At 50.0% G+C, this 139431-nt stretch overlaps 5 protein-coding genes across 15 annotated transcripts; 2 read left to right on the top strand and 3 right to left on the bottom strand.

Annotated features, from left to right (window-relative positions):
• Positions 1–48643: 48643 nt before the first annotated feature.
• Positions 48644–55609, bottom strand: SH2D6 (SH2 domain containing 6). The gene is made up of 16 exons (XM_057743355.1): positions 55443–55609; positions 55277–55302; positions 54886–54920; positions 54440–54510; positions 54212–54350; positions 53499–53620; positions 52818–52878; positions 52329–52351; positions 51877–51934; positions 51421–51499; positions 51238–51268; positions 51083–51107; positions 50580–50638; positions 50250–50333; positions 49943–50101; positions 48644–49297 (listed from the first exon to the last, which is right to left on the bottom strand). The coding sequence occupies exons 1-16, from the start codon at positions 55443–55445 to the stop codon at positions 49181–49183; spliced, it is 1092 nt and encodes a 363-aa protein (XP_057599338.1). The 5' UTR covers positions 55446–55609; the 3' UTR covers positions 48644–49180.
• Positions 55610–65391: 9782 nt separating this feature from the next.
• Positions 65392–86887, top strand: CAPG (capping actin protein, gelsolin like). 6 transcript variants are annotated; one of them, XM_057741252.1, is made up of 12 exons: positions 65392–65519; positions 66796–66942; positions 73138–73191; positions 79624–79658; positions 79825–79997; positions 80103–80257; positions 80440–80607; positions 82721–82870; positions 83228–83320; positions 83649–83781; positions 86047–86135; positions 86710–86887. In XM_057741252.1, the coding sequence occupies exons 4-12, from the start codon at positions 79636–79638 to the stop codon at positions 86773–86775; spliced, it is 1050 nt and encodes a 349-aa protein (XP_057597235.1). In that variant the 5' UTR covers positions 65392–65519; positions 66796–66942; positions 73138–73191; positions 79624–79635; the 3' UTR covers positions 86776–86887. The 6 variants fall into 6 exon arrangements, with proteins under 6 accessions (XP_057597235.1, XP_057597234.1, XP_057597239.1 ...); XM_057741251.1 differs by lacking the exons at positions 65392–65519; positions 66796–66942 and adding an exon at positions 72245–72321; XM_057741256.1 differs by lacking the exons at positions 65392–65519; positions 66796–66942 and adding an exon at positions 72494–72587.
• A 580-nt stretch (positions 86888–87467) lies between these two features.
• On the bottom strand, positions 87468–114843 carry ELMOD3 (ELMO domain containing 3). 5 transcript variants are annotated; one of them, XM_057741246.1, is made up of 12 exons: positions 114709–114729; positions 113044–113330; positions 110103–110180; positions 109534–109615; positions 106086–106154; positions 105029–105120; positions 103083–103206; positions 102731–102853; positions 99115–99245; positions 90663–90739; positions 90301–90428; positions 87785–89861 (listed from the first exon to the last, which is right to left on the bottom strand). In XM_057741246.1, exons 2-12 carry the CDS (start codon positions 113095–113097, stop codon positions 89659–89661), a joined length of 1161 nt encoding a protein of 386 aa, XP_057597229.1. In that variant the 5' UTR covers positions 113098–113330; positions 114709–114729; the 3' UTR covers positions 87785–89658. The 5 variants fall into 5 exon arrangements, with proteins under 5 accessions (XP_057597233.1, XP_057597231.1, XP_057597229.1 ...); XM_057741245.1 differs by lacking the exon at positions 114709–114729 and adding an exon at positions 114135–114156; XM_057741247.1 differs by lacking the exon at positions 114709–114729 and adding an exon at positions 114135–114156 and having other exon boundaries at positions 87789–89861; positions 109534–109603.
• Positions 114844–116279: 1436 nt separating this feature from the next.
• On the top strand, positions 116280–129683 carry RETSAT (retinol saturase). Of its 2 annotated transcripts, XM_057741242.1 has the most exons (11): positions 116282–116560; positions 118886–119068; positions 120071–120312; positions 120825–121026; positions 122135–122332; positions 124095–124214; positions 128059–128197; positions 128472–128581; positions 128656–128822; positions 129021–129180; positions 129428–129683. In XM_057741242.1, exons 1-11 carry the CDS (start codon positions 116392–116394, stop codon positions 129565–129567), a joined length of 1830 nt encoding a protein of 609 aa, XP_057597225.1. In that variant the 5' UTR covers positions 116282–116391; the 3' UTR covers positions 129568–129683. The 2 variants fall into 2 exon arrangements, with proteins under 2 accessions (XP_057597226.1, XP_057597225.1); XM_057741243.1 differs by lacking the exon at positions 122135–122332 and having other exon boundaries at positions 116280–116560.
• Positions 129684–130912: 1229 nt separating this feature from the next.
• Positions 130913–139151, bottom strand: TGOLN2 (trans-golgi network protein 2). Its single transcript, XM_057741244.1, has 4 exons — positions 139092–139151; positions 138064–138854; positions 136486–136569; positions 130913–135193 (listed from the first exon to the last, which is right to left on the bottom strand). Exons 1-4 carry the CDS (start codon positions 139135–139137, stop codon positions 135188–135190), a joined length of 927 nt encoding a protein of 308 aa, XP_057597227.1. The 5' UTR covers positions 139138–139151; the 3' UTR covers positions 130913–135187.
• Positions 139152–139431: the final 280 nt, after the last annotated feature.

The raw sequence follows: 139431 nt of genomic DNA, 5'->3' as shown, positions 1-139431 counted from the left end.
AGACAGCAGCCCAAGGAGACCTAGGCAGGAGTCAGGGGAACTAAAATCCAACCTTTCTCTCTTCCTGGAGATCCCACTGGCCTTACTTAGGCCAGAGGACAAGGAAGCCGGTCGATATCTATACCGGTCAGCCTCCGGGGCACAGAGCAGGGCAGAGCCGAGTAGAGAGTGGCTCTGGGGTGGGTTAAGCAAGCAGAAGATAGCAGCACAGAGGTGAATCACGGTTAAGCCCAGACTTCCTGTCTCCCATTGCTGCCTATGCTCTTTCCATAACACCAAGGCTTAGACACACGGGTCTTAGCAGAGAATTCCAGAGACGATCCCTCCAGAGACCACCCTTAGGTCCACAACATCCGTCAGCGTTAAACTTTCAGCTAGTTTCCTAAAAACTTTACCTGAGTATTGGCCTCTACACGAGGACAAACGATCCAATGGGACCTGCAAATCAGACGGAGTCAGGCAGCTGGTGTGCAGGCCGGGCCAACATGGCGGCAGGGCTGGCAGGTGGAGAAAGCTCATACTGAAGTCATCACTGGTTCTCGGCCATCACATCTTGGCAGAGATGCCCCAGAGCTTTTAATGCAGTATAGGATGTGTCAGAAGTGGCATTTAAAGTCAGGACATGTTTTACAAAACAGGAACAGACTCAACAGTGGGCATTAGCTACAAGGCTGGCAACGTTTCAACAAGAAAAGAGTCTACTACTATCTTTTGCATCTGGTAATTAAAATATCTTTGAGAGAAAGGTTTCATCTCATAGCATTGTCTATAACAATATAATTTGCATTTGGTTACTCTGGCTTTATTTTTATGTAATGCCCCTGGCAGGAAACTCCAAGTTTTATGAAAAGGAATTGACTTGGGGCATTGGAGCATTCTGCTCTGGATGAGTTCTTTATTCACCTTGCTGCTTGGTTTGTTGGGGGCGAAAGTCATAAAAGAATTTAACAACAGTGACCTGTTCCAAACCGAGGAGCTATGAGAGCAGTGTAATGAGAAATGCAAAACCCAGTGTTCTCACAGAACACAAATTCACCCACAAGTCATGGAGAAAGAATTCTCAGTTCCTGTCCCAGCAGACTTGTTTCCAGAGAAATGAAGCTATGGTCACATGCAGCCCTATGGTCTGAGTGATCATGTTCCCCAAAGAAGTGGAACTGCTAGAGTCTACAGTGAAGTTGCTCCCAGTTCAGTAAAGCCAGATCACTCCTCCCACCCCTCACCCAACCAGGACCCTCTGCTCTGTGCATTGTCCCCCCAGGGCCGAGGAAGGTTTTTCCTGTTCCACTGTTATGCAGTTTCCCTACTACCATTGGTGTTGACCAAAGAGGCACAGAGATAAACCCATGGATTTTCATGTGGCTCTAGCGCAGTGGTCTCCTGGCCATTTCTGTCTCAGGGCTCTTGTACTTGTTGATCCCTCTTTTTGGACCACTCTTACCCCATATTTCTGCATGGGGTGAGAATATACACAGAAGTGGAATTACTGGATCAAATGATAATTCTATGTTTAATTTTTTGAGGAGAGTTTTAAAAATTGTTTTCCACAGCGGCGGCACAATTTTACATTCTTACCAGCCCACCTAACCTACTTTTACTTATATATCTTGTGTAGTGTCCCTACCCTTTTAAAAATATTTATTTATTTATTTATTTATTTATTTATTTTTGCTACATCAGGTCTTCATTGCGGCATGCAGGATCTTTAGTTTCGGCATGCAGACTTTTTGGTTGTGGCATGCAGAATCTTAGTTGCGGCAAGCAGGATCTAGTTCCCTAACCAGAGGTAGAACCTGGGCCCCCTGCTTTAGGAGCGAAGAGTCTTACCCACTGGACCACCAGAGAAGTCCCTGTAGTGTCCCTACTCTTACGTGAATGTAAATTTCACGAGGAGAGAGATTTGCTTCCCAAATGCCTGGAATCTTGCTTGGCACCTGGTAGTTGGTGATCAGCAAGTATTTGTTAAATGAATGCAACTGTTTTGGTGCCTCTGACCTCACTTGCATCATCCTGAACCCCTGAATGCCAGCTTCATGCCACAGAGCCTTTCTCAGCCCGCCTGGTCAGAGGCTCCTTCCTCCTCCGTGTGTGTCTCTTGCAACACTTCTTCCTTTTTGCTTTGTATTCTGGTTATCAGTGAACTAGCCCCATCCCTCCTCTGAATCCTAAGCTCCTTAATGTTAGGGAGTACAGTTGGTTTATTGTCGTTCTTTTGCCGCCTTTCTGGCCCAGGGAATCTGTGCTCAACCCACACCTGTCAGAGGGATGTTCTGAATACCTGAGCAACACTGTGGGAGCTGGGCTTGGGCACTCCAGAGCTCTATAAAACCAGTCCTCCCAAGAATTCCGGGCTGTGTGGCCCCTGCACACGCCTCATCCTCTGAGCCTGGTTCTCCTGGGTCTGATGAGGGCATTGGACAAGTGACCTGTTGAGTTTCTCTTAGATGTTAGGTGTGCAGTGGGACCACCCCTTCGACAGAAAGAGCATCGTCCTCATCTTTGAGAGCCCACAGTCTGAGTAAAATAAACATGTCAAAAAAAGTTAAGAACTCAAAGGAAGCCTGTACCCAGAGCTATCCTTGCCTAGATGGACAGTATACCCAGCCTCTCCCTTTCCCAATCACACTCCCTGCTGCTGGGCCTTCAGAGAACAAAACACCAGGAAACTCAAGGGGAATGCGCGCACTTCCCATTCTGGTGGAGAGAAAAAAAAAAATCTTTACAGCTCACGTGATTTCACTGGTTATTTTAAACTGTTTATTTTTCTGTTCCATCCTCAGGGAATAAACATTCGCAGGGAAAACTTGGACTTTGGCCTTTTTTTCCCCTTTGCTTAGCTATTTGTGTACAAATATGACAAGTAAAATCTCTAAAGGACTGCCCATCCTGCCTGCCGCCCCCCACTCCCTCTTATTTCGTAAGAAAGACTGAATGCGTTTGTGCCCAAGAGTGGAAGGTTTCAATGACGCTTAAAGCCCTCTGTGTACTAAAAAAAACTCTTCTCAAATGCATAAACAATGCACTAACAATAGTTACCGATTATTAAACAAATCACTCATGATCCAACACCCCTGACTAAATGCTTTTTATTTTTACTGATTACTTTCCAGTGCTACCCTTACAAGTACACAGTTTATACCATGGTAACCAGACCATAAGGCCACCTTGTATTCTGCATTCTCCTCTTAACATCTATCAACAAATACACATTTCAACAAATGTATTCTTCTTAAATATTACCATTTGGTAAATCCAGGTCAGCTCTATCACTTACTGAGTGCCGAGTGAGTAAGTACTGGGCTGTAAAGGCTACCGAAAGATAGAAATTCTCCCTGCCCTCAAGGAGTTTACAGTCTCATGGAGAGGTAAGACATGCATACTGGACACAACCTCACACAGTTGGTAACTACATGGAAAGGTGTGTGTGCGGTACCAATGACAATGCTCTCTTGGTAAGCAGGTGTTCTGGGTCGTGGGGAGTTTATCAGGGGTTGGGGAACTGAGAGAAGGCTGCTTCCCCTCGAAGGTGAGAGGGTGATGTGATGAGCAGTTCTGAAGAGGCAGAGGAGGGATGAATGAACAAAGGGGCTGAACACAGGGGACATGCAATTAGTTTGGGGGCCTCTGGGGCAATTAACCCAACAGGTACAGAAGGCGACTTTGTTGGGGAATAGTAGGACCAAAGACACGAAGATGCTGAGAGTGAGAAAGAGAGTTGGAGTTTCCCGAAAGGGGGACAGAATACAAAGTCGATGTGACTGGGATGCTGGAGAAGGATACGGGGGACCAGTGTTGTCATCTCACTGGTCTAGTGGGAGTGCAGGTGGTTGCTGCTGCCGTCCCTTTGTTTTTGAAATAAATGGCATCTATCTATCTAGATGTAGCCGGCAGATCCAGGGAGATTTAAGATGCTGGGGAGCAGGAGGTGGGAGGGAAGCAGGCCCCGGGCCTTGGGGAGGGAGGGCATGGCACACCGGGACTCACAAGTAAACACACAGGTCAAGGCAGGACCTCTCTCCTCAGGTTTACGGCTCTGTTCCCGCCTAGAGCAGTGTTTGGTGCCGAGGGAGTCCTTAAAAGTACAGTATTTGTTGAATGAGAACTGAATCAAGTCTAGTTTTGCAAAATTTCTGTACAACGTCCAGCAAATCGCAATTCCTCCTCCAGGCCTCAGTGTCCACTCCCTAAGATGGAGTTATTTTTCCAAGTGCTCCTCATGGCCCTTTTGGGCTGGGGTCAGGCCAGGAGGTCACATGAGTCTCGATACTCCTGAGCCTCTCAGAGGCCTGTAAGGATTGGCACTGCGGGACGATGACTTAAGATCCCAGTTAGTCATCCTGGCAGCTGCTTCCTGCCTCCCTCTCCTCGTTGCCTCCTGTCTGGGCCTTTCTTGGGTGGGAAGAGGATATTGCCCAGACTCATCCGTTAGTACCACTGCAAGCAGCTTACCCAGCGGCACGTGCGCCCCCCTCATCAGACCGATGAATGGAGTCAGGCCCAGAAGGGAGCGGGGCAGAGCCTAACCCGGAGCTGCCTGCAATCAGCTCACGGGCCAGCCTCATCCATGCAAAAATTGAACACACATCACTGAGCATGTGCTGCGTGTCAGGCGCTGCTTCGGTGCTGGAGATACAGCGGTGAGCAAACAGACAGAACTGCGGGGGCGGAGAAGATAATCACCCACCAGATAAGGTGGAGGAGGCAGGGAAGAAGCGAGGGGGTGGGGAACCGGGCTCGCCATTGCAGGGATGTGGCCAAGAAAGGCCTCAGTGAGAAAAAGACATCAGGACAAAGCGCTGAACAGCAAGCAGGAGGGAGCCTGGAGCCGTCTGGGTGAGGAGCGGTGCAAAGGCCCTGTGGTAGGAGCAGGCCTGGCACTCTTCACTGTTCCTGGTATGTTTCAGGAACAGTGAAGAGTGATGGGAGGGCAGAGTAAGAGGACATGAGGCCTGAGGGGTAATGGGGGCAGGGTGCATGGGGTCCCAGAGTCCCCGTGAGAGGCCTCTGGCTTTTATTCTTCCCACTCAGTGCCCATTGTCTAATTCATGACCCTGCTTTTTCCTGTTGACTCTCAAGGACGCTGGGACATCTGTGGGCAGAGGGGAGAATGCGGCTGCCAACAGGGCTCCTGAAAGCACACAGCAGTGGCGTGGGCAGCTGCCGGGGTCGCCGGTGTGGAGCCCGCCTCCGCGCCCCTGCCCCAGAAGCCTTTCGGGCCTGCAGGACAGCGTGGCCTCCCATTTCAGGATAAGGAGAAAGAGCACAGAAGCCAGGCCAAGCCCAATCAATTGAGTATGTAGAATCTTTAAAACAGTGGAGGGGTGGGGCTTCCCTGGTGGTCCAGTAGTTAGGACTCCATGCTCCCAACGCAGGGGGCCCGGGTTCGATCCCTGGTCAGGGAACTAGATCCCGCATGCGTGCTGCAACTGAGAGTTCACACGCCCCAGTGAAGATCCCGTGTGCCCCAACTAAGACCCGGCACAGCCACATAAGTCAATAAATAAATAAATAAATAAATTTTAAAAATAAATAACTAATAAAATATCAGAGGGGAACAAGTTCATAGCTGAAGCTGGTGCAAAGGGCTGAGTCAGACTCCAGCAGCGCCCATGCCTTGGCTGAGTGAAGAGTAGAGCCAGATATATTTATGTAGACGTGCCTGGCAAACACTGACGCCCAATGGCAACCATTTTATTAGCTCAGGCTTCTAATCTCTGGTGTCCCATGCTTCCTGCCAGCCCTCCATGCCCATGTGAAAGAGGCTCCCGCTCCAGCTGGTTTGCCAGGGACCGGTATGGATGCCAGGCCCCCAGTGGGCAGCTGAGGCAGGTGGTTGATTAGCACAGTAGGTTTAGAGCAAGCTCCTCCCTGCCAGGATCCCACCACCCAGAGGAAGCTGTCACACACCTCAGGGGCAGAGCCAGGTGGGCAGATCTTTTTCCTGGAGCACCTCACTCCCTCCTGGTGACCAGGCCCTCCGCTCTTTGATGACCTGAGAAGGATGTGGGTGGAGCTGGAATCAAGGGCCAGAGTGTTGTAGAGTTCGGTCAAGCTGGGCTTGAACCCTGGCTCTGGCTGTAATCCTCATCTGTATTTCTCCTCTCCCTTCCCAAGAGGGTCCTGTTCAGAGGTCAAGGCTAACTCAATTCCACAATCACTTCTTTTCTAGCTGCCAGGTACTTTATTTGAGGCAAGGAATATTAAAATTGATAAGGCTCGAACCTTCCCTTCAGAGATTTGAATCTCTTGTATATGTGTATACGTGTGGAGTACACACATATGTGTGTATGCACATTAACTCACATGTGCTTGTGGGAGGCCACCTGAGAGATTGGTAGGAAGAGTCCTGAATTCTAGTGAGATGGCCTTGTCCCAAGTCCCTGGGGGCCTTTGGGTCCACCACGTGTTTTCTTGAAGGCTTGGATTCCATGGCTGCTCAGCAGGGATAACGAAGCTTGCGCTGTCTGCATTAGAGGGCTTGTTGGGAGGACCAGATGGGACAATGCCCATAAGTGGCAAAGTACTCAACACACACAGAGGATTGTGCACTCATGAACGTTCACACTGTGTATGTGAACACAGAAATGCGCAGTTACCTGCATGAGCCTAAACGAACAGGCTAAAATCGAAGAAGGGACACCAACGGGAGCAGGAGAAGAGACCCGAGAAAGTTGCAGGATGTCATTCCAAATGCGTCTCTGTATGTGGGCACGTTGGTTGATGTAGGGCTGTGTGTTGCCCAAACCCCTGACGTCCCAGCCCTCCAGAGTCCCCCTACCTCTCTAGCAGAGCAAGAATGTCCCTCCTCCCTCTGAGAAGGCTTCCTCCTCCCCAGGTGGAGGCCACCAATATTGTCATATTGCCGAGCACATACTAAGGGTGAGGCGTTGAGGCTACAAGGAGAACTAACATGTAGGAAGTACCCAGTACCACATGCACAACGCCGTGCACACATTTTGCAACCATTATCTCACTTTATTGTTGACCGTAGCTCTGCAAGATAGGTATTGCCATCTTCATTTTACAGAATAATAATAATAAATGCTATTATTAAATGCTTACAAAGTGTTTAACATGTATTAATGCATTTAATCCCCACGATAGCCTTGTGAGGTAAGTACAGTTATTATTTATCTCCACTTTTCAGAGGAGGAAACTGGGGCAAACTGAAGTTAAGTAAATTTTCCAAGGTCACACAACTGGTATGTGGTTGTGGCCAACTGCCTGTTCTTGCTTAGAGTACTCCCTTGCTTTTCCTAATCTCCGTGCTGTATCACAGGGAACCACATTTCCCAGGCTCCCTTGCTCTCCAGTTTCCAGGTTGATCCAGCCAATGGGAAGCACTAATGGAACCTTGGAGAGAGGGAGGAGGAGAGAAGCCAGAGTATTTCTCCCTGTCTCTCTCTGTTTTCTGTGGTGTCTCTGGCAACAGCTGTGTCTCCTATGGCTGCTGTATCTGCTCCACAGGCCCTTGCTCCATGGTCCCAACTTCCATCAGGCATTAAGCTACTTAGTCCTTCCATATCATGTCACCAATTCCCTGTATTAAATCCCCTCTGCTTAAAAGACCTAGAATACTTTCCATTTGCCTGGGTGGACATTGCTGATATCCAGATAAAATGACTGTAGAGTCCATAGCCTCAATCTTTTTTTTTTGTGTGTGGCTGCATTGGGTCTTTGTTGCTGCACACAGGCTTTCTCTAGTTGTGGTGAGCAGGGGCTACTCTTTGTTGCAGTACATGGTCTTCCCAGTACAGTGGCTTCTCTTGTTGCAGAACACAGGCTGTAGGTGCTCAGGCTTCAGTAGTTGTGGCATGTGGGCTCAGTAGTTGTGGCATGCAGACTTAGTTGCTCCACGGCATGTGGGATTTTCCCAGACCAGGGCTTGAAGCCGTGTCCCCTGCATTGGCAGGCAGATTTTTAACCACTGTGCCACCAGGGAAGTCCCCATAATCTTAATCTTTTCTGATGAGAAAACTGACTTAGACTTACTTCAGGTTGTAAAACCAATGAACTATAAAAAATAAAAGAGCCAAGAAAAGTTGGGAAAAGAAAGAAAATAAGAGGCTGTCCTTTTAGATATCAAAACATACCTTGAAGCTATAGTAATAAAAACAAAGTGTGCAGACATAGAGTAGTGGAACAAAACATTGGGACAGAATACAATCCAGAAACAGCTATGGGAATAAAAGAATATTTTACTTGTAAAGAAGACATTTCAAATAAATGAGGAACTGCTGCTGGAGGGATTAATTTACCCATAAATTTGAGAAAAGACCCTTAAATAAATTCCAGATGGACTGAGGAGCTAAACCATATGAAAGTACTAGAAATAAATACAGGAGAAGGTTTTTTGTTGTTGTTATTTTCTTTTTAATCTCGAGATTAGGAAAGCTCTTTCCAAATAAGACTGAAAATATAAAAACCATAAAAGGATAAAGCTGATGGGCCTATAATTTATATAACAATTTAAAATATAAAATTTTGGTGTGGAAAAGAACTTAGAGCTCTAAATAAGTCCCTGCCTAACTGGCTTTGTTTGGAATCTCCACAGTGCTCTGAAAATGGGATGGGAAGCTGGGATTTGATTTCTGGGATGCTTTTCCTATTCCTTGAATGGGAGAAATTGTACATTTCTATCAAGCCCTTCACCTAGCTCGAGGCACAAGGAGCCACCTCAGAAAGGTGGGGAGATCCTGCCTGGTCCCTCACGGGCAATGTTCATTGAGTCCTTAAGCTGCAGAAAAGAGAGAAGCTCAAGCCAAAGCTATTTGGAAAATGGAGATGAAGAGGGTAGAAATTCTGTACTCTGTTTAAGGAAAGTTATCCACTTGGCCTATTTATTTGCTCAGCAGTGTTTGGGAGAGGGCTGGGGGACAGAACAGAGATGGTTCTGAATAACTGATCAGTGAGCATCCAAAGCAGATGGGCGAGGAGACATCACCCAGAGCAGGAGGACAGCTAAACGGAGCACGTAATTCTTAACTAGTTTATATTAAGAAGCGTGCCCGGGCATGGCAACAGAGAGTAGCCCCCGCTTGCAGCAACTAGAGAAAGCCTGGGCGCAGCAACGAAGACCCAGTACAGCCAATAAATAAATAAATAAATAAATAACCTCTTTTTTTAAAAAAAAGGCTATGTGATGTTAGTTACTAAAACTACAGAGAATTCAAGTTTTCTGAAACCTTTGCACCCTGACCTCTACCCATGTTGCAGTGAGGAGAGAAAGTGTGATGTCTTAGGCTGATGTTTAGCTGTTCCCCGTCTAGGCATGTTCTGGGTGACAGAACCGGGAGACGGTCTGGGCTATCTCTTGATTGGGATGGTACCTGCCTGTTCACACATTAGTTGCTCTTGCATTGTCTGGCTGAAGGTCTGCCTGGCAGCTTGGCTAGACTCCTGCCTAGAAATAGATGGAATGGAAATAGGACAGGACTTGTTACTCACTCCTAATGGAGCCCTTTCTCAGAGACTTAACTTCCCTCTCTCACCATAGGTACAAGTTGCTTCGAAACCCTTTCTATGGGGAAAGGTAATCTTATTTTTCTATGCTTCTTCCAGAGGCCTCAGACTGTTGAGTATTTATAAGGGAATTTGTGCCCAGGCCAAGCTGGGTGTGGGTAAGTGGCTGGGATCAGGACCCAGGCTTCCTTGGCCAACTCTTTCAAGCAAATAAGGTAAAAATGATGAATTCCAGGTAGCCCATGAAAACTGTTGCCTTAGCCCAATAAAGGCTGCAGTAGAGGAGAAAGAGCTATAAAACCATAATGATCTCTATTTTAATGAAAACACCCTCTTTATTGATAATAAGTTTAGTAAGACTTCGTTGGGAAAATTCCTAACAATACTTCCTCCAAGTTCTATGCCAGCTTTTGTTCTCCAATGCCAGGTGTGAATTTCTCAATGTAAGATCTTTGTGAAACACGGCAAGTTTAAACACAGCCATTCTCTTCCTGCTCACTGTTGAATTCTGCATTATGTTCTAAAAATGGTTAGGATTTTTTAGAAGGTATTAATTAATCTTTCAATAGCGTTCTGTTTAACTGCTAGAAACTTGACCAAGCTATGTGATCTCTTATAAACCTTAGACGATTTGGGAGTCAGTAAGAAGATGAAGTCCAACAGATGTGGTCTTGGATTAGCTGCTGACCTAATAGTTGGTAAGCTATTTAACGTCTCTAAGCCTTGGTGTCCTCACTCATACAAGGAGGACTCAAAATTCATTCAGCAAACACATTTTGAATGTTTACCACATATCAGGCACTGTTCTAGGCACCAGGGATCCAAGGGGAAACGTGACAGACATGCTGCCTGCTCTCCTTGACCTTGTCGTGGGATGTGGGTACTGAATGAAAGATTATATGATTAAGTAATTCATTCCAATGGCAATAACAGCAGCTGCCTCAGCAGATGTTGTGAGGATTAAGAGTCAGTCAGGCAAATTCAAGACTGGTGTCATGATACTAGTTATTGGTTTTGCTAACAGTCCTAATTAGTGTAAATATGTGTTGGGTATTAGTTCCTCTCTTGTTTGGGGCATATATTTAAGTGGTTAGAAGTAACAGCCACCATGTGACTTAGGTGTGTGTCCCTTAGAGCAAATGGGAAGGCAAACATTCCTCCTAGTGCTGGGGACATGGTCTTCTCCACTTAAGGAAAGGAGCCAAACTTGCTGTGAAGTGCTGTCAAGAAGAACAGTTTTAGTTTTTTTGTTTTGTTTTGTTTTTAATTAATTAATTTATTTATATTTTATTGGTTGTGTTGGGTCTTCATTGCTCACAAGGGCTTCCTTTATTTGTGGAGAGCAGGGGCTACTCTTCGTAGCAGTGTGCAGGCTTCTCATTGTGGTGGCTTCTCTTGTTGCAGAGCACAGGCTCTAGGCATGTGGGCTTCAGTACTTATGGCACAAGGGCTCAGTAGTTGTGGCGCACGGGCTTACTTGCTCCTCGGCATGTGGATTCTTCCTAGACCAAGGCTCAAACCCGTGTGCCCTGCATTGGCAGGCGATTCTTAACCACTGCACCACCAGGGAAGTCCCAGTTTTAGTATTAACATTAACTAGACCCACAGCCTAGCTCTGGGAGTGGAGGGTATGAGCACAGAGTTTTGTGAAAGGTCTTTGAATTCTGATGTGCACCAAGTATTGTCCATAGAATGAAAGCATATTTTGGCCACATATGAACATTACTATGCTTGTAGATGCTGATGTGATTCATGCGATATAGATTCCTTTAAATGGATGACTGAAGTCTTACTAGCGTTTTTTCATTACGTATTTTCTCAATCAAATCTTACCCTGCCTCTGCCTGGCTTAAACCCTTTAACAGCTCCTCATTGCTCAGGATAAAGTCCACATTCCCTCCCCAGCGCTGCAAGATTCTGCTGACCTCTGTTGGCACCTGCTCCACCTCCACCCCATCTATTCACCAAGCTCTGACATGAAGGCTCTTCCAGGCAATGGCTTAGAGCCTTTGGCACTCAACTCAACACTTGTTCTGGCATGAATAGACCCAGATCCTGAGCTGGGAAAAATATCGACCCTTCCTGCAGGCATCATGCCATTTGAGGGGGTTATGGGTCCACTCGGGCACTGCATCAAGCAGGCCTCACCTTGGGTCAGTCAGTTCTCCCCTAGACCACCTCTCCAACTTGTTCCACTCTCTCCCACTTCCCTCTGGGAGTCAGCAAGGCCCAGATGGGGGTGAGGTCCCCTTAGCTTCTTCCACTGTCACTGTTGCATCAACCCTCCAAACAAGTACACAAACCATCTTCCAATTAAAGCCATTTTCCTTTCAAGGGTTTCAAAAATAAACAATTTTGGAAGTCACAAAACTTCTTGATGTCAGTTTTCCATGAACTCTTTCTTCAATGTTTATATGGAAACCCAAGCTCCATAGGGCCCTGTACCTTCACACACTGGACATGTCAATTATTCAAATCCCTAGAGAAAGAGTCATTGATTAAAAAAGGGGGGGGGGCATTTCTTACTCCTCTCCCCACCTTTAAAACCCTCCAAAGAATGAAGAACAAAAACAACTCCATCTTTTAAAAGATGGAAAAAAAAAATCACTTCATTTTTTATTATGAAATATCACATTAACAAAAGAGTGTACTTAACATGTATGTACAATTTAACTAATAACAGTAAAATGAACACATGTACCTACTAATTAGCTTTAAAAATCCAATTTAACTAGTACTTTAGAAGGTCCTGTGTGGACTTCCCCAGTCACACACCTTTTTCTCCCTCCAGGCAATAATGATTATGCTGAATTTTGGCTTAATCATTCCCTCCTTTTTCTTTAGAGGTTTACTCTTTTTTCTGTTTTTTATTTATTTATTTGGCCACACCATGTGGCATGCAGCATCTTAGTTCCCTGACCAGGGATTGAACCCATCCCCCTGCAGCAGAAGCATGGTGACTGGACCACCAGGGAAGTCCCTTTCTTTTTAGCTTTATTTTTTTAATTGAAGTGTAGTTGTACAACATTATATGTTACAGGTGTACAATACAGTGATTCACAATTTTTAAGGGTTATGTTCCATTTATACTTATTAGAAAATATTGGCTATGTTTCCTATGTTGTACAATATATCTTTGTAGCTTATTTTATACATAATAGTTTGTACCTCTTAGAGTTTTACTTTTCATTTATATTTTCTCATACAACATATTTTAATTTGGGAGAGTTTTTGCATTTTATTGAAATCACAGAGTATATATACTCCTGTGACTTACTTTTTTCACTCAACTGTATATTTTTGAGACCCTTCTATGCTGCCATATGCACCTATGGTTTACTCATTTTAGTGATAAATTGTGTTCCATTGTATGTGACACTGTGTTTACCCATTCTCCTGCTAGTGGTCATTTGTATGTTTCCAACTTTTTGTTCTTACAGACAGTGCAAAACATTCTTGTACTTGTCTCCAGGTTCAGTGACACAAGGAAGCCGAATACTGCCAAGTAAAGCCAAGGGCACTGTTCTGGAAGGCTCATCTTAATGGTCCATTGTTTAGAACCATAAGGTGAACGACTGGAAAGACTCCAGAGCAGTAACTCCACCCTGTAGGACAGAGGGAGTGGGGAGGTGGCGGTAATGGAGAAGCCATGCATAGGCACCGTATGTCCCTGCCTCTTGACTGAGGGAAACTGCTGGGGGTGAGGGGAGATGGGGGCTGGGGAATGAGGGAACAGTAAGTCTCAGAAAGTCTGCTGTACACTGAAGGTTTGTGTCCCCTCAAAATTCATGTGTTGAAACCCAGTCCTCAGTATGATGGTATTTGGAGGCGGGACCTTTGGGAGGTGATTGGGTCACAAGGGTGGAGCCCTCATGAATGAGATTAGTGCCCTTATAAAAGAGACCCCAGAACTCCCCCCACCACTTCTACCCTGTGTGGACATAGAGGACAACAGTCTATGAACCAGGAAGCAGGCTCTCGCCAGCCACCAAATCAGCTGGCACCTTGATTTTGGACTTCTCAGCTTCCAAAATTGTGAAAAATCAATGTTTGTTGGTTAAGCCACCCAGCCTATGAGATATATGTATTTTTCGTCACAGCCCAAGTGAACTAAGACAAAGCCTGTCTTAGGGAGTGTTACCACACTGACTCCCTTTATTTTGAAACCCAGGACAATATAGCCTCAGACAGAGGAGAAAACAGATTTGGTGTTACAGTGTTTGAAGAAAAAAAGTCAATTTAAAACTGTGGTCTGTCCAGATCACTTGCCTCATCTTTCTCTAAACTAATTTGTAACAAATAGCTGGTCTCTTTCAAAGATGAGCGATGACTAGAAAGACCTGCATAATTAGTGCAATTTCCAGTTAAACAAGGTGGTGTTTATAGCTTCCTTTCCCCAAAACCCTACTAAAATGGTAGTGAAGGACTATAAAAGGGTGTAACCCCCACAGGAGTCAGGAGACAACATCAGGAGAGAGAGATTTCAACAAGTTTTTTTTTAAGTCTTTTTTAAAAGAAAAAATTTATTTTATTTATTTATTTGGTTGTACCGAGTCTTAGTTGCAGCAGGCAGGCTCCTTAGTTGCGGCACGCATTTGGGATCTAGTTCCCTGACAAGGGATCCAACCCGGGTCCCCTGCATTGGAAGCACAGAGTCTTAACCACTGCACCACCAGGGAAGTCCCAACAAGTTTTTGAAAGACAGAGGTGGAGTAGTGAGAGGCAACTAAATTAGCAAAGTGGAGGAAGACATCATTTAAAGTGTCTGCTGACCCCATGAAGGCATCAGATACTCTGTAAAGTGGGCATGAGGCATAGGGTGAAAATAGCTGGATGTTAGATCAAAGTCCTCTTCTTCCACCCCTTGAAGCAAGGTGACTACCAGACCAAGCAGGAAATTGTAGATTCAGTCTATAGAAACTAAATCTGAAAGGAGTTGCTGATGTCATGTAGAATTAGAAACACAGGGATTAAGAATAAGTCTGCCGGATCATATGACCCAGCAATTCCACTAGTAGGTGTATACCCAAGAGAATTAAAAACATATGTTCAGGGAGGGATGAACTGGGAGACTGGGATTGACAAATACACACTACTATATATAAAATAAATAACTAGTAAGGACCTATGGTAAGCACAGGGAACTCTTCTCAATACTCTGTAATGACCTGTATGGGAAAAGAATCTAAAAAAGAATGGATAGGGCCTTCCCTGGCGGTCCAGTGGTTATGACTCTGTGCTTCCACTGCCAGGGGCGCGGGTTTGATCCCTGGTCGGAGAACTAAGATCTGGCATTCTGCACAGCATAGCCAAAAGATGGAAATAAAATAAAATAAAATAGTGGATCATATATATATGTACAACTGACACTTTACAACAGAAATTAACACAACATTGTAAATCAACTATACTCTGATAAAAATTTTTAAAAAGCATATGTCCACACAAAAACTTGTGCACAAATGTTCATCGCAATGTTTTCGTAATATCCAGAAGGTGGAAACAACCCAAATATCCATCAGCTGATGAGTGGATAAACAAAATGTGGTATAGTAATACAATGAAATACTATTTGGCCATAAAAGGATATATGCTGCAAAGTAGGGGAACCTTGAAAACATTATGCTAAGTGAAAGAAGCCAGTCACAAAGGACGACTTATTATATAATTCCACTTATCTGAAACGTCCAGAATAGGCACATCTATAGAGACAGAAAGTAGATTAGTGGTTGCCAGGAGCTAGGAGGACACAGGAATGGGGGTGACTGCTAAACGATATGGGGTTTCTTTTGGGGGTGATGAAAATAGATAGTGGTGGTTGCACAACTCTGTGAATATACTAAAAACCACTGAGTTATACAGTCTTGAAGTACAGAATTGTACGTCTAAAGGGTAGATTTAATGGCATGTGAATTATGTCTCAATAAAAAAGAGTGAGAACCTATGAGATCCTCCACAATTTTAGCTTTAAATCTAGAGTCAAAATAAAAGATTTTAAATTATGCATCAGTTGATTACAATAGTAAATTACTGGAAACAATAGAAATGTCACCAATAGAGACTGGGTTTTAAAAAATGTGATATAGCATGACAATGGAATGCAATGTAACTACTTAAATAATGTAGGAGAATATATTTAATGACATAAAAACGTTTTTGTGATATATGACATGAAGAAAACAGATTGCAAAATAGTATGTATATTGTCATCTCATTTTGTAAGGAAAAATTGTGTATGAATCTCTCTGGCAGTATAAATACCACAATGTTAAAAATGAGGCCAAAAAAAACCAAGTGTGTCTCCTGAATGATGGAAACTCTCCAGTACCCTTCCCTTACTCTGCTCATAGATCTTAAGTGGCCCTTACCTCCCCTGAAAGGATAGACACGTAAGCAAAAAGCAGATGAAAAATATATATCAGAAGAGGGATTACTTACAAGTTAGAAAGAGAAAGACAAATACCATATGATATCACTTTATGTGGAATCTAAAATATGACACAAATGAGCCTATCTAGGAAACAGAAACAGACTCACAGACATAGGAAACAGACTTGTGGTTGCCAAGAGGGAGGAGGGATGGGGGAGGGATGGACTTGGGAGTTTGGGGTTAGTACAATGGATGCAAACTATTATATATAGAATGGATAAACAACAAGGTCCTACTGAATAACGCAAGGAACTATATTCAATATCCTGGGATAAACCATAATGGGAGGGGGCTGCCCTGGTGGCGCAGTGGTTAAGAATCTGCCTGCCAGTGCAGGACACATGGGTTCCATCCCTGGTCCGGGAAGATCCCACATGCCACAGAGCAACTAAGCTCGTGCGCTGCATCTACTGAGCCAGTGCTCTAGAGCCTGTGAGCCACAACTGTTGAGCCCATGTGCCACACTGCTGAAGCCTGTGTGCCTAGAGCCTGTGCTCTGCAACAAGAGAAGGCACAGCAATGAGAAGCACGTGCACCACAATGAAGAGTAGCCCCCGCAGACCACAACTAGAGAAAGCCTGCGCGCAGCAATGAAGACTCAATGCAGCCAATAAATAAATAAATAAAATTTTTAAGAAAAAAAGACCATAATGGGAAAGTATATTAGAAAGAATGTATATATGTGTATAACTGAGTCATTTTGTTGTACAGCAGAAATTAACACAACATTGTAAATCAATTATACTTCATTAAAAATAGTAAATGAATTTTAAAAAAGAGGGCTTACTTCAGGAACCAGAGTCCAGCAAAGAATTCTCCATGACCTCAAAGAATGTGAGATGAAGTAGTCTCTCTTGGACAAGAGAACTCAAGGAAAGATGCAAGAGTGCAAAGAAGAGATTCTAAGGTGACAGAAGGTGATGGAAAGCAGGCTGGCCTAGTTTAGAAAGAAAGGAAGAAAAAACAGCAACATCACAGGGATAACAACTATATTAGGAGCAATAAAAACTGGAATAAGTAGAATTGAAAAGGTTTTCTGAATGAATACAATTAAGAACACAAATGAAAACAAAATGAAACAGAAAAAAGCCTTGTAAAAATATTTAGAGGAAAGATTATTAAAATGGAAGATATGTACAAATAATTCAAATATAGATACAAAGGTTAAAATAAAAAAGACACATTCCTAAGGCAAAAGGCACAATAAATAGAATAGAAAAGGTATTCACAGATGTTATATAAGAAAAATTTCCTGAAATAAAGATTTGAATCTACAGATTGAAAGGACAGACCATATTCTAGGAAAAAACTAATACAGATGAATCATAACAAGGATTACTAGCTTTTCTCCAGTACTCATTTCCCCTTCTTCCATAATTGTATAATTTTTTAGCTGGATATATGGTCATCAAGAATGAAAACTATATTTCCCAGTATTCCTTGCAGTTAGATAGGGTCATATGACCAAGTTCTGTCCAATGAGATGTGAGCCAAAGAATAATGCCGATATTTGCACTTCTGGGTGTATCCTTAAAGGGAAGGAATGTGCCCTTCCCTTTCTCTTTTCCCCTTTCTATTGCTTAGAATATGCATCTTGGTCTATGCGAACAAGAAAAACACCCTAGGGTTGGTAGAGCAACAAAACAGAAAGAGCCTGAATCCCTGGCAATTTCATTAGAGCATTGCTGCTGTATCAGTTTATATCATTAAATGAGAAACAGATACATTCTCTCTTAAAGCCACTGTTATTTTTGTGTTTCTGTCTGAATTTATATCCTAAATAATACACTGATTAAGGTATATATCAGTGAAATTGCTGAATTTCAGAGATAAAGAATCTTAAGGGTGTCCAAGTAGAAGAGGGAAGTCAAGTACAAAGAGTAAGATCAGTACCCATAGGCGTCCCCCAAGGCAGCTCTCAATGTCAGAAGACGAAGGAGCCGTGTCTAGAAAGATCCGAGGGAAACAATGACCCAAGAATTTTTACCCAATTTACCCTTTAAGATAAAGACACAGGCCCTTTGAGGCATGCAAGAATCCATGAGACCAATGTGAAAAAAGATTACTTGATGACAAAATGGAGGGTTGACTCCAAAAATAGAAATAGAAAAGTCATGGTAAAAGAACAATAATGAGGACCAGATCCACTTAAATACAGAAGCAATCAGACAGCTGTGGGAGTTGTGGTAAAAGACTGGAATGTAAATATCATTAATCTCTCCTGTGTGAAAATGATACAACCAACAAAATTAAAAGGAAACGAAGAGGAAATGGGAGAAAATATGTGTGTTGATTTCCTCATGTGGCCTTGGCTGGAAATCAATTGATATTGTCTAAAATTGAAACATGTTTTTAAAAATAACTCAAAAATCTTAATGTTATCCTTTTTTAAGAAAAAGGACTATTTTTAGGAAGCTGTATATCTTGGTGTCAGGAAACATTTTCTGAAGTTGGAGAACTCCTTCAAGGACTTCCCTGGTGGCACAGTGGTTAAGAATCCACCTGCCAATGCAGAGGACACGGGTTCGACCCCTGCTCTGATAAGATTCCACGTGCTGCAGAGCAACTAAGCCCATGTGCCACAACTACTGAAGCCCGCACACCTAGAGACTGTGCTCTGCAACAAGAGAAGCCACCACAATGAGAAGACTGGGTACCGCAACAAACAGTAGCCCCTGCTCTCCTCAACTAGAGAAAGCCTGTGTGCAGCAACAAAGACCCAACACAGCCAATAAATAAATAAATAATTTAAAAAAAAGAATTCCTTCAAGTTTTTTCTCTTGATAAATGTCATGTTTGGTTTAAAAGAAAAATGTGATCCCATTTTTGGTAATGCTATTGTGGGTATTTCCATTCTCTGTAAAACTATTTCTGCTTTTCACCTACACACACAAAAACAAACACACACTTTCTCTCATTCTTATTCTTATCTGTATGTTTGTATATAGAAACATCTGGAAGGGTGGTCCCTAACTGTTAATAGCGAATTGTCTCTGATGATGGAATTGGGATCAAATTTAATTTTGTTTTTTACTTTTCTTCTTGACAATTTTTGCATGCTTCACATTTTTATAATATAGCAAAAGTTCAATAATCAAATATAGATCAGACTTAGAAAATGTCAGGTCGTTAGATTTTCTGGATTATGAGGTTTTCTGGGTGTCAGTCTGTTGCTATTCACAAATATATTTGTAACATACTTCATCAGTCTGTTCTTTGCCTTAAGCATATCATGGTTTAAGTAACCCATATACTAATTAGTAAGAACACTAATAATTCAATAACTGAGTATACAATGTGCATTGCAGATTATTCAGTATATTACAGTACACTACATGTGTAGAGTTGATTTGAAAAGTGAAATAATTCCTTGCAGATTTATACGCAGCACAGCCTCTATTTTGGAAGAGGTATATTTATAAACAATTTAGAAAATCTTTTGAATTTGTAATTTAAACTGGAATTCCCTTTTATCATCAAGCGCTTTTATAGTATGCACAATAATTTAACTTAAATTTCTGTACCACTCAAAATCAAAATAGTTTACTCCATAATAAAAAGAAGACTCACTTATTCACACACCTACTCAAAAAACCACCTTGGTGGATGTTATTGGGTGAATGGAAATCCACCAGATGAATTTACTTGGCAGATTCTCTATGGTTAGACAAGAAGGTCATTTCTAATTTTTTGATAATATAAACAATTTGGGGACTTCCCTGGTGGTGCAGTGGTTGGGAGTCCGCCTGCCAATGCAGGGGACACAGGTTCAAGCCCTGGTCCGGGTAGATCCCACATGCCGAGGAGCAATTAAGCCCGTGCACCACGGCTACTGAGCCTGCGTTCTAGAGCCCACGAGCCACAACTACTGAAGCCCACGTGCCTAGAACCTGTGCTCTGCAACAAGAGAAGCCACTGCAATGAGAAGCCCGCACACTGCAACGAAGAATAGCCCCCCTCACAGCAACGAGAGAAAGCCTGCACACAGCAACAAAGACCCAACGCAGCCAATTAATTAATTAATTAACCCCCCCAAAAAACCAGTTTGCTTACATCCTGAATTGTTTCTTTTTTTCTTTCATAAAATTTTTATTTTGAAATATTTAAATGAAGACAAAAGTCCAGAGACTAGAACAATGAATCACGCAGAGTACATTTCCCAGATTTAACATTTATCAAGATTTTGCTCCCTTTGTTTCATCTATTTTTTTTTTTTTTGCTGAAGTATTTTTTGTAATCTCCAACATTATGTCATTTTACCCCGACATTTTATTAGGTATGATTCTACACAATCACACCTAATAAAATTAACAATAAATATCTGTGTCATTTAATATGCAGTCCGGAATCAAATACAATTCTTACAAGAAAGTCAGCTTAAGTGCTCAATTTTTTTTTTTAATAGTAAGGGGTTAGTGTCTTAGTTACTTTCAGAGGTGTCTTCAAGTTGTTTTGATTTGTTTGGCTTTTCTTTCTTTTTCCTTTTTTTGTGGTAGCGCAACAAATGTTAAAAATATTTATTCAGTTGATTTCATTTACTTTTTTCTTTTTTTTAATTTTTATATATTTTTATTTTTTTAAGCTCCTTATTGGTATATAATTGCTTTACACTCTTGTGCCAGTTTTTGCTGTACAACATTTACTTTTTTTGTTGCCCAAATAGCTCTAACTTTGGCAATGGAAACAGTATTCTTAATTCATACTTATTTCATGATGATTTCCCTTTAGTACCGATAGATTGACTATAAAATATATAGTTTTACATACAACTATCATAAACCTCTGTAAAGAAGAAATAACTTCTAAAACACATGTTCCACAATAGTGTGTAATCATCATATGAGCTTCAAAACTTTATTAAAGTTTTGATAAAAAATTAAATAATTTGAGCCTATAAAGTAGCCAATTTAGGCATGGATTAAAATGAGCTCACAAAGGTCTGAGGTCACATTACAGAGTTTGGTCTCTATTCGGAGAACAAAGGTAAACATGGAAATGTTTAAAGTCAATAAAGATAGGATTTTTTTTTTTTTTTAAGAAGCTACTCCGGGGGCAGCATGGAGAACAAATTGAATGGGTGCCAGCCTGGAGGCAAGAAGACCATCTCAGGGGCTGAGCAGTAACGTGAGTGAACCAAGTTGGCAGGGAGGTGCCTGATTGAACCAGGGAAGTGGCTGAGGGAAGAGTGGAAAGTGGAAAGACTCAGGAAGTGTGCCAGAGGTGGTGTAGACAGGACTTGTGCAGGATTTGATGTTTAGGCGGGGATGGGCGGAGCAAAGAGAAGAGTTAAAAATGACACCACATCACTGATTTAATCAACTTCGTGGATGGTAGTGCCTTGAGAGACTGGAGGAAGGGCAGGTTCTGGGGAGGAAGATCAAATTTTGTTTCAGAGATATTTATTTTTAGGTGTCTGTTGGGGATGATGAGGGGGCTGGGGGAACGAGGGAGAGAAAGGATGAGCGAGAAGAGAGCGTTGTGAGTTCTGGGATGGAGACATAGATTTAGAATTTATTAGCATCTGAAGATGGTATATAAGGCAGTGGCCATCACTGGAATCGCATAAGAAGGGTATATGGAGAAAATAGAAAAAAGAGCAGAGACCTGGAAACTCAACACTAGCACAGAGGACAGGAGGACAGAAGGAGACCCAAGATGGAGCAGAGGAGGGATGCCAGAGAAACAGAGGGGGAAAAATCAGACCTGTGCGGCATCCACCTTCATGAAGAGCAGTTAAAAATGCAGCTCAAGTTTGACTTGGGAGATTGCATATGGGTTCCTTTAACCAAAATGGTGAGTGAAGGGGGGAGGAAGAAGACGTGTGATTGAGGTGGGAAACTGGTGCTTTGTTTTGCCAATGAGTATGAGATTTGTGAGACATCCAGGTAGAGCCAGTGAGTATTTGGGTCTCCAGAGAAAAAGGGTCTTGATCCTTATGTGAAAAATATGGCAAAATAATATCCTTGATGTCAAAATATTTTGCTGGGCCATTGCTATAGCATTCTTTTTTTTAAAATTAATTAATTAATTTAATTTGTTTTTATTGGCTGCTTTGGGTCTTCGTTGCTGCACATAGACTTTCTCTAGTTGTGGTGAGTAGGGGCTACTCTTCATTGTGGTGCATGGGTTCATCATCGTGGGGGCTTCTCTTGTTGCAGAGCAGGGGCTCTAGGAGCATGGGCTTCAGTAGTTGTGGCACACAGGCTCAATAGTTGTGGCACATGGGCTTAGTTGCTCCGCAGCATGTGGGATCTTCCCAGAGCAGGCCTCGAACCTGGGTCCCCTGCATTGGCAGGTGGATTCTTAACCACTGCACCACTGAGGAAGTCCCTGCTATAGCATTCTTTACAGTTCTCTGAAATACTGTAACTCTATTAGAACAGCTCTTAAATCATCATGTGTAAAACTACAACTCCTCTCGCACAAACAAACATGCAGAAAACAAACAAGCAGAACACACCCCTGTGAAGCATGAGAAATGCTTTCTGGGGTCAGAACTGAAATCAGGAACTTAGGGTCTGGCAGGTCTGGATTTGAGTGGCTGACTGATTACATACTTGCAGGGTGACCTTGGGCAAATCAACCTCTCCAATCTTTGACTTTTTCATCTGAAAAACCAGGCATCGAAATCAGACCCATTACTTTCCATTTTCTTCCACTACATGGTTTCTGCTTCACAGACACGTCTGTCTGTCCACTCTGTGTGGGAGGATAACCCAAGTTTGGTTTCAGTTCTTGTTTATACTTAGTTCATAAATGCTGGACAAAGCCTCTTCTCTTTGCCCAAGCCTTAGAAGCTTTTGACCCCACGGTCAATATTGAAAATCTGAAAGCGTCTAGATGTGCTACATGATACATTTCTCCAGGAGCAGAGATTTTGGCATCAAGACATCTTAATTCGATTTGTGGCTTGGTTTGATAATACTGAGGAAGACGAAAAGGTAGTCTTCACTTAGTATAACAATCTGTAGGTCCATCCATGTTGCTGCAAGAGGTCCTGAGTTGTTTCTTTGAGATAGATTTCTAGAAGAATCACTGGGCCGAGGCAATGTATATCCCCGAGGTGTTTTATATTTATTGCCGATTCGCCTTCCAGGAAGGAGAGTGCTAGCTAATTATGCATTCCCACCTACAGCTCAGGAAAGAAAGTTTTCCCTCCCCACGCTCTTACTGTCACAGGTTGTTATTCTAGGCCGGATGAACTCTGAACTTCCTTCTCCGGTGCCTGGAGGAAACGCCCTCACTAACTAAAGATGCAGGTTATTATATATGCTCATAGAGACTGGCTGCCAGGGAATGGGGGGTGGGGTGGGGAGTAGGGGGTTGGGCATTGGACCTTCTAAGGAACTCTTGGTGCAGCCCAGCATCCAAGTGACGACCCTGTAATGGACAGATCTAGCCCTGATTCCCATGTTTGTTGCCATTCATTAATGATTTTCTGTAGACTCTGCTTCTCCAAGTTGCCTCCTCATGGTGCATGTTTGTTCCTGATCCCACATTGTATTTACTGATTTATTTTTAATAAATTTATTTGTTTATTTATTGGCTGCATTGGGTCTTCGTTGCTGCACACGGCTTTCTCTAGTTACAGCGAGCGGGGGCTACTCTTCTTTGCAGAGCATGGGCTTCTCATTGCGGTGACTTCTCTTGTTCTGAGACCTAGGTACACAGGCTTCAGTAGTTGCAGCATGCCAAGAATCTGCCTGCCAATGCAGGGGACTCAGGTTCCATCCCTGGGCGGGGAAGATTCCACATGCCGAGGAGCAACTAAGCCCGTGCACCACAACTACTGAGCCTGTGCTCCAGAGCCTGCAAGCCACAACTATTGAGCCCTCATGCTGCAACTACTGAAGCCTGCGTGCCTAGAGCCAGTGCTCCACAACAAAGAGAAGCCACCACAATGAGAAGCCCCCACACCACAATGAAGAGTAGCCCCCACTTGCCACAACTAGAGAAAGCCCACGTGCAGCAACAAAGACCCAACGCAGCCAATAAACAAATGAGCAAAACAAATAAATAAATGTTATAAAAATTCCTTGGCTCATCCTGGAAGGAAGGAAGGAAGGAAGGAAGAAAAAGAAAGAAAGAAAGAGAAAGAAAGAAAGAAAGAAAGAAAGAAAGAAAGAAAGAAAGAAAGAAAGAAAGAAAGAAAGAAAGAAAGAAAGAAAGGAAGAAAAAGAAAGGAAATACCCTTCTCTTTATCTTTACTTCTACCTGGACTGTGGTAGCTGTAGCTTGTATAGCTGTATCAAACAATAAGGGATCTTGGGTCCCTAATGACCAGAAAGGTTCCAGAGTAACCCTGGTTTTCCAACTTCAGACTTCTTTTACACTAAAAAAAAAATACTGTTATTAGCTTTTTTTCTGTTATATGCAGCAAATATAATCCAGAGTGATTCGGTAGTCAATAAATATTTTTGGATATGGAGCAACTCCAAAATTATGTGATTTCTATTTCGTCCCACCTGCCAACAAACTTGGAACAAAATTTAGCACTTCATTATATCAATTTATCATCACAGGTTCCTTGGAACAGTCATTTCTCTGACCTTTTTACTGGAATTTTGGTCTACAGTTTTTAATTGTCTTTGCCTATATTTTATTAGTTTTGTAAAGTTGATTCCAATTTGTCTAAGATGTAAGTGAGATAAAACTTGTAAATAAATCAACTTGCAGTCTGAAGTGTGGACAATCCAAGCTGGAAGTCCAAGATCGGGGAGCAGTGGAATTCCCCAGCGGTCCAGGGGTAAGGACTCTGCGCTTTCATTGCCGTGACCCGGGTTCATTCCCTGGTCAGGGAACTAAGGTCCCACTAGCCGTGTGGGGCCACCAACAAAAACAAAACAAACAAACAAACAAAAAGCAAGATCGGGGAGCAGTAGAATCACACATAAATACAAGAAACTCAAAGTTCCTGTCTCCTCCAGCCCCTCCCCCAGGGATTGCCTGGCGGGTTCCTGCCATTCAGGGTTTCCCAACATCCTTCACTGTGACACAATACAGACTAGGGCAAAGGAAGTTTAGTTTTGGGAAATGGGGGAGACTGGTAGGAAGGCTGAGTAGGGGAGAGAGGAGGTGAAAAAAGTTGACTGTTTTTCTTTTTTCTTTGAATATTCATTCATTTATTTATTTATTGAGGCTGCTCCAGGTCTTAGTTGCAGCATGCATGCGGGATCTAGTTCCCCAACCAGGGATCGAATCCAGGCCCCCTGCATTGGGAGCTCTGAGTCTTACCTACTGGACCACCAGGAAAGTCCCAAAAGTTGACTGTCGAAAGGTGTATAGAATCAAAGAAGAGGGGCGTGTTAAGGGATGCGGAGCTTGAGGCCTAGTGATGGGAAGTGAGTATCCAGCGGTCACGTGGCTAACAGTTTCGCTATGATTCTTTCAGTTTCAAGCAATAGAAGAGAACTCTGACGACCTTAAGCAAGAATAGAGAATTCATTAGCATCGAGTGGTGTTGCTCTCAGAACCCATGGAAGAGTTCTAGGTGTATACTGACTTCTCACTATGGAGGGTGAGAACTGACTGCCACCCCCTGCCCTCTTCACCCTAATCTCTCAATCATCCCAATGGAATAGGTTCCCTTTACTGCACAATTCTATTACCCCCAGAGTTACTAAATGCCTTGTTTTTCATTTGCTTCGCTTGTGTAGTTGCTAATTCAATCCCAAACTCCCCACTCCTACCAGAGTGGTGTAAATCTCCCAGTGTGTTCAAATGCAATGAGTGTTCCATCAGTTTCATCCTCTTGAGGAAATCTCTCCCAGTGCCTTTGACCTGATCCAGTCGGTATGGGCTGTTCTTTAGGCCTGCTGTATAGGGTGGTCTTGGGGCCTCACTTGGCCATCATCCTGGGGACATTTTGATTGCACACATATTGAAGAGTGGGACCCAGAAAAGTGAATGGGAAGCCTCCTGTTCATACGGGGCAGGGGGCAAGGCAACTGGCAGCTTCACTGTAGAGCGACTCGGAGGGACCAATTCATTGGGAAACCTCTGAGTGTCAGTATCTATAGGTCTTCTGTCTTGGCTTGGTCAGATTTCCCAAAAAGTTTCTTCCAGTCTCTTGCCCAGAGGAAATAAGTCTGACTGCCGGCTCTTGTTGCAGAATGGGGGAAGAGAGATGGCCTCCTTGTTTAGAATGTAGGATGTCCCTCCTTGAACCTCCTGTCTCCCATATGACTCCTATGCCCTCAACTGTGGCTAAGGTCTCCCAGTCCAGAAAACCTGTTTTACCCTTTCCTAGTGGAAGTCTTAGTGTCTTCTTTTGGGGTGGAGGAGGGACAGGCACTCACTAAGGACAGTGTGGGGAGGGTTGGGGGTCTGATTGCTTCTTAAATAGACACTTAATCAGTCCTGTTTTTAAGACCACTTCTAACCTTACTTTGAATGGGTGGTACCTGGCACCTCCAGCCTCTTGGGGGTTGTGTGGTATAAAGGGGTTGTCTCTTGGTTTTTCCCATGCCAGTTTAGGACTCAGCTTTCTCAGGTCTTCTGATTTAGTTATCATTCAACCATCTATTCTCCAGCTTCCAAAATTTAGTTGCTATGTCTCCTCTCAGGTTCCTTGTGTCCTTGTTCCTTTATGCCTTTAAAAAAAAATTACTTATTTATTTTGGCTATACTGGGTCTTCGTTGTGGCACGTGGGCTTCTCTAACTGTGGCGGGTGGGCTTAGTTGTGGTATGTGAGATCTTAGTTCCCTGACCAGGGATGGAACTCAGGCTCCTTGCATTAGGAGTGCAGAATCTTAATCACTGGACCACCAGAGAAGTCCCTTCTTTATGCCTTTTTACAAATTCCTCCACTGCCATTTTAGTGGATCTCAGGAGGGAAATATTAATTGATTTTTGCCAACTTTTGGTTGTTTTAAATTTATGTAGAGAAATACATTTGATTTTCTTGAACCTTAGTTCAAAAACCCTGGGGACTTCCCCTTCGCCCCCACCCCAGCCCCGTGTCCTCAAGTCCATTCTCTACATCTGTATCTCCACTCTTGCCCTGTCACTGAGTTCATCGGTACCATTTCTTCAGATTCCACATATATGAGTTAGCATACTGCATTTGTTTTTCTCTTTCTGGCTTACTTCACTCTGTATGACAGTCTCTAGGTCTGTCCACCTCATTACCTATAGCTCAATTTCATTCCTTTTTATGGCTGAGTAATATTCCATTGTATATATGTGCCACATCTTTATCCATTCATCTGTTGCTGGGCATTTAGGTTGCTTCCATGTCCTGGCTATTGTAAATAGTGCTGCAATGAACATTATGGTACATGTTTCTAGAGAGTAGCATAGACATATTTACACTACCAACTGTAAAATAGATAGCTAGTGGGAAGTTGCTGTATAACAAAGGGAGATCAACTTGATGATGGGTGATGCCTTAGAGGGCCAGGACAGGGAACAGGGGAGGGAGTTGCAGGACGGAGGGGATATGGGGATGTATGTATAAATACAGCTGATTCACTTTGGTGTACCTCAAAAACTGGTACGAGAGTGTAAAGCAATTATATTCCAATAAAGAGCTTTAAAAAAAAACCCCAAAAACAAACCCTGGGGAAGTGAGCATTAGTCAGGTGCCCTGCCTAGACCAATTACTTTTGCCAAGGAGGGTAGAGCACCACGATTGGCCTGGGAGTAGACCCTTGTCCCAACCAGAACCAATAGTGTGGCAGGAGGCGGGGTCATATTTTACTAACGTGGCAACTCCTATAGTCACGGAGATGGACAAGAGCAGTACTTAGGGAAGGGGTCTGGACGGAAGGTTCCTCAGGCTCTCCTACGGATAGAAAATAAGAGGTTGAAATCCGGGAATCTTTCTATTTCCCCCATCTTGTTGGTTAGTCATCGTGAGGGCAGAAATCAGAGGGAGAGGACAGGAGAGAAAAAGCCCCTCACAGCTCCTGAGGTAGGAGCCGAGTGTCCACAGGAAACGTGTGATTCTCTGCTGCTGCTGGATTAGGTGAGGGAGCAGAGGGATTAGGCATATGAGCAGGAGCAGGCGGAGTTCTCCTCCAGGGCACTGAAAGGGAAGGCCAAGGGAGAAACACTGACTTCAGTGAGAAGGCTGGGATGCATTATTTCCCCCCACCCCCTTGTGCCCGAGCCCGGTTCTTTCTTACACACTAGCTGTGCAACAGCATTGCCTGCAAAGTGCTCATCCAGAATTTCTGGGAGTCTTTCTGGATGGCTCACAAAGACTTAGGAATACCTGGGCTCCTCTCTGGCATTAGGACTGTCCTGAGTCCCCCACCAGGTATCTTCTGGGACCACTGGGTTGTGGGAGATGCTCGCACTTTATGATGCTAACACAGCAAAATGTTCTCTTGAAGCACAGGGAAAGACCTGGTTCATCCCTATTGTGTAGCATTTGTAGGAGGGGCCCTGAAGCTACTTATGGCCACACCAGTTTGAAAAATAAAAAGGTTTTTCTATTTGTGTATTTCTAGTCTGAGACCTACTGCGCCCCTCTCCTCCCATCCTCCCATGACCAGGTTTTTGTTTTGTTTTTTGCATTTGTTTTTTTTTTCACTGGGCCAAGATGGTCATGAGTTAGTAACTCACTGGTATTTGGGGATGAGAGTTTTCCCAGAAGTCTGCTCAATCACTCAGGCAAATGAGCTGCCAGAGACACTCGTGCATATTCAAGTCCCAGGTTATGCTCCAAATCATGTTATCCCGGTCTCAACATGTTCAGTGTGTTTTCTGGTGTGTGTTGATTAACATGAAGGAAAACCCACTAAGGGGGAAAGCAGCTCTGCATCTCTGACTCCTCTGGGATTAAAAGTGGATGAGGCTCAGTACCTGTGTGTTTAACGACAGTCCTCTATAAACTAGGACTAGGACTGCTTTTAGTTGCAATAACAGAATACCCAACTAGTGGGGCTTAACCCAAGGGTGAGCAAAGTACGGCCTGTAGGCCAAATCTGGACTTCACCTGTTTTTGTAGAGTGCAAGAGCTAAGAGTGGTTTTTTAATTTTTAAATTATTGAACCAAAGTCAAAAGAAGAGTAAGGCTTTGTGACATGTTAAGATTATATGAAATCCAAATTTCAGTGTCCATCATAAAGTGTTATTGGAACACAGCCATGCTCATTACTTTACATGTGGTCTATGACTGTGTTCATGCTACAGCCGTCAAGTTCAGTCAAGTGGTTGTGAAAGACATTGCATAGCCTGGAAAGCTTAAAACACTTATTATCTGGCCCTGAAAGAGTATGCTGATCCCTTGGTTAGCCAGAAAAATGTGTTATTTATATAAGAAATCTGAAGATAGGCATTTCCGGGATTTAGTTCAACAGTTCCACAAAGTTCAGTTGCTGAATTGGTATCTCTAAAATTGTCATAATCTTCTCCTCATAGTCACAAGATGGCTGCGTTACCTCCAAGCATCACATATAGTATCACATACAAAGGCAGGAAACAAGGAAAAACAGGGAGGCAGTGAAAGGCCTCATTCACATGCTTCTTTAAATTTATCAGAGAATTTTCCGCAAATTCTGCAGTTTGAAGTTAGTGGAGATTGACCATGCTGCGAGCATTTACACCACAGAAATCAGCAAATACTATAAATCAAGCAGTTTTATCAGCACATCACTGACTAGGGATGTTTTTTATTTTGCTTATGCTTTTCTAAGTTTTCTACAATGAACATGAAGTTTACAATTGGGAAAAACAAAAAGTGTACTTTTAAAACAAAAGAGGCCTTACCTTACACCTTATTTAAAAAAAATCAGCTGAAAATGGTTGAAAGACCTAAATGTAAAAGCTGAAACTATGACTCTTAAAAGAAAACATCGGGGTAAAATCTTCACGATGTTGGATTTGACAATGATTCCTTTCATGTAACACCAATGCACAGACAACAAAAGGAAAATATATATAAATTAGACTACACCAAAGTTAAAAATGAGGAGTGTATGTATATCCCTTGGGGGACAGTGTCCAGAGGCATTCAGACCAGTCCAGCATTTGACATATCATCATAGGCTATCCTACAAAACTACTACCCCTGGTAATAGAATTTTTACCTTTATATCAAGAAGGTTAGGAAAGTACCAGAATCTGCACATGGCATGTGTTCAGGCCGACTTCCGGAAGTTTGTGCTGTGAGACCTAAACTTCTTATGAGGTTGCCTAAAATGAAAAAGTATGTCAGCGGGGCTTACAGTGGTTCCACGCCTGCTAAATGTGTCTGTGACAGGATCCAGCATGCTCTTATGTATGTATGTATGTATTTATTTTTAATGTTCCCATCCTCCAAAGTGTGTTTCTCCTGCTAAACACAGCAAGCAGATGAGGGTGTTATTTTTATTTTTATTATTATTTATTTTTATTTTTATTATTTTGGCCTTGCCATGCGGGATCTTATTTCCCCGATCAGGGATTGAACTCAGGCCCTTGGCAGTGAGAGTGCCACGTCCTAACCACTTGACTGCCAGGGAATTCCCATGCTTTCCTTATTGAGGAACAGAAAATCATGAAAGTGTTGAAGGACAGAACACAAGCACAGAGTGAATACACTAAAGTAAAAAAAAAATCTCTTTTGAACAATTAAAAAAAATTTTAAGGTTAATTTTAGGTTGAGGTGGGAGGTGGAGTTAAAGGAAAAATATTTGGAGTCCAGGTGAATCCAGACTCCAAGACAGATTGACTTGAGAAGCAGTTAAAGACATCAGCTGGGGGCTTCCCTGGTGGCGCAGTGGATAAGAATCCTCCTGCCAATTCAGGGGACATGGGTTCGACCCGTGGGCCGGGAAGATCTCACATGCCACAGAGCAACTAAGCCTGTGTGCCACAAGTACTGAGGCTGCGCTCTACAGCCGGCAAGCCACAACTACTGAAGCCCGTGCACCTAGAGCCCATGCTCCGTGACAAGAGAAGCCACCGCAATGAGAAGCCCTCACAATGCGACGAAGAGTAACTCCCACTCACCACAACTAGAGAAAGCCCATGTGCAGCACGAAGACCCAACACAGCCAAAAATAAGTAAATATTTTTTTTTTAAAAAAAGGACATTAGCTGGTAACTCAAGCTGGACCCCGAAACCCCTGAAAGCCAGGATCTTGACTTCTTGGCTGTTCGGGTTAGAAACAGGAGCAAAGACGGTCCTGCCTACTTCAGATTAGGGGGATCCTTTATTACACAATAAAGAATGCCAGGTTAGAATAACAAAGTTGTGGTATAGTTTAAATGTTCACCTGTAACTAAGATTTTAACAGAAAAGATACGATGAACTGTGATTGTATGATTTGCAGACTTCTCATGAAATATGAATCCATTGTGCATCACAGGCCACAAGGCGAGTCACTAAGCTGCACATTTCAATCTGATAAATGTCTTTTTACATTTCTCTCAGGGCCTCTCTGTGACTGTATATATAATCCTATTTGGAAATAACATCGAGTCTAAATTCGAGACCCATTATGGAAACAAGGCCCAGCCCAGCTGCCTTCCTGCCGGCCGCCCTACACCCCTGTCCATGATAGCCCAGCAAGGAAGCCACTGGGGGTCTGAGGATGTAGTCAGAGTGATTCTCTCTTCTGAGAAATTTTTTTTTTTTTTTTGACCGTGCCACATGGCATGCGGGATCTTAGTTCCCCCACCAGGGATGGAACCTGTGCCCCCTGCATTGGAAGTGCAGAGTCCTAACCACTGGACCACCAGGGAATTCCCTCCTGAGAATTATTTTTGCTGCATGGGTGGACAGCGATGTTTCCAAATGTCTAATCCTCAGTCTTCTGCTCTTTTGTCTCTACATAGATTCAGCCATCACATCTATGTTGGTGCCTCGGAAGCTCCCAGCCCTGCCTGACTTTTCTGGTGACTCTAGACCCACACATCCACCTGCCTGAGGAAAAGTGCCACTTTGCTGTTGGACCAACGCTGGCCCCAAAGTTCAGTGCTCCCAGCTGACCTCATCACTCTTCCAGGCTTGAAACCTAGGAACTATTTTCCACTCCTGCACCTCCCCTGGCGCAGTGAGTCACCACGGCAGAGTCACCTGCTGCTGCTAATGGTTTTCACACTCATCACATTGTAAACAGCTGTGAGACGGCAGTGGGTGTGCCACCTATCACACACACCATGCAGAACGGGTCCCCACCGGGAACAGGCTGGCGTCGGTATAGAAGTCTGTTCACAAACATCAAAAGTGGTGTGTGACAGGGGCGGGGGGACAAGGGGATGAGGGCGGGGCCCTGGGAGGAGCGGGAGATGTGGTCAAGGTCAGTGTCAGATCCAGGAGCAGAGTTGGTGGGGCCCGTAGGACGGAGCATGGGTGCTCTCTCTGCCTTCTAGGGACGGAGTTTGCTTCGGGGGTTGGGGGTAGGTTCCCCTTGGAGAGGCCCAGGTCTGTGCTTTCTCAGCTGTGCTGTGGCCCGGGCTCGTGGAGCTGTGTACACCTATTGGTTCCCTCATTTCCTTCCTGCTGACCACAGCCCAGCTCAGAGTGATCACTTACTTGCCTGAAATTTGGGAACGGTCCCTCTGCCTAGCTTCAGACCATCGGGCCTTGCAGCCGCTGAAGAGGGGTGCACACCTGCTAAGGCCGTTTGTGTATTTTATCACATTCATCCTGGCGGCAGCACACGATGGTGACATCTGACATTTGTTCCATGCCCCTGGTTTTTGTTTTGCTTTCACAAACACGAACTCATTTGACCCTGCGGTCCTAGTGAAGTGGTCAGCGCCCTATTTGGTGGATGAGAAAACTGGGGCCAGAGGGATTAAACTGATGACCCAAGGGTACCCAGGTCCTTGTCACTCGAAGTATCACCTGGGGGCTTGTTAGAAATACCTGATCTTGGGCCCACCCAGGCCATCAAACTAGAATCAGCATCTTAACAGGAATGCTCCACCCCCGGCCCACCAGGGATTTGCCGGCCTGAGTGGTTGTTGGAGGAGAAACCAGCCTTACATGGCTAAGTCGGCCCCAATCAGCAATGTCTGACACAGATACCTCAAGGTTACATGCAACGTTCTGGGTCAAGCTCTGCCTTTGGCTGGGAGTGTAACTGACCCAGTTGGGGATTGGATACTAGGAGAGGAGGGGAAGAGGGAAGTCAAGTTGAGGGGCATTTGTGGCGGTTCTGCTGAGTGCCCGTGGCTGTGGCTCTAGGTACGCGTAGCAAGGAGGCCCCGGAGCTGCGTGCAGCTGGGGAACAAGGCACGGGAACCCATCAGAGAAGACTGCAGCCCAGCATGCAGGCGCGAGCTAAGTGGGGTGGCTAGACAATTAGTGCTGGAGGAAGCGCCAGTGCCTCGGGAGTGGAGGGTCTTCCTGAGCGGAGGAAGAAGGAAGGTGGAAGGAGGCAAGTAAGCCTGGGGTGTGGTGTGCCCTTCAGACCAGGTGAGGGAGTGCAGGTTCAGTCTGGTGGGTAGTGTCTTTGGAGGGTCTTGGCCTGAGAATGTTCTGCTCATTTCTCTACCCTTTGGCATCCTTGCCAGTCTCCCCTTCTCAGGGAAACGTCTATGTCTACCATCCCTCTTAGGACCTTACAGCTGGTAGGACTGCTCCCCGCTAATTCTCAGCATCCCAGATTTGTATCCATCAGACCCCCCTTCCCTCTTTCTGAGTGTTGATAAAACTGCCACTCTTTACCCACTCAGCCACTCGCCTTGGGAGTGATCCCTGACTCCTCCCTTTCTCATGACCTCTGCGTGCACTTCGATTGCCTCTGCTCTGAGTTATCTCCAATAAGAACACTTTACCCATAAACGGTTTTCTTACCTCTGGTATCCCCACCCTCCACACAGGAGTCTTGGAGGTTTCCTTTGATGAGTCCCAATTCTGCAGCCTCAACTATCGTTTATAGCTCTCCACACCTTCCTCCAACCTGACTCTACCTGTCACTTTCCCCAGGGTTCCTGTTGAGACAGCCCTCCCCTCCCCTCCCCCCCGCGTCCTTCTTGTCCATTTCTGCTGGCCCATCCTTGCCTGGGGAGACCTCCTGTCTTTGTGACTTCTACCCAAAGCCTGCCTCTCTTTCATGCCCATTATATGCCTTCACTTTTTATTTCATTTCATTTCATTATTTCATTTCATTTCATTTTATTATTTTGGCTGAGCTGCAAGATCTTAGTTACCCAACCAGGAATCGAACCTGCACCCCCTGCAGTGGAAGTGCAGAGTCTTAACCACTGGACCGCCAGGGAATTCCCTTCACTTCTTTTATGTTGGGCTTAGAACCAGGGTTTTGTGACTGGTGGCCCCAATAATGATGATCTCTGTTATGCATAAACATCATAGAAAAGACTAGAATAAAATAGCAACATAGCAACCACAGTGGTCTCTAGATTCTGGACAATTGGTACCTTTTTTTTCCTACTTTAAAAAAATATTTTCCTATTTTCTATACTGGGTTTGTATTATGCTATAATTATACAAAGAGCATAAACTTTATTATGTTTTCTAAAGACTAGAATGAAGCTAAGGATAGGCTGAAGGGCAGGATACCGTTCAGGAAGGCAGCGGTTGGACAAACCTGTGTGGTTGGCCTTGGGAGGATGGAGAGGTAGAAAGTGCAGTGGCTATATGCTGTGGTTAATTCAGAACTGGAGTCGAATCCCAGCCTTGCCTCCCACTCTGTGTCCTGGGGCGAATTAGTTAACCCTCTGAATGTCTACATTTGCTAATTGTGTGGCCTTGGGCAACTAATTTACCTTCTCTAAGGCTGATTCATTCAACAACTTTAATAACTGTGAAACTCTGTGCCACGCACTGTTTAGATGCTGGAGTCTGGCGGTACACACTTCAGATTCTCCTCCTTCGTGGAGTTTTATGTTCTAGAGGAGAGAGGCGGGTAATAAACAGCCAAGACATATGTAATAGTTTATTTTTATATATGTATACACACACATACATACAAACACACACACACATACAAACACGCACATGGACAGCACACAAACACACACAGACACACACATGCACACGCACACACACGCACACGCATGATACGCCAGGTGGTGATAAGTGCTATGAAAAAAAGTGCAAAAAGGAAGGCTCTAAAGTGTGGAATGTGGGAGAGTTGGCTTTTTTTGTTTGTTTTATTTTGGGGGGAGTTTTTTGGTCATGCGGCATTCGGGATGTAGCCTGTGGGATCTTAGCTCCCCCACCAGGGATTGAACCTGTGCCCCCTGCAGTGGAAGCTCGGAGTCTTAACCACTGGACTGCCAGGGAAGTCCCAAGAGCTGGCTATCTTAAATCAGGGGGTCTGGGTAGGTCTCACTGAGGAGGTGGCATCCGAGCAGAGACCAGAAGGCAATGGGAGAGCCAGCTCTGAGTGCCACGGGGAGAGAACTCCAGGCTGAAACAACAGTAGTGCAAAGGCTTCGAGGCAGGAACAGGCTGGGGTGTCTGAGGACCAGCAAGAAGGCCAGTGGGGCAGGAGCAGAGAGGAGGAGGGGCGGGAGGTGAAACCAGGGAGGTGGCAGTGGGCCAGGTGACATGGAGCCTGGCAGGCTGTGGTCAAGACATCAGAGGGTAGGAATACGGCAGCGGGGGCAAGTGGATATTTTTGAAGGTAGAGCCAAGGGGATTGACTGATCTATCCACTGAGGAATATGAGTGAAAAACACACCCAGGAAGAGTCTTAACCTGGTTTTGGTCTGAGCACTGGAAGAATGAAGGTGCCGTGTGTAGCATTTACTGAGCTAGAGAAGGCTGCGGAAGGAGCAGGACCGGGGGTGGGGCGAGAATAAAGGTTTGGTTTTGGAGGGTATGTTGGCCTTGTTTATCATGGCCACGACTATGACGTCCAGGTCAAGGTCTAGAGCAGGCAGTTGAGTATTCAAGCCTGGAGTCGAGGGACAGGCCATGGCTAAAGATATAAATTTAGGAGCTGTCAGCATAGAGAGATGAACATTAAATATATGAACCCGAATGAGGTCACCTGGGTGTGAATGAGGGCAGAGAAGGACTGAGTCGTGGGCCCTCCAATGTTCAGATGTCAGGAAGGTGAACAAGAACCAGAGAAATATACAGAGAAGGCGGGTGATACAGATGGGAAACCAAGAAAGAGTGAAGACCCAGAGGCCAAGTGAGGGTGCGCTCACTAGCTGAGAACGCTTGTGCTGCTGTGGCTCATAATTTTTGTTTTGTTTTGTTTTGGCCGCACCACGCTGCTTACGGGATCTCAGTTCCCTGACCAGAGACTGAACTGGGGTCTCGGCAATGAAAGCCCAGAATCCTAACCCCTTGGCCACCATATTATTGCTCATATTATTGACCAAGCCCTACTATATACGTGGGTGATTCTACTAGCACCCGCAAACAGTTTCTCGGAGAAGTGGTATCATTATGATTACATGAAAGAAAGACCACCATTTTTAATGGTCAATGCTTGAACAAACCAATTCTATTCCATTTAATTCATCCGTCATCCCTTACTCCCAGTCAGGTTCCCCCAGACCTCCCACAGCCACTGTGATGGAAATCCAGAGATAGGGAGGCACTGGAGGGTGGTGGGGAGCAGGCTTGGTGGGAGGCCACGGTTGGAATTCCAGAAAAGCAGCTGGGGCCTGAGATCCCATGACAGAGCTTTGGTCCCTGGGAAGCCTGGTGAGTCAGGTGAGATCTGGGCCCACACCAAGTACCCTGGCCAATCAGGATGGTGACACCTTGAGCTAGAATGAGGAAGCAGGAAGGAGTCCTTTTGTGAATACACTGATTTTTAGGTAGAGCCCCCAGATTCCTGCTCTGTAACCCCTGACCTGCCACACCCTGGATTCACTGTTTCCCCCCACGATCAGGAATCCCTTCTCTGATTCCAGCCCCTTGACCTGCGCCTGTTTTTCTCCCTCCAGCAGCACAGCCTTCCAGTCCTCTCAAGTCAGCCATCCCTCTGGTCCACAGGCCTGTCTGTCATTCCTCCCTCCTCAGAGTCCCTCAGTCCACGGACATCCTCACACCCACCCCAGAGCTGAGCCTGAGTTCACAGAATAGTCACGACAGATACCGTCTGTTCTCTGACATAAATAGTCTCCCCTTGTTCCTGCTGCATCACTAAACAGGCACAGCTCATACCTTTTGGAACCACTGGCCCTTCTTCTTACCCTGCCTCTCGAGCACCGAATCCCTCTGGGCACTCTGTGACCTTTAGAGAGAGACCTGCTTTACCAAAATGAGCCTTTACAGAAAAGACAGACGGGAGGATGGACCAGGGCTCATCTCAGAGAAAGGCCGAGGAATCCAAGGGTGGGGTGGGAGGGATTGGAAGAGATGATCACAAAGGAAGTCACCTGTCTCCAGGCAAAGAACCGCGCACGGCATTTCACGGAGGAACAGTCTCTTTTTGTCCTCCTGTTGTAATTTGCAACACCCTGTACAGTTCACGGGCAAGGAACAGAACGTTTTGCCTTGGGATGAGTCCACCCCTTGGAGCCAGCCCACAACCTTGGCCTTCTGAGTGGGGGCACTCGCTGAGCCCAGCTCAGAGTCCGGCTTGGAGGGGGCAGAAGAAGAATCTTTGCCCCTGCCCTTAGACGTCCATAGTCTAGTGGTGACAATGAGATATTCAGGAACTCAAGGCTGTTTGGAAGACAGAGGGAAGACCTTAGGGGGGTGGGGTGATGGTAGAGGAAAACTGGGGTGCCCCAGCTTTGCTGTGGGACCTTGAGTCTCCTCAGCATCTGGGCTCCTCAGCTTCCCTGTCTAAGACATGAGGCCAAGGCCATCTGCCATTTTTCACCTCTGCCTTGGGCATCCATGAGGTATGAGTGGAGGGTGAGGAAGGGGAGACAGAACTGGAACTCAGACCCCCTGTGGAAGTTTCTCTCTGGGCACCTCCTGTCCATTCTCAAGGACGGTTCATAACAGGGGAGTTGACCATCCTCTGTAACGACCTATATGAGAATAGAATCTAAAAAAGAGTGGAGGGGAATTCACGGGTGGTCCAGTGGTTAAGACTTGGTGCTTTTACTGCTGAGGGCCTGGTTTCAAGGGCCTGGTTTCAGTCCCTGGTTGGGGAATCAAGATCCCACAAGCCACGCAGTGCAGCCAAAAATAAGTAAATAAATAATATAAAAATAAAAAAGAGGGGATATATGTGTATGTATAGCTGATTCACTTTGCTGTACAGCGGAAACTAACACAACATTGTAAATCGACTATACGCCAATAAAAATTAATTAAAAAAAAAAAGCAGGGAAGTTGATCCTTCCTCATCCCAAGCAGAAAAGTTCAGCAAGATGTAACCTTGCTGGGTGAGCTCCAATAATCAAAAATCCAACAGGTAATCTAGCCTATCTCTGGAAAGATACACAAGGAACTGGTAACACTGCTTTTCTCTGGGGAGACAGGCAGCTGAGCGAAACAGGTGGAAGGGATCCTTGTTTTTCTCTAGATCATACCCTTTTATGCCGTTTTAATGTAATACCATGTGATTGTAATATCGGATAAAAATGCTTCACACTTGAAAGTGATTGTCGCCGTTCCAGGAATTGGTTCCATGCTGGGGCAGAACCAGGAGCTGGCTTTGCGTGAGGTTTTCTGCTTTCGATCCCCCCTCTCTGGCCACGAGGGGTAGGTGAAGGGATGGGAGAGTAGACAAATGGAGGGCCCTGCAGGCCAGGCCTTGGGTGGCCCCTGGAGCTGGATGTCTCATCACTGAGGCCTTCCAGTGAGAGGGGCACACCTGCCCCCCTCCTCCCCTCCTGCTCCATCACAGACCTGAGTCCAGGAGGGGCAGGTGTGGTTGGCACAGGTTGTGCCTTCCAGCTCATGGCACTGTGTGCTCACCGCCCGCCAGCCCGGGCAGCCTGAGCACACTGGCCTCAGGAGTTGCATCAGCAACAAGGGCTACTGGCGGGTTGGGGAGGGTCACGAAGATGTGCACGTGGCCACCCAGGGAGGTCAGGCATGGCTGAGGGCAGAGGACAGGCCAAGGTAAGATGGGGCAGATGACGAGAACAGCTTCATTCAACCCTGGCATCAACAGAGAAGGCAGAGGTGGCCACGGCCGCTGCTCCTGAGCCAGACGTGGGGGGCCTGGGGCAGCATCCTCAGCCCAGCAGGGGCCTGAGGTTAGCATGGCCGGCGAGCCTTGGTCTGAGGGAGCAGCTGAGGCTCAAGAGCTGCAACGCCCGTGCTGCCCTCCCCCCAGATCTCAGCGCCCCCGGGAGGTCTCCGGGCCCTTCCCAGCCCGCCTGGCCCCAGCATGCCTCTACCTCAGACCCAAGGTCCTGTTTTCCCAGCCTCCTCCACCTGCTCTTCCTTCTCCTGAAAAAAAGTTCCTCTGTCTAAACTGGGTCTCCAGGGACAAGCAAGCCTGCTTCCTGCTCAGGTGCATGCCTGGGGGCAGGACGAAGGCAGCACGAGGATGTGGGGAGACCCTGTGGGCGTGACTCCCGGTTCTACCACATCACTCTCTAAGCCTCGACTTCTTTCTCTAAGGCCTCCCCGCGTCACAGCATTGTCACCACGATCCCCCGAGGCACTAATGCATCCTGAAAGCACTTTGCAAAATGAGGCACACAGGTCACCTGTGTGATGTTATTACACATTAGTTTATTACACGTTAGGTTAATGTCACTGCTCGTCGCGAACGGATGCTGAATGAATTCTCATCCTGAGGTGATGCCTCAAGGGTCCCTGAGAGGGTGGCAGGGCCCTGGGGTTCCTCCCGTGGGCCTGGGCACTGAAAGTGAGAGGTGAGGGCAGGAGGAGGAAAGTCCACTCTTCTAACGAAATAAGGGATTTCCCTGGTGGTCCAGTGGTTAAGACGCCACACTTCCACTACAAGTGACTCGGGTTCAGCCCTGGTCGGGGAAGTTCCACATGCTGCTGTGTGGTGAGGCCAAACAACAACCGCAACAGCAACAAAACCCCCAAAACCCATAAAGGGATAAGAAGGTCCCGAGACGTCTCCTTAAAGAAGAAGTGGGCTGGCAGGGACGGAACCTAAGGACCAAGGGGTGCCCAGCCCCTCTCTTCCCACTGGGCAGGTCCACAGGATGCAGGGCTCTGGGGCCCGGCACTGTTCACAGGCCGCCCGTGCAGGGGAGCAGGGCTGACTCAGAAATGCCTAGCACTCCCCCAGCCCCAGTCAGGGCCTGCTCCCGGATGCTCAGGTGGCCCCGCTCTGCTTACAGAGCAAGGGAGCTGGAGACCTAGGAGGGCCGGAGCAGAGGGAAACGAACGGGTGTGTTTTCTAAGGAGGGGTAGGGCACAGGAAGCTCCGCGTGCCAGGGACACACTGAGTTCACCCACCCCCAGCCTTGCGTCAGCTGCAGAGCTGGCTGCCGGGCCCTGGGAATTGGGCGGGAGGCTCCCAGGAGCCTCCTGGCCTTGTCTCCTGCTCTCAGGGAGAGGGGGCAAGGAGGAGCAGGCAGCCAGCCTGCTAAGGGCACTCATCAAGGCCCTTCACTTCCAGCTCAGCCAGCTGCCCCAGCTCCCAGCTTCCCAGGCCGTGAACGGCCCATGTGATCAAGGGTGGGCACAGCTGAGGGCCCTGGGGGCTCACCCACCTGCTCAAGGTCTCCTTGCTGGAAGCCTTCCTAGAGTTGGTGGCATCTCCCAAGTAGATTTAGGGACTGGGGCTGGTTCCTTTCTGCCCTCTGACATCACCGCTTTAAAAATGACCTTCTACCGGGGTTTCCCTGGTGGTGCAGTGGTTAAGAATCTGCCTGCCAATGCAGGGGACACAGGTTCAATCCCTGCTCCAGGAAGATCCCACATGCCGCAGAGCAACCAAGCCCGTGCGCCACAACTATTGAACCTGTGCTTTAGAGCCCGTGAGCCACAACTGTTGAGCCCATGTGCTGCAACTACTGAAGCCCAGGCGCCTAGAGCCCGTGCTCCGCAACAAGAGAAGACACGACAACGAGGAGCCCGCGCACCACAACGAAGAGTAGCCCCCACTCACCGCAACTAAAAAAAGAAAACCCACACACAGCAAAAAAGACCCAACACAGCCAATTAAATAAATAAATAAATAAATAAATAAATAAATAAAAGGAATTTGGGGGAAAAAAAATGACCTTCTACCAACAGCAGCAGGTGCTACAGACACGGGCAGGATGTGTATTTCAATGTGGCTTTCCACCTCACGTTTGATTTACTAATGATTCGTCTCAGGTTGAATGAGACAAGAGGTTCACAGAGGGACTCCCGGTTCTGTTGCTCTACCCAGGGCCCAGCTCCAGTGTTTGGGATTTAAAGTATCCTTGAGAGCTGCTGACACCTCTTCTGTCCCTGGATCCTCTTAGGGTGCAAAAGTGTACTGGAGGGGGCAGGAGTTTGTTTTGTTTGTTTGTTTGGTTGGTTGGTTGGTTGGTTGAGCCACGTGGCTTACAAGATCTTAGTTCCTCCACCAGGGATCGAACCCCTGCCCCCTGCAGCGAAAGCGCAGAGTCCTACCTACTGGACAGCCAGGGAATTCTTGGCAGTCTAAGTGCCATGACAGCTCCCCTTCATCTCCCTGCTTCCCAGAGCTTCTCAAAAAGAGTGCGTGGAGTTTAGGGGTCCTCTGGAGGGCCCCCATCAGCCCTCCTCACTTTCCAGCTCTCTTACCAGCCTCCTGCTCCAAGCCCATCTGGGGCCAACATCTGGGATGTCCAAAGAGCTGAGCTGAGGGCACAGGAAAGGTGACTTGAGAAGGGACCAGAGCAGAGCAACAGGCCTCAAGGCGGCCTGGATCAGCCCTACCTTAGCACTTCTGGCCTCCTGTGGACTCGGTTTCTAAGTCCCTCTCCCTCAGTTCCTTTCCATCTCCAGGCCTTATCCCTAGCTGAGGTGGTGCTAAAGAAGAAAATGTACAACCCTTCCCTCAATCACAGACTCCTCTCCCCTCCCTGGGCCTGAATCTCCTCATCTACAGCGTGAGAACACAGGACAAGACGGCCCACGGCTCCCCAGCTCAGGTGTCGTAGGAGGCTATGACATCATTCTTTAGCCAGAAATTGGCTTCCTTTGATCTTTTCCCCCTACTCAGCCCCCGCCTTGGTGCTTGTTCTGGATTTTTCTGCTCCGCATCGATGACCTTCTGTCCTTCTAAATTCTAGGCCACCTTGACCCTCTTATTATCTCGGCGACGAACACTTGGCTCTTTGAAACCCATGTTTGCCTTTTATAAACTGTATCTCCTGGGTTATCATTTGATCCAGAATGCACTGCAGACAGGACCGCTTCTCCTCCCACAAGCAGCACGAGCGAGCTCAGTGGGAGGGCAGACCTTGTAGGGCCGGGCAGGAAGCGGCTGGTGGGGAGCTGTGGAGGGGCAGATAGAGCGGATGGGGGAGGCAGGCCAGGCGGTGACAGAGACACGACCCCAGGCAGTGTGTACCTGGCCCCGGGCCCTGGGGAGCTTGGAGAATTGAAGCTGGAAAAGCCCTTGGAGGTTATGTAACCCAACCATCCCATTCCTCCTACCCAATTTTAAAGATGAGGCCCAGGAAAATCAAGTGACCCGAAAGAAAATATAATTTAATACCCCCAAAGAAGGAACTTGATTTCTCTTTAAAGGACAGTCCACTAAATGGAATCATTTTACTCCAGGAAGAGCTCACTTCTCAGGTGGTGTTTTTCTCCTTTTTTGTCACTGACTCTTGACATCCTCATTGTGGGTCCTGGGTGTCTGAAGACCAGACTCAGAAACCACGTTCCTGTAGTCCTCTGCGCCTAATGCTCCTCTCTAGATTTGCACAGTAAAGAAAGGTAACATCTGGGAGAATTTAGATTAAAAACATTTCAAAAATGACCTCAGCGGGACTTCCCTGGCAGTCCAGTGGTTAGGACACCAGGCTTCCACTGCATGGGGTCTGGGTTCAATCCCTGGTCAGGGAGCTAAGATCCCACAAGCCGTGCAGCATGGCAAAAATAAATAAATAAATAAATAAGTAAATAAGTAAATAAATAAATAGTTGTTTAAAAGTAAATGATCTTAGTATCCCCATAGATGTTCACTAAAGCCATAAGGGCAGTAGAATCACAGACACTCTGAGTGGTGAGGGCAGGAACTCTGCTGGGGTCCCTGGATCAGGGCAAGGATGTCCACTCTGCTGAGTAAGGCCAGGACAGGTAAGTAGGTAGGTAGGTAGGTAGGTAGCCAGCTGGCTCCTAGCATCCTTGGCACATGAGGAGGATTCTGGGAGTATTGTTCCATGGAGAAGGGCTGTTTTTTATGACCCTTGACTCCAAGATCCTTAGAGGCTGGGAGTGAAGGTGGAGGTGGGGAGAGTCCTTCAGTAGATGTGGAGAAGGGAAGAGATGCTGGTTTGGTATCTGGCGCATAGTATACACCTGTCAATAGTGGGTGGAACGTGTGCTATAGTTTATAGTGGCTCTAGAGTCAGCCAGACCAAACTGAATTCTGGTTCGACCACTAACTGCTCTGTACTTCACACAAATCCCTTGATGTCCCCAAACTTTAAGGACACAAGTGTCTGTACCAGGCAGGAAACTTCTTTACAAATATCAGAAGTCATACTGCCACTAGCTTAAACCAAAAAGGAAATTTCTAGCTCACGTAGCTGGGAGGGGCACTACAGCAAAAGCCAGGACCTTAGGACAAGACTCAACATCTCCGAGACTGTCTTCCTCCTTGTCATTGCCTGACTTTTGCAGACAGGCTCTGTCCACATGGCAGGGAAGATGGCCATTTGCCGCCCAAGCTCAGGTTTGGGGAGAAGGCTTCTCTCTCTCTCAGCATCAATATATTCATCTCAGAGAAGGATTTGATTGGTCCTGCTTTGGTCCCAGCCAGACCTAGGTCACAGGCCTGGTCCTATCGTGGGGGAAGTGGGTGGTGTTACCAGGAGGAGGAGGAGGGTGGGAAACAGAGGTGGGCCGAGAGAACAATAATTATAGTACCAACAATGCCTACAGATCACATGTGTATATGTGTGTGTATGCTGGGGAAACTGGATTCAGGGAAACCCCTGATGATGGAGCACACAGGCAGGACCACAACCAGGCTTGGCCTGTTCACAGTTAGGACTATTATGAGGTACCAATCATTTGGCCCTACTACGTGCCATGTTCTGTGTTAGGCTAAGTACACGTTATATATGTATATTATTTCTTATTCTCACAACAGCCCTAAGAAGTAGGTATTATTAGCCCTGTTTTAAAGGTGAAGAGACCAAGGTTAAGATCACACAGGCAGTGAGTGACAGCCAGATTCAAAGGGACTTCGGCCCCCAGATCCCATGTTTTTGCCCTGGGATTTATTTTAATTAATTAATTTATTTATTTTTGTATTTTTATTTTATTTATTTTTTCTTTAAGAACTTTTATTGAGATACAATTGACATACAATAAACTGCATATATTTAAAGTATACAATTTGATAATTTTTTTCTTATTAGTAACGTATGTATGGGAATCCCAATCTCCCAATTCATCCCCGCCAACCCCGCCCCCCACCACCGGCCCCGCTTTCCCCACTTGGTTTCCATATATTTGTTCTCTACATCTGGCCCAGGGATTTATTTTTACTTATTTGTTTAGTAAGTTAGTTAGCTATGGCCACACCAGCAGGTTGTGGGATCTTAGTTCCCAACCAGGAATTGAACCTGGGCCATGGCAGTGAAAGCACCGAGTCCTAACCACTGGACCACCAGGGAATTCCCAGACTGCCTCTTTAGAAACGAAAGTGAAAAGCTTGCTGGCCAGTTACATAGAGCACATTCTGAGCCCCACAGGTGTAATTTTGTCTGAGGGCAGCCACGCTGTCAGGCCCTTCCTGGCTGCACACCTCCTTGGCTCCCCTTGCCCTATAGGCCAGGGTCCCTAATCCCAGGGCCGTGGACTGGTACCTGTCTGCGGCCTGTTAGGAACCAGGCCACACCGCAGGAGGTGAGCGGCAGGCAAGTGGGCAAAGCTATATCTGCCCCTCCCCATCGCTCCCCATTGCTTGCATCACCCCCTGAACCATCCCACCCCCCCATCTGCGGGAAAACTGTCTGCCACGAAACTGGTCCCTGGAGCCAAAATGGTTGGGGACCACTGCTATAGGCCCTTCTAGGCCACTAGAGACAGCAAAGCACTCTGGGTAATCCATGCATTTCTTCACCACATGGCATTTCTTCAAGACTTGATCCCCCAGTTGGTGACCCTGCTTAGAATTTTCTAGAGTCTAGCCTGCTGGGTGAGGGGAAATGGAAAGGAGAGTGCTTGGAGGGTGACTGGCGTGGTAAAAAACAAAAGGGTATCGTCTCTCCCTGCATCACAGAAATATCTGCAGCCCTAACGGTTCTCCCTGCCTCTGACCCATCAGCACTTCACAGCTGGAGCGATCCTCCCAAAATACCATCCCTCCCGCACCCACTCCGGCTCAGAGTCTCAACGGCTCCCCTGTGCTCACACTCATCTGGACCAAGCCCCACCACCAACGTGTCCAGTGTTCTCTCACCCCTGTCCCTCACGCTTGGGAAGGCAAGAGACGTAGGACAACAGGATGGCCATAAACTCTATGTGGCTATTTGAATTTACATGAATTAAAAATGAATTATATTATGGTTAAAAATTCAGTTCTTTGGTCACACTAGTCACATTTCAAGTGCTCTTGCGGCTAATGGCTACCACACTGGACGATGCAGATGGAGAATGCTCCTGTCATCACAGAACGTTCTATTGGACAGCACTGGGTTAGATTTTTCTCTTACAACGGGAGCCCTGATCAAGGAATGGTATGAGCTTTAGAGGGATCCAGGGTAGACTTGACCTATTCAGTGAATAGGTCTTTCAAGAAATTATTCGAAATTACTCTTTCAAGAAATATTTGGCACCCACTCTATTCCAGGCCCTGGATACACAATAGTGAGCAGTTGAAGCAGTTGGTCCTTTCCTGGGAGTGAAAAGGCAATTGTTCCTGATGTGTTAAGTGCCTGAGCCCAGGCTGGGGGAGCTGGGAAGGCTTCCTGGAGAAGGGGATATTTAAGCACAGACCTACAGTCTGAGGAGGCACTAGTGAGGCTGACTCGTGCTCCAGACCATGTTCTTTTTGGCCCTCTGGGTCCCTTATCACAGACTGTCCCCACTGCCTGGACTGCACCTCCTCTCTTTTTTCCCCAGGGAGGGAAGGAATGAGACTAGTTCCCTTAAAGTCAGTCCCCCAGCTGGGACCAAACAGCGTCACTGTTGGCCACTAACTCCTGAGCTCTGTGCTGTAGCCCGTACTCCACCTCCCACAGGCCACGTGGCTTCAGAGCAAGGTTAAATTCAGGACGTGCTAAGAACAGGCTCCGGGGTGGAGGGCTCCTCCAGAGAAGTCAATCCTGCACATCTGGTAAGGGATGCAGGTGCTTGATTGCATGTGCTACCAAACTCAGGTTCAGCTGCTCGCTGCTCAAAAGCTAATCATTTGAGAGGCAATTGTCAGTAGAAAGGAAAGATGCGTTAATCAGAAAAGCCAGCAACCTGGAAAGATGGTGGACTCGTGTCCAGAGATCAACTCTGAAGAGTGTGCTGAGCCGTGACAGTTTTAAAGTGAAAAATTGGGGGGAAGAATCTCAGTGAATCATCGAGGCAGGAGGTTGGGTTCTGCATCCTTCTCCACTGAGTGCAGCCTGGCTGACTCTTTCTTCAGATGTTATCTTGCCTGCGTGATCTGCCTGTGGGATTGCTAAGGGGGCGTTTGGGCGTAGAGAGCTAGTCATTTTTTAACTGTTCAATTCTTCATTCTTACTTCTTTTCATCTAGGAAAAGAATAAGCAGGTTAGACATGGTGTGCATTCAGGGGAGGATAAGTCAGGAGTTCGTCTTAATTGCTTAGTGATCTCATTCCTATAATTGGGTTCTTTTAAAGTTAGAGGGGAACAGAAATGGGCAAACGTGAAAGGGGCAAAAAAGCTGCCTTCAATTTCCCACTGTCAAACATCATTCCATTTTTATGGGACTGGGGCAAAGGTCCGTCTTCTGTAACTTCTTTACGCTGAAAGAGAGCACGGTATTCTCAGAGTGGAAGATTTCAGCATGGGTCCACAGCATCTCTTGGCTGATAATTTTACTTGCCCACTTACCTATATGGGCAGAGCAAGCTACAATTATTTTGATGCCCACAAAAATATAGATTATTATGAGCAAAATGTTCATCCTGGTCTCTTCAGGCCAGTTCTTGGGATCGTTCTAGGCATAGATCTAGTACTGTTCAAGATGGGGCAGCTTCTGTCATGGGTACAGTCTGGTCATCATGCAGTTAGCATTTTTCCTCTGGTGGCAGTTGCAGTATCTGTAAAACAACTCAAAAATGTGCATCCGATTGAGTCTACAATTCTATTGTCCTATTCATTAACTGCTTGGTTTAGTATTGGGTTGGGGCATGGTGGGTGGGGGGGAGGGGGGGCGGAGGGCACTGCAGAGTTCTAATCTTTTCCATTTGTGCCCTGAGGCCCACCCCAAGGTGGGCCTCCACTCTCTCCGGGCCTGAGTTCCTGCCTGAGTCAGCCTGGGGAAAGTGTAGGGAGTGGCCACTCCCATCCACCGCCTGGAGGGCGCCAGGGCTGGCTAACAGAGCCTAAGAAGGCTGTCTTGGGGTCCTATCCCCTGCTCTGCTAGAGCCCCGAGCTGCTAATCCCCCCACACAGCATGCACGGCAGTGCCCACCCTCACCCCGCCCTGTGCCAACTACCTATCCTGCTCCTTCTCCTGGTGCCCTGGCCGAAAATTACACCTCTGCTGTAGTAAACACTGAAAGCTGCAGTTCATTGACCCGAATTCACATACATGTTTATTTGGGAGAGAAGGGCCAGAGTGCAGCCCGTTAGGCCCCGCACGGTCCTCCCTTTCCACATGGACCGCCTCACTCAAACCTCCCAAACGCAGCATAACCGGTAAGGCACCATTATCTTCACCTCTGTTACAGGAATTAAGGCTGGGAGAGGTAATTTGCTGGAGACATCAGTGGTGAAGGCCACCATCAGCACTCCCCGGCCCAGCCTGGACCCCACAGCGTCCACCCAGCCTCGCGTCTGCACGTCACCCGCGTGCCCTCGGGGCCGCCCTCCCTCACCACTTCCCCGGGGCTCCCGCCCCCCGCGCGCCGGGAGGACTCGGGCTTCCCTGCCCGGCCTGGGCGCGCAGGGTCTGTCGGGGCGGAGCGGGGCCCCGGCCGGGGGCAGGGGTCCGAGCCCTCCGTGCCAGCCCGGGCGCCGGCGGCCGCTGAGCCGCCCTTTGTTTCGCGGCTTCTGCGGAGTCACGGTCACATGCGCTTCCGGCACGGGGTGTTCCGGGCGCCCCGCCAGCGCCCGGGGACGCCCCCGCCCCTCGACCCCGCCCGCGCGGGGCCGCCCTCCTCCGCCCGCCCGCGGGCCGCCGGCCTATCTCGGAGCCCCCAGCCCTGGAGCCTCCCTCCCGGGCCGCGCTGCTCGCGCAGCTCTGCTCCGATGGCCTCTCGTCTTCTCCGAACTCCGCGTGGAGCCTTCCATAGCGGCCTGGCGCGTTCAATACCCAGATGTTTCCTGGGGTCCGGCGTCTCCCCGACTCCAGACAACACCTAATGCGCAAAAATCAGGCGCTTCCCTCCCGGATGGAACGCCGTGCGGTATATGGGTGGTGGACGGGTACCGAACTCCATTTTCATGGGGTGGCGGAGGAGCACCGAGCTTCTCTTCTCCCCCATCCCGACTCCCACAGACAGAAGGAAACAAAACAGCCACCAGGGCGGCCGCCACAGACCATCTCAAGGCCAGAGCCCCAGACAGGGGGCAGAAATGGGGCTGGCCCTTCCGTCCTGGCCTGGCCGCCCCGGCTTCAGCAATCCCATCCCAGGCTGTGCCCTGGGACGCTTGAGAACCCCGGCGCCTCATGGAGGCCATCTCTGCTTCGCTCCACAGAATTCAAGAATTCATTCAACAAATATTTATTGAACGCAAACTATGTGCAGGGCCACCAAGTCCCTCCCAGATGCCAGCCCCGTATTAAGCCTCCTACAAAATGTGAGAGGATTCTCTTTGTGTCCAAGCGTCGCCCGTACTATCCCCCTGAGGCTCAGCTTCCCCGGGGAGGTCTTCACTCAGAGCAGCTTGGGAGGCCGTGCCTGGGGTCCCTGCCAGTCCCCTGCGTCCCGGCCTTGGAGATACAGCAGGGGGTGTCAGTGCCAGGCTCTGGGTGAGCATGGGGTGGAGTCTTAGGGACCCTTTCTGTCTCTGGGCGATCCTTCCCAATGCCTCTCTGGGGGGCTTGCAGGGACTAGGGCACAGGATGGGGGGAGTGCACTGGGCGGGGGAGACCCGGAAGAGGAGAGGGGGACAGCGCAAGGAGCAAGCTATGGGGCCAGCGCGGGGGGTGGGGGGGTGGGGGGCTGGGGGGTGTGGAATGTGCACATGCGCTGTGGCGTCCGTCAGGGCTGGGTGGGGAAGAGCAGGCAGGTGAGCTGCCGGCTGCCGCTGTGTCTGTCCACGAGCAGCAGGGGGTGCTGCATGTGGTGCTGGACCATGGCGGCCACGGAGGAGAAGAGCTGGACAGGGAGGCAGAGCGTCAGTGAGTGCCTTGAGCCTCATGCTGGGAGAAGCTCCCTGAGGGAGCTGGGGGGCTCTGGAGAGGGGGCTTGTTGCCGTTTTCCTAAATATTTTCTTTCCTCTTTGCCCCATGAAGCTCCACTGCATTTTGCTGCCCAATCCCTGGCCTTTCCTGTGACAGCACCCGTGGGCATATTGTTGGCCAGACTGCTATTCCCCAGGCCAGATGAAATAACTTTGGGGCCTCTGCCCGGGAACCCCGGGGTGGAGAGCTGCGTGGTGACGGTCTCTAGTTCACAGTGTAGCAAATGCTGGGTGCAAAGTTGAGTCCTTGGTACAGGCAAGAATCTGGAGTACCTGGGCCCTGTCCTCCTCCCAGCTGGGTTCGTACAGGTACAGATGCCCCCACCTGGGCCCCATGCAGACCGGGCCCTGCAGGAGGGGTGTCTCCCCCAGATCAGAGTGGGCCTCTTCTCAAAGCACAGGCTTCTGGGCAGGAGTTCAGGGCGGTGGCCACCGAGATTTCCACCCACTCCAGAAAAAGACAAAACTATGGAGTTTTCCCCCGGGAGACGTTCCTGGCTGGGCCCAGGGCTCCTCTGCGGCACCTCGCCCTTTAGCGCCCTCCCTCCTACAGCACCCACCTCCTCGTGGTTCCTGCCCTCCCGGCCCAGGGCGTAGTGGCGCCCGCCATCCAGCCGCCGGATGGGAACATTAAAGACCCGGCCATGGAGAAGCACTGCCAAGGTGAAGGGCTGGGAGCCATGAGGGCCGGAGCTGGGGCGCACGGTGTAGGCTCCGTCCTGGGGAGGAGAGCCCATCCTCAACCTCACCTTTCAGCTGCAGCCCTGACTCCAACCCCTGCCCGGCTGCTCCTGCCCACTCAGCCAGCCACAGCCTCGGAGCAGAAACGGTGTCCCGAGAAGGTCCAGGGGGTCTGAGGCAGCCCACCTTTTGGAGTCGGAGCAGGGCACTCTCAACAGCGTGGCGGTCGCAGTTCCCTGAGTACCAAGGCTGGCCCAGCAGATCGCCTTCCTGTACGTACACACGCAGGGGCTCAGCCATGTGCCAGGGCCCTGGTCTGGGTGGGGAGCAGAGAACCCCTCCCCAGGTTGCAGTTATTTGTGTTCATGTCCTCTCGAGCAGAACAAAGATGTGTCCATGCCTGGAGCCGCACACACATGTCCGGGCTGGACACCCGCCCCAGGCGGCTCCTGGGTGGGGCCTCTGGCTCTGCTCCCACCAGCCTCCCCTACCAGCCCTCTCCCAGCCCCTCCTCACCTCGGCAGCTGAGTCGTTCTGGGTGGCAGCTACAGAGGAAAGAGAGGCTCTCCTTCCTGCTGGAAGGAGCAGATTATAGCCCTGGGGCTGGAAGGGGATTAGGCCAAGGAGGCTTCGGGCCCAGCCGGGTGGGTGGGGGAGGTCACAGGGGGTGTGCAAAGGCCTGAAGCTCAAAGCAGGACACCCAGTGCTTCACCCCTCCTCTCCTAGGGCTCTGGTAGGACCCACCAGCTAGGCCACATGTGACCTCCAAGTGAGGTGTGACTTTAAGGTACAGGTTGGGAGCATCCTGATTTGGTGCAGACCCTGGAAAATGCCCGGGGCAGGGGCGGGCCGGGAGGGGAGTGCTCTCAGACCTGCTCTCAGCTGGAGTCAGAGCTGCAGGGACCCCCTCAGCAGCGTGGGGCGTGGCGGGCTGGGAGGCAGTCTGTGGCCTGCAGGACTGTGGTTGGGGGGGGCCCTGCACGAGTACTTGGGTTCACACTGACGATGCTGGGACTCACCTTTAGAGGCGGCATTAGATGCTCCCTGGGACACAGGATGTTGGGTCAGAGGAGCTGGGCCCTGCTCCTTTGGGCCGAAAGTCCCACCCTGAGCCTCCCTCTCTCCCTCCCTCCCAGCTCACCTCCCCCCACTCCTATGACCCCCAGCCTCTTACATTCCGAGCTTCCTGGGGGGCTATGCTGGCCCTGTGGGGAGCAAATTGGGGAACAGAGCTCTTTACCTCCTTCAAAAGAAAAAGTCCAGTGACCCGGGAGATCCCAGGGTCAGGGCTGGGGAAGCCTGGGTGGGCTATTCCTCCCCCCGTCCCCCCCCACACACACACACCTGCAGCACTCACCTGGGCCCCACTGATGTCCTTGGTAGAGGAACTGGAGGCATTAGGACTTGGGAGCTCAGAGTCTGAGTCAAGGCCAAGACTAAAACAGAGAGGGCAGGCTGAGCTGGGAACCAGGCAGGGGAATCCAGGTGGCTGGGGCGGAGCTGGGGACAGCTGCAGAGTCTCTGCTTCTCTACAGCCTGGCCTTTAGGGAGTCTTTCCAACCAAGCAGAGCCCTGTCCTGGCTGCAACAGCTGGGAAGCCCCCCCACGGCCCTCGTTTGCTCTAAGGGGGTCCCCTCCTTGGCAGGCACCATGTGGGTCAGCCTGGACCAGAGGTGTCCGTGTGGGTGACTGAAGGCAGATGTGTGTTGGTGGGGGTGCTGAGAGAGGACAAGGGCAGAAGATGGAGCCAGGAGACGCATTGTGCTGCAGAGGACCTCAGGGCAGGACGGGCTGCGCAGAGGGAGGGGTTCACCTGGCCCAGGCTCACACTCCAGGTAGATGCCCTCATCCGGCTTTGTAGGGCCTGGCACCTAAGGTAGGAAGGGACACAGGGGACCCAGGTTTGACTAGTGAGTGGGAGGGAGGATGAAGTCTTTCCTTGGGGGAGATACTGGCGCCTCACCCCCCACCCGCCACAAGGTGGACCTGGAGTGATTGGAAGTGCTCCTTTGCCCGGAAGAGGGCGCCCAAGAGCACCTCCCCGTCCTTTGCTCAGAGAGCGTGAGCATCCAGGAAGAGCTCTGGGCGAGGCCCTGCCCAGAAGGACACTGGCCGGCGCCCTGCCGGGGCCTGTGGCAGAGGGGGAGGGGCTCTGCTCGGGGCCTTTCCCCTGGGTTTTGGGGATATTTCCTGGCCCTCCCAGCGCCCCTCACCACCACCACCACCAACTTCCTAGCCAGGATCCTAGCGTGAGGGGCCACTCACCGCTCCGACTGGTGCACCCGGCTCTGGGAGGAAAAGGAGAGAGCCACCAGCCAGCAGCAGCAGCAGGGAGAAAGAAATTCAGTGAAACTTAGGCTGAAAGAACAGAGTATCCTTGGAACGTCTCTGAAGGGCTCTTCAGAGCCAGCTTTGACGTCCCAGGAGAAAGCCAGCCTCACCCCCAATCGTCTTACTTCACGCCCCTGGAGTGCCCCTCGTCTGACCCAGGGACCTCAGCAGGTGCAGAAGGGCCCCGGGTGTCAGGGACTCTGTGACTTCAGGCAAAGCATGGAGTGTCTCGGGGCCTCAGTCTCCTCCCAAACTGCCTGCCTTAGGGGGGGACTGGTGGGTAAAGATGAGGACCAGCGGGGGGTGATGCGGCTACAGGGCAAAGCATGAGACGGTGAGACCAGCTCCACTCTGCCCCCAGCCTCGTAGGGGTCAGGATTCCCCTTCTCAGGGTGGGCCTCAGAGATAGGACATCCCCATTACCTCGCCTCCCAAAGGGCCTGCTCTGCTTCGTGGCCTCTGGTGGGCTCGGCGCTGCCTTGGGCTGTGGGCACAGTGAGGGGACATGAAGGAAAATCGGGTGGGGGGTGTGGAGGGGAGCCGCAGCATCGGGAGGGCAAGGCTGGCCGGGGTGGGATGCCAAGGGACTGTGTCTATCGGCGCAGCTTAAAACACACTACAGCAAAAGTGTTCGTGTGCAAAGGAGGTGACCCTCCTCTTTGCCTCTTTTCTGTGGCTTTTTCTTTGTGGTGAATCTCTCCCAGTTTTTCTTTTTATTCCAATAAAATAGACGATGAAAGGGGTAGATTTCAAAGCCCACAAACGGGATCATGGCGGGGATGAGAGCTGGCAGTGACTGGCTGCTCAGTGAGGGGTTTCTTCACTGCATAGGCAGGGAGGGCTCCTCAGGCCTCAGGGTCCGGGAGGGGCAGAGGAGGTTCAACATGCCCCCCCCGCTCCCCACCCCCACTCCCCTCTCCTGGCCCAAGTGAGAAGGGCGAGTCTTGGGTGATGCGGATGGGGAGGGGCAAGGACCAGGCCGGGCAGGTGGGAGGAGCCGCTGTTGACAGGGCTCTGGCTTCTGATGCAGCTAATTTTTCAGGGGCCTCTTGAATGCAGACGTGGGGGAATTTTGCACATGAGATGCCTGTTAGCTTTACTCACTGGGACGTGGTAGCCTGGGGTGGGGCGGGTGGGGAGGCTGTTCATGATCTCGGGCTGGGGCGGCGGTGGTGGTGTGGGGGGTGGTGGTGGTGACGTGGGAGGGCCCAGGGGGCCACAGTGATCTGGAAAAGACCCCGAAGATGGTGACTCGGTGGGTTCCTCCCACGTAGGTTCCCATGTTCCTCCCGCCCCCCACCCAGCCACTATTCACTCCTCCCTTCCTCACTCCCCTCTGTGCTCTCTGGCTTCCCGACAGCCCCATCTCCATGGCAACTGGAGGCCGCCAGCTTCCCTGCCCCCACCTGGCCGAGCCGGGAGCTATGGAGGTGGGATGCCAGCAGCAGCTGGGGCTCTCCTGGCGTCCCTACCCTTGCTCCAAGATGTGCTGGGATCTCAGAGGGGGAACGCCAGGCCCCAGGGACCCTGTCAGGCCTCCTGCTTTCCCGCTGTTGCCTTGGTTACACTGCCCCTCCAGGCTTCTCTCCCCTTCCCACTCATCCTCCTTCCCTTCTCCCTTCCTCCCTCCCTCCCTCCCTCCATCCCTCTCTCTCTGCCCAGCCAAGAGGCCTCAGTGACTGCCAGCTGAGGCCTCCCCTCGCTGCCCCTGGCCAGACAGAGGGAGACGAGGCAAGGCTTGGGCCCTCTTCCCTTGTGGGGACCCTCCCGTCCTGCCTGACCACCCAACCTCCCTGCCTTAGCTTCCTAGCCCTCACCCAAGTACAAAGAGTCCTCCTTAGTGCCAGGAATGCAGGCGCGGGCGCGGGCTAGGTGGCGGAGAAGAGTCTCGCTGGGGGGCAGCTCATATTTGTCCTCCTCCTCTTCCTCTTCCTCCTGGGCTTCCGGGAGGATTTGCTGAGCACAGGGAGGATGGAGGAGATGCAGGATCAGTGGTGGCCGCTGCCTCTCCCTGCCCCTCACCCCGGCTCAGCAGCTGGACTTACCCTGTGTCTCCAGATCCCGGGGGCAGCCAGAGGATATGGGCAGGGGTCATCTTTTCTCCCAGCTGGGGAGTCTGGACAGAAGACTGGTAAGACTGGCCTGTCTCCTCCCGGCCCAGCTCCTCTCTAGCACGGTGACTTACTCTCGCCCCCAAAATATAATAAACCATCTGCACTTTTACAGTGGCTTCAAAGAAACCATTGATGACGGGCCTTTCCAGCACTGCAGCAGGACCAGTGAGGCATTTTGCAGATAAGGGGGCCTCACAGTCCGGTCCACCTATGCCAGTCCCCCACCCCATGCAGCCCTAATTCTGACCAAGACAGATGGAAGAGCCAGGCCCCAGTGACTTAGCAGTGCTAGACTATGATGGGCAGGAGGTGTCCAGAGTCCTCAGGGGAGACTCCACTTGCAGGGGCTCCTACACCTCTGGGGAGTGGTCACTTACCTGCACATCTGGAGGGTGGAAGGGGTGGCCCCAGCCTGCAATCAGACTCTAGTCAGCTCTGCCCAAGGGTCCCTGAGTTTGTGTCAGCCAGACCCTCTACAAGCCGGGGACATTCACATCCATGACAGTGTGAATGGCATCCCCTGGAGTTGTGGGACAGCAGCCTGGGGCCAGGACAGCAGGAGGAAGAGTCGAGGAAGAGCTAGTGCCTGTGGGAAGCCGGCAGTGGGGGAGCCCTACTGTTCCCCGGGGGTGGAGGTACATGAATGGTCTCACTGGGCATGGAAGGGCCAGGCACCCCTCTAAGGATAGCTGTGCCCAGGAAAGGGGCAGTGGGGTGGAAACGAGTGGAGGGCAGAGGAAAGAGAGGAGCCCGAGCCTGAGGACTCACCTGGCCTTGCTCCTGCTGAGCTTGTCCTGGAAAGAGTCAGGGAGGAGAGTAAAGGGGTGGTCAGTGCAGCTGGGATGAGTCTCCCTGCCCAGAGTCCTGGGCCCCCAGGCATGGGCAGGTCTGGGCAGGTCTGTGCAGGTGGGGCTGCCCCAGAACCAAGTCTCACCATGGCTAAGGTGAAGAAGCTGTGCCTCCCCAGGATCCAGGTTCTGCCACAAATGGCCTGGGGACAGGGGCCCTATTGTTCCCATCATTTGCATCTTGCAGGCAGCAGGAAGGTGGGCCGGCTGTGGCCTCCAACCCCAGACCAACTTCGTCCATGCCACTCCCAGGGCTCAGCCCCCAGCTCCCCTAGCCTCCCCCCCTCCTTGCCTCCCACAGCTGCATCTCCAGCACCGCCCCCCTCCCCACCCCCCCCCACGAAAGGAAACGCTCCCTCCTCAATGCCCAGGCCCGCAAAGCTGGACCAAGGGCCCAAAAGCTTCCTGGTCAATGTCCCCTCCTCCCAGAGACTCAGACTCTACCCAGGAACAGAGAAACCAAGCCTTTTCCCAGTCCATAGAAGACAGGGGATGAGTGGACGTTCTAATGAAAAAAATGTCTCCCTGCAGACATTTTTCTTAAATCCTTTGTGCCTGCTGTCATTTTTTTTTTTTTTTTGTAAAGTTAATAAATGATATAATTTAGGGAAGTTTTAGGTTCACAGCAAGATTGAGCAGTAAGTACAGAGAGTTCCCATACTGTGTTCCCCTCACACCCACAACCTCCTCCCCTATTGACATTTTGTATCACAGGATACTTTCGTTACAGTTAAACCTGGATTCATACATCCTTTTCACCCAAAGGCCATAGTTTACATTAGGGTTTGTGCATGCTTGGTGTTGTACATTCTGTGGGCGTGGACAAATGTATAATGACATATATCCACCATTCTAGTATCATACAGAACAGTTTCACTGCCCTAAGCATCTGTGCCTTGCCTATTCTCTCTTCCTCCCCCTTAACCTCTGGCAACAACTAATCTTTTTAGTGTCTCTTAGTTTTGTCCTTTCCAGAATGCTGTATAGTTGGAATATAATCTTTCAGATTGGCTTCTTTTGCTTAGTAAATATACATTTACATTTCCTTTGCGTCTTTTCACGTCTCGATGTGCCTGCTGTCATTTGCTGGTGAGTGATGATCAGCGATCCAGGAGATGGAGGTTGGTGAAAAGCTCAGAAATACGCACTTGTATTCAGTTTGACAGCATCCTTTTTTGATGGATGTCGTTATTCATTCAGTAGGTAGTTACTGAACATCCACTATACACCAGGCACTGTTCCAGGTGCTGAAGGTGCTGTAGGAAAATTAAACAGGCAGGCATCACACATGCATTTCCTCACTGCATTCTCACAATAGCTTCATGATGCAGATCCTAATTTTATCTCTGCTTTTCAGATGAGGAAAATGAGCGTATTAGTCAGCTCGGGCTGCCATCACAGAGGACCACAGGCTGGTGGCTTAAACAACAGAAGTTTATTTTCTCACTGTTCTGGAGGCTGGAAGCCCAAGATCAAGGTACTGTCAGGGTTGGTTTCTGGCGAGAGCTCTCTTGCTGGCTTGCAGACAGTCAGCTTCTCTCTGTGTCCTCACATGGCCTTTCTTCTGCGAGAGAGAGAATTCTGGAGAGAGAGAAATTTCTGATCTTTTCTAATAAAAACACCAGTTCTATTGAATCAGGGCCCCGCCTTCATGACTTCATTTAACCTTAATTACCTCCCTAAAGGCCCCCCTCTCCAAAGACAGTCACACTGGGGGCTAAGGCTTCAACACATGAATCTGGAGGGAGATACAATTTAGTCCAGAGCACTGAGACTCTGAGAGATGGAGTGACTCTCCCAAGGTCATACAATTAGTGTTGGAGGTGGAATTCAGTCCAAGGCTTACACAACCCAGAGCCTGTCCACTAACCACTGGGATTCCTGTACCTCATCTAAGGTTGCAGTCCTGACCCTCCTTTCCTGTGATGAAATTAGAAACATCGGTAACCACTGGTTTCCTTAAGGAGCCCATAACTTCGTGGTGCTGTTACCCAAGTGGATTCTGGAACTCTGACTTCTGAGAAGTGTTGAGGCAAAAAGAAGGGGCAGGGCCTGGTGACTGACTCTGTTTAGACCAGGGAATGAGGGAACACAGATGAGGGTCATGAACGTAAGATCCTTCTAGGGCACTGTAACTTTCCTGTGGTTATTATTTTGGTGATGCCCTGGCTGTTGGCACAAAGGAAAAATGAAGGCCATGCACTTGCATCTTTGGAGGCCATGGGCTGGGGGCACTGGGGAGAGAGCCCAGGGTTGGAGCTGGCCACAGACTTCAAAGAGGAAGGCCAGAGATTCCTGAGACCTGCAGGCAAAAGGACACTTAAGAAGCTATGAACTCAGCCATAGAAAAGCATGAAGTAACTCCCTTTACAGAAACATGGATGGGCCTAGAGGTTATCGTCCTGAGTGACGTAAATCAGACAGAGAAAGGCAAATACCATATAACGTCACTTACATGTGGAATCTAAAAAATGGTACAAATTGGGAGTTCCTTGGTGGCCTAGTCGTTAGGATTCCGGGCTCTCACTGCTGTGACCTGGGTTCAATCCCTGGTTGGGGAACTGAGATCCCACAAGCCATGGCGCAGCCAAAAACGAAAATGGGGGAAAAATTTTAAATAAAAAAATAGTACAAATGAACTTATTTACAAAATAGAAACAGACTTACAGACATAGAAAACAAACTTATGATTACCAAAGGGTAAAGAGGGGAGAGGAATATATTGGGAGTATGGGATTAACATATACACACTACCATATATAAAATAAACAACAAGGATTTACTGTATAGCACAAGAAACTATATTCAGTATCTTGTAATAAACTAAAATGGAAAAGAATCCCCCTAAAACTATATATATATATATATATATATATATATATATATATATATATATATATACACACACACATATACGGCCACATACATATAAATGGCCAAATCACTTTGCTGTACACCTGAAACTAACACAATAATGTAAATCAACTATACTTCAATAAAAAAGAAACTATGAAAAGTCATTGGAGGGACCTCCTAGGTGGAGCGGTGGTTAAGAATCTGCCTGCCAATGCAGGGAACATGGGTTCGATCCCTGGTCCAGGAAGATCCCACATGCCGAGGAGCAACTAAGCCGGTGCACCACAACTACTGAAGCCCAAGCACCTAGAGCCTGTGCTTCACAACAAGAGAAGCCACCACAATGAGAAGCCCACACACCACAACAAAGAGTAACCCCCACTCATTGCAACTAGAGAAAGCCCATGGAGCAATGAAGATGCAACACAGCCACAAATAAATAAATAAATAAAATTAAAAAAAAAACTCATTGGAGTGGCTTAAAGGGGACCCCATTTCGTGTCATGGGAAAAACTGTAGAAAGAAAAACAAAGAATCCAGGCTTGCAGTCAGAGACAGGGGTCTCCTCCTGACCTCCACTCCCCAGCTGACGTTCGTTCCACATTTGGACCATAAGGCAAGGGGCAGCTTCCCTCACCAAGGGGACCTCCTGTCAAAGTCAGCAGGATGCTCTAGACACCACCCTGCTGCAAACCCCAAACGGAGTGGGTATCCCAGTCCAGCCTCCTCCCCCTCCTCCTTCTGTGCAGGGCTTTGCATAGGCAAATGCCAGGGCCTGGGTAAGGGAAAGAGCCCCAGGCAGAGGATGGAATCCATGCCTTCTGGGTGGGGGCCACCGGCCTGGGCAGATCAGGGAGGAGGGGATGGAAGGAGGCTGTCTCCTGGCTTTGTGTCACTGCAGCCTGCCCTGTAGCACCACGCTTCCTGCCAACGGCACAGGATTTGGACCACCTCTTTCTCCGTCTTTGGCGCAGGATTGTTTTGTGCACAACCATAGCTATTCCCTCGGGATGAATTCCTAGAAATGGAATTGCTGGAAACTCACATTTTGAAGGTTCCAATGCCCCACTGTCTGCCCGCACCCAAGTGCCAGTTTTATGGTCCTTCCATAGCACACAGTGATTCTCCACATATTCCGGATCTCAGCTGCCTGTCTCCAGTAAGAGCAGGCCATCATCTTCAGGCCCAACATGGTCTAAACCCACCCTAAGAAAACAAACAGCTCTCTAGAGCACTGTTCTCCCAATTGGCATGATCACAAGAATCACTGGAGGGCTTGTTAAAAGCCTTAGATTCCCAAACCTTCCCTGAGATCTTAAGAATTGGATATTCCAGGGACTTCCCTGGCGGTCCAGCGGTTAAGACTCCGCGCTTCCGCTGCAGGGGGCACGGGTATGATCCCTGGTCTGGGAATTAAGATCCTTCATGTGGAACTAAGATCCCACATGCCGCAGGGCGCAGAAAAAAAAAATTTGGATGTTCCAGGAGGGAGGTGGGAATCTATATTGTTTTAAACAAGCATCCTAGATCAGCAGTCCCCAACCTTTTTGGTACCAGGGACTGGTTTCATGGAAGACAATTTTTCCATGGACAGGGCTGGGGTGGGGGTGGGGAATGGTTTAGGCGGTAACGAGGCAAATAAACCTTTGCCTGGTGGCCAGCCGCTCACCTCCTGCTGTGCAGCCGGGTTCCTAACAGGCTGCGGACCCGTAACAGTCTGGAGCCCGGGGGTTGGGGACCCCTGTCCTATATCAATCTTATGATCAGTCAAGTTTTGAGAAACTCTGCTCTAAAGAAAACATTCTGAGATGTGACTCCTGGACATCTTTGGACATCTTTAGAAACGCATTCAGCCTGTAGCTCAGTGGGAACACGGGGGTGGCCAGCAGAGAAGAAACGTGAGCCAGACCCTGCTCTCTGGGGGCCCCTCTGAGTGATGGAGAGGACAGGCCCTGGGAGATGTTCACTCTCTCTGGGCTGCAGTTTCCCCCTGTGTAAATGGGGCTGTGAACAAGGCACTCCTCCTGGCGCTTCTGTCCAGTGAGATGGAGCACATGAAACACACTGCACATGCACGGTAAATATCAGCTCTCCCTGAGGATGTGGTGCCTTGGTCCACGGAGTTGTCGCTAGCAAACAAGGAAGGTGGGCAAGGCTGGCTGGGGTCCCTGGTGTGAGTGACGTGGGAAGCATTGTGAGCAGGAGGGGGTGGTTCCTGAGGACCTGGTGGAGGACAGGTAAGCAGGCTGTGGCCAGGGTCTCAGAGGTGGGAGCGTGCAGGCTCTGGAGCAGGAGGTACTGAGATGTGGTGGCTGAACCCCTACAGGCTCAGGCTCTGCCTTCCCGCTGGCTGGAGCGCTTCCTGCATTTGGGGCCACCCCCACTGTATGAATCCTTGCCTCCATTCACAGAGGCCTTCCCAGCCTCCCCTGCAGCAGGGCTGCAGGCATTCTGCCAGTCAGATGCCCACATGCTGGGCTTTGTATCCAAATCAGTCACCAAGAGGAATCCACCCTGGGGAGAGGGTGACAGCTATATCCTGTTTCCAGAGGCCAGAGGCCAGGGAGGCTGAGACCCCAGTGGTACCATCCAGAGCCGGGATCAGCAGTGCTGGCCCAGAGGTGCCTCCACCAGGCCAGCTTGGCCATGGCCTTTGGGACATTGTTTCTGGTTGGTTCTCTAGTCCTCCTGGAGATGTAGCAAGCTACAGAATATTTGTAATAAATTATTTTCAGCCTAAACTAACTAGGGTGAGTTTCTTTTACTTTCAGTGAAGAGCTCTAATTTAGAGATACAGCATCAGTGGGCTCACCATATGAATACCAACAATCCCACACTGTGAGGCCAGGTAGAGGTGTTTCATGGGAAGGGAAGACCAGGTAGAAATAAGTATCAAAGCTTTATATTTCTATACTCTTCAGGCTTTTATATGACAAGCTTTCCTTACTTTTATAATCTAAAAAAAGCAGTGGGGCTTCCCTGGTGGCGCAGTAGTTAAGAATCCGCCTGCCAAGGCAGGAGACATGGGTTCGATCCCTGGTCCAGGAAGATCCCACATGCTGCAGAGCAACTAAGCCCGTGCGCCACAACTACTGAGCCTGCGCTTTAGAGCCCATGAGCCATAACTACTGAAACCAGTGCGCCTGGAGCCTGTGCTCTTCCATAAGAGAAGCCACTGCAATGAGAAGCCCTCGCACCACAGCAAAGAGTAGCCTCCATTTGCCGCAACTAAAGAAAGCCTGTGCACAGCAATGAAGATGCAATGCAGCCAATAAATAAATAAATAAATAAATAAATAAATAAATAAAATAAAAATTTAAAAAGCAATCAATACAGATTAAAAGATAAAAAGAAGGAAAGAAAAGAAGGAAGGAGGGATGACCTGGATTCCAGCCACAAGGAAGCACCGGGAGAAGGACAGCCTAGGGAAAGTTAGGGCCCTGGGAGTGGAGGGGTCAGTCGAGGCCAAGGGGAGGCCCTGGGAGGGTGGGGCCACCACAGAACAGCCAAGTCCCCTCAGCCAGAGAAGTAGGGGGGGCAGATGGGGGAAAAGACGAAAGCATAATGATAAGACAAGGATTCTTCTCCCGGGACCATGGAAATCCATCTGGGCAAGTGAAAGTACTGGGGTAGAAAGAGGGAAGGAGGACTTTCTGACCATGAGTTAGGGTCATGTGGAGGCAGGGAGGGAGGAAGGAAGGAAGGAAGAAAGAGAGAGAGAGGGAAGGAAGGAAGGAAGGAAGGGAGGAAGGAAGGAAGGGAAAATGGGAAGGAGTGGAGAGCAGGTTCTGTGAGGGGTGAGGGAGAATGAATGAGTCCTCAGGATATTTTTACCTGAGCAGGTGGTCCAGTTGGAGGCCCAAGAAGCTCCTAGGGAGCCTGAAGCCAACGGAACTGCCTGTGGTTGGGTTAAAGTTAATGTCGGGGGCAATCTTGAAGGAAGGTGACTGGCAGGAGGGAGAGAAGGGGTCCTCCTGGGCTGAGGAGTGGAGGGTGGGGTTGGGGCTGGTTTAGCCTAAGCTGGCAGAGGTCGCTCCTCCTCCCGCCTCGCTGCCTGCCCAGGCCTGCTGACTCGGCTGATTCTGGTGGCGGCTGTGACACGTGATGGAGGCCTGACAAACAGACGACACACAGACCAGCCTCCTAAGAGAAGTCTCTGGCCCCTGTCCCTCCCTGGTTCACCATCATTTATTGCTGCAGCAATAATCAGAGGTTTGTGACAGACCCTCTGTCCATCTCCCTGAAAGTAGATACAGAACTCGCTGTGTAGTTCATGTTTTTCTGGGGGGCAGCGCACTAGTTTTCTACAGATTCCCCAAGGGTCAGGGTTGGGACTGGAAGTTGAGGTTGGCCTTCTCTGGCCTCTAGGCTAAAGTGCACAACCCGGCACCGCCCTCCTCCCCTCTGCCCTTGCCAGGCTGCTGTGTCTCTGTCCCACACACCCTGCCCTTCCTTGTTCTGGAACTTTTGCTCACAACAGATTTGGTCATGATGCAGCTCTGCCTGGAACCCTTGCAGGCCCTCCCCTCCTCCATGGCTCCTTGAATGGAGACAAAGTCTTCTTGCTACCTTCTAAGATCAGCCCTACCTCCCTCTCCAGCCCAGCCCTTCCATTTTTCCCCACGGACTCACTCACACTCACCTTCTCTCTCTGTGGTTCCACCATGACGGGGCCCAGGTGGCCCATTCCGCACCCTGCTGACTTAAGGAAATTTCAGTTTGGGGAAATTTAGATCTTTACTGTCCTTACAGGATATGACAAAGAGGGAGGGCACTCTTTTTTTTTTTTTCCGGGCTGTGCCGTGGGGCTTGTGGAATTTTACTTCCCTGACCGGGGATCGAACCTGGGCCCTCAGCAGTGACAGCACAGTGTCCGAACCACTGGGCCACCAGGGAATTCATGAGAGAGCAGGGTTAAGTATAGCAAAACACAGAGGAGAAAAGAAAGAAAGAAAGAATGAATGAACGAACAAACAAAAGAAAGAAAGAAAGAAAGAAAGAAAGAAGGAAGGAAGGAAGGAAGGAAGAAAGAAGGAAAGAAAGGGAAAGGAAGGAAGGAAGGAAAAGGGAGGGAGGAGAGGAGGCAGGGAGGGAGGGAGGGAGGAAGAAAGAAAGAAGGAAGGAAGGGAGGAAGGAAGGAAGGAAAAAGGGAGGGAGGGAGGGAAAGGAAGGAAAAAGGACTCTCTTATATGTATGTTATACTTCAAGAATTTTTACCATCCCCCCCCAAAGTCCACTGTCATGGACTGCAACTGGCAGTCTTCACAGATGGTGCAAGCGTCCTGTCCCCCTCCCCCAGACCCCAGCCCTCTCCCTCCACCTCCACTCCTTATCTTGCAGATCACCAGAGCGCCTTCGCTGCCTTTAAACTTGATGCTTGAGCCTATTGCCCAGATTCTGCCTTGGGAAATCCCAGTAGGTGTCCCAGTAGCAAGAAGCCTGGGTAAGGTGGGGGCAGGGTGGCTGCAAACACTTACAATAGTACCTGGCTTCGTTCATCCCTTTCCACTCTCAAACAGGCTCCTTCGTACCTGGGGGCTGTGCATTGCCTTTCTTCTGCTGGAACACTCCTGCCCCTTGCCTCCCTCTTCCTTCAGGCCACAGCTTAAGTGACCTTTAGCAGGGGTCCCAGAGCAGGGCAGTCTGTCCCCCACACACTCTCGGGGCTCCCATCATAATTAAATCTGTGGGTACACTTCAGGGCTAGACTGTGGACTCCCACTCAACTGTAAAAGCTCTAAATGGGTAGCAACTGTGTCTGTCCAGGTCACGGCCAAATCCCAAGCGCCCAGCCCACAGCTCGGCAACATAACAGAACTCAAAAAATATTTGCTGTAGCTGCACATTCAAATCTTATTCATTCCTCACCGCCTGCTCCAAGCCCCTGCCTCCCTGCAAACAGCTTCCGTCTCTCTCCTTTGAAAGGCCCATGGCTTTCTCCTTTCCCACCACTGGACACCAACCACCCGCCTAGGCTGAGCACAGTGTCCCGAGGCCCTTTCCCTGTTTATCTGCTTCTCTAAATGCAAATGGTTACCAACGACTCTTCTCTGGGTACCTTTGACCCTGTCCTCACCCTACTGGATCATTTCCTCCACTTACCTTATAAGTGGAAGGGGCTATCTATTCCTCCCCGCACTCCACCTGCACCCCACCCCTCTCTCCCCGCCCCTCCTGCCCCGCCTTGGCCAGACGTCGGATGGCCCTGCTTAGGCTTCCTCCTTCAGCTCACACCCAGAGAGCCAGGCATCTCCTGTTGCCATTGCTTCCTTGTTCCTTTCTCCCAGGACTGAGGAGCAGACAGAGTATGGGAAGCCGGCCTGGCCTTCTGCCGCCCCCTTAGGAGAGACCTGGCGCAGCTGCTCGCGGAGGTGTCTCCATCCGCACATCCTTCCTTGATAGGGGTGGAGAGCCCTGAGATCACCCTCCCCACCTTTACCAACAGAAAAGCTGAGACTACAGCGGAGATGGACGCTGGGCCTTGGGCCAAAGCCATCCAATTATGTACACAAGACCAAAGCTCTCAGTGCCCCCAACCTGGTCCCTGCCTCTGTAGGGACCTGGGCAGTTGTCACACGGCAAAGGGCGACCCCTGGTGGGGAGGAGAAGCGTGGCGGCCTGTCCTTCACCCCCCTAGACTGGCTGACGGAGGAAAGGGCTGGCCTGCAGGACCACCGACAAGGGCTTCATCCAGTTGTTGGTGCAAGGCCCTTACTTTGAAAAATCAGCAGAAATCTGTGAAGTCCTATACAAATGCAAGATTAAAAAATATGTACAAACAGTATTCAAAACCTTAAAGATAAATTCAACTATAATTTCACTATAGGTGGAAGGTGTTACTAAAACGATGAATTTGTTTATGGTTTTTAAATGCCAGTTTAAACAACCTTTTATTGAAAGCATTCATGTGCCAGGCATATCTCTGCCAAAATGGGAATCTTGCTGTTCCATCAGGATGTATAACCAGTATAGGTGCAGGTACTTTCATGTATAGAATATGTAGGTTCTTCTGTCCCTCCCAAGGCCCTGAGGGGGAAAGAACCCAGCTTTTAGGTGCATCTTACTCTTAGGCACATTTTCTGTAATTACTTAATAACACTGCCCTGTGACTTTAACTGCACCCTGCTCCCTGCTGGCTGGATTTTCAGGAAGCAGTGATAGGCATTAAATGGCTTTGGCATATCCCAGGCAAGTCACACAGGCTCTTACTGATTCAAGAGTCTGGTGCTAAGTCCTGGAATGCAGGAGAGAATGGGCCTTTATAAAGAGTGTAAAGACGGGACAAGGGCCGGCTCCAAGTATCTATGGTAACTATCTCTCGTCTCTGGGGGCAGAGGGGCTACTCAACAAAAAGCTGTCTTCTTACTGAACCCAGGTTCGGCTGCTGCCCAGCTGAAGAAGCCAATAATTCGAGAGGCAAGTGTCAATAGAAAGGAAAGGTGCTTTAACCAGAAAAGCCAGCAATCTGGGGAGATGGTGGACTCGTGTCCAGTGACCAACTCCAAAGATTCTGCTCAGCCGGAAAGTTTTTAAAGGGAAAAATGAGGGGGAAGAATCTCAGTGAATCATCGAAGCAGGAGGTTGGGTTCTGCATCATTCTCCGTTGAGTACAGACTGGCTGACTCTTTCTTCAGATGTCATCTTGCCTGCGTGATCTGCCTGCAGGATTGCTAAGGGGGCTGTTGTGGGTAGAGAGCTAGTCATTTTTTAGCTGCTTAATTTTTTATTCTTCTTTTTATCTAGGAAAAGACTCAGCAGGTTAGAGCATAAGTCAGGACTTAGCTTCAATTGCTTAGTGAGCTCATTCCTGTAATTAGGTTCTTTTAAGGTTAGAGGGGAACAGAAATGGGTAAACTGAAAAGGGGCAAAAAAGGGGGGGGCAAAAAAATGCTTTCATTTAAAAAATTTTTTTTATTTTATATTTGAATATAGTTGATTAACAATGTTATGTTAGTTTCAGGTGTGCATACAGCAAAGTGATTCAGTTATACATATATCTGTTCTTTTTCAAATTTTTTTCCCATTTAGGTTATTACAGAGTATAGAACAGTTCTCTGTGTTATACAGTAGGTCCTTGTTGGTTACCTATTTTACATATACCAGTGCGTACATGTCAATCCCAGTCTCCCAATCTACTTGCCACCCCCCCAACCACCCTTCCCAGCTGCTTTCAGTCTCAACAGAAATACTTGGAAAACCAAGCCTTTGAGAATTTCCCAGGCAGCAATGGACATGGTTAGAGACCACCTGACCAGTTCATAGGACCCTCTACTCCGGTTACCAAGGGGAATCTGGGTGTTCTACTTTGAATATCCTTTCTAGCATTGTTTCTAATTTCCCCAAGATTAAAGGGAATATATCTAGGAAGCAGCTGGTCTCCACGCAACTACTGAAGAATAAACTCTTACTGACATTCCTGGTCATGGCTATAGCGTCGTAAACTAAGCATTATCCTATCCACTTTGGTGACCAGGGCCACAGCACTATATGTCCAGATCAGAAATTGTAAAAGCTGAAAATGGGGTTGGAGACAGAACGTCCAATGTGTTGCTGGCCACTGTGGTGTCACTGCTCCCGATACAGGTGTAACCTGAATCCTCGCTTGGGAGCCAGAAATCAGCTGAGAAGAGGCTTCGGGAGAGAGCCTTCCCTGGCCCCGGAGGTGGATGGAGTGGGGCCTCAGCACTGCTCATCCCACCAGACAGGCTGGACTGGCACCGAAGGGCTCGGGTAAGTTCCTGCGGTGGCGTCTCAGTGCATCCTTACCGACCAGGGAAGTTAGGAAAAAAGTTGTGGCACTCGACGCTGAGGTGTGAGCACTCTGAGAGCCAGCATACTGAAGGAGAGAGCCCTGGTTATTACTTCCTGGCAGCCCCTCGGCATTACCTGGCCCTGCCCCATAAAGCTGATGCCTGGGCGCAGGGCGCTGAGAGCGGTCAGACACTGTGGACCCAGCATCCAGACCTATACCCCAGAGCTCGGAGGACCCTGGCCTTCGCTGGGTTTCTCCAGGAGACCTGCAGGCCACACAGAGACCCCGACAACCTTAGTCCAGCCTCAGGGTCCGGGCTGCTCCTCCCTCCAGGAAATGGGAGTTCGCTCCATGCGATGGAGGAGAGGGTCAAGGAGGCAGACTCTGCGTCCATCCAAGGCTGCGGGCCCAAACGCCCATCGGCCATCGCCTTCCCCGGCAGCCCCGGCCCCCTGGGAGGGCGGGGCTCAGGATCTCCGAGGAGGGCTCGGCGCGACAACCCCACGCTGGAGCACAGTGTGCGCGGCCGGGGAGCCCGGCTGCGGAGAGATAAGGTCCCTCTTCCCCAAGGCAGGGGACCCCCACCCAGAACTGGTGATCCCACCAAGCCGGAGGCTCACTTCCGGTCGGGAGCACCGCCCCCTCTGAGGCCCCGCCCCGCACCCACTGCCTGCTGGGATTCGTAGTTCGAGGGGGCGGGACCAACGCGGCCGGCGCGCACGTGTGTGTCTGTGTTTGAGTGTGTCTGTGTTTGAGTGTGTCTGTGAGTGTCCCGAGGTCGGCTGTGGCGCCCCGGTCCTCCTGATCTCTCCCCCGAGGGCCCATTGGACCCGGGCTTGGCGCAGGGATCGCAGGCCGCCGCTCCCGAGGTCCCGCCCCGAGTCCCACTCCTGCTGGGCTAGGACTTGGGCCTGGGTGGGGCCGGGGGTGGGGGTTCCACCTGGGCCCGGCGTGATACCATCCTTATTCCTGCTTTTTCCCGCGGGCCCTGGATCTGGACAGTAGGCCTGGCGCGGGGTCGCAGCTCCAGACGAGCTCCCGCTGGCCCTTTTCCCCCGGCCCGCCGCCCCCGTGATGTATTTTCCGGCGCCTGGAGGACCAGCCGCTTGAAGCGCAAACTGAGGCACGACGGGGCGCGCTCTGGGCGGGGTGGAAGTGGGGGAGAGCGAGCCAGAGTGAGGACTTGGCCTGGGAGGCCCAGCCCAGGCCTGCTGGGCAAGGCTGGACTAGGCCACAGTCCAGGGCCCTTTCGGTTCTTAAGAGTCTGCGGTCAGTGGTGACTCATAGGAAGACCAGACCCGCCCAGGACTGACTGGGCGCATTAGAGCTGATTACCCTATAGAGTTGACAGATAAAAATTGTATTTCCCAAAGGTAGCAACCCTACAGAAGGAGCGCAAGGAGGGAGAACGGCTCTTCTGACCATGACAACCAAGAAATGGGGCGACCCTGGCCCACGGGTTTGCTTTGAGGCTCATGTGGGGGGGTCGGGGTTGTGTGTGGAGGAAGTATTTTGTAAACTGCAAAGCCAGGGGCATGGGTGAGGTATGATCCGAACTCAAGCACTGGAGAAAAGGCACTGGGCCTTCAGAAGCCGCACTTTAAAGTAGAAGGGACATTTACTGTAGTTAAGTAAGATGTTCCCATTAGGAGAAGCTGGGTGGTAGGTACCTCTCTATACAGTTTTTTTCTGGGGGGGGGGGGTGCAAATGGGTGGAGCCTGACCTTACCACTTACAGGTTACAAAGCCCTTGTTTTTCATTTGCAGACAGCTTTATTGAATGTACAATTCAGTGTTTTTTAGTATATTCTCAGAGTTGTGCAGTTATCACCACAAACTAATTTTAGAATATTGTCCTCACCCTCAAAAGAAACCTGTCACCCCCTAAAGTCCTCATCCTCTCGGACCGTAGGCAACCACTAATCTGCTTCCTGTTTCTACAGATTTGCCTATTCTGGACATTTCATATAAATGAAATCATATAATATGTGGTCTCTTGTGAGTGGCTTCTTTCACTTAGCAAGATGTTTTAAAAATTCAGGTTGTAGCATATATCAGTACTCTACACTATTTTTGTAACTTCTTGTGAGTCTATAATTATTTTGAAATAAAACTTTTTTTTTTTAAAGCACAGTATCTAGAGGGTGAGCAGAGGTAGCCCCTTATGTGTGAAGGACTCAGCTGACACTAGCACTCACTGCTGAGAGCAGGACAGGATGGGCCTTGGGAGAGGAGGAGGGACAGCAGGGCCTGTTGAGGAGGAGGGGGTGCCTGTCTCAGCCCAGCTGCACCTCTGAAGGCCTGAGGCCTTGTGCACTGATGGTTGGGAGGGAAGGCAGGAGCTTCTGCCAGCTGGCTCTGCATTTACTAAGGGAGTCCTGGAGCAAGTTATTTTGACGCCACTTTGCCTTCATTTCCTCATCTGTAAAATGAGGATAATGAGAGGATCTACTTTAGATGGTAAGATTAAATAAGAAAATCATATGAAGGACAGTGCCTGGCATATAGTGCCAACACTCAACAGTGTTAGCTCTTATCATGACCTTACAGTGGTATTGAGGACCTAGTATGACCCTGGCCTTGAGGGGGTAAACCTGTCCTCTTGTGTCCTCCTTGGAGACCAGCCCCTCCTGCCCCAGTCACTTGGTGCCCTCCCTGCCACCACAGTGCTCCACCTGAGCTTCTGGCCTGCTCATTCACACTGTACTGGACAGTCCCATTTTCCTAACAGGTCACCAAGGAATTCCGGGGTGTCACCATCCAGGACGCCTCTGAGCACCCAGCAGTGATTGAAAACAGTCTTTCTAATCGTGAGCTTTATTCAGAAAATATGGCCGTCCAGATCCCTGGCTCTTCCTCAGAGCAGCTGACATGATCTAGAAAAACTCACTGCAGGTCAAATCTGAAGGCTAGCAGCATCCTGAGTTAATGTCTTCAAATGAATATCTGGGGGGAGCTGTGATATTGGAATTTTTAGGTATTGCGACAGATCCCTGCCACCCCTCCAGGCTGAGGAAATGCAACAGCTCAGCCTGATCTGCCCCTCTGGATTGGAGTCAGAGAACCAGAAGGGACCCCTCATCTAGTGCCTGCATTTTACAGGTGGACAAGGCTCAGAGAGGGCCATATGGCAAGGTAGTTAGAAGCCAGGCTGGGAACTCAGGGAGAATCCTTTGCAATTTCGGGAAACTCTTAGCCCTGGAAATCAGTCCATAGCCTGGGTCCATGGACAGGAAGCAGAAAACCGTCCTTGGGCAGCCCCAGAACTTGGCCAGAGCCCAAGTAGCGGAAGCCTGGAAATCAGTCTCTGATGCCTTCCTCTCCTTTTTTCTTTCAGCCAGATGTTGGTCTTAGAAGTAGGAGTTTATTAATAATAACGGTAATGGCAGCCTGCATGTGTCTAAGCCTTCATTCTTTTCAAAGAGCCTCCCATAGGTCATCTCATTGGAGCACCACAATCCCTCAAGGTGGGAGGGCTGGGGTAACTGTCCTCGATTCACACATGAGGCGCCTATGGTTCAGAAGGTTTAAGTGACTTTCCCAAGGTGACAGAGGCTAGGGCAGTACTAGAACATAATTCATTCAGTGAAACAAACAAACAAAAACCACACACCTTTTTTTTCGAGTCTCTATTACTTGCTGGATGCTCTGCTGGTTGCTGGGGTCACAAGGATGACCTGATACGGTCCCTGGGCTGGAGGAGGTAACAGGGTGATGGGGAAGGCACACGTGGCAGATGAGAAAAAGGGGTGAGAAGGAAACTTGTCTGGGGTGGTGGAAGTGTTTCATGTCTTGATAGGGATGTGGGTTATATGGCTGTCAAAACTCATGCAAATGTACGCTTACAATTTGTGTATTTCGCTGCAAATTTTACCTTCAAAGTGCAAAAAATGGAAATGCTCTGCCTGGCATGGCATGGCACAGAGCATGCCTAGTAGGGTCTTGGCGGCGCTCAGCTGTCCAGAAACGGGGCGGGGCTGATGAGGTTGCCCGTGACACAGTTCCATCCTTGCTCCTGGGGTGTGATTGAAAAGCTTTCCCTCGGAGTCTGAAGACCCAGATGGCCCAGTGGCTGGATGCCCAGAGCACCCACGGAGGACTAAGGAAGGAGTCAGGGGTGACTGCACATTTCGGAGGAGGGAGAGTTAGGCTGAGTTTGCAGGTGATCAGTTGGTCAGAGGAGGGTGGACACGAGGAGGGAGGGTAGTTTTTCAGCATTCCTCAGGAATGGAGTGGAGTTGCTCAGTGCTGCCCAGGTGGAGGGAGTGGAACCAGGCTTTGAATTGCTTCCTTTACCCCAGACCCCATCAGTGGGCCCTGGAGAAAGTCATGCTGGTTGGAATTTTCCAAGCTGTTTCCCAAGAAAGGAAAAGCTCTCCTGCCACTGCGTCAGGGGCCATGCCCTAATCCTGATGCCTCTTTGTCGCTGACCTCTTGCGGCGGTTTCCCTGCTGTGCAGGCCCCTCTCCATCCGGAAGCCAAAATGGAAGTGTGGACCACTTGCTGTCCTGCTCACTTCCGTAAGGCCTAGCCCCTGGGCGCACACACTGGCTGGCCTGCTTTCCTCTGAAGAAAGACAAGAAGGGTGAGGTGTTCCAGTTCGAGCATCGACTTTGAAGCCGGACCAGCCTGCATGAGAATCTTGGTTCTGCTACTGAACTGGTGGTGTGACCCCAGACAACTTACCTACCCTCTCTAAGCCTCCCCGAGACTTCCATCTATTAAGCAGCGTCATGAGGAGAGAGTTGAGGACTGAACGCGACCGCGTTTAAAGCACTGAGTACACAGTAGGCACTCAATGAACCGTATCTGTTACAGCTTAATGCAGGCCAAGGATCTAACCACTGGACGGTTTCTGAACACAGCCTCGCTCTCGCCAGGTTTTCCGCACAGAACGGTTATTAGTTGTCCCAATACCCAACCCAATTCTAGGTCCCCATCTGCGCCAGAGTATGCCCGGGAGGGAGTGTTGCGAGGGCCGCCCCCAGCCGGCTCAGGCCAGCCGGGCTCCTCCCTCTGACGCACTCCGGTCTGCTTCTAGCCGGTCACGTCGGGGGCGGGGGCCGGGGAGGAGGGAAGGGTGGGGAGAGGAGGAGAGGAGGAGGGGGAGGGAAGGGGAGGGGAGGGCAGATGGGGAGGAGGAGGGGAGGGCAGATGGGAAGGGGAAGGGGAGAGTGGGAGGAGAGAGGGGGAGGGAAGAGGAGGGGAGGGGAGGAGGAGAGGGGGAGGGGAGAGAGGGAGAGGGGAAGGGGAGGGGGAGAGGGGAAGGGGAGGGGGAGAGGGGAAGGGGAGGAGAAGAGGGGAGGATGTGAGAGCGGCGGAGACAGTGGCCGGAGCAACCCAGCCGGTGCAGGCAGGCAAGTAGCGGTTGGGGTCTGACCACCGGGCGCCTGGGCTCCCCCTGTAGCGGCCGGAGGGGCGCAGCTGGTCCCGGGCCGCCTCCTCGGGGCTCCCGGCTCCTCCTTCTCCTCCTAGGGGCGTACCCTCGGGTCTAATCACGTCTCCTCGTTTCCCGTAAGGAGGGGCGGGAAGGGGCGAGTCCGTGCTAAAGAAATGCTATATTTTACCCCATTTGGGACAAACTGAGCATTCCGGCTGCGGAGACCGGAGAGGAAGGAAAAATGTGAGTCAGATTAAAAAAAAACAAAAAAGCCAGACCAGTTTTTAGAGTCTGGTTACTAGGTAATGTCATCCATAACGTGCATTGTTGGAGGTCCAAGGCGCCTGAAACTCCTAGACTCTTTGAAGTGACCTGCTCTTGTTTCGCTGTTAGTTTGCAGACCTCTTTTTCCCCCCCTTGTGGTGATGGGGCCACATTTTTTTAGCTGGGTGACGCTCCAGTGTAGAGAGACAGCAGTGACTCCCATTCATCCTTGTACCCTTGGTCACTGCAGAGTCCGGAGCCCTAGAGCCACCATGTTCTGCACCGTTGCAGACCAGACTTGACAAACCTCGCCGGAGCCGGGTGGGGGTAGGGCGAGAAAGAGTGATCTGGGGCTTAACTTTCCTTTCCTCTGCTAAACTGTGAGCTGGGGGAGGGGGCAGGGGCATTGCCTCCAGAGAGTTCCATGGTAAATTCTGTGTTGGTAAGAGAAAGCGGTCTAGGTTTATTGAGCCCTATTATTTGCTCATTAATTATACCATCTCATTTAATCTTCACGCCCATTTTACAGATAGGGCACAGGGAGGCTCCAGGAAGTTGCCACTTGCAGGAGGAAACAGAACCAGTAAGTATCCAAACTGTCCAGCTCTCTCCATTCTACCAGGGTATCTGTCCAGCCTCTGGTTCTCATGGGGACAAGACACTCTTTTTAAGGCCCTGGAGACACTCAGGTGCCAGCTAGAGTTTGTGTTGTCTTTTTTATTTTTTAAAATTAATTAAGTAATTAATTTTTATCTTTGGCTGCTTTGGGTCTTCATTGCTGCGTACGGGCTTTCTCTCATTGGGGCGGTGGGCGGTGGTGGTGGCTACTTTTCATTGCCCTGCGTAAGCTTCTCAGTGTGGTGGCTTCCCTTGTTTCAGAGCACCGGCTCGAGGCGCATGGGCTTCAGTAGTTGTGGCACATGGGCTCAGTAGTTGTGGCTTGCAGGCTCTAGAGTGCAGGCTCAGTAGTTGTAGCGAATGGGCTTAGTTGCTCCTCAGCATGTGGAATCTTCCAGGACCAGGGATCGAACCCATGTCCGCTGCATTGGCAGGACGATCCTTAACCACTGCGCCACCTGGGAAGTCCTAGAGTTTGTGTTCTTTGAAGAGAACATTTAACTTCTCATTTTGTTCTGATTCAGAAATTCTAACACTTGGATTGATTCAGTTCCGCTGCTGCCCCCTGGGTGGGGGGCCTTGACCCTGAAGGCTGAGCCTTATATCTAACTAGCCTGTTGATCAGCCCTGGGCCAGGCCAGGCCTGTGTCCAGAACAGGTGGGCCAGAGTCCTGGGCTGAGGTGCCCCTCGCTTTCTCCTGCAGTGCACACAAACTCTGCTGCATCCTCCTGCACAGATTCAGGAGGGCATGAAAGCTTCCCTCGCTCTGCCTCCTGCTCCCTGTGTGATCACGGGCAAGTCACTTGTGCTCTCAGGGCGTCCGTATCCTCCTCTGGAAAGCTAACAAGCGAGTTGGACCAGGCTAGCTCCAGGGCCTTAAGATGTGATGGAGGCAAGATGGCCCCTGGGTCGAGCCAGAACCATGCTTATTTTTATTGCTGTCCCTCAGAGCGCCCGGGGCTGAGACTGTGTGACAGTCAACATCTGGTGAATGAGAGGCTGAGCAAGGGTAGACTGGAGAGGCAGCCAGCGTGCGGGACGGGATGCAGCAAAGAATGTTTAACCGGCCGCAGCCACTCCCTGGAAACTGAGGTTTAACAACAACTACAAAAAATCAAATGTGTGCATTCAGGCAAGGAGAAAGACAAGTGGGGGAGGAGGAAAAAGTGGCGCAGAGGCAGTGACCCCACCCAGGAAATGTGACTAACCCAGCAGAGGCAGCCAGTCTTGGCTTTCCTGTGGTTTCCCTCGCAGGTGCCAGACTCAGAGCCGCCAGGCCTGGCCTGAGCTGGGTGATGGAGCTCCCAGCTGGGGTGGGCCTCTGCTTCCTTGTGGGGGTCTCTGCGGAGCCAGCCTGGCCGTGCTCCCTGCCGACCCACAGTGGTGCTCTCCTCCATCAGGGCCTGCCTGGCCGCCCAGCACAGTCCACCCCTTCCTGTTGGAGGACAGGGCCTTGGCACCAGCTGGGAAAGGAGCCCAGGGGTGGGCCGATGGGTGGGGCCGCCCAGGAGGAGGCAGAGGGTAGCGAGAGGCTGGGGTGGGGCTGGCTGGAAGGAAGCAGAGCCTGAAAAGCAGAAGTGGGAGGAAGCAGAGCTGCACGGAAAGGTGAAAGTGGAGGGCGGCTGAGGGACGGTGGGCGTGAGAGGCCTGAGATGGGCTGGCTGGGACCCTCTTAGGCGGGCAGGTGAGGGCAGAAACAGAGACTCACATTTCTGGAAGGTGCTTTGTCTGCAGCCTCACAGCTGCCTGGGCGATGGATGGGATAAGGAACTCCTGGGCCGGGGCTTGTCCTGGCTCGTGGAAAGGTGGTCCCCGACCTCCTAACAGAGGCCACCACACTGAGTGACTTAACTGGACTCCTGAAGGCCCTCAGCCAGCCCGGAGGTGCCTTCAGATCTGAGGATACTTGTTCCTAAGATAGGACGTTCCTAAGATAGGACGGTGGTGTGACAGTAGATAGGTGGTCTAGAATGGGGGAGGGGGGCCTGCCTAGCATTTGAATTCAGACTGTGTGGTACGTTCCATTATTTTGCAAAGTCCAAAAGACTTCAGCTGATGGTCCACCGCTGCCTGGGGTAGGGTAGGGGTGGGGAAGGCGAAGGTGGAGCTGGGAAAGGGTGGGAGTCCTGCTCGGTGTCAGGGGAGAGAGCACTGGCTTGACGGATCCCCAGGCGGGGCCTCTGGACCAGCAGCTCCTGCGAGTGCCCAGGTTCCAGGCTGGGAGGAGCTGGTGTCATTTCCAGGGCTGACACCCACCCCTGACTCTTTCTTGGGGAGAGGGGTAGGGGCTGTTGCATTTCACATCTCGGGGCAAACAGGGACTGTGCGGTGGAGGGACGTGTCGGGAATCCGTGGAATGGGGGCCTGGGGGGGGGGCCCAGATGGCTCGGAGGACCTGTCCTTCGACAGCTGGAAAGCACTGCCGCAAAGGTCTGCACAGCCGACCCCCCCGCTCTCCAGTGTGTCCTCAAAGCCGGCTCCTTCCTAAGTCAGGACTGACCGGGGACAGCCGGCAGGGCACAGGCATCCTGCTCCTACCCCAGCCTCTGCTTTCTGCCTCCAGGGCTGCTCCTGCCTGCTGAAATCCTGTGCTGTCTCGTAGGTGCCATCTGGTCTAATAATTGGAGCCCAGAAAATCCGGTTAATCAAATACGTTCTCTGAGCACCTGCAGGGTGCCGGGCACGGTGTGAGCTTCCAGCTCCATCCAAAGAGGCAAAATGTGGCTCCTGCCCGAAAGGCCTTTATAGTCTAGTTGGGGAGATGGCCAGGCCCAAAAGTCAGCACACTGTGGCACAGTGGGAAAAAGTAAAGGTTTTAACATGAGAGGTACAGAAGCAGCTGCCTTGTGAGATGGTGAGTTCGTTATCACCGAGTGCTCAAGAAGAGGATGCTGAGGGATGTAGGGACTTCTGCGTTGTGCGTGTCTAGGGATGTGTCGGGAGGCAGATGTGGAGTAGGATTAGCTAAATATTAAGGCTCCTTCTAATGCTGGCATCTGTGGTTCTGTGACATTCCCCACCTAGGGGAAGTTTGTCTGTGGTCCCTCAGATGTGATGGCTTCTTGCTTCCTGCTTCACCGCCCACGTCAGCTAGACCATGGGTGGTTTTTTATTTCTGTGCCCCTCTCCTCTCATTCTGCCCAGTGCCAAGCTCCCAGGGTAGACCCTGAATGGAATTGAATAGACCCACCCTGTTGTGGGCTGCTTGAGGAATGCAGGAATACCAGCCTGTCCCTGCTGTGGTGGAGCTGACAGGGCACGCTCTAAGACAGCCCGTAAGCAGGAAATGAAGGGTGTGCTCCCAGGTGAGAGTGCTGGGAGAACTCCCAGAGAAGGCCGAGGCCACCGAATGTCCTGGAAGACTCCTCAGTGGCTGTGGCTTGAAATGGGCCTGGAGGAGTGGTGGGGCTTTGATGGAAGTAAGGGTGGAGGTTCACACTGAGGAGCTGAGGTCTTGGGCAGAGGGGCTGGAGGGAGAGGAGTGACAGCCAATGTCAGGAGAACCTGGAACAGAGGGCTGGGGTGCAGCGTTAGAGTCACCTGAAACGTCTCCAACACTGATATCCGGGCTCCACCCTGGAGAGTCTGCTTTTAACTGGCCTGGGCCCTGGGATTTTTTTGTGTGTATGTGTGAATGAGGAATCATTTTATATTTTGAAAATATTTTTACTATAAATGACAAACATTTTATTATTATACAATTATTATACTAATTGTAATACTTATTAAATTGTTAAATTGAAGAATTTATTTTTTGTCTTTGATAATGTTTTTTGTTTTTTTTTCGGGAGGGGGGGATTTTTTTTTTAAAGCCCCCAGATGACTCTGATGTGCAGGCAGGTGTGAGATGCTGTTCTGGACAGTTAACTGGCAGCATCAGAACCACCTAGAACATAGTTCAAAATGCAGATGCCCGGGCCTAACTCCAGACCCATGGCATCAAAATCTTTAGGCCATGGGCCTCGATATTTTTGTAAGATCCCAAGGTAATTCTAACAGGTGGCCGGGCTGAAAAGCTAAAGTGATGAGGGCCAGGCAGCCAACCCCTCTCACCAAAACACTGCAGTGGTTTTCGGAGGCCTGTAGCCCCACAAATGGGTTGCCTGCTTTTGGGTTATGGCCTGAGCTTTCAGGTCAGGACACAGAACAAAAAAAATATGGGAATTCCCTGGCAGTCCAGTGATTAGAACTCCATGCTTCCACTGCAGGGGGTATGGGGTTCGATTCCTAGTTGGGGAACTAAGATCGTGCATGCTACATGACACAGCCAAAAAAAAAAAAAAAAAAAAAAAGCGCTGACAGTTGGCCCTCTTGTTCATGCCATCTCTGTCCCTGAGCTCTCGCCACTGGCTTTGGCTTGAGGGCGGCCAGCTCACCACTTTGGGCCTGAGTCACAGGCTGAGCTGTCTGTTGCAGGGGATGTGGGCACGGCATGTGACCCTCTCTGTGGGATGGAGAACCATTAAAGTTTCCATCCCCCAAACCTTCCCCTCACTCCCTCCCCCCAAACCCCCTTGGGGAAATGTGGTTCCAAAACATACCTTCAGCTACACTGTAAGTTAGGAAGAAAAAGGGAAGTTGTTTTCACATGGTATTTTACACCCATGGCCATTGCTCCTATTTCCCCATTTCCTACTGAGACTCAACACCCTGTGCTCACCTACCCATCCCCTAAAGATTGCTCTTTGCCCTTCCTGCTTTCCCAGCCCCCAAGAGTCTCCTGATGGTGCCCTTTGACCCTGAAATTCCCCAGGTCCTTTCCTTTTACCGCAGGGACTCCCTGTTCAGCTGCACAGCGTCAATTGTGTGGCAGTGCTTGTTGGTGTGGGCTGTGCATTTTCAGCCAAAGAAGAAAACCCTCTAGTAATGCCAACATAGGAAAAAGAGTGAGTGAAGCTATAGCTACTGTACTTGCTAATTTTTTAAAAAGATCATACTTTTTAAAAATGCTTGCCTTTAGCACTTTTCTCCCCCTATATAACTTTTGTCTAAAAAAGGTTGCTCTTACTGACCTACAGGATAAAGATGATATGCATCATCCTGGCATTTGAGGGGCTCTGGTCATATAGAAGTGAGAGCTGATGCCTGGGAATGGGGGACATTCCCTAGGGAGGGAGTTTAGCATCGCAGAAGGCTCCAAGTCTAATGTTAGCCATAGGTTTTTTGTTTTTCTGGGACTTTTTGTTTGCTTTTTGTAGATGTCTTTTATCCATTTAAGGAGGCTGCCTTCTATTCCTGGTTTGCTGACAGCTTTTTTTAAAAAAAGATCAAGAATTAAATGTAGCTGTTTTCTAAATGCGTTTTCTGTATCTGTTGAGATGATTTTATATTTGTTTATGTGGCTTGTTAATAGGGTGGATTATGTTGATTTTCAGATGGTAAACCAACTTTGCATTCCTGGAAAAAAATCCCTTTAGTCGTGATGTTTTATCTTTTTAAATATTCCTGAACTGCATATGCTAAAATTCTGTTAATATTTTTTTTTCCCGTGTTTGTGAGGGATCTTGATTGAGTTTTCTTTTCTATAATATGTTTATCTGGCTTTGTTATATCAGGAAAATGCTGGCAGCATGAGATGAATTGGGAAGTGCTCTCCTGTTTCCTGGAAGAGTTTGTGTAGAATTATGACTTCCTTAGGTTTTTGGTAGAATTTATCTGGATTTGGGATTTTTTTGGGGGGGGAGGGGTAGTTTTTAAGTACAATTTCCATTTCTTTAATAGATACTAGCACTCTTCAGGTAATGTTTCTTCTTGAGTGAACTTGCATACTTTGTGTTCTTCAAGGACTTTGCCCATTTCATATAAGTTGTTGAATATATTGGCATAAGGTTTTTATAATGTTCTCTTTATTCTTTTAGTGCTTGTAGAATCTGCAGTGATGGTCATCTCTCTTGTTTCCGTATTGGAAATCTGTGTCTTTTCTTTTTCTTAATCAGTTTGTCTAAAGGGTTATCAATTTTTTTATTTTTCTAAAAACCAGCTTCATTGATTTTCTCTATTTGGGGGGTTTTCTATGTATTGATTTTAAGTCATTGATTTTAGACTTCTCAGATACAAGCAGTTATTGCTTAGAAAGATGTATCCGAGCCTCATGGGATGTCCAGAGTTAGGCGTCTGGAAGCAGAAGAGGTCACAGCAAGGGGAAGGCGCTGGCCCTGGAGCCAGAGACCTGGTTTTCACTAGCCACTCACTAGTCACTGTGTGACTTGGGACTTAGACTCTGAGCCTCAGTTTCTTTGCCTGCATAATGGAGCCAGGGATAATCTCTTGGGCTCCTGGACATAAATTAGTTGATGAGTATGAAAGCACTTGGCCACCCAGATGGACCTCCCCAGACCAATGTGAAGGCTGTTGTCATGACATTTATAATAGTAATTGCTTCTTTTGTCTTTCCAGATCCGAAACAGCATGTACTCACCCATCCCCCAGAGGTAGGCTATGCACCCCATCCCCTCTCACCCCTTCCCTCTTCTCTTCCAAGGGCTGCCCCTCCTCACCCCGACACCGACACCGCAGTCTCCAGGCCTGCCCGGGTCTCTCTGCTTGTGTCCACCACTTACGGGCCTCGGCCACCACCAACCCTCTCCCCTCCCGCAGTGGCTCTCCGTTCCCAGCCTCGGTGCGGGATCCCGGCCTGCAGATATGGCGGGTGGAGAAGCTGAAGCCAGTGCCCGTGGCCCCTGAGAACCAGGGCATCTTCTTCTCGGGAGACTCCTACCTAGTGCTGCACAATGGCCCAGAAGAGGTCTCCCACCTGCACCTGTGGATAGGTAAGTAAGGGGGCTGGGAGGACTGGTGGGGGGACTGGCCCGGGCAGGGATCGGGGCTGGCACACGTCTCACGGGCCATGCCCTGCCACCTCCCATCCGCCCCAGGCCAGCAGTCGTCCCGGGATGAGCAGGGGGCCTGCGCCGTGCTGGCCGTGCACCTCAACACCCTGCTTGGGGAGCGGCCCGTGCAGCACCGAGAGGTGCAGGGCAATGAGTCCGACCTCTTCATGAGCTACTTCCCACGCGGCCTCAAGTACCAGGTCAGAGCCCGCCTCCCGCACCCCCACCTGCGGCTGCTCTTAGAGCCGCTTTCAGCTGGTCCTCACCCTGCAAAAGGCCCAGGCCCACTGGGGGCCAGGTCCTCCCCAGCTTTGCCTGCCTCCCGGTGGGGCGGGGTGTGGAGTGCTCAGGCCTCCACTCAGGCTGGCTGTCCGGGCTGCAGGAAGGTGGCGTGGAGTCAGCATTTCACAAGACCTCCCCAGGGGCCACCCCCGCTGCCGTCAAGAAGCTCTACCAGGTGAAGGGCAAGAAGAACATCCGTGCCACCGAGCGGGCACTGAGCTGGGACAGCTTCAACACAGGGGACTGCTTCATCCTGGACCTGGGCCAGGTGGGTAGGCAGGGCCGAGCACCCACTGTGTTGGCAGTGCGTGTGTGTGTGTGTGTGTGTGTGTGTGTCTGTGTGTGGTTTTTTTTTTGGCCATGCCATGTGGCTTGTGGGATCTTCGTTCCCCTACCAGGGATTGAACCTGGGGCCACAGCAGTGAAAGCTCCAAGTCCTAACTCCTGGACCACCAGGGAACTCCCTGGCACTGTGTTTTAAATTTTTTTAATTAAAAAAAATTTTTTTTTTTTGCCATGCTGTGTGGCATGCAGGATCTTAGTTTCCCAACCAGGGATCGACCCATGCTCCTTGCAGTGGAAGCGCGGAGTCTTCATCATTGGACCGCCAGGGAATTCCACTGGCACTATATTTTAAAAGGGCAGGGACCAGGAGGAGGCCAGGGCAGAGGAGAAGGACTGAGAAGCTATAAGCCCATTCCGAGTGAGGGCATTGCAGCCATTAGAGGACATTCCTGTATTTGTTCGGACAGAAACCTCCCCCTGCTGTCTGGCCGTGGCCTCTCACGCTGGAGCCTACTCTCTCCTCCGAGAGCCTTTGTAGCTCCGAGTTAGCTGCCTGCCAGCCCACACGTTAATCAGCTCACTCATCGCTTCCCTCCGTGAAGCTGTGTGCCTGCCCTGAGCCAGCCTGGGGACCACAAATTGCTTGCCCAGGGCAGGCAGCCAAGACGGGCCTGTCGCTGGCTGTAACCCGTGGCAGGATGTGATGAGGGCCCTCTTAGGGGCAGCAGTGTGCGCTGGGGGAGCGGGGGCGGGGAGGGGCCTTCTAGCCCGAGCCCAAGCCCTTGTCCCAGGGAGGCGCCATTTGACTGTACCTTCACGGAGGGGAAGTGCTATTCCAAGCAAAGGTGATGGGTGAGCCGAGGCACTGAGGGAGAGAAAGGCATAAACATGCACGTTGACAGCAGGGAGGGATGCAGCCTGACTGGGACCCAGACAAGAGCAGTGGGGGCAGAAATTGCTGAGGAGCGGAGACCCGGAGCAGGAGGAGATGGACTGCCTGAGGGTCTGGACAGCATCTGTTGTGCTAAAGATCTGGGACAGGAAGAGCAACCCAGATGCTATTTGGAAGGAGGACTGGAAGCAGTGAGCTGGAGGCAGGGAGAGGTGATGAGGGCTGTGCCTGGCAGGGCTGCAGAGGCGTGTGAGGTACGGGGCCCAGGGATGCCATTCACCCATGCATTCATTCACCCATTCATTCATTCAATAAATGTTTATTCTAGGGGAATTCCCTGATGGTCCAGTGGTTTGGACTCTGGGCTTTCACTGCTGAAGGCCCAGGTTCAGTGCCTGGTCGGGAAACTAAGATTCCACAAGCCGTGCAGCGTGGCCCCCCCCAAAAAATTATTCTAGGCCTAAAAAATGTGCCCATTTTTGTTTCGGCATTGGACATATAGCAGTGGGCCAGGCCAAGCCAAACACTCATGCCCTAAGGAAGTTTACTCACTAGTCAGGGAAGATAGATTATAAACAAGATAAAGATGTTTCAATATGTGACACAAGTGATGTGGAGAGGAATAGAGCAGGCAAGGGCTGGGATGCAGGGCAGAGAGACAAAGACGGTCATTCCCACACCAGCGAGGCCTTGGTTCCCCTCTACCTTCCTTTTTTTTTTTAAGTGATTTACTTTTCTTCACACTGTTCTGGTTCTGTTGATTTTTTTTTTTAAATAAATTTATTTATTTATTGGCTGCATTGGGTCTTCGTTGTTGTGTGCGGGCTTTCTCTAGTTGTGATGAGCGGGGGCTGCTCTTCATTGCTGTGCGCAGGCTTCTCATTGCGGTGGCTTCTCTTGTTGTGGAGCACGGGCTCTAGGTGCGCGGGCTTCAGCAGTGTGGCACACAGGCTCAGTAGTTGTGGTGCACAGCCTTAGTTTCTCCCCACATGGCATGTGGGATCTTCCTGGACCAGGGATCGAACCCATGTCCCCTGCACTGGCAGGTGGATTCTTACCACTGCACCACCAGGGAAGCCGTCCCCCGTCCCCTGCCTTCTTGACTGCCTTTGATCGTCTTGCCTCAGAGGGCAGTTCCGTGGACGCTGGCAAGGGCAGGACGCAGGCAGCCGGGTCTAACCCGAGCCTCCCCACTTCCCTCCAGAACATCTTCGCCTGGTGTGGTGCAAAGTCCAACATCCTGGAGCGGAACAAGGCGCGGGACCTGGCGCTGGCCATTCGCGACAGCGAGCGGCGGGGCAAGGCCCAGGTGGAGATCGTCACCGACGGGGAGGAGCCTGCCGACATGATCCAGGTTGAGAGACGTCGGGGAAGGGGCAGAGGGTGGCCTCTGCTTGGAAGCCGCCGAGAGAGGCAGTGATCAGTTGGGGCACGAGGGTGGTGGGTGGAGGGCTGTGAGGGTATCTGGGGCACTGCTCAGGGCTTGGCCAGCTCATTGGCCACTTTGGTGGGATTCGGAGTCAAGTACACCTCGGGATGGAGGGACCCGTGGCTGGGCAGGTGGACCTAGCCCTCCCCACCTCTGCCTGGCGCCCTTGTGCAGACAGATTTTGTCCCACAGGGGGCGGTGGCCCTGGGTGTGATGGGTTGGGAAGGTCTAGGCTGGGTGCCCGGGAACCCCTGGAAACCTGGCCTGCCCTGGCCCCTGCAGGTCCTGGGCCCCAAGCCTGTTCTGAAGGAGGGCAACCCTGAGGAAGACCTCACAGCTGACCGGACAAACGCCCAGGCCGCGGCTCTGTATAAGGTGGGTGCCCCGGGCCTGCCCTGGGACTGGGCAGGGGCTGCAGGCCTGTAATTGTGGGGGTGAAAGGAGAGGAGAAAGCAGTAGGCAGGTGGGGCCAGGCACCAGGGTGGACTATCCAGGGCTTGGAGGGAGGGGAGGATGGGAAGTGAATGGATGCTGGGCCCCCAGGAGGTTTGACACCAGCCAGTGCTGAGCTTTACTTCTGGTCTGCTGCTTGGCCTGGGGTGATGGGCGGGGCCGCAGCTGGAGAGGCGGCTGCTCCTTGGTGGAGATGAGGGCTTTGTGCTGCGGGGAGGAGGGTGACACGGCACTGCCCACCCTCCCCCAGGTCTCCGATGCCACTGGACAGATGAACCTGACCAAGGTGGCCGCCTCCAGCCCCTTTGCTCTTGAGATGCTGATACCCGACGACTGCTTTGTTCTGGACAACGGGCTCTGCGGCAAGATCTACGTCTGGAAGGGTACGTGGGGCTTCTCCGCCCCAGCCTGAGACCCCTGCAGCCTCTCTGACCGGGCAGGCTTCCCACGGGAGGGCTCTGCCAGCCTGGAGACAGCTAACTCAGGGAGCTTCTGTGGCTGAGGGTTTTCCCTGTGCTGTGTCCAGCCCGTGAGTTCCAGGCAAGGGTTCTGCACCTTTAGCCTGTCTCCGAATCACCCGAGGGCCTGTTAACACAACACCACCCCTGAGATTCTGACTCAGAGGTCTGAGCTGGAGCCTGAGAATTTGCACATCTAACTGGTCCCAGGCCTTGCTGCTGGTGTTGAGGGCTGTCAACACTGTCACAGAGCTCTTCTAGGCATTTGGCTGCTGGGACCCTGATCCTGCCATTCTGCCTTGGCAGATAGATGTGAAATCTCACCTCCTGCAGTGGGTATCCAACTGGTAGAACTTGTTTTTCCAAGAGATTGTATTGGTTGAAAATGAAACATTGTGCCTGTTTGCTAAGCTTCAACTCTGAAAATGTTGTAACAAAGCTCTGAGTGATACCAGGAGCTCCTTACTTCTCTGTTTTCTTTCTTTCTTTTATAAATTTATTTATTTTATTTTTGGCTGCATTGGGTCTTCGTTGCTGCGCGCGGGCTTTCTCTAGTTGTGGTGAGTGGGGGCTACTCTTTGTCATGGTGTGTGGGCTTCTCATTGCGGCTTTTCTTCTAAAGCACGGGCTCTAGGCGTGTGGGCTTCAGTAGTTGCAGCACGTGGGCTCAGTAGTTGTGGCACGTGGGCTCTAGAGCGAAGGCTCAGTAGTTGTGGTGCATGGGCTTAGCTGCTCCTCGGCATGTGGGATCTTCCCAGACCAGGGCTCAAACCTGTGTCCCCTGCATTGGCAGGCGGATTCTTAACCATTGTGCCACCAGGGAAGCTCTGTTCTTGTCTTTTCTTGAATGTATCTCACCTCCTTGACCAGATTATAAACTTCCTGAAGGCAGGAACCCCATTGTTTCTAGTGTCTTGACTAGATAGCCTGTGCTCAGTAAGTATTGTGGGGTCAAGCAAGGCCAAGAGAAATTCCCAGCCAGGAGGACAGAGAAGTGTTAAGTGTTCTAACTTGGCAGCTACAAGGAAGTAACACTCTTGCCTCAGGAAAGGGCCAGGGTTGGCAAGCAGCAGGGCAGGTTTCTAAGAGGTTAAGGGGGTTGGGGGGCTGCCTTTTCCCTCCTGCCTCAGGGTGCCTTTCCCATGGATCCAACGGGGTAGGGTTCCCAGATGCCCACCAAAGTGTATGTAACCCTAAGAAAAGAACCAAGAAACCGGGACTTCCCTGGTGGTCCAGTGGCTAAGACTGCATGCTCCCAACGCAGGGAGCCCAGGTTTGATCCCTGGTCAGGGAACTGCATCCTGCATGCCTGCCGCAACTAAAAGATCCTGCTGTCAGCAACAAAGAGACCCAGTGCAGCCAAATAAATACATATTAAAAACAAACAAACAAAAGAACCCAGAAACCAGGGGAGAAACAGGCAACTTGGGAGCCAGGAAAAGTATTTTGTAATCACAGAGGAAGGATACAGCATATTAATTTCAGATACGTTGTTGAGAACTAGATTGGAAAGCCAACCACCGTTGATAACAGGGACTGCCTGCAGGCAGGAAGGGAGGACACCCGCTCTTCCTTTTTATCGGCTCTTAGTTGGCGTAACCATTAAGCCAGTGTTGTCATCTCATTTGGGGGGAGTAAGATCGCAGTCAATCACACCCTTTCTCTGTCAATTTAATTTTGCAAAAAAGGCTTGTTAACAGTACAGTTGACAGACTCAGGAGGTAAGGGCCCCTGGAGTGGGAGAGAGGGGCCTGAGAATCTGATGCCAGGGAGACATTAGTTCTCCCTGAATATCCCTGGGGCCCTGGCCCGAGCAGAAGGCTTTGATGATCGGAGCCGGCAGAGGGCAGTTTTCATCTGGAGCTGCAGGGTTGGGAGGGGCTGACCTCCCACCTCCAAAGAACCCCCTCGGTGTTCTTAGTGTGTCCTGGTCCACTTATTTTAAAAGGTGCCAGCTATTCTGTGAACCCCCTTAAATCTCCTCGAGAGAAGTGGAATGTGGGCCAGAGAGGGTCCCTGCTCTTTTAAAAAACTTCCTCCTGGGAATTCCCTGGCGGTCCAGTGGTTTGGAGTCTGGGCTTTCACTGCAGGGGGCCCAAGTTCAATCCCTGGTCAGGGAACGAAGATCCCGCAAGCCTTGCGGCGTGGCCAAAAAGTAAAAAAATAAAACTACGTCCTCCTATGATCCAGGGCGCAAAGCTAACGAGAAGGAGCGGCAGGCGGCCCTGCAAGTGGCTGAGGACTTCATCGCCCGCATGCAGTACGCCCCAAACACTCAGGTGAGGAGCCCCGGTGCCTGCCCCCTCCTGGGGCTCTTCCCAGGTCTCCTGCCCCTCAGACTGGACAAGAAGGGCGGCGAAGTCCGGGGCATGGTCAGGAGCAGTCAGGCCTCCCTCCCAGACCCACCCAGTGGGAAGGCCCTTCTCAGTCCTTCAGAGTTTCACAAAACATGCTGTTTTCTGAGAGGATATTGGGCAGTGCTCCCGGGGAGCCCACAAGCTCCCAGGTGTGCCTGGGCGGGTGTGCCTCCTCTGGGCTGTGGTCCTGGCTCCTTCTGCCCCTTCTCACCCCAGCATGGCGATACCACAGGTCATCCTACGGGGAGCTGAGAAGGCTCATGTGTAACTGGTGCATGTGTCAACCTGCACCCGAGTCCTTGCGGCAATCTGTTCTCTCAGCCACATGCCTGTAATCTTCCTCATCTCTTGGCTTATCTGGAGAACCATCCCTGGCCTGGATGGCATGTGGACTCAAGCCTGGTGCCCAGCACCCTCCTCCCTGGCTCCAGCCCCTCCTGGCAGAGGCAGAGGTGGCAACCTTGTGAGCCAGACTCCTCCCCTGCTGTCCCTACAGGTGGAGATTCTGCCACAGGGCCGTGAGAGTCCCATCTTCAAGCAATTCTTCAAGGACTGGAAATGAGGGCAGGCAGCTCCCTACCCCCACCTCCTGCCTGCCTGCTTCTCCTCCGGCTGCCTGGTCAGTGCCGAGGTGCCCTCGTGGATGGTCAATAAAGGAGACCAGTGCTCTTCCCGCCCTCCGCCTGCGCTGCCTGCCCTGGGCTAATTCTCCCTGCCCCACCTCGTCACCCGGCTTCTCCCCATGTGGGGTGGGGTAGGACCCAGGTGACAGTTCCACAGCCTGTGAGGCCAGAGCTGGCTTTGCATGATGAGGCAGGGGGCCAGGAGTCCCAGTGGCCTGGCAGGCACTGCTGCAAACCCAATAGGGAGGTGGCACAGGGCCAGGGCTTGGGATCACTTTCAGGTTCCGTTCAGTCTCACGTTGCCGACGGGGAGAAGGTTGTGGCGGCGGGCGTGGGATGCATCTCCATTTAAGCCAGTGTTTCCTCAGATGCCCTAATAAACCTTTGCAAGGCAGCTTCCAAGTGATGTATGTTCACCAAGCGAGAAGACAGTTCTTCACTTCTGTGCGGGAGGCCGGCTTGTCACATCATAAGTACACTGCATGGTGTGTTCAGCTGACGAGCTCCGGCCACGTGGGGCCGTGGGAGAACCACCAGACTAGTGTCGAGGGTCTCAGGTTCTGGTTCTCTGAGCCTGGGAAAGCTGCTTTTCCTCACCTAGGCCCTAGTTTATTCTCCTGTGTAATGGGGTGATGGCTGGAACAGCAAAGAGGCTAGGTAGCTAAATGGGAGAATGGAGTAGCCCCAAAGCAGTCCCACCCTGGAGGCCATGACCCGGGGGCAGGAGCAAGGCCAGACCAGAGGGCCTGGAGTCTGCAAGGCCTGGTGGGGCTGCAGCCGTCCTGACCCACCTTCATCCTGGGCCCTCAGGGCTGTGCGGCTTCTGAGCTCTGACACGCTGGATCTTCCGTCCCAAACAGAAATTCTGATCACGTTTATTAGTGACTTTGTGCTGAGAAGCATAGAGAAATCAGCTCCCTGTGTATCCCCCTGCCCTTGTCTCCATGCAGACATCCCAGGCGTCCGCTGAACAGCCTATGCAGAGCGTATGCCAGGGATGACTTTCATTTATTTTCCTTTTTATTTTTTACAGGGATGACTTTTAAAAGGGGAGAGAGGGAGGGTTGTACCAAATCCATGATCCCGACCTTTTTAGGGTTGTGAAGCATTTTAAGTCTCTCACGAAAGGCCCTGGAAGGCCTTTCCCAAGAAAAATGCACAGATTAAGATTTTTGCATCTACTTGCTGAGAGTTTACACGTCCCTCCACAACCAGTCCATCAGCAGAACTGCAACGTAACCCCTGGGCTGTTCTGCTGGTGTTCCCAGGTCCGAAGTTGTATGGCGAGCATCCCACCAGGAGGGACGTGGCACAGGCTTCTGCAGGGGCCACTGACCTCTCCTCCAGCAAGAGGCTTGCGAGCGCTGGTCCCTGCTGTGCTGTGGGCTCAGCACTCACCATCAAGGTCTGCTGAGTTGGCCTCCAGGTCTGAATGAGGGAAAGGAATCTGCAGGAAAGGAACCACTGAACTGGACACACCAAAGTGGAGGCTGGGCAGTGTTCTAACCCCACCAGGCCCAGGGATCTCTCTGCCGTCTCTGCTGGTCCGCTAAGTACCCCGTCAGGACGAAGGAGGTAGACAGAGGACGAGTTCAGGTCAGGCAAAGACAACCCAAGGCAAACGGCAGGGTGCATCACCAGCCCCACCCGAGGCATCCCACTGACAGGAGTCCCTTCCGTACTCGGGTGGCCATCTGTCGTCCCCACCTCTGTGACGGGAGCCCCTGCAGCCGTTCAGGCTTGGAGAGCAGCCTAGTGGGGCTCCCGCCTACCCCCACCTCTCCAGCTCTGAAGCCCTGAAGGCCCTTTTGCAAGTGTAGCAACAGAGCCCCAGAAGCAAATGTAGGACAAACCCTGTGTGGATGTCTCACACCAGCCACGCTTAACGTGAGCCAGGGCCGCCTCGCCCACTGGCTAGAGTGGGCAGAGCCTCTGGGTGTTTAAGTGCAGTGGGGTGAGGCTGGACGGTGTGTGAACGCAGCAGGAGTGCGGCCAGGACACAGCAGCCTTCTCTCCTGGGCCCATGACCAGCGCCCAAGACAACCAGGCCATCACCTGGCTCTAAAGGGGACCCTGGGATAACAGGGTCACAGGAAGGTGCAAAGCTTGTCTGGAAGGAAAACACTTGAGACCCTCAACCCAGAATTCCTTTATTCAAAAACTGCTGGTGTGTGAATTTCCTCCTTCCCTCAACCAGGCCAGAAAACCATCCCCATGGGACCTGCACCGCCTCCATGGGGAAGCCCGCCTGGTGGGCGGTTAGGATGGGCGGCAGCAGAGACACCTAGCCCAGTGCCTGGTTCTGTGTCACCCACAGTGGGGAGGAGGGATGGCGAGAGGTGAGGGTGGGGTTAAGAGCAAGGCCGGAGACCAGGAGCCCTGCCCTGGTGGGCGGGTGGAGAGGCAGGCCGGCCTGGTACCGTCTCTGGTCCACACTGCCCCCTGTCGGCTGCTGCCACGGCTACCGGCTCCCTTCGCTTTCTGACTGCTCAGCCCCTGTCTGGTCCCTGTCCTGTGGACCCCTGGTGCCTCTATTTGGGAATTTCTTTGATGCAGGGCTGTGTGGAACATCCAGGTAGGGTCTCCCACCTCATGATCTGTCACCGAGATTACCTGGAACCTGACTCCAGAAGCTGTCGCCCAACTAAGATTATGGCAACGTTCTCGCTCTGGAGGCAGGACTGTAGAGAGTGGGTCAAATCTAACGGCACGTAACATCTCACGCAGGTGAGGGTCCTTGGCTCTCCACATCCCTTGTGCTAGGGCCGGAAGGGGCAGAAGGGTGCCAGGGTGCACCCTCCAAAAGCGGCCGCTGGGGCTGGTCAGATCAGCCATGTGCCTTCGGATGAGTGTGGTGGCAGGTCACACACGCCTGTGAAAGTGAGATCCTTGGAGTGAGGGGCTTGTGGCCCAGAGCACTTCTGTGCCCCCAACAGGGAGGCCTGTCCCTTGGACACTCCAGCCAAGTACATCTCCAGGGTCTTGAGCAGCCGTCTGGGGCTCTTCTTGGCCAACACCTCCAAGTCTGGAACAGAGAGGATTGGGGAACAGAAGGCTTGGGGGCTCTGGAATGCGCAACCCAAAGGCTCTGCAGAGAAGGGTGAGGATCTTCTAAGATGGAGAGTTCACCAGAGAGGGAGACCAGGAACCACACACTCTGCCCTGGCCAGGACCATCTCAACTCTGAATCGTCAGTCCAGCTGTTGCGCCCAGCTTTTGATTCAGAAAATATGGTCACCAGAGGTACAGGGCCAGCAAAGGAGAGTGGCGGCAGAGGAAGGAGGGCGGCAGGCTCCCGAGGGTGGGATGATGGAGACCTGGGGAAGCTGGAACTTGAGAAGGTGTGAGTGGGGGTTGGAGGGAAGGGAAGGTGGCCGAAACCAGTCAAGCAACCACCCTGGAGTCCCTAAACCCGGGGACACGAGGAGGGCAGGAGCTAGGCCTCCCCAGAAGAGCGAGCACACCTTTGAGGACAAAGCCCGAGTCAGAGATGGTCTTGTGCTGCGTCCTCCAGACGTGCGCGAGGCGGAGGAAAGTGGCGGCGTAGAAGCTGTTCACCACAGGTATCACCCTGTGCTGCCGGTTACACTCCCTGCAGGACGAGGGAGACCAGCTGCTCAGCAGTGGACGGAGGCCGACCAGGGGGCGCTCCTGCCCTGGCCCCGAGGGAAGCCCTTCCCCAGGCAGCCTTCACATCTGAGGTCGGTGTTGCGGAGGAGGGGTGGGTTGGGAGGCTGGCGCTGGGGAGGATGAGGCGGGGGGGGGGGGGGGGGGGGGGACTGGGCTCCGCCAGCCAGGGGACAGGGTGAGCAGCGTGGGGACTCACCTGGAGAGACACTCCTCCCTTAAGGCCTGGATTGCGATGCGGGTGATATTCACGGACATTAAACAGAAGGGGAATTGCTGGAATGGAGAGGGTACCGGGTCAGTGGCAGCCCAGGCGCTCGCTCGCCTTCTGTGCTTCCCGTCACCCCCAACCTGGCCTGGCCCGCGGGAGAGGACAGCAATCACAGCCAGAGGCAAGCAGCCGGTATTACTGATGCTTACACTTAATGTTCACAATAATCTTCCCATTTTACAGAGGAGGAAACTGAGGCTCAGTGACCTTAAATAACTTTCCTAAGGTGTTGGAACCAAGATTCTTACTGAGGTCAATTCACTCCGAAGCTGGTGCGCAAACCCGTGGTAGTTCTCCAGCCTCTTCAACATCCCAACCTATCAGCTCTCCTCGGCCTACACCAGGCCCGCCCCGTGTGCCGCCTGTGGACCATGTCACCCCCTGGGATTGGATGGACACAAGAGAAGTGAGGCTCAGTTATCTAACCAATTCTATAGGTTCTTAAAATCTCTTCTCCCCTTCTCTAGGCTTCTGGTTATCTGACTGCTCATAAGCTCTTCACCCAAAAGCAGACAGAGAAGGTACAAGTAGGTAGAAAGTCAGCCTTGACTTGGGGTGCATTCCAACTCTCAGTAACACAGAGGCTTGAGAACAGGCTGTGCAGGTCACACCCAGGGGCAGCCTGGATCCAGCAGGGCTGCTCCACCAGGAAGGACCTTGGAATCCCCTGTGGCATCCACTTGAGTGCTTTATTTATTTATTTATTGGCTGCATTGGTCTTTGTTGCTGCTTGCTTTCTCTAGCTGTGGCGAGCGGAGGCTACTCTTTGTTGCAGTGCGTGCGCTTCTCACTGCAGTGGCTTCTCTTGTTGCGGAGCACGGGCTCCAGGTGCACGGGCTTCAGTAGTTGTGGCACATGGGCTCAGTGGTTGTAGCTCACAGGCTCTAGAGTTCAGGCTCAGTAGTTGTGGCGCACAGGCTTAGTTGCTCTGTGGCATGTGGGATCTTCCTGGACCAGGGATCGAACCCATGTCCCCTGCACAGGCAGGCGGATTCTTAACCACTGTACCACCAGTAAAGTCCCGAGTGCTTTATTTTTGAAGGGGCCAGTTCCTTCCTATTCTTCAACAATAAAAACCCAAGCAAGTGAAAAGGGGCTTTTCCCAGGGGATTTGCAAATATTACATGTTAGTTTCGGCTGCTGCACCCACACAAGGACATCGGCTAAGAGGGACACGTAGACCAGTGCATTCCTTAGCTCAGAACAAGAGCCAAAGTCTGTTTATCCCATCTGCTTCCCTGGAGAAGAAAAATCGTTACATTATGCTGTAGAACGGTGCTGTCCAGTACTATAGCAATGAGCCATGTGTGGCTATTTAAATTTTAATTCATTGAAAATTAAGTAAAATTAAGAATTCAACTCCTTAGTCATACTAGCTGTATTTCAAGTGCTCAACAACCACACTTGCTTAGGAGCTGCTAGACTGGACAGTGCAGAAAGAGAATATTTCCTTCACTGCAGAAAGTTCTAGACTGCAGAGGGTCTTCTGGCTCCACAAGGATTTTTCTCAGTGTCTTCTGTGACACCTGGATTCCAGATCTTGGCCTGGCCACCTGCCACCTGTGTGTCCTTAGGAAGGCCACCCAAACTCTATGAGACTTGGCTCTCCCATCTCTCAAAACCAGAAAGGAAATAAACTTTGAGGGCTGTGCAGAAAAGAGTGAACACAGCAAGCCTGAGATTGCCACCCTTAGGAAGGCCTGCTTCCAAGGCTGGCATCTGGGAACTTAGATTCTGAGAGGGTTCCCACCCCTCCCTCAGGCTGACTCCCTGGACCTAAACTATTTGTGCAGGCCATACAGTTTAGCTGAACATCTGCTTTCCCCGATTCTGGAATTTTGGCACGCGCTAGACAGATGGCGCCTGCATGACCAGCCCCCAGGAGAAACTCTGGATACGGCGTCGCTGGTGGGAGCACGCCACATGCTGCACAATTCAACGCTGGGGGATTCGGTGTGCTCTGCGTGACTCCACCAGGAGAGGCCTCCCGGAAGCCTGCCCCTGGTTTCCTGTGGATTTTGTCCATGCACTTCTTACCAATGCTGATTTTGCTTTTGCTGCGGGAAATCCCAGCTGAGAGTACAACTACATGCCACGTCCTGCGAGTCCCCCCGGGGAATCACCGAACACGGAGGGCGGTCCTGGGGACCCCGACCCAAAGCCCAGGCTGGGGGGAGTCAATTCGCTAATCGTTACAAAAACTCTCCAGGACAGCTTTTATGATCTGCAGCCTACGTTTTCTGTTGTCCCACAACAACCCACCTCACAGAGCGGCTCCCATGTGCAAGATGCCAAGTGCAGCGCTGGCCTGAGGGGGCGCTAACAAGTGTTCACAATCACTCTCCTGCCCCAGTGGGAGCCGAGGTCAGCGGCCCTGCAGCTCCACCCTCAGGTGGTGCCTCTCTAGTTACCGTAATACTTGTATGATAGCATCCCTTCCCTGGGCTTCTTTCAGTCTAAAAATAAATACAGGAACAAGAACACAGTAGTAACATAATTAACAGAGGGTATAAACTTACTGTTCATTCACTCTTAGGAACATTTTTCTTTTTAAAAAGGACTTAAAAAAAAACTTATTTATTTATTGGCTGTGTTGGGTCTTCGTTGCTGCATGTGGGCTTTCTCTAGTTGCGGCAAGCAGGGGCTACTCTTTGTTGTGGTGCGCAGGCTCCTCATTGCAGTGACTTCTCTTGTGGAGCACAAGCTCTAGGCGCGTGGGCTTCAGTAGCTGCGGCACATGGGCTCAACAGTTGTGGCTCACGGGCTTAGTTGCTCTGCGGCATGTGGGATCTTCCTGGAGCAGGGATCGAACCTGTGTCCCCTGCATTGGCAGGCAGACTCTTAACCACTGTGCCACCTAGGAAGCCCTAAAAAGGACTTTATTTTACATAACATCTTCTTTTCTTTTTTTTTTTTTTTTTGGCCATGAGGCCTGCGGGATCTTAGTCCCCCGACCACAGTTTAAACCCGGGCCCCTGGCAGTGAAAGCAGAAGTCCTAATCACTGGACCGCCAGGGAATTTTGTTGGGAACATTCTTATAAAAGCCTACTTACTAAACAGCAGTGAAAAATTGGGATTCAGATTGAAATATCTCCTTTCCTTCAGCAGTTCCCTTGGACCTGAAAAGTGTGGCTTTGAGCTAAAATACTACAGTGAGGCTGTGTTTAGGGAACGGACTGAAAAGACAGAGGAGGAAATCAGACCTGGACACTTCTGAGTTTCCATTTAAAATTTTGCTCCTCTTCGTGCCTCACAGTTGGGCTTAAACACCTTTGAACACTGAAGCAGGAAGACCAGACTGTCTTCTGTGGCTGCTGCCGACACCCCCCCTCCAACCCTCCCCCCACCACGAGATTACAATTCAGGAGTTCTGCAGAGGGAGGGGCTGGGTACCTGCATCCCCCCAGGTGACTCTGAGGCTGGCTGCTGGCTGAGAACCCTGCAATAAGGAGCCCACTGCTGGGCGAGCTGTCAGGAGATGGCGGTCCTCACTCCGGCTTCACCACTTCCTAGCTGCCCAGCTTTGTGCAGAAACACTTCACCTCTCTGATCCTGAAGTTCCTTTGCCGGGAGATGAAGATTTACAGGGATCTTCTCTGCCCAACCTCTTCTCAGGCTTGTCATGTTGATGAGATGATGTAACAGATGGAAACGGCACGGAAGGCTATATACTAATCGCTGTATGTGAGTAACGACTGTTGTGCGGCATTCCCCTGTCTGCCGGGATCAGCCCAATGCGGCCTGCATCTCAGCATCTGGCTGTAGCACTCCCCCTCCTCAGGACAGCATGGACCATGTGCTTCCAAGGAGTCCCGGGTTCCCCCAGCATTTGCAGTTTCTGGCCACGTGCCCTTTAGCAGGATGCACCACAGGCACCCGAGACCTCAGCTCTCTCCTTAGGAAAGAACAGGGCTGGCTGCTTGCAAGCCTGTGTCTTCTAGCTGTTACCCTGGTCTCCTGCGTGCCTCCTGGAAAACTGTATTTTCAAGATTCATAAGGGCTTGAGGTGAAGTGTTACTTTAAGACCTTGGAATTACTTCGAGTTCAAGGAATTATAAAACTGGAAGGGACCTTAGAATCATTCAGGCCAAATCTCTTATTTCAGCAAACAGGCCCAGAGAGATGAGGTGACTTCCTCAAATCATAGCTAAGTGGGACTTCCCTGGTGGTCCAGTGGGTAAGACTCTGCACTCCCAGTGCAGGGGGCCCGGGTTCAACTCCTGGTCAGGGAACTGGATCCTGCATGCATGCCGCAATTAAGACCCAGCACAGCCTAAATAAATAAATAAATAAATGTTTTTTAAAAAAAATCATAGGTAAGTAATAATACTGCAGATGGAACTAGGAGCTAGCTTCCTGACACCTACACCTGCCCTCTTATTATTTTAAGCTGCTATTCCCTCTTAGCACCTGACATGCATATTGTGGAGTAAATATAAATCTGCAGTAAGTTCCACAAAGGCCAGCAGGTGAAGGGATGAGGAATAGATTGGTCAAAGTGGCCAGGCTGATCTGTACCCAGATCGAGTACTGAGGGCTTCCTCTCATCTTGCACTTCCCTCTGCCTGTCTTTGAAAACTAATGAGGGATGCTGAATTGGCACTACCCCTCTACCCTGACTTCCCTATTTCTGCAGGAAGGTCTCACAAGAGAGTCTTCATAAACCACAAGAAGGGAGGCACTGAGGTCAGAGATGATTTCTAGGAAATACTCATTAGCTGTGGGACCTAAGGCAAGCCATCTCCCCTCTCTGGGTCTTCACTGCCTCTACAACAAGGGACTGGCCCAGTGACTGCTAAGATACGCCTCAACCTCTGGGACTCATAACGAAGCAGCATTGCTGCGCGACATTGCATCATTTCATAAGCTACCTGGTCCAGTTCTCAAACTTGACCCACACATTACCTTCCTGCGTCATGAAGACTACAGAATACGCCCACATCCTCAACCTGTGGGTCCTGATATATCTCAAGACCAGACCCTCACGAAGTCCCCTCTTGCCTCCTCCAGTGTCTCCTGGGAGAGACGGGCATACGTGAAATCATGTTTAATGTTTTTCCTTAAAAGATAACAGAGATACTCAGTGAACGTCAGAAACGAAAAACTGCCCAGGTGGCACAAACTGTGTGATTATTTGTTTTGTAGTCAAGAAGTTGCAGACTTACCATGTCCCCTTACCATGGCTGTGTATACGTGTGTATGTATGTGTTGGTTGTGGGTGTGCGCACACGGAGGTGCAAGCATAGATATCATTTTGAAAATACAAGATGTATTCATGTACGCATGTATTAGCCACAAGATGTATATAAGATGCATTTTTGCTCACAGAAATCAAAAGTTACTTTGGTAACTAATACTCCTTGAATGACTAATGTGCTTAGCACTTTATACAGTTTTTCTCCAACTTAGAACAAGTCTATGGGGTGGGAATTATTTTCTCATGTTACAGAGGAAGGAGCTGAGGTTACAAAAATTAACTAATACACCAACAGCACAGTACGTGGAACCGTCGGTTTCTGCAGTGCAGGCTGGCTGGACTCCAGCCCTAAGAAAAACGATCCGATGACAGTGCTGCAGGCCTGTCCTTCACCACTCATCCTTGGCTCCTCTCCCTCAGGCAGCATCACAGCCCCCTTCCTGTTCTCTGTGAAGCGCTGCTGGGGGCTGGGCAGCTCTGCTCACCACTGGAGACCATTCCTTTCAAAGTCAGGAGGGAACCAGTGACATATATATATTGTCCAAGCTCTGGCCACTGAGAGGGCCTAGAAGCAGTGAGATCTTAACCTCAGTGAGAACACCCCCAGCACTCAGATCTTGGTTTCCAAATATCATTCTTCAACTAAGAACAAGAGCTTCATGGAAAAGTGGTTGATCTCAGGGCTGGGAATCATACAGGGAAAATACAACATGAGCCTAGAGCATCTTTGGGATCCAGGAAGTAGAAAAGTGCTCATAAAAGGACAGGGAATGTTGCGAGGGCACAGGTACCAGCCCGAAAGAGCTCTTATAATGGGCGATGCTGGAACAATTTTAGCAATACAATAAACAGTGATAATGTTGGGTTAGATCCCATAGAATAAAATAAATACCCAAGTCCATGCTGATATAACAAGTACCTGAATCAATAAATAGCACAGACAATTCTCTCTCACAGAAGAATTCCAATTAATAAATGTAGGAGGAATAAGGGAAACAGAAAATCACCATTAGAACCAGGTTTGAGGAAAATCAGGATATTTGCATAGCCTCAAAGTATCTTCCCCCAAGACAGTGATTAATCACAAAGGGAAAAACAGTAACTTCACAGCATTGAAACCTGGCTGATATCCCCTTAACCACGTGCTCCAGGTTAACCTCACCAGTGATAAGACACGTTGACGTGGGGGCTCCCAACGTGAGGTGTATGCCTGCTGCAGGGCTCCTGCCTGAGTGCATCACCTCCGTTTAAAGTCTATATGGCAAATGGGACCCCCCCACACACTTGCTCTTCCCCATTTCAGTTGGTGGCCACTCTGTCTTTCCAGCTGTTCCGGCTAAAAATCACTATTGATGCTTCTCTTTTTCTTATACCTGTTCCCAATCCATCTGAAAAACATGCTGGCTGTACTCTCTACAGCCCATATGCTCAACATCCTATATCCAGAATCTGATCACTTCACAACGCCTCCTCTGAAAATACCCTGGTCCAAGGACAGGGAGGGCGGGAGGGAGTCGCGGGAGGGAGGGGATATGGGGATATATGTATAAATACAGCTGATTCACTTTGGTGTACCTCAAAAACTGGTACAAGAGTGTAAACCAATTATATTCCAATAAAGAGCTTAAAAAAAAGAGGAAAATACCCTGGTCCAAACCACCATCATCTCCAACTCGATTACAAAAGCCCTCACCAGAGACTACTCTCAACCCAGCAGCTGGTGGGATCCACTGAAGGATGTAAGCTGGAGCGTGTCACTCGAGTAAAAGCAAATGCCCTCATCGTAGCCTACCGGGCCCAACGCCCGTCTGGTCCCTGTTACCCCATCACCTCCTTCCTACTGCTCTCCCCGCTCCTTCTGCTCCAGCTGGTCTCCCTGCCATCCCTTCACATGCCAGACACACGCCTCCCTTGGAAGCTGTGCTCTAGCTGCTCCCTCTGTGTGGAATGCTCTTCCTGCAAACACCAACTTGGCCAACATCCTCAGCCCCTTCAAGGCTTGGTTTAAGTCTCACCCTCTCATGAGAGCTACCCTAATACCCCATAAAACTGTAATCCCCCCACATTCTCCTAACCTTGCCTACGCAGCACTTATCACCTTTAACACACTCCATAATTTATTTATGTATTAGGCTTCCTGTCTTGTCCTCTCTGCTGGAAGCATCTTTGTCTGCTTTGCTCACTGATGTATCCCAAGCACCAAGAACAATAACTAGCACAGGGAATGCTGAATAAATACCTGTTTAGTACATACATGAATTCCAAGCCTCATGAATCTGGGACAGACGAATGGCAGGAAACAGGTCAAGTTTGTTTTCTAAAATGAAGGGACTACCCACCTTTTGCTACAGGGGAAAACCATCAAACCAACCCTGGAAAGCATGCCTGGACAGAACCTGAGGGCTACAGGAGCCACTCTGGCCTTTCAGTAAGTCCATGTGTCACCTGACCCTTGGACTTCTGGGCACTTAAAGGCTAACCTCACTCCTCTAGGGTCAGGAGAACCTGCCAATACTGGGAGGGCAGTGAGCTGAAACACTGGCACCACAGTTGTGTCTAGTGCTTTTGTATATGACCTGATTTATTTTATTTTTTTCTTTTCCTTTTTTTTGGCTGCATTGGGTCTTCGTTGCTGTGTGTGGATTTTCTCTAGTTGCAGTGAACGGGGGCTACTCTTTGTTGTGGTGTGCAGGCTTCTCAGTGCAGTGGCTTCTCTTCTTGCAGGCTTCAGCAATTGCAGCACATGGGCTCAGTAGTTGTGGCACATAGACTTAGTTTCTCTGTGGCATGTGGGATCTACCTGGACCAGGGATCAAACCCATGTCCCCTGCATTGGCAGGCGGATTCTTAACCACTGCACCACCAGGGAAGTCCCTACATGACCTCATTTAACTTTTGCAACCATCCAGCGGAAGTTTCCCTGATTTCCTCTTTATAGATGAGGACACCAAGGCTCTGAGGAGTTGAGGCACTTGCTTGAGATGTACACTAATAAGTGGTGGAGCTCAGATTGCAGCCAGGTCAGGGTGACAGGGATACCCATGCCTAATTTGCCTCTGCTGTCCTGAGAGCCCTCAGCAACTGGAGATCTACTCGTGAAGCTGTCCTGGTTACTCAGGAGAGCCCTGTGCCCAGGTCCTAGCCTCACAGCCCTCTCTGCTGGCTACCCATCAAAGCCCCACCTGGATATGGTGACGAGACAGGCGGAAAATCTCCTGGGCCATCAGCAAGGTCTTTGAGTCCATCACCAGGTACAGGAGATGCAGGAGGGCAAGGAAGCCTGCTCCTCTCAGGTCTGTGGCTGGATTGGTTCCTAAAACAGAAACCACGAGGAGATTCAGGGTGCTTAAATCTCTGCTCTGTGAGATTCAATGACTTGGTCACACTGATCACTGCCCAAGTGGAGAGCCTAGACTTCCCCTGCCTGACTGTAACAAGGTGCCCCTAAGCTCTGCCGAGGCAGTCAGAGAAGTGGGGAACTGGGACTTTTATCCCTTCCTGGTGCTAAGGAGCCCACCACCCTCTCTGTGATGTCAGTGGAGGCTACACGGGAACAGCAGTGAGGCACCCCTGCCCCTCCCAGCCAGGGGTGTTAGCAGAGGCTGAGTGCAGTTCCTGGATTTCTACCCTCACCTTGCAGTAATGAGGTGACATCACCCTTCCCCCTCACTGCCCAGTGTCAAAGGAGCCCTGCTAAAATAGATTTAAAGAAGATTCAGAGTCATTATGTAATACCCAAAATGTCTAGGACACAATAAAAAAAAAATCACTCATTACACCAAGAGCTAGGAAAATCTCAATTTGAATAAGAAGAGACAATCAACAGATAGCAACACTGAGACTGCATATATGCTGGAATTATCTGGTAAAGAATTTATAGCAGCTGTCCTAGGCAGAGTAATAGCACCTCCAGAGACGTGCATGTCCTAACCCCAGAAGCTGCAAGTATGTTCGTTTCCATGGCAAGGGGGAATCAAGATTGCAGTTAGAATGAAGGCTGCCAATCAGGACAGGGAAATTATCCTGGGTTATCTGGCTGGGCTCGATGCAGTCAGAAGAATGCTTAAAAGGGAGAGAGGGAGGTAGAAGCACAGAGTCAGAAAAAGAGATGTGAGGACAGAATCAGCTCAGAGAGATGCTATGTTCCTGGCTTTGAACGAGGAGGAATGTGCACGGCCTCTAAAAGGTGGAAAAGACAAGGAAATAGATTTTTTCCTAGCGCCTCCAAAAAGGAATGCACCCCTGCTGCCACCTTGATCTTGCCCCCGTGAGACTGTGTCAGACTTCTGAACTACAGAACTAGAAGATAATAAATCTGCATTGTTTTAAGGCACTAAATTTGTGGTAATTTTCTGCAGCAAAATAGAAAACTATCATAAAAATGCCTTTGATAAGCAATTACAAATATTTGAAAAAAATGAAAAAATAGAAAGTCTCAGTAAAGAAGTATCAGATGTAAAGAACAAAACAGAAACTTTAGAATTGAAAAATATTATAACTAAAATTAAAAACTCATTGGCTGGGCTCAACAGCAGAATAGAGACAGCAGAGGAAAGAACCAGTGAACTTGAAGATAGAACAATATAAAAAGCCCAACCTGAACAACAGAGAGGAAAAACAAAACAAAATGAATACAGCCTTGGAGACCTCTGAGCTATACAGAGATCCCCCTAAAATGAACAGAGCCTCTGGGACCTGTGGAACAGTACAGAAGATCTACCATCTGCGTCATCAGAGCTGTACAAGAGAGGAGAAAGAGTAGGTCTGTCAAAAGTACTCAAAGTAATAATGGCTGATAATTTACCAAATTTGGCAAAAGACCTACAGACTCAAGAAGCTGAGCAAATCCCTAATAGGATAAGCCCAAAGAAATCCCCACTGAGACTTATTATAGTCAAACTCCTGCAAACAAAAGAAAAACAAAACAAAACAAAACAAAAAAAAAAAAACAAAAGATCTTGAAAGCAGAAACAACTCCTTACTTATCAAGGAGAAATAATTCAAGTGACAGCAGATTTCTCATCAGAAACCATGGAGGCCAAAAAGAAGTGGCACATTTATTTTCAAGTGCTGAAAGAAAAGACCTGCCAACCTGGAATTCTACATTCAGAGAAATTATTCTTCAGGAGGGAAGGGGAAATCAAGACATTCTCAGATGAAGGGAAACTAAGAGAATTTATTGCCAGCAGACCTATTTTAGAAAATGGCTAAAGGAAGTTCCTGAAACAGAAAGGAAGTGATAAAAGAAGGAATCTTAGAATATCAGAAAGGAAGAAAGAACAATGGATAGAGTAAACACATGGGTAATACAACAGACTTTGCTTCTCCCCTTGAGTTATTTAAATTAACGGTTGAGGTACTTTCAAGGTATCAAGGCTCTCCATCTCTCCTCTCTCAATCTGAACGCCCCAGCTTAAATGCCAGCCCTTTGGCAAGTCCTTATCCACTCCTTTAGTGAGGACACAGCATTGTCCTCTACTCCCTGACCCAAAACTATGATTCTAGATATCACCAAAGGACACTAAGAAAGTTCTTCTCCACTCTACTAGGACTCAAACCTGCATCCACCCAACCCCAACAGCTCTTCTCACCCTAGGAACTAAAAGGCAAAGACCTTCAAAACCAAGTATCTGGGCTTCCTAGGTGGCGCAGTGGTTAAGAACCTGCCTGCCAATGCAGGGGACACCAGTTCCATCCCTGCTCCAGGAAGATCCCACATGCCGCGGAGCAACTAAGCCCGTGTGCCAAAAAAAAAAAAACCAAGTATCCACTCCCGAAGCACAGCACTCAGGATCTAGAATGCAACAGCTCCCCGAAGGTGGGTTGCATCAGCTTCCACCTGGCACCCAGCAAGCGCTCAAAAACTATTGGTTGAAAGGAAGAATTAACTCCTTCATTTAGATTCCAGATCACTTGGGGATAGTGATGGAAGACACCTTCATCTTGACCTCAAAAATTCACTGCATATACATGGAGCAACTAAGCCCATGTGCCACAATTACTGAGCCTGCGCTCTAGAACCCATGAGCCACAACTACTGAGCCCATGTGCTGCAACTACTGATGTCTGTGTGCCTAGAGCCCATGCTCCACAGCAAGAGAAGCCTGCGCACCGCAACGAAGAGTAGCCCCGCTCTCTGCAACTACAGAAAGCCCGCGTGCAGCAATGAAGACCCAATGCAGCCAATAAATAAAATAATTAATTAAAAATAAAATAAATTAACAGTTGAAACAAAAGTCATAACACTGATGTGATTCTCAATGTATACAGAGGGAATATTTGTCAATACCAACAGAGCACCAAGTAATTATGAGTATATAAAGTTTCCTTTTTAATTTAAGATGTTTTCCTATTCTATACAAATGTAATTTGATATGATTTTGAAGAAACAATACAATCCAAAAACAGGTGAAATCATTTTGTTTCATTCAAAATATGAAATAATATAAAACAAAATTTTCATCAGTATTATGGGAACAAAAAGAAAACACTGGATGCTAAATCATATCACTTCCGCACTTTCCATCTCACTGAGAGTACCCGCTTTACACTGGCCTGCAAGGCCCCAACTGAACTATTCTCCTTCTCCACTTCAGCCACACTCCTTGCTATTTCTCAGAAAGAATTACGAACGTTTCGTCTCAGGGCCTCTGCATTTGCTGTACCCTCTTCCTGGAATGCTTTGCCCCAGACATCACGTCTCATGGTGCTGGCAAGACAGGAAGAGAACTATCTGGGTTCTCACTCTAGTCCTGGAATAAGGAGTCAGGGAGAAGATGAACCATTCCTCTCTCTTACCCTGAAAGCCTAGATCTTCCCAGTGATCTCCGTGGAGGGCACAGTCAAACTTGGAGCCGGTCAGCTTCTTATAGATGGTCTGGAGGACTCGGCCATGCATTGGGTCTTGGCTATCCAGGCCACCTGCTCCAAAACACACCCATGCTCTGTTGGATTGGCCTTCAAGGGAGAACTGAGTGCTTCCCAGAAAATGGCACAGCCAAGAGAGACCCGGCCTGTACTCCAGACACCCTGCTCTCCCCCCACATGGCAAATGCAAGAGTCTTAGCTTAGTCTCGGCAACAGGGTGGGCAAGCTGTGCTGTCTGACCACTTATGCAGCACCTGCCCTGTGGCAGCACCTGTGCACTCACACTGAGCGATGGTCAGGACCAAATCCCTTTCTTCACGGAGGCCCTGGTGGAGCTTTGGAGGCCCGAAGAGGCAGTGCCGGAGGGCAGCGAGCCCGGTCCTTCGGATCGTTGGCTGGATTCTTTTCTGGGGAGGAATGTGCAGGCAATGGGCAGTGTTATGTTCATTTGCTTTAATAAACTTACTATCAGGCTCAGTACAGGACTGGTCTTGTGGAAAGGAGTGGTTCCCCCAACTAACTGGCTGGCCTCTGGGCCAAGGAAATAGGGCATATGCCGTAAAGCGTCTCTGTAGAGAGGCTTTTTCAGCTCCCAGATTCTTTGTAGGTAGAGAGAGATGTCCCTAAGCACAGGCCTTATCAGCTGGTTGTCTACATTTGGCCCTCTGGGCTTTTCCAGAAATAGCTATGTCACCGACTGCCAAGGAAGCCAGAGGTGGCTGGCTATGGGGCTGGCATCTGACAGATGTACGGTCAAGTTTCCCAGCAGGGCTGCTTCTACCCTTTGTATGTCTGCCTCTGTCTCTCTCTGTAAAGGACACAAATATAAAGTCTAACAGCCCTCTCAACTGCCAGGATAAGACAGTCTGTGAGAGAGTGGGGGTGGGGGTACTTCCCTGGCCGTCCAGTGGTTAAGACTCCCTGCTTCCAATGTGAGGAGCACGGGTTCGATCCCTGGTTGGGGAACTAAGATCCCACATGCCATATGGCACGGCCAAAAGACAAACAAACAAAACCCACAAAAAAACCCAAACCAAAAAACAAACAAACAAAAAACAGTCAGCGGGCACTTTTCTGGAGCAGGACACCCTGGAGGGGTAGCTGGCGCCTTCTGTCTACACCACAGCAGCAATGCCTACACCAGCTCTGGCCGACCTGTCCATGCTCAGAGCCACTGCTGCCGGGCTTAGGATACTCTGATTTCCACAGCTGCTGACTCTCTGGGTCCCACACACCAATTTGATTCCTGTCTTTTCAGCCTCTCTCCTCAAGCCGGGTTTTAGGTTAAAGATATGAAATCACAGTCCTCTAAACTTACTCCTGGTCACCCAAGATGCCCTGGAAAGCTTGCCAGCGTTCACTCTCCTCAACATTCTTTCTTTTTCCAACCCCACATTATTTATTTATTTATTTATTTATTTATTTATTTATTTATTTATTTTTCATCCTTTTAAAAGTACTTTTATTGAGATACAGTTGACATACAATAAACTGCATATATTTAAATTGTACAATTTGATATTTTTTTTCTTATTACTAACGTATATATGGCAATCCCAATCTCCCAATTCATCCCAACCCCCACCCCCACCTCGCTTTCCCCACTTGGTGTCCATAAGTTTGTTCTCTACATCTGTGTCTCTATTTCTGCCTTGCAAACCGGACCAACCCCACATTATTTTATTTTTATTTACTTTTTTTTGTGGCACACGGGCTTAGTTGCTCTGTGGCATGTGGGATCTTCCTGGAGCAGGGATGGAACTGGTGTCCCCTGCATTGGCAGGCAGGTTCTTAACCACTGCGCCACCTAGGAAGCCCACCCACATTATTTTTAAATTCCCAAATAGCTTCTTGTTCCTCGAGGGGATGGAAGACTTTTCTGCATTGGCCGTGAACTACTCAGCTTTCTGGACAGGCCGCCCTGCTTCCCCAAGGATCTCCCTGGCACCTGACTCCAGACCTCCCCAGCAGGGAGCAGCTCCACAGACTCCTGTAAGACAGAGCCACTGGAGCTCTGGGGGCACAGTCCCCAAAAGGCCACCAGGGTCCGCAAGACACATGGGTCCTCGGCCACTTGTGATCCTGTGCCCCAAGATTTCTTAGTGGAGACAGAGCCCTCAGCTGGAAGCTTCCATTGTGCTTGCCCAGTGCCCATCCTGGTGGGGGAGAAACCTGGCTCCTGGGAAGAAAGTCCTTTGCTTGAGACCCCAAACCTCCCTACCGTCATACCTTGAAGGAGGAGAGGTCCACAGTCTGGAAATGCTGCAGGGCCTCGCTGAAGGACACCAGCTGACCAGGCTGGTCTGAGCTGGCCCGGCTCCCTGTGGCAAAAGGGAAGACACTCCAGGCCTTGTAGCAGTAGCTGTTCTATTAGCACACATTTACTCAGGGCCTTCTGGTTGGCGCCTCTAGGCCCAGCGCTGCCTTCCAGCTGTGAACGTCAGACACCTGCAGCTACAACCAACCCCCCGACCCCGTCAAGGGGCTGGCATCACCTGCTGGGCCGACTGCCTCTCAGAGCCGGCTGTGCAGAGGCTGACTAAGCCAAGCCCTGCAGTGAGTGGGACAGACCTGCAGGGGCCCCCTAGCGTCCACTCATCTGTGAGGGGCAAGTCACTGCCTGGAGGAGGCACCCACGGAGGAGCGTGCTACCGGTCTGTTTAGGGGCCTTTCCTAGTTTCTGCTTTGCTCCTTCTCACTGATCGCCTCTCCAGCCTCCGTTACAGGGAACTCACTCCGCAGTCTGCAGTACAGGTGATGGCTGATACAGTCCACGTAACATCTCTCCAGGAGCTCAAGTGGGGCTCAGGCTAGATTCGGGTCCCAGTTTTCCCCTCCCTTAGCTCTATGCAAACCTTCCAGCAGGCACAAGACAGTTTTTGACACAGCCCTCAGAGCCTTCCAGCAGATGGCATCAGCCCCCATTTCCAGGGACTTCTTGTACAGTGAACAACCCGCTCAGCCTGACACAGGGGTCCCGGCTGCCTGCCTCCATCCCCTGCCCAACCTCATCACCCTGCAGAAGCTGACCCTGACCATGGTCCTCCCCATCTTCTCTCCGGGCTGGACAGCCCTCTCCCCATGGCACTCATCCCCGTTCCCTCCAGAGGTCGATGGTAGCACCTTCGAATTGGGAAGAGAGATTTTATTCTATGTCACGTGTTGAAAATGAGAAGACTCGGGAATTCTGTCTCCTAACCCCTGAGGCACAGAGCCGTGGCCGCGCGGGGGACGGTGCGCCCAGCAGCAGCGGGCCGTGTCGGGGTGGCACCATCCCTGCAGTTACCTGTCTCTGGTTGGATGCTGTCCACAGCTTCCCATTCTTCTTGGGCTCCGAGCACCTCTGTACTCACAACTGCAATAGTGAGAAAAGGAGACCCTCTGAGACCTAGGTGTGTCTGGATGGCCGTCACAGCCCCCACCCTCACTTGCCTGCCCTGGGCCTTGTCGTCCTCTGATACCCTCCTCACACGGCTGCCAGAGTGAGCTTTCAAAAAGGCAGATCTGACGTCATCCCAATGCTTGGAACCCGCCAGGGATTCTCCACAATTCTCAAGATGAAACCCCAACTCTTCACAATCGGAAGCCTTCTCACCTCTTGGGCTGTGTCCTAGGGCAGCCGGAACTGCCTGAAGTCCCTCAACACCCCTCCTCTTCTGGTGCCTTTGCACACCCCGCTCTCCCACCTTCAGCTCCAGCCTCTTCTGGCTCTGTCTCTCCTTCAGCCAGCTCCTGTACCGCCCTCACCTGGCTGCCTTGTTCAACCTCTGTGACCTGCATTAGGAGCTGCTCCACGAGAGAGCCTGACACCCCGTGCTTATCCCCATGTTGTAACTGTCTTGCCCAGGGCACTGGGAGCTACAGGAGGACAGGGTTCTCAGCGCCTGACACATGACAGGTGCACGATGAGTGTTTTTTGTTGTCTTTTTTTGTTTGTTTTGGTTTTGGCTGCACTGTGAGGCATGCAGGATCTTAGTTCCCAGACCAGGGATCGAACCTGTGCCCCCTGTGGTAGAAGCGCAGAGTCTTAACCACTAGACTGCCAGGGAAGTCCCCACAATGAATGTCTGATGAACGAATGAAAGCACAACGAAAGAGGGGGAAACAGGAGGAAAAAAGCAGCAGGACAGGTGCTCTATAACCACTGTCCAGCCCTTTTCCCCACACCACAGCTGCCATTCTCTGGCCCAAATTGTAGGTGGCGTGGCCCATAACTGGCCTTTCCCATTTGCTATGGAGGACATCGGCAAACAATAGGGAGGATGGGGAGACTTCGTTCAACACCCAAACTCGTGAGCCCTCCAGCCTGCCAGCCTGGGTGGTGAAGGACAGCTCCCCTCTGCCGCGCAACATGGGCCGAGGACCTGCATGACAGTGAACTGTTTTGGAAGCGTACTTGCAAATGAAAGAAAAAGCTACCCCAAACTCAAAACACTACAGGATAATGAGGATGAGGGGGCTGCTGGGGAGCTGGAGGGACAGCTGGGAAAGCACCCTGTAGAGTCCAATGGCTTGGGAACTTTTCAGCTCCGTCCCCCATGAGCTGTGCTTCATTGGGCAAGTTATATAACCAGCTGTAATCACTCCTGGGACTATCCTGAGGATGATGTAACTCTTCAGATTCGAGGGGAGTATGTGGCCCAAAGGTCACTTGTACAATATGCGTCACCTAGTATCACTGACACAGATGTGCGCTCGGGTCTGGCTGGGACATGGATGGTAGCAGATGAGATGGGTCCGGGCTCCTGAACGCCTGGACCTCTAGGCCATTCAATCTTTTTTTTTTTAATTGGAGTATAGTTGCTTTATAATGTTGTGTTAGTTTGTGTTGTACAACGAAGTGAATCAGCTATATGTGGACATATATCCCCCCCCACTTGGGCCTCCTTCCCCCCCCTCCCCCCTCATTCCACCCCCCATTCCACCCATCTAGGTCATCACAGAGCACCAAGCTGAGCTCCCTGTGCTGTACCCCAGGTTCCCACTAGCTAGCTGTTTTACACATGGTAATGTATTTATGTCAAACCTAATCTCCCAGTTCATCCCACCCTCCCCTTCCCTCACTGTAGGACATTCAATCTTGCCAGCCCCAGCCTGGGGTAGCAGACTGTACACCAGGAATTCCAAACTGGATAACTTCAACAGAATACAGAACACTCAACCTGGGTGAAAAAAATAAAACCTACTTCCAGCATGCCGGACCCCTGGGAGATGAAAAAAGAAGGACCAAGTGGCTGAACAAGAAGAATGGAAGAGCAGCCGTGACACTCGTCACGACTCTGGGAAGGCGCTCCCCACCCTTCACCTCCCACCTACATCCAGCTCCACTGACTCCTCTCCCGTCATGTCATTATAAACGACTTGATCAACCTTTCACCCCACACACCCTCACCTACAACCTACAAACGAGCTGATCAAAAGCTGTGAGCCCGGAGCACAAACCTCACAGGCAAGGGTGCGAGAGTTTAGTGTGACAGCAACACAGTCAAGACAAAGTACAAGGTCTCAAGGGGCAACTGCAATCTGGTGCCCAAACTGGAGGCAAACATCCAACCCGCATTAGAGCACCTCTCTCCTCTCCTGGTTCCTTTAGGACTCAGGTAGACAACTCCCACCTCTGAAGATGATCCTGACATAAATACTATTTTCCTCACACTAAGGGAAGAATGTGGAGGCAAAACACAAACCTCCAGCATAACAAACCTAGCTCACGTCAGCACGGCTCTTGATCGTTTTTCCTTTTGTCAACTGCCTCCTTTACTTAGGCCCTCTTCTATTTATTCACATAGTAAACAGCACTGCTGATGTAGTCAGCCTATTAGTTTAAATTAGCTGAGAGCAATCTGGGGAAAAAATTGTAATTGTTTAATATGATTAAAAATACCTGGCACATAAATGCCAGTTGTATCGAAATAGAAAATATTTTGGCATTTAAGGCAATATCTCTAATAGATGTTAGGTTTTCACCACATGGTAAAGACAAAATTCAACTAAAAGAAACTTCACAGACCTCCAAATACTTTTTCTACATTGGAATATTTTTAATAGACTCCATATTCTTGGAAATTACAATTTCAGTCTGCAGAATTCAAAGACAACAGTGCGTACTAACAAGCTCTCGCTCTGACTCACATTCTGCGTGCTAAGCACTTTACAGTATCCCATTTGATCCTTGTCAAATTCCTACCATACAGGTTCTGATAGAGTCCCTGTTTTATACATAAGGAAAGTGAGGGTCAGAAAGATTAAGGTACTTGATCAAGGTTACGTAGGTGGCGGGTGAAACAGCCAGGACTTAAGCCTGAGATATCTGACTCCAGAACTGGTCCTTCTGAATTGATGAGTGTGCTTTTTTTGTGTTAATAAATCAGCAAGTAGAATGGGCTTTACACATAGTGTGGGAAGAGCCACGTACAGCAGGTAAAGCAGGATAACTTTGCAAAGCCTCTTCACCCACTGTGTCTCATTTCACTATCACGACATGCCTTTGAGGACAAAGGAGGTATTCATATTCCCACTGTGGACACAGAGATTATGATTTGCCCCAAAGGCACACAGTAAGCCACTAGCAGGGGTCTCTTGACTCCTAACCCAGTGTTGGTTCTAATTTCCCTTGAAGAATGATAAATCTACAAAATTTTGCAGGAAAAGTAGTGAGGAAATTCAACTGAGGAAAAAGCAGACCCACAGGGAGCTCCACCTTGAGTCCCACCCAGGCCCCGAGAGGGACTCACCACCGGGCTCCCAGCCATTCGCTTCCGCCGTCAGGGCCCGGAGGATGCCGTGGTTCTTCAACTCTGAGATCTGCAGGGGCAGCTGACCTTTAGGGTGAGTGCACAGTCCACATCCCCCCAGCCACACAAACACGTCCCACCCACTGTACTGAGTGTTCTTGAAACTGGAGGCCAGAAGAATCTAGCCTTCCCAGATGGGCTGGTTAAAGCAAATCTTAAAAGAGAGGCACCCAGAAAACGCCAATTATGACGTAGACGTTGGGCGATGTGGGGACAAACATATACCCTCCTTGAATAATAAACAGGCAAAAATTCACTCAACTCAACTGAGACAGTGGTGTGCTTTTGATATTCCTGCTGCACTTTATATTCTGCCTCATTATAACAATTATCTTATTAGATAGAGGTTGTTTTGCATGTCTGTGCCCCCTCCCACACCCCACCCCTGAAGTGTGAGCTACTGGAGGGCAGGGTCTGTGCCATCCTGTGTCCCGGCGCCTGGCACCACACAGCAGCATGTAACATGAGCTTCTATGGACAGGAAGCACTGAGGTATGGGTGATACATACGGGAACTCCTCTGAAAGCCAGAAGAGCACTGCTGTCCTTGTCACATGGTGGAAGGTATCCAGGAGACACACTTTCAACCTGCAAGACAAACCAGAGTCAGTCTCCCAGGCACGTATTAGTCCCTCAAAGATGAGACCTTAAACATCACACCTTTTTCAGTAACACACACACACACAGAGTGGATGAACTCCCGAGAAGTCAACTACAAGGAATACGGTAAAGGAAAACTGTTTACTTGGTCTTAAGAAAAACCACAAAAAGCTTAGTTAGTATAATCTTATACAGATTTCTTAGTTCCATTCAAGGTCTCAGGACTCTGAGTAAGTAAAGTTGAGCAAGGCAGTTTCCTTCCTTTTGGCCTTTCTGCTCAGCCAAACTTTTTACCTAGCAGAGCTTAAAAAACCACTTAGGGCTTCCTAGGTGGCACAGTGGTTAAGAATCTGCCTTTCAATGCAGGGGACACCGGTTCAAGCCCTGGTCCAGGAAGATTCCACATGCCACGGAGCAACTAAGCCCGTGCGCCACAACTACCGAGCCTGCACTCTAGAGCCCGTGAGCCACAACTATTGAGCCTGTGTGCCACAACTACTGAAGCCCACACGCCTAGAGCCCATGCTCTGCAACAAGAGAAGCCACCGCAATGAGAAGCCTGCACACCACAATGAAAAGTAGTCCCCACTTGACGCAACTAGAGAAAGCCTGTGTGCAGCAATGAAGACCCACTGCAGCCAAAAAATAAATAAATAAAAATAAATTTAAAAAAACACCTGACCAACTTTTTACAACTCATATCACCAATACAGGGCTAATTTTCCTAATGTTTAAAAAAAAAAATCCTACAAATCAGTAAGGAAAAAACCCAACCCAGTAGAAAAATTGGCATGGATATTGACAGTTTACATAAAAGGAAACACAAATGTTCTTAAACACATGAAGAAATGCTCAACCTTACTCATAACAAGAGAAATGTCAAATAAAACTACTCTGAGATAACGTTTTTCACTCATCCTATTATCAAAAATCAAAAAATGTGGTAACACTGTGCTGGCTAGAGGACCAAGAGTTATAAGACACTGGAAAGTGAGTTGTTACCACCTCTCCAATTTGACAATACCTGATGAAATCATGTATGCTGTGCATATTTGGCACCAGAAATTGCAGTCTAGGAATTTATCTAACATCTATAGTCATGCATGTGCAAAATGACACGCTTACAGTGTCACTCATGGTAGTACTTTTTTTTTTTTTTTTTAAGATTTACTTTATTATTTATTTAGTTAATTTTTGGCTGTGTTGGGTCTTTGCTGCTGTGCATGGGCTTTCTCTAGCTGTGGCGAGTGGGGCCTACTCTTTGTTGTGGTGTGCGGGCTTCTCAGTGTGGTGGCTTCTCATGTTGCGGAGCATGGGCTCTAGGCGTGTGGGCTTCAGTAGTTGCAGCACGTGGGCTTCAGCGGTTGCAGCACGTGGGCTCAGAAACTATGGCTCATGGGCTCTAGAGCACAGGCTCAGTAGTTGTGGTACACAGGCTTAGTTGTTCTGAGGCACGTGGGATCTCCCCGGCCTAGGGATCAAACCCATGTCCCTTGCATTGGCAGGCAGATTCTTAACCACTGTGCCACCACAGTGGTAGTACTGTTTATAAAAGCAAAAGGCTAGAAAAACCCTGAATGTCTATTAATGGACTTTTTATTTTATTTTATTATACTTTACTTATATGTTCCCCAGCCAGTTTTACTGAGATAAAATTGACATACAGCACTGTATACGTTTAAGGTGTACAGCATCATGATATCACTTACATACATCATGAAATTATGACCACAATAGGTTTAGTGTACATCCATCATCTCCTATAGATACAACAGCAACAAATAGAAAAAAAAATTTTTTTTCTTGTGATGAGAACTCTTAGGATTTACTCTCTTAATAACTTTCACTGATAACATACAGCAGTGTCATCTTTATCAAGTTGTTCGTTACACTCCTAGTTTATCTTATAAATGGAAGTTTGTACCTTTTGACTACCTTTATCTAATTCCTCCTCCCCCATCATCCCACCTCTGGAATCTATCAACCACAAATCTGATCTCTTTTTCTATGAGTTTGCTTGTTTGTTTTTGAAGTATAACTGACCTATGACATGATGTTAGCTCCTGGTGCACAACACAGGGATTCAATGTTTTTATACATTTCAAAATGATCACTATGATGAATCTAGTTGTCACTAATGGACTAATTTTAAACAAATTAAAGCATGTCCACTCAATGAGATCCTGTACAGCCACAAAAAAGAGTAAGAAAGTGCTTTATGGACAATTTGGAACAATCTTCATGATATATTAAGTGAAAAAGCAAAGGGCAGAGTATATACACTATTTCATCATTTGAATTTCTAAAAAACACATAAATATATCTGTTTGTCTGTACAGAAACTATTTCTAGAATTATATCTAAGGTAGTGGGTGGCTGTGCAACAAGAGTGGAAATATGTACATCCCCTGGACTTTTGGATTTTGAAACACACAAATGTATTCTTTTCTCTAAAATAAATAAAAGAAAAAATAATTAAAAGAAAATAACTAATAAAGGAATCCTTGTTTACGTCAAGGCCCTGGAATCCCAGACTGTCCTGTTACTCTAATCCCTCCTACATATTTTTTGCCAACTAAACACTCCTCAAACACAGCTTCGACTTTTCCTCTGTGCTTGGGACGTGAGAATGGACACCGAAACACACCACAGCTGAGAAAATAAGCTGTCAGGAAAGGCAACTGACCCAGAAGTGACCAGAAGCTTCTTCTGGAACAAAGAGAACTACAATGAGGACTTCTTCCTACACATTCTAAAGCTCCACATCCTCGTGATACATGCTCTGTCTTACAACAATTAACAACACAGCCCAAACCAACACCTTCCTTCCAGAACAGAAGTGCTTGCTTACCTGTCCATCTCTTAATTCTTTCTCATTATGGAAAGAGCAAGAGTTTTCATTCATGACTCAAAAATCATTTGTTCAAGTGAGCTTTGTCCTTGGGCTCAGAAAGGAGTTTAATAAGGTCTGAGATTAGAAGGTATGGGGAGAGCCCCAGATCCGACTGTTCTACCTTTGCCTTCTTTCCTGGCAGTCATTCAGACTAAGAACAAGAAAACAGTCCCTGTGTGCCATCACCAGGATGCAGGTTTCTGTGAGTCCTGAAAGAAGTCCCTGAGGCCTCTGCAGCCTCAGCCCTGAAAAAAAAAAAATTAAAGAAGAAAACTGGTTTCATCATTCAGTTATGCCTCTGTGAGAATAACTGACTTTATTTATTTATTGGCGGCGTTGGGTCTTGGTTGCTGTGCATGGGCTTTCTCTGGCTGTGGCGAGCAGGGGCTGCTCTTCACTGTGGTGTGTGGGCTTCTCAGTGGCTTGTCTTGCTGCAGAACATGGGCTCTAGGCGCACGGGCATCAGTAGCTGTGGTGCGTGGGCTCAACAGTTGTGGCTCACGGACTCTAGAGCATAGCTCAGTAGTCGCGGTGCAGGGGCTTAGTTGCTCTGCAGCATATGGGATCTTCCCGGCCCAGGGATCAAACCCGAGTTCCCTGCATTGGCAGTCGGATTCTTAACCACTGCGCCACCAGGGAAGCCCAATACATTCTGAATAAACAGGTCGCTTTAGCCAAATGACTGCCTCTTACTATCCATGTCACTGGATGGGAAGAAGGGGTCCCTGCAGGAGTCAGAGGCCCGGACCCTCAGTACCCAGGAGGCAGCACCACTGTAAGTGGTGGGATCTGTTTCTGACAATGAAGTGACTGAAATCTGGGGCAGCGCCTCAGAGGCGTGAGGCTCACTTAGAGTGGCACGTTGGTGGGTGGTCTTAGCTGAAGTGCTCAGGCTTTGCTTAGGTCTCAGTCACAGGTTGGGCCTAACACCAGATGCGGTTCCTATGATGGTAGAAACGCAAAATGAAACACTTCCTCAGTTAGCACCAACACTGTATATGTGGCAGCTACCCAGCCAGTCTGGCTAACTCTTTCTCCCACGAATCTACCTTTGGAAGAGGGCTGGACAGGCCCTCACTTCATCATGGGGGAACTGGATACCACAGATGCCTGTCACAAGAAGAATCTGGATCAGTGTGCAGATAGATGACTGACAGTCATACCTCACACACTTGGTTGACGTTTTTTTCTTTTGCCATGCCTTGTGGCTTGCAGGATCTTAGTTCCCTGACCAGGGGTTGAACCTGGGACCTCAGCAGTGAAAGCATGGAGTCCCAACCACTGGACCGCCAGGGAAGTCCCCAGACTTGGTTGACTAAGGAACGAGGGTAGCACTGCTCTGAGGTCAGCCCTAGAGAATATGATCTGGATTCCCTACAAACGGGCTGCCAGTAACAAAATGGACTCTGTCAGGGGGCAGGATGCACTGACTGCTAACACCAAGAGCAGGAACACCTGCGGGCTCTTGGGCTGGACATCTGGCTCACTGTAACTGCGGGGGGAGGGCAGTGCCCCCCCGGTCATGGCACCTCAGGAACTAGCTCTGTCTGGGGTCTCAGCACCTGCCTCCCTTTCCTCTGCCTCCCCTTTGACCTCCATGACAGCGTATGATAAAACACTCACAGATTAGCCAGCCTCGGGTAGGTGACAGGCAGGTATGGTGACAGCAATCTCAGGAAGGCTCTTCTGTTACTGGGCTTGAAATGAATCAAGCAGCGTAGAAGCATGACCAGCTTTAGTGCCTCCGTTATGCCTGGGGCCCTGCGGGGGTCTTCAGCAGGAACAGTTACTATCTTCAACAGAGAAAGAAAAGAGCAGAAATTGTACTCGAAGATACAAAATCACTTTTACCAATATTAGGCAAGTTCTTTATAGCTGGGCCTGAGGAAATGGCCTTCCTATAAAGATGGATCCTTTCCAAATTAAGAATTTATGGTGTACCCACTTAATTTTAATTAAAAAATTTTTTTAAATTGAAGCATAGTTGACTTACAATGTCATCTTAGTTTCAGGTGTACAGCTGATTCAATTTTATACATATATATATGAATATAGATATTCTTTTTCAGAGTCTTTTCTTTTTTTAAAAGATATATTATTTATTTATTTTTAGCTGTGTTGGGTCTTCCTTGCCACATGTGGGCTTTCTCTAGTTGTGGCAAGCAGGGCCTACTCTTCAATGGGGTGCGTTGGTTTCTCATTGCGGTGGCTTCTCTTGTTGCAGAACACAGCCCTACAGCACATGGGTTTCAGTAGTTGCAGCATGTGGGCTCAGTAGTTGTGGCACTCGGGCTTACTTGCTCCCTGGCATGTGGGATCCTCCTGGCCCAGGGCTAGAACCCGTGTCCCCTGCATTGGCAGGTGGATTCTTAACCACTGCACCACCAGGGAAGTCCCTCAAATTCTTTTCCATTAAACGTTATTACAAGATATTGAATATAGTTCCCTGTGCTATACAGTAGGTCCTCGCTGTTTATTTTCATGGTGCACCCACTTCAGGCAAGGAGCTACATTAAGGGCAATGATTTTAAGTTTAAGCTTAGAGGAGCTTAAACTCCCTGAATAGGTATTTAATCTAAAAACTGGGTCCACACCTTAAATACAAATGTGCACATAGGTATGACAGTCCTTTACCGGCCTTGTCGCTGGGAGTTCGCCGTCCCCTCCAGCCCCCAACAGGCCCCCGCCGCAGGCATCGCCCTCCCCGGTGGGGCGCCGCGGCCAAAACTACTGGCCGATTTGGGGGCACAGAGCCGGATGCTCGTCGCGCGGAGCTCAATAGAGATAATCCATCGAGACGGGCTGCGTGGGGACTCGGGCCAGAAACTTTCCCGCTGCTCTGTGGGGAAAACAGGAAAGCAACTTGCCTCAGGTCATCCAGTGAGACCACAACCCAGGTCTCCTGTCTGCCAGTCGCGAATCTCTCTCTGTCTTGCAACTTTCAGCCTTGTGTCGTCGCCCCAGGGCGACCATTTCCACCCCACATCCCTCCTCCTACTCGGACCTCCCGGGCTCGCAGGCTGAGTGCCCGAGGCCCCGGCGCTTTCGGGGTTGGGGGTCCCGCAGCCCCGCTGGGCCTCCTCCGCGCATGCGCACGGCCCTCCGCGCAACAGAAGGGAGTACGACGAGCCGCGAGGGTCAATCTCCGCCGGAGACTTGGCTTCTGGCCCAAAAGGTTCCGGCTGATGGGTGCCCGCGGCTGGCTCCGCCTGCGAGGTGGGAGGACTAGTTAGCTGCGCGGAGCCGTGGCCGCAGGGCCCGGGAGCAGTAGGCGCGGACGGGCTCCCTCCGCCCGGCACCGGCGCGATGTGGCTGTCGCTGCTGCCGCTGGCTGCGCTGCTGCTGGCCGTCCTCGGCAAAGTTTACAAGTGGCTGTTCGCAGGCAGCTCCCCGAACCCCTTCTCCGAGGATGTCAAGCGGCCACCAGCGCCCTTGGTGACCGACAGGGAGGCCAGGAAGAAGGTTCTCAAGCAAGGTGAGCAGGAGGGCCCCCGGGGATGTTGCGCCCTGGCATCCTCGCGGGTTAGCGGTCCAGATGCAGAGCGCTGGGAGGGCTTCCTTGAACATGGAGGCCACTGCTCTAGAGTCCGCCACTGGCGAGAGCCTCCGCCCCGGCAGGCCCGGGGAATCATGGCCTCGCGGGCGCGGGCATGGTCCTCGGCGAGCCAAGTTCTTGGCATAGCCAAGCCCAGACCCTGCCAGTTAGCACAGCGGTGGCCAACGGGATAAACGAGGAGACCTTTCCCCTGCTTGGCTTTAAGACCTTAACGTTTTCACTTATCTTCCTACGTGGGTTCAGGGACTTCGGAGAGCTGCACGGAAACCTGCATAGGAAATTGCCTTTGGCCCATCCAGTGATTTGACTGGTTATGCCTGGTCCCATCTGTTTTGGTTGAACCGAGGCTCAACAGGGTGCCTCAGGCTCAGAGATGCTCTTTCATTGCCCAGAGGACCTGCGCTGCACTATCTTTAAAAAGTATTTGCGGGTTTCTTTTAAGGTTTAAAGCAAGAGTTCTGCTGCTACAAAAAACAAAAAACAAAAAAAAAACAAAAAAAACCCAAAAAATACCCTGTTCTCCGAAATCTCTCTCACTTGTAAATTTTAGTATTCTGTGTGGCAAGCCTTGCTACACAGTTGGAGACAGTATTGTTCTTAGTGGAAGGACTGTTAGTCTGAACTTCTAATATCAGAGTTTTAATTGGACTCTGTCACTAATTTACCGTGTACCCATTAGCAAGTCACTCCATGTATCTGGATTGGTCTAAAAATGAGGTGACTATACAATGGAATATTACTCAGCTATAAAAAGGAATGAAATGGAGCTATATGTAATGAGGTGGATAGACCTAGAGTCTGTCATACAGAGTGAAGTAAGCCAGAAAGAGAAAAACAAATATTGTATGCTAACTCATATATACGGAATCTAAAAAAAAAAAAAAAAAAAAAAGCTACTGGTGAACCCAGTGACAAGACAAGAATAAGGAAAGGATGCAGATGCAGAGAATGGACTGGAGGACACGAGGTTGGGGGGGGGTGGGGGGCAAAGGGGAAGCTGGGACAAAGTGACATAGTAGCATAGACATATATATACTACCAACTGTAAAATAGATAGCTAGTGGGAAGTTGCTGTATAACAAAGGGAGATCAACTCAATGATGGGTGATGCCTTAGAGGGCTGGGCCGGGGAGGGTAGGGGGAGTCGCGGGAGGGAGGGAATATGGGGATATGTGTATAAATACAGCTGATTGACTTTGGTGTACCTCAAAAACTGGTACAAGAGTGTAAAGCAATTATATTCCAATAAAGAGCTTAAAAAAAAAATGAGGTGACTAGTTTGTTTTTCAAACCAGGTGTGATCTCTTAGTGGGTCATGAAATCAGTTTAATAAGTCACAACTAGCATTTTAAAAGACAGTAGAATGGAAAATATCAGCGTGCATCATACATGGTTCTGGTAAGTATTGTGAAACTTCTGTTTCACCTATTTACATTATATACGAACATATGTTCTGGAATGTGAATGAGAAACATATGAATGAGAAAAATGCTTTTTTCACTATAGGTCTTTTTAAAAAACGTTTGAAAAGTTGAAAGTTTACCAAGTTCTCTAGCAGCTTGAAAAATTCCAAATCTCTGTTCTTCAGGAGTGATCTTGACAGAACAGATCTGGTGTAGGAAGTGCCCACACAGCACCACGAGCTGTCCAGTTTTGTGTTGTTTAGGTGTTTCCTCCTCAAACCCACCTCCAGGATTTCTCAGAACAGCTCTGTCCTGCCTCTGCATCAGGATCTTGAAGAACCATCATCTGACCTGGCTGCTTCACTGCTACCTGCAAACCCCGCATTTTCCAAAGATAACCTGCTTGTGAACAGACCCTTCCACGAGCCAGCAGCCTGCTCCACGACACTCTTCCCTGTCCCCCACCTCCTTGTTTTCTTTCTTCCCCAGCTCGCTCTCTGCCTGCATTGAGGTTTCTCAGCCTGTATTGCTGTCAGCTTTTTTTTGCTCCTATAATAGTTTATGGAGTCTTAGTTTCTTTGCAAGTAGGGAGAATCCCCAGCTACATTGTGGCTTTGGTTAAATCAGTTCAGATCAAACCAAATCACTTTGTTTAACCCTCCTGGCTGGTCCGGTCCTGAGTATTTCCCAATACGTAAAATGTTTGAGATGTTTTAGTCAGGAGCTCTGTGCCAAACTGCTCTAGAGTTTTCTGGTGTTGTGCCAGCTAGAGAATTCTGCCTTGGCTTCCACATCACTGTTCTTTGACTGCCTCCCCCGCCACGTCCTCCCTCTGCTGCAGCTTTCTCACCCAGCCGAGTGCCAGAGAAGCTGGATGTGGTGGTCATTGGCAGTGGCTTTGGGGGCCTGGCAGCAGCTGCGATCCTGGCCAAAGCTGGCAAGCGAGTCCTGGTGCTGGAACAACATACCAAGGCAGGAGGCTGTTGTCATACCTTTGGACAGGATGGCCTTGAATTTGACACGGGTAAGGCTTCTGTGGAAAAGGGTTGGGAACAGGAGGTTTGGAATAGCCATTGTGGGGCGATCCTGGGCATTTCTATGATTTTGGAGGCCCTGTCTTCTCCCTGGGCACCACTTTCCTTGTCTGACAGCTGAACACGCTGGCAGCTGAACTGGGCAGGGATTTGGTGGTTTCTGCTGCAACTCCCCTCTACAGAAAGGGTGGGTACCTCCTCTGGGCATGGACTCAGCCCTGCAGGACAACCTCTTTGACCTTGCTTTCTTTTTTTTGTTAAACAGCTTTAAAATTATTTTATTTTTTCAGAAAGCATTCCATTATATAAATATACCATAATTAATTTAACCAGCTTCTTCATGGTGGATATTCAATTATTGGTAATGTTTTGCTCTTACAAAAAATGCTCTAGCATGGGACTTCCCACTTCCACTGGAGGGGGTGTGGATTTTATCCCTGGTCAGGAAACTAAGATCCCGCATGCCATGTACCATGCCCCAACCCCCCAAAAAAGCTCTAATGAGCAGCCTCATATGTCCCTCATTTTATATGCATGGGAGTAAGATAAATTCTTATTAGTGGAATTTCTGGGTCAGAGGAATGTGTAGAGAAAATGTCAGATATGCCCAAATTGAGGGACATCCTGTAAAATGCCTGACTCTTCAAAATTGCCAAAATGATGGAAGGCAAGGAAAGACACATTCACAGATGAGAGAAGACGAAGGGGATGGGATGACTAAAATGCAGTGTGCTATCCTGTGTTAGAGTCGTCTCACTGCGGCTTCTCCTTTGTATCTGGACGTGGGGTGTCTTTTTTGGTGAGCTCCAGTGTCTTCCTGTTGATGATTATTCAGCAGTTAGCTGTGATTCCGGTGCTCTTGCAAGAGGGAGTGAGCGCACATCCTTCTACTCCGCCATCTTGAACCGCCTCCCTGACCTTGCTTTCTTGGAGTCTTTCCAGGGCTCAATCCCCTTATCCCTATGACGCTTTGTTTTTCTGTCTCCCAACAGGAATCCATTATATCGGAAGTGTGCAGGAGGGCAGCTTTGGCCGTTTTATCTTAGACCAGATCACTGAGGGGCAGCTGGACTGGGCTCCCCTGGCCTCTCCCTTTGACATCATGGTACTGGAGGGGCTCAATGGCCGAAAGGAGTTTCCCATGTACAGTGGAAAGAAAGCCTACATTCAGGGCCTCAAGGAGAAGTTTCCCCAGGAGGAAGCCGCCATCGACAAGTATATGAAGCTGGTTAAGGTATCACGGACATGTGAGGACCCCCCTGCTTATTCCCGACAAGGCTGACCTTCCTCATTAGCGGAGTGACAGGTGAGGGAGGCAGGAAGGAGGAACAGGCATGTCTATGTCTGTCCGGAACTCCGTCCGCACTGGAGTTGGCCTCTGTGCCCAGGTGGGCCCTCTGTCGCTGGAGCCGGGGCTCTGTAGCTGCCCCTCTCACTCTGGCCTCTGGGGGGCACGCAGCTCTCCTCCCTGACCAGGCCGGCTTCCACGTGGTCATATCACCACCCTTTCTCTCTTCATCTGATTGGGATTATTCGAAAGGAATTTGGGCAGGAAACAGCAAAGCAAAAAAGAACTCACCTGAGGATAGAATGGGAAAAATTCACAGAGTGCAGAGTTTTAAAATCCAAATTCAGCCAAGTTCAGCTAGGGGTAAGTGTTGGTGGGCCCTTGGGCTCTGCAGGCTTGGACAGGCGAGTGTGTCACAGTGGGTCTGGAAATGAAACCCTGCTCCTTCCCTTCCCCAGGCGGTATCCAGAGGAGTCATCCATGCTGTCTTGTTGAAGATCCTCCCACTGCCCGTGACTCAGCTCCTCCTCAAGTGTGGGCTGCTCACCCGTTTCTCTCTGTTCCTCCGTGCGTCCACCCAGAGTCTGGCCGAGGTCCTGCAGGAGCTGCCAGCCTCCCCGGAGCTCCAGAGTGTGCTCAGCTACATCTTCCCCACTTACGGTGGGTACTGGCCCTGGGCCCCAGGCAGCTCCTGGCTCTCAGTCTTTCTTCCTGAGCCTGCTGGGCTGAGTGACATGGAGCAGCGCACACCCCAGGCCCTCTGGAGCTTAGGGAAGAGATGTCTGTCCACCTCCCTGCTGGACGCCCTGATAAAAATTCTCTCCACCCATGCCCTGGATGAGGACAGCCATCACTGTCCTCCCTGGCAGCATGGCAGTTTACAGGGAGGACATTCCCACTGGCCCCAAGACCTTTAAGATTCCGTTCCCCATGTTTAGATGGAAACAGGCCCTCTAGCTGCCCTGAATTTTGGGGATCACTTGGATCCTGGGGTGCACAGACTCAGGCTGCATGTTTTCTTTTTTTGGCCATGCCGCATGTCTTGAGGCATCTTAGTTCCCTACCAGGGATTTTTTTTTTTTAATTTTTTTTCTTTGTGATGAGAAGTTGGCATTTTTTTTGTTTGTTTGTTTGTTTTGTTTTTTTTTTTTGTTTTTTTTTGGCACACGGGCTTAGTTGCTCCGTGGCATGTGGGATCTTCCTGGAGCAGGGATCGAACCTGTGTCCCCTGCATTGGCAGGCGGATTCTTAACCACTGCGCCACCTAGGAAGCCCGAGAAGTTGGCATTTTTAAAAAATAAAATTATTTATTTATTTATTGGCTGCGTTGGGTCTTGTTGCTGCACGCGGCGAGCAGGAGCTACTCTTTGTTGTGGTGCACAGGCTTCTCATTGTGGTGGCTTCTCTTGCTGCGGAGCATGGGTTCTAGGCGCGTGGGCTTCAGCAGTTGTGGCTCATGGGCTCTATAGCGCAGGCTCTATAGTTGTGGCGCACGGGCTTAGTTGCTCCGCAGCATGTGGCATCTTCCTGGAGCAGGGATTGAACCTGTGTCCCCTGCACTGGCAGGCGGATTCTTAGCCGCTGCGCCACCAGGGAAGTCCCCCTACCAGGAATTGAACGCAGGCCCCCGGCAGTGAGAGCACTGAGTCCTAAGCACTGGGCCACCAGGGAATTCCCGAAGGCTGCGTGCTTTCTGCCTGGAATCTGTGTTCCTTTCTGAACGGTGCCTGCTCTTGTGTCACCACCCCTTTCTTCCTTCTTCCTGTAGGTGTGACCCCCAAACACACCACTTTTGCCATGCATGCTCTGCTGGTTAGCCACTACCTAGAAGGGGCCTTTTATCCCCGAGGGGGCTCCAGTGAAATTGCCTTCCACACCATCCCTGTGATTCAGCGGGCCGGGGGCGCTGTCCTGACGAGGGCCCCTGTGCACAGCATCTTGCTGGACTCAGCTGGGAGAGCCTGTGGTAAGAGCCCTGTGTCGTCTTCACAGTCCCTTTCCGGGGTGGGAGAGACCTGGGGTCTTTGGGTACAGAGCAAAGAAAGCACTGAGAGCAGAAGATGAAGAAGAACCAAGCTCCAAGTTGGGGGTTAAAGGCTAGAATCTTCCCCAAGCTTGGACCGCCCAGGAATAGCGATTGGCCTGGAAGCAAAAAGGACACAGGAAGGATAAAGGGTGGCATGGTCCCCAGAGAACAGTGTTTCATCATTTACTCAATAGATAGAAATAGTTATCCGGTTATCCAGGCCCTCCTTGAGTGTGAGGGCTGTGTCTTTTTAATCTTTATGTCTGTAGACTTTAGCACATAATAAAGCCCAGGAAACATTTGCTCAGTGACTGATGGGGTGAGTACGTAACCTGGGTGCTCTGTAGGGTGGTGTGGAGGCCAGCAGGATGCCCTGCCCTCCGTGTGTAAATGGCAGAGTGGGGCCCAGACTCTACCCTGGCTCAGGTGTTTGCTGTCACCTGCAAAGAGTCAAAATCCCCCTGTGGATGAACTCTGTGGGGAGAGGGTCGGTGCAAGGAGGGACTCTGGTAAACAGAACAGGCCATCCAGGCTAAGGGTGCTTCAGAAGCATCAGCAGAGGTGGCAGGGAGAGGCCTGGGGAAGATAGGGCTGGCGTGACAGTGAACTCACCCGAGGAGGCTTGCAAGGAGGAGGTGGTGAGTGGGTGACCCAGGCAGGAGTCAAGGGAGGAAAGGCCGTCAGCGATCTCCGCGGACGTTACTTGTAGAAGAGAGCTTCCTGGTGGTGAGAGAAGACTGGCTGTCAGCTGGGTGAGACTTCCTCTCATGTTCACGAGCAAGTTCTCCTTCCAGCTGTCAGGGGGTCTGTGATGCAAGGTGGGTTTATCGGTTCAATTAAATTCAGTGCCAGATATACTTATTTGTGTTCTTCACGTGCTAGGTGACAAAAGATGGAGATAAAAGGTAAGTAAATCCTAATCTCTAACTCAAGAAGTGTCCCGTTTCACAGGGCAGATGCCTGCAAAATAATTAAAGTGCCACGTAGAGGCATGCACGAGGAAGGAGGTGACACAGAGGACGGTGGAACAGGGAAGGCCTCAGAGGGACCTCCCGAGGGGTGAGAGGAAGCTAGTCAGAGGGACGGGGAGGTTATTCCAGGCAGCAAGAACAGACTGGACAGAGGCACAGAGATGTGAAAGCGCTGAGTATTTTTAGGCATCTGGAAACATTAGGTTGAATCTTAAGAGACTGCCACATTTATAGGTTAGAAAAATGGTTGACTCTCAGCTATTTCATATAGTCCTACCTAATAGTTTAGTGAGAATGGCCAGAGATGAGGCTGGACGCAAGGAAGGGACCATGTCATAGAAGGCTGAGATGAGACTTTGGAGTTTAAGTAGAGCTGGAGGTGTCGTTGGAGGATTTTAAGAAGAGCACGTTGGAACGAGAGCCCTGGCAGCAGTGAAGAAGGGCCTGGGATTCCAGTGAAGGCCTGCAGCCTACAGGCTCTGTCGGGGTCAGTGTGAAGGTTGGCGGGTTGTTGAAGAGAAGAGCGCCCACGCGGGGTGGGGAGAGAGCTAGGAAGCCAGTGGGGGGACTGGGCCGCGGGCAGTGCTTCAAGGTGGTTCCCTCACTTTGCGGTTTGGCCTGGGCCTGCGCATCCCGGGGTCAATGTGGGAGAGATCTGGGGGGCGGGGAATAGTGGCCTTTCTCATCCTCCTGGAGCCCACAGAACCTCAGCCATGCTCTTGTGCCTGCAGGTGTCACTGTGAAGAAGGGTCAGGAGCTGGTGAACATCTGTTGCCCCATCGTGATCTCCGACGCGGGACTGTTCAATACCTACGAGTACTTGTTGCCAGAGGAGGCCCGCTGTCTGCCAGGTGAATGACTGGGCTGCGCCGCTCTCCTCTAGGGCCCCAGGTCTGCCCTCTGCAGCCAGCTGGCTCAGCCTGGCTGATGCTTCCCCCAGCGTCAGGGCTGCCCTTTGACCCTCCACAGGCAGAAAAGGTGAGCACGCCAGTTTCTAACATCCGTCCCCAGCAGGCCTCTGCTTAGGGGTGGGATCAACTTCCTTTGTATCACATCCTCCCCCAAGACCCTTTGGTCCTTATGTCTCATTTCATTCTTGGCATATTTACTCCCTTTCCCCTATAACCTCAACCACGCTTCCCTTTCCTCTTTCAAGTCTCCAGTCCCAGTTGCCCATTTCCTGTTTCCCTAGATCTTAGATCATCTCTCTGAGAGTTAATAATGGTAGGTTGAGTCCTAAAAGAACGTTTCTTGGATTTTCACTGAGTTTGCCATGTGAATCCTACTTCCTTCCTTAATTTCCCACTTCTTTTGAGGGGGGAACCCTGGTCTGACATTACCGGTAAGGGAAGCTCAGGCTGGCCTGGAGAAGGTTATCTTGATACAATTGTTGTGGGCCTTGTTTCCCTGACTCTTTAGGAGGCAGCTCCGTATTGGTGCTGAGGCTGCAGGCGCTCCCTCCTGGCTTTCTTCTGCTCCTGGAGCCCTGCCCTTGAAACCTGGAACCCAGATGGAAAAAGCTCAGTCTAGTCATCGCCACTGATAGGCTGTGACTAAAAATAAAAGCCTGTTTTTTGGTGGGGAAAGGCGGAGCCATGTTTGTATGCGAGCTTTACCTTTGTCCTTGCCTTTGAACCTCAGCCACTGGGGAGAGAGCTTGGCATCCTAATGTTGATGGCTGGGGAAACCGAGGCACACAGGTCCATAACTGCCCGAGGCCACCCAGCTGGAGGTGGCCGAGCCGAGAGGAGAAGACTGGGCTCCTGGCCCCGTCTGGGCTGGGAAGTGTGGGGCTTCCAGAGAGAAGGCCTCACTCGAAGAGGCAGGAGAGCAGGTGGGCCCACAGGAACAGAGTGTCGGAGCCAAGGTTAGCTGGGATGTGACCATCTGGAAATGCAGCCGGCAGCTCCTGACGTGATGGAGGAAGGAGGCTGCTGGCCGGGAGGGCACCAGCGGTCCAGGAGGGTGAGAGAGCGGGGTCTAGGTAAAGGCCTGTGGCTGGGGCGGGAGGTGGGGTGTAAGGAGCAGCTCACGATGAGCTTGGGGTGGAAATCCTGGACTTCAGGGGTGCCCGAGGAGGAGCCCAGAGAGCAGTGGAAGCAGCGCTCCACCCTGGAGGGCGGGCCCAGGAAGGTGGGTTCAGCAGGAAAGTAACGTTGTGGATTTCCTGGTGGGGGAGAGGGTGGGTGGCTGTTGTGACTGTGTCTGAGGCAGAGGCCTTGTACTCCCGGAAAGTGGCCTCCTCAGCCCTTTGCCTCACTCAGCTGGGCCTCGGCCAGCACCTGGTGAGCTGAGTGGGGTGAGGCAGAGACTGCCCAGTGGCCTTTGGTACTGCCTGCCTCCCTCTCTCCCGGGACCTTTGAGCCCTGACATTGTTCCCTGACAGGCCCCAGTGCTCCCCCAGGCCCCTCTTCTCTCCCGGCGGCCGTGCCACAGACTCAGCTTGCCCTCCTTCACTGGCAGGTGCAGCTTCCACTGCTCTTGTGTATCTCAGCCCTGCAGACCGTCTCGCGTGGCAGCCCCTGCCTGCCGGAAGGACCCTGCCCCTCTCGAGTGGGAGCGCGTGAACCCCAGTTTGAGAACATTTCAGACAGTGGCAGCAGTGCTGGGATTCCTTCATCTCCACCTGTTTGGGGGTAGAGAGTCTCACAGTTGTGTCTCCCTCTCAGAGATGGAAACGGGCTATCTGGTGGCCTTGGGGACAGGCAGTGCTGGTTGGGGTCGAGGGTGGAGGTGGGGAGGTCAGGCAGAGGGAGCCTTTGTGAATAGGAGCACTTTTCTTAAATCCCACGGCTGAGCTTTGAGGTTCCTGTCTTTGAGGTTTGGAGAGGAGGTTTTTTTGACTGGGGAAGACTCGTTTGACAAAATCAGTACAGGGGCTGAGGCTGCTGTGGAGAAGTGAGGCTTGGTATCATCGTTGTGCACCTGATTTGAGACCCAAGGTTCTATTTTCCTCCCCTGTGTGTGGCTCCGGGACGCCTTCCTTCTAGCTGGGGGAAGGGAAAGGAGAGGCTGGCTGGAGGTGGTAGCTGTGCCAAGGGGCCTCCGAAGACCTAGGGGGTATCACTCGTGGGCCCCTGCTTCTCTCTGGGCCCACCCCCCAACCTGGAAAGGGGGTGCCGGCAGTCGTGGTTTCCCAGGGATGCTGGACCCAGGGGAGGAGGTACTCCCCATGTTCCAGGGCAGTGTCTGCTCCTCACCACCTCCCCGGCCCCCTCAGCACTCCCACGGCCGGGCGGCTGGGAAGCTGTAAGTCTTATGCCTGTCGTCCTACTGTAATTTTTTTTTTTTGGCCCCGCTTCACGGCTTGTGGGATCTTAGTTCTCCAACCAGGGATTGAACCCGGGCTCTTGGCAGTGAAACCACCGAGTCCTAACCCCTGGACCACTGGGGAAATTCCTGATCCTCCTCTCATTGTTACAACGCCCCCTTTCACTCTCAGAAGTGGCCTGTTCTGGATGAAGAGTTCTGTGGTCACCCTGCCCACAGCACTCAGGTCTTTGCCGCCTCTAATAGGAAAGTCTCTTTGCCTGTGGACCGGTATCCCACCTGATGCCTCACGGTGTCCCCAAGGCCTCACAGAGGACCCAGCACATTTTAGGTCTTCAACAAATATTTGTTACCTGAATTTAGCAGAACAGCCCGTGGCGAGTTCTCTCTCAGGCAGGGGCTGGAAATGGTCCTGGGAATGGGAACAGAGGATAAGACTCTGTGGGAGCAATTTCCAGAAAACTCCTCTGGGGTCGTCTGTTGAGAGGTGCTTGGTCCAGGGGACATCCGAAGGCTCCTATGGTGACTGTCACCTTCCTCCTCAGTGCTGTTATCCCCTCCTTCCCAGATGAACCCTGAAATACCAAGTGCCAACAATGCTATTCACACCTGTTCATCTGCATCGCGTACCATTTTTTTAAAAAATTTATTTTATCTTATTTTTGGCTATGTTGGGTCTTTGTTGCTGCGTGCGGGCCTTCTCTAGTTGTGGTGAGTGGGGGCTACTCTTTGTCATGGCACGTAGGCTTCTCATTGCAGTGGCTTCTCTTCTAGAGCACGGGCTCTAGGCTTGCGGGCTTCAGTAGTTGTGGCACATGGGCTCAGTAGTTGTGGCTCGCGGGCTCTAGAATGCAGGCTCAGTAGTTGTGGCGCACAGGCTTAGTTGCTCCGAGGCATGTGGGATCTTCCCAGACCAGGGCTCGAACCTGTGTCCCCTGCTTTGGCAGGCAGATTCTTAACCACTGCGCCACCAGGGAAGCCCTACATCGCTTGCCATTTTAAGGCCTTGCTGTTGCGCAGTAGGAATTACGCATATTCATTCATTGGATGGTTTGTATTCAACTTAATACTGAAGCCAAGGCTTATAACCAACTGCTGTTCACAGCCATGGTCTTCGTAGTACGGAGCCCCGTCATCCGCTCATAACTTAGATGTTAAGGGGACGATGGGAGGCAGGGAGCCTGAGACCACCCTGCGGGTGCTGTGAGCAGCTCAGGGAGCCGGGCGTCATTGCTCCTCAACGCGCTCAGAGCAGAAGTCTGGGGCTGTGGCCTTCAAAGGCAGGAGACCGAAGAGCAGGCCCCTGCCAGGGCGAGTTGTCCAAACGGCTGAGGCTGCAGATGAGGCGAGCAGGTGTCCACAGGCTCCCGGGGCCGGGGCGGCGGTTGGTGGCCTCGTTCATGCAGCCCTCCCGGCTCCCTGCAGGTGTGAAGCGGCAGCTGGGGATGGTGCGGCCTGGCCTGGGCATATTCTCTCTCTTCATCTGCCTCCGAGGCACCAAGAAGGAGCTGGAGCTGCCATCCACCAACTACTACGTTTATTTTGACACAGACATGGACAAGGCGTAAGGCGCGGGTCTGCGTGTGCGCGGAGGGTGTCAGCCCAGCCTCCCATCAGCCTTCCTCCCCACCCCTCCCCCCACGCTGTGATGCTGTGGGAGAAGCAGCAGGATACAGGATGGGAGGACATGGGCAAGAATCTACTCCTGAAGGGTTTTACCCACCTAGGCTCTGCCTTAGCTTCACCCCTTTGGGGGTCCCTGGGGATGAACCGCCCTCAGGGTGGTGCTGGTGGCTGCGGGGAACAAGGCTGAACCGACACCCCCTCTCCTCCCCCAGGATGGAGCGCTACCTCTCTCTGCCCAGGAACAAGGCTGTAGAGCACATGCCCTTTCTCTTCATTGTTTTCCCGTCGGCCAAGGACCCGACGTGGGAGGACCGGTTTCCAGGTGCGCTTGACATCCCAGGGCAGGGGCGTGGGTGGGGGAGAGGCCGCAGTGGTGACTCGGCTCCGTGTCCCCAGACCGGTCCACAGGGATCGTGCTGATGCCCACCTCCTATGAGTGGTTCAAGGAGTGGCAGGACGAGCCCCAGGGAAAGCGGAGCAGCGACTACGAGACCCTCAAGAGCTCCTTTGTTGAAGCTGCCATGTCAGTTGTCCTGAAGCTGTTCCCGCAGCTGGAGGGGAAGGTAGGAGGGCAGGCTCTGGTGGTCGGTGCATCTTTACCCTTCCTTTGGGGCAGGGGAGCGAGGCCCAGAGTGACTGAGCTCCTGGAAAGGATAGGGAGGCCGTGCCAGCAGGCAGCTCGTGCAGGGGCAGGAAAGGAGGCGGCGAGGGTCTCACAAGGTCCCGCTCCCACTCTTTGGCCGCCTCTTTTGCCTCCTCAGGTGGACAGTGTGACTGGAGGGTCCCCGCTGAGCAGTCAGTTCTACCTGGCAGCTCCCCAGGGGGCCTGCTACGGGGCTGAGCATGACCTGGGCCGCTTGCATCCTGGTGCGATGGCCTCCTTGAGGGCCCAGAGCCCCATCCCCAACCTCTACCTGACAGGTATGCTGACTGCCCCATTTTGCCAGCACCTGAGACCCTGGGCCTCCATCCCTGTCCTCAGATCCTGCTGTCCCGTGCAGCCTCCCACCACCTGAGCTGGGCTGCCTCGGCAGCTGCGGACCTCGCTCCTGGTCTGAAGCCGCCTCTGGGTGGCCCTGGCTCAGGGCCCCTTGTCCTCTCCTCTCCCTGACTTGGCGGGGTGGGGGGGGAGCAGTGATGCCCACAGGCCTCTGCGCTTGCCTCCTAGGCCAGGATATCTTCACCTGTGGGTTGATGGGAGCCCTGCAAGGGGCCCTGCTGTGCAGCAGCGCCATCCTGAAGCGGAACTTGTACTTAGACCTTCGGAAGCTTGGCTCAAGCATCCAGGCCCAGAAGAAGAAGAATTAGTTTGGTCCCGGAGGGGTCAGAGGACATCTGCCTGGGGCTCTGGCCCGGCCCCTGACTCACCCATGTCTTTCTGCATTAGTTCCATGATCACATAAAGCACTCTAATTTGTTTCTGATTTCTGATTAGAGGTCTGACACACAAGTCTGGCATAGATGACGGTTCTTAAACTGAAGCTCTGGCAGCTGGGCAGGTGGTGATCTTCCATACCTTTAGTAACATGCTGTCCCTACAAAAGGCCCAGCATGGGCTCCTGACTTGGGTGGTTTTAATGGCCCTTTGAGCAGCGCTCTGCATCCCACACCCACACCTCCGAACTCTGAGCCAACAAACCGAACATGCTTTTGTCAGGTGGCAAGAACCCTTGAGAGCGTGGGTTGGCTGAAGGGCCCCGTGGGCCCGAGGCCTCTCCTCCCATTCCCCCTTAGTGCCTCGTGGCAGGAGTCCTACGCAGTGGAGAGGACATGGTTTGGGTTGTAGTCCCATAGGTTCAGAGGCTCCAGATCCCATTCTTCTGCTCCCACTGGCTCTTCAGAGGGTGGGGCAACGCCTGGGAGAGGGTCCGTGTGGATGCGGAGGCTGGGAGTCGACAGGACGCGTTAGTTAGCAAGGTACACATTACAGGAGAACATCCAAGTCGCGTGCAGCAGGGCCGAGGCTCGTCTTCCTTATGATCAGGGTCACACCGGGTTCTTACTGTGCCAGCACCAAGACACCCTCCCAGACCTCAGGGCCTAAGCCTCAAGGCTTAGCTTCCCAAGACACACAGTGAGGCGGGGGCGTTCGCAGTCAGGGCAAGGCCTGGAAAGACAACTTCACTGGGATTGAGGCAGGCGGAGAGGGCATTCTACTTGTTACCTCTCAGCTCTGATGCAAGCGCTGAGAGGTAGTGAGTGTATTATCACGTGCAGCCCAGCTGCCTCCGACCTAGAACAAGGGTTACCTGGTGAGGAGGAGAGGGGTTGGAAGTCAGCCAGGATCCGAACATGGAAAGTTACAGATTGCGTGCAAAGCCTGGGAGTGCGTTTCCAGTGTATTGGTACCTATATGGGGATCAGGTGGGAAGGTGACTAAAGGCTAAAGGTCAAAAAAACCAAAAAAACTGACCTTTTACATTAGGCCTTATTTTAGTCAATTGTAATGCAGCACTAATCACATTTAATACTAACAGGGGGATTAAGAGGTACAATATAATCAATAATACTGAAATAACTTTGTATGGGGAGAGATGGTTACTAGACTTATTGTAATCAATTTGTAATGTGTACAAATGTCGAATCACTATGTCGTACACCTGAAACCAATATAATGTCTATCAACTACGCTTTTTTGAAAAAAGGAAGAAAATTAAATGTAATGACTTTCAGAGCTTTAATGTTTGAAATTTTGGTTTCTGTGCAGAGATACAAAACTACGTAGTGATGGCATTCACAGAAGCTAGGTAAAACATTACATATGCAAAAATACTTATCAACAGACCAAATAAGCTTTAAAGACGTACAATCAAGTAATTATCGTTGTTACAAGCTGGAAATATAAAACACTGCAAAACAGTGGTATTCTGCTAATTGGGTAAACAAAAAAGAAGGGCAACAATTTCAACAACCCACCATTTATTGAACACATTAGACTTTTGAATTAAAGGAATATCGAAGAGTGTGAGGAAGCTGGCTTTGTTGGCAGCTTGAAACGCTATACACTCAGACCCCATGCCTTTACAGAGGAGTTTCTAGATTGGGATATTTAGGAGAGTCACAGGTCACTTATGGAACTGAGTTGAGATTCAGTCTTGGTTCCGGATGTATAGTTCAGTTAGACTTGAAAATCTCTTCCCGGCCTTCTTTCTTAAGCAAGGCAACGCCAAACACAACGGTCCCAGCAAAAGTTTTCAGAAAAAGGCTGGCCGAAGTACAGGCTCTGGTGTACGGCGTGCTCTCCTCCCTGTTCCAGTGACTCAGAACGTGTGCCAAGTGTGCTAGCTTTCATCACACGTGCAGCATTACACATCCAGCTACCCTACAAAAACGTGGGGCAGGCTTTTTAATTAAAAGACATGAAATGGGAGAAGAAAATGAGAATCACTATTGGGAATTTCAGAGGTGTAGCATTCTGTCACTAATAGTGTCATTAAAAGCTATGGGGAAAGAAACGTCAGTGTGTACACATAGCTAGCTGTCAGGTCTTTCTGAGTTATCTTAGCCTTTCTAGGTAGACTCTTCAAGCAATTCTGAAGCACAGATTCCTTCAAATAGAAACCACCCTTCAAGCAAAAACTGGGAGTGGGAATGGAAGCTCTCTGGGTAGGAGGCCCCTCATGCCTGCCCCCGGCCCCGCCCCCGGCCCCGCCCCCCGCTGATCTCCCCCCACCCCACCCCCCCGGCCCGCTCACCCTCATCTACACAATCTTTAGGAAAACACGCTTCAGAGAGTTTAGCTTCAAAAAGACCACTACCCAGGAAACAACTTTTCCTTCGGTGTGGGAGATTTCTTTCAGCACAATTTCTAAAGTGACACTTAAATTCTATTGTACTCTTTCACACAAGAAACCATACTCCTCAAGAGCTCCAAAAGTGAAGCTAGCTGGACTCCACAACAAGACACGTGCGTCCGCTTGGTGCTGACCCTCCTGGAGCCTGGAACCAACCCTGCGTTCTTCTCTCCTCCTTCCTAGCAAAATCCATCAACGAGGGGCAACAACCAGTGGCCAGAAAGAGCCGTGTGAGGCCTCAGTTAAGTCACCGTCAGATGTCCTGAACAAAGACCACGTCTCCTTTGCAAGAAGGAACTGAACTCCTCGAGTCCCTGGGGACTGTCCCGTGCTGGGCGGAGACGCAGACAGTGCCGAGGGTGTTCACGCGAGACGCTTCGTAGTCTTGGGGAGACCAGACAGGGATGTCAGATACCGACCGCGCTGTTTTGCTGCAGGTCCGAGATGTGTGAGTGGCACTGTTAGAAGCGATTCGCGTAAGATGGAAAGAGCCAGTCACATGGGGCGAGGAGTCAGGAAGGTGCAAGGGCAAACTCGAGGCGGGCCCTGAGGAGACTGGTTTTGGGGAGGCAAGGGCAAGAAGAGAAGGGGGAGTGCCCTCACTGAGAAACAGCCACCGGAGGCCAGGGACTGCAGGACACGGCAAGGGTGAAGAGGCACAGAGGCCTGGATGGGTGCCTGACCGGAAGGGCCTCGGGCCCGGCGAGGATGCAGGATAGTGCCAGCCTGGGGAGCCCTGAACACCCAGGTCCATGAGCTCGAGTCTCGAAGCCACGAGACAGACACTTCAGATCCCGGCAAGTCCTTCAGAAAGACCACTTGGGTCTCTTTACACACGCGAGAAAAAATGGACAGCAGACCAATTAAAATGGCTCCTGGAGGGGAAAAAAAAAATCCGAAAGAGAAGTGGAATGCATGGGGGTGTGGGGCAGGGAAGCAGGGCAAAAGGGAAGAAAAGACTGTAGTTGGAGCTACTTTTTAAAAAAATGGATAGGACTTTTGTGACAAGAGATAGAAATGGCAAAAGTCTGCACTTTGGAGTTGAGATAATTAAAGAAACTGGGCAGTTGAGAGGGGCGGCTTAATGGGTAGAAGAGAGAAATTCCATTCCAGTGACAGCAGGATGACCAAGCACATGGCAGAACTGGGTTCTTTGGAAACTAGGCCAACAATAGAAACTTGGGGGGTCACTCACTCAGAGGATAAAGAACAGATGAGCCTCTGAGGAGACGAAGGAAGAGACCTGTCATTGAGGGCCCTCTCCCCAACCAGCACAGGATAAGGCCAAGGAGTTCTCAGAAGCCAGGACAGAGACCAAAAGAGGGGAAGTTCAATTTGGATGGTCTCAGTGTCCAATTCTATCAGGGACAAGACTACGCTTTGAGAACAAGCCAGTGGACCTGGTGATCTGAACCTCTGGGAAAACATTATTAGCAGAAAGACAGCGACCAAAAGGAGTTTGTAAAGCTTGTGAGGAGGATGAATGGGAAGGGCATGGAAGCAACACCTTTGGGAGACGCTGAAGAGCAGAATGGACCACAAATAGGATGGATGGGAGCAGGGGAATCTGGGTGTGCGTGAAGGTGGAAGGAAAGGGGCCAGTGGAGACAGGCAGAAAGAGAAACCATTAGAGAGGAGGAAGAAAGGGACAGAAAAGGGAGACAGAAAAGGGAATAAAATAACCATGGTCTTAGGGGACGATGCCAAGCAGAGCCTTCATTTCTGAGCCCTACAAATGTTACCTGCAGAGAGTGAAAATCCCAACTCAAAGTCACGGGCTGTTTCAAGCGAGGTGGAAGATTCCATGACAAACAGGATGGCCCCTTCTTCCGCCAGACTTCACCAGCCTAGAACTCACCCTATTCCTCTCACTTCCCACATTCTTCACATTTCCTGAGATCAGCTATTCTCCTTCAGTTTTTTGTTTTTGCAGAAACAACTCTCTTTAGGCTCCTGATACTAAGGCGGCACAGCTAGAACAGATTTAAATAAAACGTCAAACAACAGTCTGATCCAAGACACGACCCTCCGTTACCCTAGGGGAACTCTCTGAATTTCTTAAATTTTAATAACCCTGACACGGGACAGAAGGACAATTGTTACTAATTGACCTTGGCGTTTTATATCAGATAAAAGGACCATTAACTAGATTTACGTAAAGGAGAGAGTATAGTCCGTTTGTAAATGTAAGTCTATTTTAGGCAACAAAGGTAAAATAGAGTTTGTGGGAAACGTGTTTCATAAAAGCCCTTCGAAATCTGCAGACCCAAACCAAACAGGCCTACGGGCTTCCTTGCCTAAAGCATGAACTCACCCTACTTCAAAAAGCTCCTATAAGGATGGTGAGTAGAGATGGACACAGTGTTTCAATAATCATCACTGCTATTTTTAAAACATCTGTGATGGGAACAGCAGCTTTACAGCTTTCCTCCCAGAACCCCCAAGTTCAGTTTTCTCCTCAGCACAACAAATGCAAGTAGCTTCACTTCATCTTAAGTCACATGAAAACGTCGGAAGAAGGTGAAGAGCTTGCACTAGGCAGCTTGGACTCCCAGGCAATATAGCACATTTTTTAGCTGCTGTTTTGGTTTGCTGCTGAAGCCTTTGAAGAGAATTATGTTCAAAGGAGCCCTTTGCCCATCAGTATTCACCACCTTCTACATCTCTTGTAGTGCATATTCCCTCAAAGGGAGAGGTCTTGGTAGAAACAGACCTCAACCTGCAGTTTTCTCCTAGGTCCCCGAAGGTAAAAGGAGTGGCGGGTACAATGCTGTTTGCAAGGGCTAACTTCACCATAGGGCCAAGGCCCCAGGGAGGGCAGTCAGCAGCCGGCACCCGCCCCAGGCTGGGATCTCCCTTTGGTCACAGCTGGGTACCACATGCTCCTCTACTCACACTCAGAGGGGGACAGGCTGGAAGATACCAGCATAAATAACGGGAACACAGGAGGACAAGGTCGCCAAAGTGCAGGTGCAAAAACCAAAGCAACCCCCACCCCTCCGCCTGTGCCGGCCCGGACTTGCCAGCAAACCCAAGAAGAGGGGTTGTCTCTTAAGTCACAGTATTTTTCTCTTCATTTTTCTTGATTTAGGAACAAATCAGCAGGGAGGACAAGGTTCTCAAGAACAGAAAAGTCAAATCTGAAACGAGAGCAACAATTCGTTGGTAACACGCATCCTTTTTCCAGAGGACTATATCTCACTGCTCTGATTCTGGGGCGGGGGGTGGGGGAAAGATCTTATAGGTGTTGCAGTTCAGGGGAAAAATTCAAAATTAAGACAAACTGACCCTCCACCATACAAACAGCAACTGAGAGAATAAAAGCACAAAAATTATTTTAAAAGTCAGTTTGAAAAAAAACATCCACTAGAAAGATACACACTTGGTGGAGGGCATATGGGAATCTTGGCATCTACTTTGTGCCATTGTGTATTGTTTTGAGTTGTTTACACGTGCATTGTTTTTTTTTTTAATTTTATTTATTTATTTACATGTGCATTGTTTTTAATCAGAAAAAAGAAATGTTACAAGAGCGAAAAGAAATCCTTAAAGTCAATTATCTGGGAAGGTACTGGGCCAGGGTTATGTTGTGAAGCTGACCTACCAGGCTAGCTAACCAGGAGGTCCTGAGCCGTGTGGGCTACTCTGTAGCTGGTACGTGCTGCCCATGCGGACTGTGTTGCCTGTGGGAAGTCAGGCACTGACTACTCTTTACCCACGTCCTGGCTGTCGCTGCACAGAGGGAGGGAGGGCGCGTGCCGTCAACAAGGCAGGGGGTTCCTGCTCGGGCAGGCTGCCTCTAGGGTGGAAGGAGGGCTTTGCTTTCTGGCAGGGGCCTGGGCTGGCCGCACTTAGGAAGTCTATCTGCAGCGCTGATCTAGGGAGCTGAAGGCTCCCAGATCCTACGTTTCTGGATTTGTTTGCTTTTGGGGAGTGTAGTCTAGTGCTTTATTACCCAGAGTGCAGTCCCAGCAGCCTGTGGTGTCACATGGAAACTTCCTAGAATGAAGCAGCATAGGCTCACCCCATACAGAGTTTGCTTTTTATCACGATTCCTAGGGTGAGTCGTATGCCTATGAAAATTTGTGAAGTGGTGACGGAGTGTGAAAAGTACAGGCTGGGAGCCGAGGGAGTTGCCCTCAGGTCTTGATTTTGCCAGGAACTTGTAGTGGGAACTTAGGGAGAAAATCACAATGTTTCTGGACCTGAGATTCCTCATCTGTTGAGGGAAGAAGCTGCTACAGAGGTCTCGAGGATCTCTTCCAGCTCTAACACTACAGACGTGGTGGTCATATGCACGTCTATACATTGTGGTCTGGAAAGGGTGGGGGTGATGGCTACAGCACTCCCAGAATCAGCGGCCGCCGCCATGCCAGACACAAGCCCATGGCTGGGCCCATCTGAGACTGCATATCCTTCCTTCCTTCCTTACCTTCTGGTCCAAGCGCTGGTATTCACTGGCCTTGGGCCGCCGTGTAACTTTAGATCTTTTACCTTCCAGGACGAAAGCAATAATCTGGGGGAAAGAAACAAGCAAGTGATTAACAAGTGACTCTATAATGACATATTTCAGTCTCTGAAACCAGGGGTAATCAGCTGGTGGCCCATGTGTTAATGACCCTGACAGTAAAAAAATCAGGACATCCACAAAAAGGCCCTATTAACAATTATAAGGAGGATGGGGGGGTGGGGCGGCGCTAGTTACATCAGAATCCTTTATATTGCTAAACAGCAAATGACAAATGCAGAAGGCTGTTCTGGGCTCTAGCTTCTGGGAGTCTACATGATTTACTCAAGAGCACTTGGTGAAAGAACCACCAACTCTTCCCCAACTTAGCCACCTCCAGGCTAAGCCATTCTCCTTCCTTTTATCTTGATATTAAGCAGTAATTCCCTCTTATCTGCAAAGGTACTCTCACTCCACACTTTGCTTCATTTTAACCTTGCCACTCTCATTTCATACCTAACGTTACTCTCCATGAGGAGCACGTGGATAAAGAAGAAGGAATGCACCACTTTTTTTTCTTTGTGGCCATGCTGCAAGGCACATGGGATCTTAGCTTCCTTACCAGGGAGCAAAAACCTGTGCCCTCTGCAGCGAAAGCTCAGAGTCTTAACCACTGGACCACCAGGGAATTCCTGGGAATATAACACTTTTACTAAATGTCTTCCCTCACCTCTCACAGCCCTAGGCCTTATGGCTATCATGACTTGAATACTTCAATTTTATCCAGCCTATAGAAACTACTAAATTCTTAGGGCTCAATAAGAAATGTAATCATTTCGGGAAAAGAATCTGAAAGCGAATATATATATATAAAACTGAATCACTTTGCTGTATACCTGAAACAACTAACATGACGCTGTAAATCAATTACACTTCAATTAAAAAAAAAAAAGAAATGCAATTATTTTGTCCTTAGAGTGGTTACTAAGCAACACAACAAACCTTGCCGCAGTAAAAGATGATTGTATCCATGCAATTTCTGGCCTTTCTTCTAATTAGAAACTCAACTAACTGCAAAATATGATCTCTAGGCTTCCTGCTGTTAGTGTTGAAGACTATGTAACCATTCTTTCTGCCACTGCAGAGGAAGACGAAAGCTTGGGAAAACAAGCTAGAAATAATAAAAAGACAGGAAGCACTGTCTTTTTGAATGTGGAAACAGGAAGATAAGTGCTCTAACTACTTAGAAACGGTCAGGTACTCAGGTCCTCTCAGACTGTGATGGAGTGTAAATTCCAGGATTACAGGAGGAGACCCTAATTTGGGTCAGATCATAATAATGTCCTAAACCTGACAGCAACAGCAGAAGGCACTCAGAAAAGACATGGAGATACACAATGGCTACAACAAAAATAAAGAACCCTAGCAGGGTCTCAGAAAAAAAACTGAAGTTTGTTTTTAAATTCCTAGTGCTTACAGGCAGATGCGTGATGGATACCCACACACCAAGCTTTCAGGGTGGAGGAAATCTCATTCCTCCTCTTAAGGTAACTCCTGACTTACCTTCCGCTTATTGTGGTAGGCAATATAGAGGCCAGCAACGAGAATGGCTGCTGTCACCAGATATGCAAAGAAGTGGCTGCTCTCTGCACTGGCACTTCCAAGATTATCCTTATACACTAGGTCATCCTTCTCCCTACTCCAGGGATTCAAAACTGTCCCTTCACGGTTCTCACTGGAGGCAGGGCCAGGCATCTCTTTCTCGTCTTTGGCTGGTGCACCGTCTTCAGGCTCTGTATCCCCTTCCTCCGTTTCCTTGGGCTCCTCATCTTTAGTTGGCTCTAAAGACTTACCTTCTCCCTCCTGCTGGGGAGAAGAGGGGTCGGAGTCTAGCAATACGTTTTCCCCAGACTCAGTTCTGGAAGCCTGCTGAGCTTTATCAGCTGGTGCGTTTAAATCAGGGTTGGTGGGCTCCTTGTTATCAGAAGAGGGGCTGGAGACCGGCTTGCTGGACTGGTCTCTGGAGGAAATGCCAGGGCCGTCCTTCGCGTTGTGCCGCTCGGAGCCTGAATTGTCAGGGCCGTCCTTCGCGTTGTGCCGCTCGGAGCCTGAATTGTCAGGGCCGTCATTCGCGTTGTGCCGCTCGGAGCCTGAATTGTCAGGGCCGTCATTCGTGGTGTGCCGCTCGGGGCCTGAATTGCCAGTGACGGCTTTCGTGGTGTGCTGGCTCAGAGGGGGTCTGTCACTGTGTTCTTGCTCAGACTGCGGGCTCTGGGTAAACTGCTGCGGAGCTCTTGTAGAAGCCTTCGGAGTGACTGTTATGGCGGCTGGAGAGGAAGCCAGCGCCCCTGGGTCTGAAACAGAGAAACCATCTGGCTGAAGAGAGGCAGGCGGGGGAAAGGAATCCTCAGAACGTTGCAACGGGCAAACAGGGGAGGGCAGTGATGGCGAGCGGAGGGGTGGCGAGGGTCGCGCAGGGAAGAAGTGAGGTCAGGTGGCGATCGACCACGGTGAGGACGGTGGGCCCGGGGGCTAGAGTGCGATTACTGGAGGCGGGTCGCGATGGGGGGGCGCGGGGGGGTGGTTCTTACCCGCCACTGCGACGCCCAGCAACACGAACGCAACCAAGAACCTCATCCTGCACAGACCGCGCTTCCGCCTTCTACTGCTCTCGCGAGATGAGCGCGTGGGCTCAGAGCTCATGCCCCGCCCCTTCCTGAGTGCGTCCCCCACAGCCCCACCCTGGCGCGGGGCGGGGCTTGGGGAAAGGCCGGGTGGGGCGTGGCTCTGCTAGTTCCTCTGCGCTGTGACTGCTTTTCTCGGTGGCGGCGCTGTACTGTCCCTTGTGGAAGGCGTATCTACTTTTTCCTGCTTTCTTTGCTGCATAGAAGCCGCTAAAGACCGTTACTCCCCCTTTTCTTCTTTGCCCTC

Source organism: Hippopotamus amphibius, chromosome 7 (assembly GCF_030028045.1).
Source record: "Hippopotamus amphibius kiboko isolate mHipAmp2 chromosome 7, mHipAmp2.hap2, whole genome shotgun sequence".
NCBI classification, from domain to species: Eukaryota; Metazoa; Chordata; class Mammalia; order Artiodactyla; family Hippopotamidae; genus Hippopotamus; species Hippopotamus amphibius.
The sequence above is the reverse complement of the archived record's forward strand: the minus strand, read 5'-3'. Positions and strand labels throughout refer to the sequence as shown.

Excerpts from the sequence above, each read along its gene's own strand:
- TGOLN2 (XM_057741244.1), bottom strand. The coding sequence starts at position 139,137 with ATGAGGTTCTTGGTTGCGTTCGTGTTGCTGGGCGTCGCAGTGGCGG. Across the intron at positions 138,855-139,091 it reads GCTGGGCGTCGCAGTGGCGG|ACCCAGGGGCGCTGGCTTCC; the intron begins GTAAGAACCACC and ends TCTCTGTTTCAG. Across the intron at positions 136,570-138,063 it reads CCTACCACAATAAGCGGAAG|ATTATTGCTTTCGTCCTGGA; the intron begins GTAAGTCAGGAG and ends TCTTTCCCCCAG.
- CAPG (XM_057741252.1), top strand. The coding sequence starts at position 79,636 with ATGTACTCACCCATCCCCCAGAG. Across the intron at positions 82,871-83,227 it reads AGCCTGCCGACATGATCCAG|GTCCTGGGCCCCAAGCCTGT; the intron begins GTTGAGAGACGT and ends TGGCCCCTGCAG. Across the intron at positions 86,136-86,709 it reads AGTACGCCCCAAACACTCAG|GTGGAGATTCTGCCACAGGG; the intron begins GTGAGGAGCCCC and ends CTGTCCCTACAG.
- ELMOD3 (XM_057741246.1), bottom strand. The coding sequence starts at position 113,097 with ATGAATGAAAACTCTTGCTCTTTCCATAATGAGAAAGAATTAAGAGAT. Across the intron at positions 105,121-106,085 it reads CAGCATCCAACCAGAGACAG|GGAGCCGGGCCAGCTCAGAC; the intron begins GTAACTGCAGGG and ends CTTTTGCCACAG. Across the intron at positions 103,207-105,028 it reads TGGACCTCTCCTCCTTCAAG|AAAAGAATCCAGCCAACGAT; the intron begins GTATGACGGTAG and ends ATTCCTCCCCAG.
- SH2D6 (XM_057743355.1), bottom strand. Across the intron at positions 53,621-54,211 it reads GGAGGACTCTTTGTACTTGG|ATCACTGTGGCCCCCTGGGC; the intron begins GTGAGGGCTAGG and ends GGTCTTTTCCAG. Across the intron at positions 51,108-51,237 it reads CCCCCCAGGAAGCTCGGAAT|GGAGCATCTAATGCCGCCTC; the intron begins GTAAGAGGCTGG and ends CCTGTGTCCCAG.
- RETSAT (XM_057741242.1), top strand. The coding sequence starts at position 116,392 with ATGTGGCTGTCGCTGCTGCCGCTGGCTGCGCTGCTGCTGGCCGTCCTC. Across the intron at positions 121,027-122,134 it reads CTACATCTTCCCCACTTACG|GTGTGACCCCCAAACACACC; the intron begins GTGGGTACTGGC and ends TTCTTCCTGTAG. Across the intron at positions 128,823-129,020 it reads TCCCGCAGCTGGAGGGGAAG|GTGGACAGTGTGACTGGAGG; the intron begins GTAGGAGGGCAG and ends TTGCCTCCTCAG.